This window comes from Diceros bicornis, chromosome 16 (genome assembly GCF_020826845.1).
Source record: "Diceros bicornis minor isolate mBicDic1 chromosome 16, mDicBic1.mat.cur, whole genome shotgun sequence".
Classification (NCBI taxonomy): Eukaryota; Metazoa; Chordata; class Mammalia; order Perissodactyla; family Rhinocerotidae; genus Diceros; species Diceros bicornis.
The window spans coordinates 38,887,453-39,013,909 of record NC_080755.1 but is presented as its reverse complement, the minus strand read 5'-3'; the positions used below and the strand labels follow the sequence as shown (position 1 = coordinate 39,013,909).

At 40.9% G+C, this 126,457-nt stretch overlaps 2 protein-coding genes across 2 annotated transcripts in view; one reads left to right on the top strand and one right to left on the bottom strand.

Annotated features, from left to right (window-relative positions):
- Window positions 1–8,096: 8,096 nt before the first annotated feature.
- On the top strand, window positions 8,097–119,255 carry EPG5 (ectopic P-granules 5 autophagy tethering factor). The gene is made up of 44 exons (XM_058557033.1): window positions 8,097–8,229; window positions 21,941–22,885; window positions 24,179–24,422; window positions 25,318–25,454; window positions 26,343–26,450; window positions 27,334–27,407; window positions 29,595–29,700; window positions 31,887–32,001; window positions 32,422–32,572; window positions 35,443–35,598; window positions 38,484–38,641; window positions 39,741–39,895; window positions 42,073–42,213; window positions 47,553–47,717; window positions 49,344–49,463; window positions 50,088–50,347; window positions 53,611–53,751; window positions 56,865–57,009; window positions 57,236–57,433; window positions 57,819–57,929; window positions 59,137–59,259; window positions 60,193–60,359; window positions 61,205–61,426; window positions 63,208–63,331; window positions 66,868–67,012; window positions 70,857–71,028; window positions 72,149–72,311; window positions 80,222–80,364; window positions 81,629–81,785; window positions 84,424–84,618; window positions 85,655–85,868; window positions 88,248–88,396; window positions 89,172–89,373; window positions 89,941–90,013; window positions 91,719–91,822; window positions 96,400–96,575; window positions 98,813–98,998; window positions 99,519–99,728; window positions 100,451–100,595; window positions 106,857–107,099; window positions 108,388–108,604; window positions 109,115–109,330; window positions 111,281–111,395; window positions 113,910–119,255. The coding sequence occupies exons 1-44, from the start codon at window positions 8,167–8,169 to the stop codon at window positions 114,090–114,092; spliced, it is 7,737 nt and encodes a 2,578-aa protein (XP_058413016.1). The 5' UTR covers window positions 8,097–8,166; the 3' UTR covers window positions 114,093–119,255.
- Window positions 119,256–124,475: 5,220 nt separating this feature from the next.
- Window positions 124,476–126,457, bottom strand: part of SIGLEC15 (sialic acid binding Ig like lectin 15) — a gene marked incomplete at its 5' end in the record, with an annotated part of 5,889 nt that continues 3,907 nt past the window's right edge. Inside the window, one exon of the mRNA XM_058556569.1 lies at window positions 124,476–124,557. Coding sequence (XP_058412552.1) covers window positions 124,476–124,557 — 82 coding nt within the window. The remainder of the gene's footprint in view (window positions 124,558–126,457) is intronic.

Genomic DNA, 126,457 nt, shown 5'->3' with positions numbered 1-126,457 from the left:
TTCCCTCCTCCCACATTTTCCTTGTTATTACGTGACTCACTCTTGAAATTAATTGTTCAAAGTCTGGCTTCCCTCCTAGACCATAACTTCCATGAGAGTAGGAAGGCTCTCTATCCTTTCTTCTGCTGTGTCCCCATCACCTGACACATAGTAGTAAATATGAAAGAATTAGGGCCGGCCCCGTGGCTTAGCGGTTAAGTGCGTGCGCTCCGCTGCTGGCGGCCCAGGTTTGGATCCCGGGCGCACACCGACCCACCGCTTCTCCGGCCGTGCTGAGGCCACGTCCCACATGCAGCAACTAGAAGGATGTGCAACTGTGACATACAACTATCTACTGGGGCTTTGGGAGAAAAAAAAAAAAGAGGAGTATTGGCAATAGATGTTAGGTCAGAGCCGGTCTTCCTCAGCAAAAAGAGGAGGATTAGCATGGATGTTAGCTCAGGGCTGATCTTCCTCACAAAAAAAAAAGAAAGAAAAGAAAGAATTAGTGGCCTAGAAGAGAACATACCTAGAGAAACAACCAATTGAAAGAGAAATAATGGGTGTAAAGTGAGTGAAGTCAGTCAAATAAGTATACGTGTTAAATTTAGTAAATATGAGCTACTCTGCAGACTGTTGGTATCTTAATTTGGGTTCGGCCAGAAGCAGACCCTGAGGTAAGGATTTGAGTGCAGGTAGTTTTTCTGGGGGATGATCCCAGAAAGTACCGGTATGGAAGTGGGGAAGTGAGACAGAGAAAGGAAGAAAAGCAAAAAAGCGGGTATACTCAAGCAGGTTACTACTGTGAGCAACTGGAGCTTAAGCCTGTGGGGACTTCTGGGAAATAGGGGGGGACACAGCCCTCAGAGAGAGCTCACCTGAGGGGAGGGAGTGAGGATGTTTATCACCGACTCCCATCACGCATGGGTTGAGTGCTGGTCCTAGGAGGTGTTAATTCCCTGGCATTTCTGGCCCGCTGTGAGCATTGGGAGAGGGGGTTCCAGCAGCCTGAGAGAGTCCTCAGCAGCCTGAGAGAGTCCTCGGGAGGGATGCACTTCCTGGCAGTTGGAAGTTAGGCTGGTGTTTGAGGAAATGGTACATACTGCGGGGATGTGCTTGGGGCCCTGACAGAACTGACCTCTGCACAGCTCAGATCCACCTGTGCGCCACATGAATTTTGCTCCGTCCTGTCATTAGTTCTTCAAGTCCCAATTTCCAAAACACACACACACACGCACACGCACACACACATGCACATACACATGCACACACACAGGGAAGTTTAGTAGGGCAAGCTATAGTTTCTGTTGCCACAGATGGTCCTGAGTCCATAATTGATATTTATCATCTCCCTTCTCTACCACCCTGTTATGGGCTGCATTGTGTCCACCCAAATTCATATGTTGAAGTCCCAACCCTTAGTACCTCAGAATGTGACTGTGTTTGGAGATAGGGCCTTTAAAGAGGTGATTAAGTTGAAGTGAGGCTGTTGGGGTGGAGCCCTGATCCAGTCTGACTGGTGTCCTTATAAGAAGAGGAAGAGACACCGGGAGTGAGTGTGCATGAAGGGGTGACCATGTGAAGAGGCAACAAGAGGACAGCCATCTGCAAACCAAGGAGAGAGGCCTCGGAGGAAACCAACCCTGCCAGCATCTTGATCTTGGACTTCCAGGCCTCCAGAACTGCAAGAAAATTAATTTCTATTTGTTTAAGCCACCCAATCTGTGGTATTTTGCTATGGCAGCCCTAGCAAACTAATACACACACATTCTAGCTTCGCTTCACACTTGGCTAGTTGTTCTGCTTGTCTAGGTTACCTCACAGTGACCACCCGTTCCTGTCAGGATAGTTACTCTTTTCTTTGCTTGCTGTTCTACTGGCATGAGGACCCTCAAATGACCAGGCATCAGCCATAGCTTTAGTGGAACCCTTTCTATGTCCCCTGGTTGATGTGTCCCCTGCCAACCACCTTGAGACAGGCGCTCTAGTGCAACAGAGCCTAAAGTTGAAGGAATGGGAACGCAAATTCCCCAAATGGGTTAGTGCAAGCTATGTAGACGGAGGCCACTGTTACCTGTTGGCTCCCAGACCTGTGTTTTCTATCTACTGGAGTCAGAAGATAGAGTACCATACTGTGGCCATGTAAGCACCATATAATACCTCATCTTTAAGACCAGCACCCCAACCCTGCAAGGTATTCTCAAGCTGCTGCACCTTCAAGAGCCCATTCCAACATTCTATCAGGACAGCAGGTTCTAGGTGATGTGGTATATAGTAGACAAAGTGGAGCCGATGGACATTTGCCCATTGTTGTACCACCTTCACTGTAAAGTGAATCTCTTGGTATAAGGCATGAATTCTCAATGGGGGCAGTATTACTCCCAAGAGAGTGAAATTGGTTCTTGATGGGCAAAACAAATCTTACTCTTCTTATGTCTAAAGCACAGATATACATACAGTGCATAAACAGAGATACAGTATATCTGTGGTATTAAAATTTCATGGGAGTAGCAATTAGGAAAACAATGTTGAAAAAGTCTCCTTATGGGAGTGGTAATGAAAACAATTTGATGAACATTGGTCTAAGGTAATGTTATATGGAATTTCATAATGATACATCAAACACTCTATTAGCCTTTGGATACTGTTGCTGGCCAAGGCACTACCAGGAAAAAGGAGAATCTATTCTTCGAATCAGTCCCAGTAGAGATGAATCTCTGCTCCTTCCAGAATGGAAGGAGTTGGATGGAATCAATTTGCCACAAAGTGGCTGGTAGGTCTCCTTGAGGGATGGCCACATGTTTAGGGCTCAGCTTCAGCCTCTGGGGGCTGATTGGTCAGACATTGAGCAGTTGCTAGATCAGGCCTGGTGAGTGGGGACTCCTGTAGAGTCTTCATCCCTGCCACCATGGCCACTCTGTTTACGAGCCGACTGAGGAAACACTGGGGTGGCCAAGTACAGGGGCTGGCTGGACTCCACTGGATGAGACATCCTAGCCACCTGGCTGTTCTGTATGTCCTTTGATGGATACTCTCTTGTGGGCACTGGTATATGACAAAGATTTGCACAATTTGTTGCCTATTCCTTTGTCTTCAGTCTTCTAATCTTGTTCCCATCAACCAGTGAAGTCATGCGCTCCTGCCCAGGAGTCTAGATACATACTTACCTTGGGCTCCTCCTCCCTTCACACCAAGTTGGTGACTAGCTGTGTTACTTGATGCACTGCCCACTGGGGGTACTTCTCTTTACCACCGTTTTTCACAGTCACTTCTGAGTGGGGCTGTAGTGTGGCAGCCGTCCACATACAGACTCACGACAGTTAACATATGGAGATGGCTTATTCTTTAACCAGTCCTGAATTTTTAGCTCTTCTCCAGTGATTGGCTTGAAGGAAACCTCCTGTGAGGCCACAGGTATGAGCTGAAGGAGAAACATAGGTGCAACAGAGGAAGATGATGGTGGTGTCTGCATTGTCTATTTGTATGATGTATTTGGCTTTCTGACCATGCCTTTCCTGATCCAGAATGTACCTCCATTGTATAATGGATTGCTGATGTGCTGGCCTGACTCAGGGGGTCCGAAGAAAGCTCGAATAGCTTAATAGTAACATTGTTCATGTTTATGTTTCCTATAAAATTTGACAAAGTGTATCTCTTTAAATGCTGTCAGGGAGGCTTTATGGCTTTCTTAATAGTCTCTACTGACCTAAGCTTGTAATTTTCTTCAGTGTGCCAACAGCAGTTGATAACAACCAACCTACTCTGTGTTTCCTATAACTACCTTTGAGCGCATGTCTCTCTAATGCTTGAGATGTTGCATGAGCCTTTCTGCCTGAATCTCACCCTAATTCACCACAGATGAGGCCTCCAATAGTTGTGATGCTTCAGCTCAGAGTTTATCACCACTCCGCTTCCATAAGCAGTGAGATCCTTATTGCCATCCGGTTGGGAAGGGATCTAATCCAGAATCCCATCCAGACATCTGAGTACCATTTCTGATACTAACTGTCTTAATGTGGGTTCCCCCAGAAGAAGACCCAGAGACAAGGATTTGAGATCAAGTAGTTTCTTTAGGAGGTGAACCCAGAGAACACCAGTAGTAAAATGGGAAGTGAAAAAGGGAAGAGAAGGAAGTGAATAAAGAGTGTTTTATTAAGCAAGTGGCCACTTGCTTAATAACTGGAAACTGGAGCTGAATCCCACTGGGGAATCCGGGAAATAGCACAGAACACATATCTCAGAGATATTCCATGCAATGGGCGAGGGAGCTGCCTTCGTGTTAGTTTACTAAAGTTGCTGTAATTAGCTACCACAAACTGGGTGGCTTAAATAACAGCAATTTATTGTCTCACAGTTCTAGAGGCCAGAAGCCCAAAATCAAGGTGTCAGCAGAGTTGGCTCCTCCTGAGGGCTGTGAAGGAAGAATCCATTTTAGGCCTCTCTCCTTGCCTTGTAGATAGCTGTCTTCCCTCTATGCATGTCTCTCTGTACCCTCTTTTTATAAATACATCAGTCATACTGGATGAGGGCCCACTTTTACGACCTCATTTTAACTTGATTACTTCTGTAAAGACCCTATCTCCAACTAAGGTCACATTCTGAAGTACAGGGTGTTAGGATTTCAACATACAAAGTTTTGGGGGTTACTATTCAACCCTTAACTGTATTTATATGCCAACTCCCATCTGTCACTGGTTGAGGGTTGCTTTCAATTTAGGGGAGTGTGCTATTTCCCCGGCACCTTCAGCCTGTCATACATGTGGCCAAAAAGAGCTTGGAGGCACAGAGATGACAGCCGGAATTTGGGTCTGTACACTCAGAAATGGTAAATGCCAAGGGGATATGAGTGGGACACCAGCACTGTCCAATGATTTGGGATGCAAATAACTGTTCCTATGACTCATCTAACTTTTTTTTTTTTATAGTGGGGAAGATTATGAGAGGGGAAATAATGCAAAAAAGACAATTTTTATGTATTTTGTTTCCCGTGGAAGCAAAAGTATGTTATTAGAAGAGTCTTGTCTATATGAGAGTCTTTTAAAAAATGTAGTCTGGATATTTTTGACACTTACTTGCACAGCCACCTAATTGTCTCAAGAAACTGAAATAACTTAGAAGTAACATAATTTCTTTAAAATTAAAAAATGCATTTAGTAATCACGCATGATGAAATAATTAATTCCTCGTACAGAGTGATGTACAGGCAGTAATTAAATGTAGAAGGACTGACTTCTCGGAAATCTGTCAGAGGAGGTTTCACCAATGAGGAATTGCCACCAGATGGCAACAGAGACTCTGGAATCTAATTTTGCAAGGGAGTTTAAGAAAGGTCTACCCAGGGCTCATTCCTGAGTTCAGCAACTTTCACCGAACCCCTGTTATGAAAGCACTGTTCCAGATGCTGCTTGACTTAGGAATCACAGTCATGTGAAATTTTGCAATGTCCTAATATGTGAATTATACTCCTGTTATGAATGCTGGATTCTTGTCTTTAATTGATTGAGATTTTCCTCATGAGATTAAAAATAACTTTAAATTCCGAGGGCTGCAGTGAAAAATAATATAACCCATTTGAGAGAAATTTGGCCAATATTTGTTAAAATTAAAAATGAGAATGTCTTTCTGATCAGCAATTTCACATCTAGGCATCTATCTTATAGAAGTAGACATGCACAAAAATACATTAAGTATGGTCATTTGTAAGCATCGTTTTCAATAGTGAAAAATGAGAAACAACTTAATGGCTATCAGAAGTCTGTTTAAACAAAGTTATGGAATATTTAATTAATTAAGGGGAAAATGAAGTAGAGCTATCTGTTCTTACAAGGAAATATCTCCAAGATTTATGAATTAAAAGGTCACAGGCAATACATACATAGACACTGAGTATTTAAGAGCCTGATATTTGTACATGGGTAGAAAAGTCTGAAGGATGCACAACAAACTGTTAATAATGGTCAACTCTAGGGAGAGGAGTGTTAACTTTTTATTATATGTACTTCTATGTTGTTTGCAGATACCTTTAAGAATATTATAATTGAAAACTATTATGGAAATTTTTGAAGGAAAGAAAAAAATATATAAACTCAATACCCAACAGTCAACACTGTGACTATTATGAGTAATCCAGTATCTTTTAAATGCAATATTTCTGATATTTATCTTGGCCCCAGTGTATAACGTATTATAAACATAGAGAGAGTAAGCCTGGCTTCCTATCTTAAAAGTCCATTTATACAGTAAAACCGTATTGGTTCAAATCCTAGCTCCACCATTTACTAGCTGTGTGACCTTAGGCAAATAATTCAACCTCTCTGAACTTTAGTCCCCTGTCTAAAAAATGAGAACAATAAAATTATTGACTTTGTAGGGTTGTTCGGAGAATCAAATGAGGTATTATGCGAGAAGTACAGAGAACAGTTCTTGGCTAATAGTAAGAGCTCAGAAAATGGTGATTATTACTGCCCAGGGATCAGTGGTAGCAAACCCTTCACTGCTAGTTAGGCCAGTGATCAACCCCAGGGTATACAAACTGCATGTTCTTTCTAAGTAGTTTGATAACTTGTTTTGTTGTTGAGATGTGGGATCAAAATACATGAAACTATTTTATATGATCAATTAGCCCCTAAGTAATACACTGTGCAGACTGCATCTCTGAAATCCTTTCCATTTCTCATGCCATATGCCTGGATTTTTCACTCTAGAGTATGCTACCCGTGGGTGGTAGTCTTTTTTTTTTTGCTCCCATACATGCCATCTCAACTATCTTACCCATCATCAGAGAAAACAACTCACACTCATTCATTCAATTCGTCAAATATTTATTGAGCATCTATGTGCTGGCCAGTGTTCTAGAGGCCGTTGGGATGCCTCAGGGAACAAAACAAAGAACCTGCCCTTGAGGATCTTACATTCTAGCCGGTTTGACAGACACAAACATAAAAGCAAATTAGATAGCATTTTAAGAGGTACTAAGTGCTTTGGAAAAAAGAAACTGAAGAACTGGGAAAGGGAGATGGGGCCAACTTCTGCACATGTGGAATTTTATTTATTTATTCATTCATTCATTTATTTATTTATTTATTTATTTATTTATGAGGAAGATCAGCCCTGAGCTAACATCCATGCCAATCCTCCTCTTTTTCCTGAGGAAGACCGGTCCTGAGCTAACATCTATTGCCAATCCCCCTTTTTTCCCCTTTTTCTCCCCAAAGCCCCAGTAGATAGTTGTATGTCGTAGCTCCACATCCTTCGTAGTTGTATGTCGTAGCTCCACATCCTTCTAGATGCTGTATGTGGGAGGCGGCCTCAGCATGGCGGGACCAGCGGAGGGTCGGTGCAAGCCAGGATGGAACCCGGGCCACCAGTAGTGGAGTGCGTGCACTTAACCGCTAAGCCACGGGGCCGCCCCCCCTACATGCGGAATATTTAAATGGAGCAATGCGTGTAAACCCCATACTAAGAATACTTTTATGGGTCTTACTTATCTTACTGCTTTTTTGTCCGCCCTTTTCGGGCAGCTGTCTCTTGTCTGCCTGGGAATTTGTATAGTAACGGTAATAACTACCATTTACTGACATGCCAGCCGCTACCAGGCACCTTTCACGATTAGCCGAGTTAATCTTCATTACACTCGAAAAGGCAAGTATCATCATCTCCCTTTACAAAAGAGGAAACTGAAATGCACATCTCGGAGGACTTCAAGGTTCTCTCCTTGAGTGAAAGCAGAGGTCAAGGCTAACTGACTGGATCTGGTTATCTAAAGGTCAAAACAAGATTGACAAGCACCTCTCTGCGGATTCCTTTAAGCCAACGTGAGTGAGGTGTGCGAGCTCACGCGGGGTCCAGACTGCGCGCGGCTCAGCAGGGCCGGGGAGACGGACGCGACCTGTCAGCCCGCAGCGTCGCTGCTCAGACCAGGTTCAACAGGGTGGAATCGGCGCGCTGGGCCCCCCGGCCAGGGGGTGGGGCCCGGTCGGAAGGGGGCGGGGCCACCAGCCTCCAGTGAGAAGGCCTCCCGGACTAGTTTGTCCTACGTTGCGACCCGTAGAGGCTCCGCGCTGCCGCCCCTTCTCCTGGAGTGGTGGAGATTCGATCATGTGACAGTCCGCAGGCCGGAACTGGGCAGGTGGTGGGCAGCGCAGGATTTTGACAACAACTAACGGCGACGGTGCCGCCGCAGGGTCTATGGCCGAGGCGGTGAAGCCCCTGCGCCGGGCCAAGGCCAAGGCAAGCCGGACTAAAACCAAGGTGAGGATCCTCCCCACCCCTAACCCTCTCGAGCCCCGGCGTGTGCTCTGTCTTCCTTTTCCTCTTTTCGGCCGACTCTGCCCATCCCCTGAACCCTTCGCATCCTCTGCCCGCACCTGCCGGGTCTTTGATCCCACCGCACATTGACACCAGCCCTGTTCCTCTATTCCTCCTCCACATCCCCCTGACAGACTTTGTCAGGAGCCCATTTTTTTCTTTTTCCTCCTCTGACCTCCCTGGGCTCTCCTTTTTCTGCTCCCTTCTTGACTTTTCCTCACCTGGGTCTAGATTCCTGCCGTGGAGCAGATTTTCTCTTCCCAGCTTCATCTTTGACTCTGTTGCTTTTCTCCCAGTCCCTCTCAAGCAGAGAGGGAAGGGACCTCTTCTCCACGCGGAGAGTGTATATCCTTTGGCAGAGCTTTATAGATAGCGACAGATAGAAAGGAGACCATAGTGATGTGCCTCTTCACTTTTAAAATTCAGGATGCTGTTTATTTCTAATTATTCTGGTCGTTTATGATGGGGCACGAAATGTCCAGAAATTAAACCAGGGTGGGAGTCACACAGTAGGGACGGATTTGAATTTTCTGGGTTTCCTTTGTTGGTTTTTGTTTTTAGTTGCAGTCTGGGTTTTCATTTTGTTCCTATATGTTTTCTGAAATGGCATTTATTTTACAGTGAACAGATTAAATGCTACTCCTAGATGGCTGGACCTAGATAATTTTGGCTTTCTCGAAACTGAATTTACATTAAGGAAATAATGAGGATGGGATTACAAGTACAGGAAATTTCCTTTCCTACAAGTGGATGATGTTCCAGACAAGGTGTAACTTAAAAATGATACCTTGTTCATGGGACCAAGGTTTTAACAGGAGTGTTAAAAATCACCATGTTTAATAAGCTGTAAATGGCTTATGTGGATCCCTTTCATTATGATGTCTTTTTAAAAGGCTTTAGTGGCGTTATGTGCATCAGTGTACCCAGGTTTGTGAGGAGTTACTCTTTGGGGAGAAAACCATTTTGCTACCTAATTTCAGAAACATTTTTAAGAGAAATAATTTTGCATTCTGTTCGGCTGGTAAAGAACTATCTAGACAGAGGAGGAAGAAACAAGCTCTTGGTCAACCATGCATAAGGTCCCTGACCCTAGACTGTACTAGTGTATAACATCTAAACATCAGCCTGTAGAGAGCAGAATCTTAACCTCTAGTGTTACCGCACCAGGTTTGTTTTGCCCGCTGCCCAGAAAGCCAATCACGGAGACGACGAGATTGCAGAGAGAGAGGGTTTAACCACAAGGCAGCCAAGTGAGGAAATGGGAGAATGAGTCTCAAATCCGCTGAGGAGGGGTGAGGTAATTGATGATCGGTGCAAGTGTGATCAGACTTCACGCCTCTTCACAGGACGCATGTTCACAAAATGGCGGCATCGGCATGACCCCACGGTGGAGTTTTTAGCCTCTTGACGTCAAAAGGTCGCTTATTGGGCATCTGCGCAGGCCCAGTTGATGAGTGGGTGGTCTCCACCGGCCTGAAGTGGACAAGGGGTTCAAATTCCTGAAAAATAGCTCAAACATCCATTAGCATGGTGACCCAGGCTTCAAAGAGATGTTATCTGTAGGAACCTAGTGAGAGTCAGCATATTGCCTAAACAACACAGTTAACAATGGGTGGGGGAACAACTAAAAGCTACAAGGAGTAATTGCAAAAAGGAAAAAAAACTTGACTTCCTAGCTACTTAATCATCAATGGCTGTTTGCCGGTTTCACTAGTTTTTTTTTTTTTTTTAAATGAATGATGAAACTAAAGCCTAAAGAAGTTAAATGATAAGACAAAAGTCATGCAGTTAGTGAGAGAACTCAAGTTAAAGCTAAAAATCTTCTCAATCCAGTAGTTTTAATAATTGTTTCATGTATCTATATGTATCTGTCTATGGATAGAATGTTATTAATGCTTACAAACGGTCAGTTAAGAGGATTCTCTGTCAAGTTATGTTGTTTAGAGTTTCTAAAATAAAAAATTAAAAATCAAACTTTTAAATCCATAAAGAGGAACCAATTGCTCATTTTATTGACGTATTTCAGGCTCAACTGTCCTATACAAACATACAATAATTTATTTTTTATCTGTTAAAATTTATGAAGAGGTCCTCGTTTCAGAGGTATTTGGTCGAACCAGAAATCCTTGACGCATGCTTTTTCTCACCCTCCAAATCTTTTCAGTCACTAAGTCTTGCCAATTGTATTTCCTAAATATTCTTTTGATTCTGCCCATTTCTCTTCGTCCTAATTACCACCATCCTTCAAGAAAGATTTCTTGGATTTCTGCTGAACTGCCCTCTCCAAATTTGTTCTTGCTGCCCATTCTCTAAAGTAAAGCTGGATTGATATTTTTATAAACAGAAAAAGAAACTGATTACTATCCTCCTTAAAACCTTTCAAAGGCTTCTCATTGCCCAGAGGCTAAAGTCGAAAGTCCTTGCATGGCCCTAAGTAACCTGGCTTCTGTCTTTCTCCTCAGCCTTGGGTCTACCACACTATCTCTTTTGATTCTCAACCACATATGTCCTTTCCTGCTTCAGGGCCTTTGCACATGCTGTTTCCTCTGTGCTGACACCTCTTCCTGTCCCTCTTCACGTAGCTAACTACTGCTCATTCATGAGGTCTCTGCTTAAACAATACTTCTTAGAGAAGCTTTCCCTCATCACTCTCGTGTTACCCTCCCCTACCTGCCAGTGGCACACTGCGCTGCTTTATGTCACGCATCTCACGTGTAGTTACTTTGTCAACATCTCTCTTCTCCCTTAGACTTTAAACTTAATGAGGGAGGGACCTACCTTGTTCCCAGTACTCTTCACGGACCTTGTAGGCACTTGTCAGTGTTTGTTGAATGAAGGAATAAATACCACTATTGAATATTTCCAAGCTTTGCCACTCAGAAGAATTTACTGTAGTACATTTCCTGTAGGTAGTATGAGAAAACAAATGGAAAAAGTCCACAATACCATCGAGGCCCTCATACTTGTCAATCTAGAAAATTAATCCTTCTTTTAGATTAGACAAATTCATTTCTTAGTGCTGGCTATGGTTTGGCATTGATTATAAAGTCCTACTTGAATGAAACCTTTACCGTCTGTGGTATAGTTGGGCAGCTGTTTACAGAGCCATAGAGAAGTTCCAAGGCTCAGTTCAGGAAGTGAGTGGTGTATGCTATTGCCTTTAGGTAGAGTGGCTTCAGGCCCAGCAGCTGACCTACATTCCTCAGTGTTAATATCTGGTGGATGACCTCACATTGTGCCAGTCTGTGATTATCTAGTGCTTATCACCTGATATCTAAGAGATAGTCCTAATAATGTTTTCATTCTTTTAGTATCGTTTTCTGCTAAAATATTTCCCACATCAGAGGACCCTGACTTTGGTGATCTTGGTAGATTATGGGTTAAGGACAGTAGATTTTTAGATTTGGACTTACTCTGAAGAAGCAGTGTCGTTATAGTCATGGAAAGTGTTTTTACAGTTAGTATTAAATTCTAAATGCCAACAAGTCATTAATAGTGAGAGCATATGGTAATTGCTAAGTATAGACTGAGATCTGTCCCAGAAAGCTGGTAACAGAAACAGAAAGACCTTGAAATCTCCATCCCCTCTTGCTTCTTGGCCTAGATGTCTATCTCTTAGTCCCTCCCTCACATGCATGGTTATAGGAGTGAAGTTGGGGAGTTGGGGGATGCTGTATATTATTATTTAGGTCCTTTTGTGCCCCCTAAGATCCATTAATTTATTGAACAAACACTCATTGATCACCTACAGTGTCCCAGAAACTGTTCTAGGCATTTGGGAAATAACAGAAAAAAACAAACAACCTGGCTTTAATGGAAGTTACATTCTAGGAGGAGAAGATAGACAAACAAAAAAACCCCATAAAAAATAAATGAAATATGTCATATGTTAGAAGATGATAAGTTCTTTGGAAAAAAGTAAAAGAAGGACAGGGTAAGGATTTGGGGAGTACTGGTGACTGATTAGGATGGGTTGCAATTTTAAATAGGTGGTCAAGGTAGTCCTTATGGAAGGTGACATTTAAGTAAAGACACGAAAGAGATGAGGGAGTTAGCCATGCGGATATTGGGGGAAGAGTGTTCCAGGCAGAGGGAACAGCTGGGACAAATGCCCTAAGGCAGTAGCATGGCTGTCTTGTCCTAGGAGCTGCAAGGAGGCAGGGTGGTTAGGATGGAGTGAGGGTGGAGTAGTTGGGGTGAAGCCAGAAAGGTCAAACAGGGGCAGGTCATGTAGGGTGTTGTAGGCCATCGTAAGGACTTTTACTCTGAGTGAAATATGGAACCACCTCAAGGTTTGAGCAGAGGAGTGGTATGGTCTGAGTTATGTGCTTGCTTTGTTGAGAACAGACTATAAGGGGGCAAGAGTAGAAGCAGAGAGACCATGTAAGAGGCTATTGTAGTAATCTAGGCAAGAGGTGATGGTGGCTTGGACTAGAATTATAGGAGCAAAGGTGATGAGAAGCATTTGAAGTCTGGGGAGTTTCTGAAGGTAGAGCCAAGAAGATTTGCTGATAGTTTGGATGTGGGCTGTGAGAGAAAACAGTCAAAGATGACTCAGATGAAGAAGGCAGTGGGTAGAACAGATTTTGGGGGGCAGATCAGGAGTTCAGTTTTGGATATGCTAATTTTGAAATAAATGACATCCAAATGGAGATGTAGAGTAGGGTTGGATATGTGAAGCTAGAGTTTGGGAGAGAGCTCCAGGCTGGAGATAAAGATTTGGGAGTCGTTAGCATATAGATATTTATTTAACGCCAGAGACTGAATTAGATCACTTTGGGAATGAGTGTGATATAAAAAGGCGAGAAGAACAGAACCCAGGGGCACTTCAATTCTGTGAGTTTGGGGAGAAGTGGAGGAACCATTAAAGGAGTGTGAGAAGCGACCAGTGGGGTAGTGTGTGTTCCCAATGCCTTAACTGTGAGTGTAGGGTCCTAGAAGCTGAATGAAAAAAGTGTATGGAGGAGGAGGAAGAGATCAAGCGTGCAAAATGCTGCTGATATATGAAGTAAGATTGTTAAGAGCAACAGGAAAGAAGTGGCGGCCCAGAGGAGATGTTGTATTCATAGCAGAATGTATAATCCCCATCCCCATCCTTCCCTCAAAACCTTTTTACTTGTATAGCATTCTTGTATATCCCAAGGAGAGCTGGTAAAATTGACCTGAGAGCTCTTGATCTGATAGCCAGACTTGGGTGTTCAAGCCCTTTTTATCTCTTCTGTGCCAGGCATTGTGCAGAGTGGTGTGCATACAGACATTAATGATAAACAGACCCTGCCTTTAAAATAATCTCATGAAAGTATTCTACAAAATGTGTAAAACTGAACCTTCATCATTCAGGAAGAAGCAGCTCATCATTATTTTTAAAGATGAAAAAGAGTTGTAATTTTTTTTACTTACTACAGTTCAAAGAGAAAGAACTGTGAGTGATGGAAACTTTCCCTTTGTTTTCCAGAACTTAAAAAAAATTTTATTTTATTCCTGATTTCAAAAGTGCTCATTGCTTTAAAAAAGTGTTTGTGTATGAGTGTACACACACACACACACACACACACGCAGAAATGTACAATCCAGAAATGAAATGCCCTGAATTCCATCTCCTGCAGATAACTGTTGGTAGCAGTTTGTTGTGTGTTCTTTAGATGTTTTCCCATGCATACACCAACACTCCAGGCGTATATACTCCGGTATATATAACTATATTGCAGTGTATAGTTAAGTATGTTTTTCTGTGTTTAGTAACATCTCTTCCATTTCTGTATAATTTCTTGATTATTTTTTCTCCTGTGGAATTGTTTTAAAGTTGGTTCTCTACCTATATGTAATTTATATGGAGATCAAATATAAATAGAGATTTTGCTTAATTTCCTGGCCATTTTTAGTTGTAAGAAACATGTCTTTTGCTTAAAATAAAATTATATAAGTACTAATTTTTGCTGACATGACATTGTTACCACACAAAATTGGGGTTCTTTTGTCTGATGCGCATAAATGGCCAATTAATTATGGCATCAGCCTTTGGGAAAAGAGATCAGCTTTATTCTGCGAGATCAACCTGCAGGGCGACAGGGGCCATATGCCCTCAGATCTGTCTCCCCGCTTCAGGATTTGGGGTGAAATTTAAGAGGTTAGGGAGAACAGGCTGGCATGTGGAAATGGTGGCAGGACAGGCTTTGATTGATGGGCTTCAAGCATTTATAGTAAAGTTTTAAACATTTATGACAGAGTTCTAAACATTTATGATGAGGTTCTAAACTTTTATGATAGGGTTCCAAACATTTATGATGAGGTGGGGAAGGTATTTTAACACCCGATCTTCCTGAATGAGGGACCTCTTGCTTCTGATCAGAGTCCGACTTTCAAGTTCTCTTTGTGTCCTGGTCGTTTGGTTCCCGATCTTTGGTTCCATGGTCATTTCAGGTCAAGATTTCTTCTTCTGCACGTGCTCTGGCTATGTGACTTTGCACATTTTCTGAAAGATAGTTTTTTTTTTTTTTTTTTTTGGTGAGGAAGATTAGCCTTGAGCTATCAATCGTTGCCAATCCTCCACTTTTTCTTGAGGAAGATTGGCTCTGAGCTAACAGCTGTGCCCATCTTCCTCTGTTTTATATGTGAGATGCCTGTCACAGCATGGCTTGATAGGCAGTGTGTAGGTCTGCACCCAGGATCTGAACCTGTGAACCCCAGGCCACCAAAGCGGAGCGCGTGAACTTAACCACTATGCCACCAGGCCGGCCCCTGAAAGACAGTTCTTAATCACTCTGTTGATAATTGACGGGGGCAGTTGAACTGGTCCTGGAGGGCCCGTGATTACAACTTGATATTCATGGAGTTCTGTCTGAATTTTATTCTGTACATTATTATATGTACAGAATGTTCTCCTATATCTTTATCTCTGGTTAACTCAAGTAGGCAAAGTAATTGGCAGCTGGCTTTTTTATTTTTAAATAAAAAATTTTGTATTTTAAGTGTAAGAATAGATTCAGATTTTGGTGTAAAATTTCAGTTTCCTCCGAATTCATTGGATATTCCTTCTGCTTTCTGAGAGGCATTTAAAAATAAACTTCTGAATGTGCCAGAGCACATGGTAAGTCTAAATATTTGTTGAATAATTCCATAATTTCTTCATCTTAGAATTCTAATACATAGGACAGAGCTTAGCACACAGTTGGTACTCAATAAATTCTTGTGAATTATAGGTTATCAGTATTGTCTCAAGAAACATTTATTGAATACAGTGTCAAAAATCGGAGGCAGATCAGATTCAAAGACATAAGATGCAGTCCTTGGCCTCAAGGTGCTCGTGGTCTATTTGGCAGTGAGACAAGATAAAGATAAATAACCATGTGTGGTAGCCTGTGACCAGGGCCAGATGACAAGTACATATTGCAAGAGTTCAGAGTAAAGCATGTGCGGAAAGGTTGGTGTGGTCATTGAAGATTTTGCCTGGGGACAGGATTGGAACTGAGTCATTAAAGGCACTGAATGCCGGAGTTGAGAGTCGGTCTTTTGTTAAGTGGAGAGCCGTGACTGTTTTTGTGGTGTTTAGAGCAATGTTTTAGGGACACCAATCTTAAAATGGTGTTTGGGATGTATTGGTGGTGGGGCAGAGGCTGGAGGCTTGGAGGCCATTCAGGACCTGCTTCCCTATTCTGTGCTTTGCAGTGGCGAAGTGAGCCACAGGGAGTTCACCACTGCTCCTAAGGCTGGCGTTGATCTCAGTAAATCCCCTCTCCCTCCACATATGCACTCCAGAGGCCCTGCCCCTATTCTGGGATCTGTGAGGGGAAAGCGTCAGGCTTTTGCCACCAGCTGAAACAGTTGTGCTTCCCGCAGTTGTCCATCCTTCCCTCCAGCTTGCCTTCCCTGGCCTGGCTAGTCCATTTGAAACAAAGCACCAGCTTCTCTCTCCTTCCCTCCACCTCCTTCCTCGAGGCAACTCCAGGTGTAATTCCTCTTTGCACCTAACTTCCCTAACAGGCACAGGTGAAGAGTTTTCTTTGGTTTCCCTTTTGAAACCCAGAGAAGCACTGAGTTCTGTCTCCAGGGAAAATGAAAGCCTAAACAAAGGCTTATGTGTTCTGGGAGGGGCTAGGAAATTTTAAAAAATTCTTTAATTGATTATCTAACCACATTATCTGTTGCTATTATTATGGCTATGATTATTCCCAGGAATGTAGTTCTGCTGGAAGTGGCAAGTTTGGGAGTAGCTGCTGGAGACTTCATTTTGTTTAGTAGAGGGGAAGAATTTGAAATTACAAGGGCAGTCTTGGAGTGGAGAGAGAGGAGGTGATGAGGTAGGGTCAGAGTGGGGCGAGATGGGACAAAAAGAGGTTAGGAACTCTCTGAGGGACAGGTTGGAGAGGAAGGCTTGGGGTGGCCTGTGGGTTGGAGGAGGCGTGGTGGTTTGCTGTGCCTGCCTCTGGCTCCTGGTCTTCTCTTCCAGTTAGCGTTTAACACCCCCACAGGTCCCTTACAGCTTAGGAAAAGGGAAATAAAAATCTTCTTCCTCTAGTCCACATTCCAGTCTTTACTTCCTTCCTTTTCCTTTATTTCTCAACTCTAAATTTCTCATTGTTTTTTATTTATTTTTATTATTTTTAAATTATTTTATTGAGGTCATAATAGTTTATAATATTGTGGAATTTCAGGTGTACAGTATTTTTGTCAGTCATCATATATAAGTGCCCCTTTACCCTTATGCTCACCCCCAACCCCCTTCCCCTCTGGTAACCACTAATCTGTTCTCTTTGTCCATGTGTTTGTTTATCTTCCACATATGAGTGAAATCATATGGTGTTTGTCTGTCTCTGTCTGGCTTATTTGCTTAACATAATACCCTCAAGGTCCATCCATGTTGTTGCATATGGGATGATTTTGTCTTTTTTATGGCTGAGTGGTATTCCATTGTCTATGTATGTACCACATCTTCCTTATCCAATCATCAGTTGTTGGGCACTTGGGTTGCTTCTGCATCTTGGCTGTTGTGGATAATGCTGCAATGAACATAGGGGTGCATAAGTCTCTTTGAATTGTTGATTTCAAGTTCTTGGGGTAAATACCCAGTAGTGGGATAGCTGGGTCATATGGTATTTCTATTTTTAATTTTTTGAGAAATCTCCATACTGTTTTCCATAGTGGCTGCACCCGTTTGCATTCCTACCAACAGTGTATCTTGTCTTTGTTTTTAAGAGCTTTGTTGAGATATAATTCACACACTATTCAATCCACCTGTTTAAGGTGTATAATTCAGCGGTTTTTGGTATGATCATAGGGTTATGTAGCCATCACCACAGTTAGAAACGCCCAATTATTTTTCATAGTGGCTGCATCATTTTACATTCCCACCAGCAATGTATGAGGGTTCTAATTTCTCTACTTCTTGCCATCACTTATTATCTGACTTGAAATACTCATCTTAGCGGATGTGACATGGTATCTCGTTGTGATTTTGATTTGCATTTCTCTAATGGCTGAGCATCTTTTTATGTACCATTTGTATATCTTTGGAGAAATGTCTATTCAGATCCTTTGCCTATTTTTAAATTGGGTTATTCATCTTTTTATTATTGAATTACAAGAGTTCTTTTTTTATTCTGGATATAAGCCCCTTATAAGATAAATGATTTGCAAATATTTTCTCCCATTCCGTGGGGTTGTCTTTTCACTTTCTTCATGATTTCATTTTCAGCGCAAAAATTTTTAGTTTCTATGAAGTTCAGTTTAGCTTTTTTTCTTTTGTTGTTTGTGCTCTTCGTGTCATTTCCAAGAAGGCTTTGCCTAACCCAAGGTCATTAAGATTTACTCCTATGTTTTCTTCTAAGAGTTTTAAAATTTTAGCTCTCACATTGTGTCTATGATCCTTTTTGTAAATGATATAAAGTAAGGTTTCAGTTTCGTTCTTTGGATATCCAGTTGTTAGCACCATTTGTTGAAGACTGTTCTTTCCCCATTGTTTTGTCTTGGCACTCTTATTAAAAATCAGTTGACCTTAATTGTAAGGGTTTATTTCGGGATGCTCAATTATGTTCCCTTGATCTGTTTGTCTATCTGTATGCTAGAGCCACACTGTCTTTATTACCGTAGTTTTGTAGTACGTTTTGAAATTGCAAAGTGTGAGATCTCCAACTTTGTTCTTTTCAAAATTATTTTTTCTATTCTGCATCCCTTGCATTTCCTTATGAGTTGAAGGGTCAGCTTGTCAATTTCTGCAAAAAAAGCAGCTGCGATTTTGATAGGAATTGTGTTGAATTTGTATATCAGTTTGAGGAGTATTGCCATGTTAACAATGTGTGATCTGATCCATGAATATGGAATATGTTTACATTTATTAAGTGTTTAATTTCTTTCAATAATGTTTTGTAATTTTCAGAGTACAAGTTTTACATTTCTTTTGTTAAGTTTATCCCTAAGTATTTTGTTCTTTGTTCATTATAAATGAAATTATTTTCTTAATTTTATTTTCTGTTTGTTCAGCTCACTAAAATTTGGCCTCTGCGCTTGTTACCACACAAAATGGAGTTCTACCTGATGCACATTAAAAAATCAATTAATTACAGCATCTGGGAAAAGAGATCAGCTTTATTCTGCAAGATCGGTCTGTGGGGAGATGGGGTGTGTGCCCTCAGATCTGTCTCCCGGATTCAGGATTTGGGGTGAAATTTAAGAGGTTAGGGAGAACAGGCTGGCACGTGGAAACTCTGGTGGGACAGATTTTGATTGGTGGACTTCAAGCATTTATGGTACGGTTCTAAACATTTATGGTAAGATTCTAAACATTTGTGCTACGGTTCTAAACATTTATGGTAAGGTTTTAAACATTAATGGTAAGATGGGGAAGGAATTTTAACACCAGATCTTCCTGAATGATGGACCCATTGCTTCTGATAAGAGTCCGACTTTTAATTTCCGGTTGTGTCCTGGTCGTCTGGTTCCATGGGGAGGAGAATCTTTCATTCCAAGGTCATTTGAGGTCAAGATTTCTTCTTCTGTGCCTGCCCTGGCTACATGGCTTTGCAAATTCTCTGAAAGACAGTTCTTAATCACTGTGTTCATAAGAGATGGAGTGTGTTCACACTGGCTCTAAATGGGCTCGTGGTTACCCCCGACCAGTATGCCAGCATTTCTCTCACTGTGGAAACCATTGGCCTCCCTCTCCTAATTTTCTCTTTCTGACCTAACAATCTAACAAACCTATTTATTATAGCAGGTGTGCTAAACATCATTGCAGTGTAATTGGACCCACGTTTTCATTTTCTTAGAAATTACTCATATAATGCTTTTCTGTTATTCATAATTTTAGGCAGTTGGACAAACTGGTTTGTATGTACTGTGTGGCTGATCTCTGAATCTGATATCCACAGTTCACAGTGTGGATTAAAGTAATTTTGGAGGGGCATGTTGCTTCTTGAATAACTACGATTTGTAAATATTTGGTAGCCGTATTCATTACAAGCAAGCTGACCTCAAATTCTATTTCAAAGACATTTATCTTTTCTTCCTAATATTAGGAAGAAAATGTCTTACTTTTTTGGCTATTTATTTGTCAACTTTTTTTGTGTGTGTGAGGAAGATCAGCCCCGAGCTAACATCCATGCCAATCCTCCTCTTTTTGCTGAGGAAGACTGGCCCTGGGATAATGTCTATGCCTATCTTCCTCCACTTTATATGGGACACCGCCACAGCATGGCCTGACAAGTGGTGCCTCGGTGCACGCCCAGGATCTGAACCCCGGCCGCCAGCAGCGGAGTGCAAGCACTTAACTGCTACGCCACGGCGCTGGCCCCTATTTGTCAACTTTTTTTGCTGGACGCTTGCTGGACAGCATAATTGAAAATCACTGATAACTTGTGTAACTGGTATGTTTGCCTTCCATAAAATTTCATAGCAAAAGGGAAGTATTTGAGTGAGTCAGTCATTTTTTTAGTTTGTTTGAATGTAACAATTTTATGTAAATTACTTTTATGTAACTTTTTTCTTTATCAGCCTGTCTTCCTATGTATCTAGTTTGTGTGTTCATGCCTGAGATATTTTTTTAAAAAACTATAATTCACTTTATTTTTTTAGGTGTTAACTTTTTTTGGTTCTTCATCTTTGTTTTTTGGAGATAATTTTGGACTTAGTGTAAAGTTGCATATAAATACAGAGAGTTCCATATATCCTTCATCCACTATACTCTTATATTATCATCTTACATAACGATAAATTCTATGGCATAGAACATTTATCATGACCAAGAAGTTAATGCTGGTACAATACTGTTAACTAAAATATAGAACTTACTTGGATTTCAGCAGTTTTCCCACTAATGTCTTTTTTCTGTTCCAGGATCTAATGCAGGATCCTACATAGCATTTAGTTGTTGTGTCTCTGTAGTTTCCTCCCGTCTCTTGATAGTTCCTTAGTTTTATCTTTTCTTTGACCATAACACTTCATTTATTTTGTAGACTATCCCTTAATTTGGGGTTTTGTCTGTTATTTTCTCTTGGTTAGATTGAGGTTATACATTACTGGAAAGGATACTGAAGAGGTGCTAGGCCTTCTAGAACATCATAGGGACACGTATTACTGGTGATATTAACCTCGATCACTGGTTAAGGTATTGTCTGCCAGGATTCTCCACTGAAACTTACTGTTTTTCCCTTTGTAATTACTAAATATTTAGGAGATACTTTGAGACTATGCACATATCCTGTTTCTGCTTAAATTTTCACTCACTCACTTTAGCATCCAGCAGTAGACCTTGCCTGTGGCAGTTATTATCGTGGTGTTCTAATGATGATTTTCTGTTCTTCTCATTCCATCTGCGTTTATTGGAATTCTTCTGTAAGGAAGAGTATTGCTTCTTGCCCATTTTATTTATTTAGTTATCAGTATAGGCTCATGGATATTAATTTTATGCTATGAGTGATTATCCAGTACTATAGTTACTTATTTTATTGCTCAAGTTGTTCGGACTTTTCCTACCTGAGTTTTGAGTGAATATGTTTGTCCAGATAAAGACAAACCTATTGAGGCCTAAGGTACTTGGAGATTGTTTTGTGTCACTTGACCTCTAGCAGAATGGAGAATGACCTAATTAAGACTTTCCTCCTCCGTTCTTGAATCATAATTTGCTGCTTATTTTCATGTCTTTCTTTTTTTTTTTTTTTTTGTGAGGAAGATCAGCTCTGAGCTAACATCCATGCCAATTCTCCTCTTTTTGCTGAGGAAGACCGGCCCTGAGCTAGCGTCTATTGCCAATCCCCCTCCTTTTTTTTTTTTTTCCCTTTTTCTCCCCAAAGCCCCAGTAGATAGTTGTACGTCATAGTTGTACATCCTGCTAGTTGCTGTATGTGGGACGCCGCATGGCCCGACAAGCGGTGGGTTGGTGCACACCTGGGATCCGAATCCGGGCCGCCAGTAGCGGAGCGCGCACACTTAACTGCCAAGCCACGGGGCCGGCCCCTTGATGTCTTTATTGGGATTAGACTAGTGAATCTCCCAAATTCAGCATACTCAAAATTAAATACAAAATATGAAACACATTCTTATCAAGTAAATTTAGGTTCCATTTGTTAAATGATAAAATTTAGATTTTATATACAATTTAAAAATTCTTCACTTTGAAAGCATCAATTATTATGTTATTTCACATTATAAATCTTGTTTTTAGGAAAAGAAGAAATATGAAACCCTTCGGAGGGAAGAGTCTGATGAAGTCTCCCTTCCAAAACCCTCCAGAGAGCTGGAAATCCCTCCTCCAGCTTGTGAATTCAAAGGAGAACAACTGAAGGTGTTAACTGATTCCCAGTTCCCGAATGATGCCAGTGGACAAAATGAGAGTGAAATGTTTGATGTACCACTCACCTCCTTAACTATAAGCAATGAAGGGTCCCTGATGTGTAACGCAGAGACCCTAAAGGAAGGGGAGGAGATCACAGCCTGTATTGGGGATGATGCAGGCCAGCTGAAGGTTGATCCTGGAGACAATGTTGGAGCCAAAGTAGAAACCCCCAAGAACTTTACAGAATTAGAGGAAAATAAATTGGTACAATGTGGACCTTCTGAAAGCACACTGCAATCTAATTTTTCTTATACTCAGCAGGAAATAGAAAATTTACAAGTCATAGAAATTCAGAGTAGGAAAGAAGACAACCAAGCCTTGAGTCTTTCTTCAGAGGTGCTACAAAGTGTTGGCTTGCAGAGTTCTTGTGAAGCCAAAGACATTTTTCAGTCACCTAGAGTGAAAAAACTGTATCCTCAGTTGCCAGCTGAAATTGCTGGAGAAGTGCCAGCTTTGGTGGCAGTGAAACCCTCACTTCGTAATGAGCGACTCTACCCGGAGCTCCCATCTCAACCTGAACTAGTACCATTTACTAAAGAACAGCTGAAAACCTTTGAGCCTGGTTCATGGCTAGAAAATGTTGAGTCATACTTAGAAGAATTTGATGGCATGGCTCATCAGGACAGGCATGAATTTTATGAGTTGCTTTTGAACTACTCACGATGTAGGAAGCAGTTGCTGCTGGCTGAAGCTGAGCTGCTTGCTCTAACGTCTGATTGCCAAAATGCTAAAAGTCGACTATGGCACTTTAAGGATGAACAGTTGTCTGTACAGGTATATTGACTAGTGTTCTGTAAAGTGTTCAGGAGCCTGGGGAATTTGCAGTGGAACTGCTGTTTCTGTGATGCCATTGAGGTCTGGAGTCTGCTCCGTATACCCTGATCCTTACACCCTTAAGACACTGACCCTGTCTTAGCTCAGAGTAATACAGTACAGGAATCACAGGGTCGGGTGCCCACAGTGGCTGAGCAGGTAAAGTGGAGAAGTGAAGCAGGCTGAGTGGGATGGTGGTCATTGGGTAAGCTCATGCCTGGTCCAGTGCGGGCAGCTGCTCTTGTGTTCTAGCTGATCGTTGTTGTGAGGTTGTGTTGGTTCAGCATTGCCACATCTTATAATTTTCTAAGAGAAGCTAGAAATCTGGATTTTTATGTGAGGGATCCTGATTTGTAAATGTTGGCAACTAAAGCCACACACACTCACACACACACAGTAGAGGCCAAGCAAGTCATGTCTCCAGGTCAAATTCAGCCCATGGACCATGTAGATTGTGACCAGGAACTTCCAATGGGTAGAGAGGGTCAAGGAGAGGATGATCCATGGAACAAGGTCAAGAGGAGATGAGGAAATAGAGAAGGCAATAAGATGTGACTCTGGAGGCCAAGATGACCATCAGGAAAGCCACTTCCTAGTGGCTTGGGAGGGATGCCATTCTTGACAAGTTTGACAGTGAAGGGACGCTGGAGGAGATATCAGGGAGAAACATGTGATTTCCCCCGTCCCTAATCCTTGTTCGTTGGGAGGCCTGTGTATCTCTCTCTGTAGATAGAAAAGAGTCTCTGGGGAGGGGAACATTTGAAAATACTGAAAGAGAGAGGATAGAATCAAGAACAGAGCTGGAAGTGTTAGTATTGGAAAAGAGAGAGGTTTCTTTCTTTTGAGCAGAATCACAAAGAATGATGAGGGTAAGGTACAGAGATATTTTGAGGTTTCTTGAAGTTGTGGGGATATCACGTTGACTTCAGTGTTTGTAAAGTAGAAGGTAAGATCATCCAATCATGAGAGTCTTAGGGACGAGTTCTATTATTTTTTTGAACCTTCCCCCACTGACTTGTTCTTAGAGTTTCTCTTCTCTGAACTTGTGATGCATTAGTGATTGGCATTATACCCTTTGGCACCTGATTATATATTCTATTTATTGTTCTCTGTGTGGTAGTATTGTTCACCTCAACATGATTTATAAGCTCTTTGAAGGTAGTACTGAAGCCTATGCATCGTATACCTGCTGCCTGATTATTTCAAGTGCAAAGAGTAACTGGTTTCATATTTTACCCTTTTGTCCACCACTAGGGTATCTGTGCAGATCAAGTGAAAGTTTCAGGCTATCATCGCTACCAAAGAGTAGAGATGAATGAAAATGCACTGGGGGAGCTAAAGAAGCTATTTGATGCCAAATCTGAGCACCTCCACCAGACCCTGGCTCTGCATTCTTACACCTCTGTGCTCTCGAGGTTGCAAGTGGAGTCTTACATCTATGCATTACTCAATAGTTCAGCTGTTCTGAGATCTTTAGCAATTCATCAGCAAGGCAAAGGTGTGTAAGTAATTGAAAGTCTCACTTTTTCTATTGGTCTGAAATGAACAAAGAATTGAGAGGTGCAGTCTGGTTGAATTGGCTGTGTACTAATTGGTATTATAAGGGACCGTTTGTGCTTGCTCTTTTACCTTGCCTTCCCCAATATAGGATCGAGATCTGCCTGAATAACATTTCTTGGGAGCAGTGCCAGGTCTCCCTTCCCCATGGCTGTCATTCTCTGCTTCTCTAGGAAGCCAAAGAGCTTGCTTTTTATCATTAATGTCCCTTACTGTCCTCATTTATGTGCTTGTTACCATGTCGAGTCCAAATACAGTTTTTGATTGTAAAACTGATACTCAGAATACTTTTTCATCCTCTCTCTCTTGTACTTTATTTTTGCTTGTCCAGTTTGTTGGGCTGTTTTATTTTATTTAATTTTCATCAGGGTATCTGTAATGTTCTGAATTTTTCAACTTATTTTGGGTTTTAAGAAATTAGTCTTTACTATGTGATGTGTTAAGTATTCATTATGTTAATTGAATTATGCAATTTTTATTTCTGGGAGAGACATTAGCATCATTTAAAGTCAAAAATCCTTCCTTCTCATTGTTTTCATAACTGATCAAAGAGCTGGGGCTAGGCTAGAGATCTGCTGATTTCTAAGTAAAAAATAAATTTTGATAAAGTTGATTTTCTCTTGCTTTGAAATACTTCACAAAGTTAAATGCTTTTTTGATTTATCTGTTTAGTAGAAATTCAAATATTTTGATGTAACTTGTCTTCTCGGATTTTTATCTGAACTAAAAATTTTGAAGAGGTATTTTTGTTTGTTTATTTTTAAGTGGAGACACTAAAAATTCTCCCTGGAACACTATTCATGTGGGACTCATTTAATCCTCTCTTTAATTTATAGCTTCTAAACAGACAGAAAGCATTCCCTCTGATCTGTGTCAGCTAAAGGAGTGCATTAGTGTCTTATTCATGTTCACTAGGAGAGTTAATGAAGATACTCAGTTCCACGACGATATTCTTCTCTGGCTGCAGAAATTGGTAAGGGAATAGAAATAGACACAGTAATCTTTCTTTTATTTCCCTGTTAATTTAAGAATTCTCTCTTATTTTTTCATCAGCTTCTTCAGCTAATTCATTTAATGGGTTAATTAGTGACATTTTCTTTGGTCATGACACTTGGAAATAAATTATACTTACCTAGTGCATTATTAAGCACAAAGTGCTTTTCTCTTTGTTAAACTTTAAGCTGAATGATCTTGGGCCTTCAGTTTAGGAAGAAAAGGAAAAGTGGGAAACATGCTAAATTTAAGACTAGATGCGTATTCAGAATATACTTATCTGATGTAAAAATTTTCCATATCATTTGTTTTTATCATATTATGTTTAATGTTGCACTTAGTCATACTTTTAAAAAAAATTTGAGGGAAAAAAGAAAGGTATCAGGACTTGGGAAACTTAGGGAAGAAGTTGGATGTGTTGCAGAGGGATGGTGTTTGTTTGTTGGTTGTTTCTCAGTAGGGCTGCCTTGGGTGCTTTTTTTAGGTTCATATTAGAGTTCTTAAATATGGGGTGACGTTCCAAGCATACTTATTTGGATTTGAGAAACGATTACAAACTGAGAATAGATTAAACTGCTTGACTTATGATTCATGTATGGCCAGGAACATTAGTGATTTGTAATTTGGCAGATAATAAAAATTGGGTTTGCAGAGAAACTACTTATGATATTTTTATCATAGTACTCCTAGATTCATAGGCCCCTGTGTGACTCTGTGGTGGAAATTCAACTTGTCGATAGTGTATCTTATGTCTGGTTATTCTTTTGAAAATTTCATGTATTTAAACGTTGTCTAAGTGACTTTACTAGACCCCTAGATACATTTTTCTTCTTTTAAATAATGAGAACATATGTCTGTCGCTGTTCAGGTATCAGTGTTACAAAGAGTTGGCTGTCCTGGAGATCACCTCTTCCTTCTAAACCATATTCTTCGATGCCCGGCTGGCGTTAGTAAATGGGCTGTTCCTTTCATCCAGGTATGATGAAAGGTCTTCTGATTTTGAGGGGGATGAAAGAGATTTTGTTAAACCTTTTTCCTGAAGAAATTGCTTTTTTAAAAAAAGGCTACTTAAAAAATATTGATATTTAAAATAAAATTCTTAAAATATATCCAGTATATATTTGTAGGAGTTTATATGCTGAAACTTGTTGGGCCACCCATAGTTGATGAAATTAAGATAGAATTGTAAAAGTTCAGTTGTAGTCTGGATTGGTAGGTTCAGTAGTATTTAATTCTATAAAATTTCTGTGCAGGAAGGCTTGCTAGGGCTTTTCTCAACACAGCTTCTTAAATTAGTCCACCTCACCTCACAGTTTGTACAGGTAAAAGAGAAACCACCAGCATCTCAAAGTTCTTTAATTTTAGCAGAGATCCGAGTCTGTGATCAACTCTCATATAATCAACTTAGGCATTGATTATGTGATTTATAGATTCTTTTCTCTGCTGCTTGCCTTTGGGTTGTTTTGTTACTCCTAGCAACCACTCAGATGGGTAGAAGCCAAGTGTATGCCAAGTTCAACTTCTCCACATTACCTTTTCTGTAGTATTTTTGGTGGCAAGAAGTTTGAATCTTTTTAGGTAGAAGAAGGATTTTTTTGTTCTGTTTTGTTTATCTTTGGATTAAAATAACAGTATTATCCTTCGTCCCATATTGTTACAGGTAATTGACGTAAAGTGCTCAGCTACCTGTGCACTTTGAGTACAGCGGAATCAGTACAGCTTCTCATTCTTGTGGATTAGGTGCCAGTTCCATCTTTGTTTTCGTAACAGCTCTCTTTGTCAGAATGCTAGTGAACTGAGATTGTGGATACTTGGGTTGTTGGTTTTCTACAATATGCCTTTTCCTTTTCTGATTTCAGATCAAAGTGTTGAATAACCCATCAGGGGTCTTTCATTTTATGCAGTCCCTTGCCCTGCTAATGTCTCCTGTCAAGTAAGTGTCAAATAGCTTTGCAAAGTATAAATTGAAATGCTTCTTTCTATCAAAGGATTGGCTTCCTAAACTGCCCAGATCCAAAGAACTGCTAAGAGAAGTGTCAGCATTTCAGAATTGAACATTGCAGATTTTCTTTGGGTTTGGTACCCTTTGTCCCAAAGTGATCCTATTAACTGCCTATGTATAAACCACTAACCTGTTTTGGATCCCCCTTTTTAGTGGGTTTGCCTCTCCTGTTATACATGTTATTGTGAAAGATGCCATGGGGAGACAAAAAAGATCATCTGCTCCTTAGAAGAAGAGATTTAGTGGCAGAGGGAAAAAAAAAAAAAACAGAGATTTAAGTGCTATATTGTGAGGCTAAGGTTGATGCAATAGAAATGAAGAGAATAAGGGGAGTAGGGTGGAGTAGTCAGAGAGGGCTCCAAGTGAATGAGCTGGGTTTGAAGACTGGATGGGATTTCCATAGGAGAGAAGGATTGGGGAGGGCACTGTAGGTGGGGAGAACAGTGAGCAATGGCCCAAAGTACAGTAAGGATGGCTGTGCAGATGACAGGTAGGAGAGCAGCTCAGCTGGAGTGAAGGGGTGTGTGGGAGATGTTAATGAAGATGAATAACTAGGATGAGGTGGATTACAGAAGGCCTTGACATTAAGACAGAGGGATCTAGACTTGATTGTATGTATTGTAGCAATTGAGCGTTTTTGAACAAGGGTAAAAGTTGTATTTAAGGAAGATTAGGATGGACTGGAGGCAGAAGATGTGCTTCTGCTTAACTGAATTATAGTTACAGATGTCTGGCTCTCCTGGCTCTGAAACCCAACTCATCATCAAGAGGGTGCATCGTTAACTGGGGGAGTAGGCAGAGTCTGTGTCTAGGTGACCTTGAGCAATGTTGCTACCACCTGCTCTCGGTCCTGGAAAGCTTATCTGCCTCCATGCCTGAATTGGGGAAATGGTGGTGGAAAAGAGAAAGAGGGGAACCTAAAGGTCATCTTCCCAGGAAAGGATTAAGTAACTGACTAACTAAGGAAAATGTGGGAAAGGAGTGGTTCGGACATAACTCTATAGATTCCTGAGTCTGAGTGACTGAGAGGGTGTTGACAGCCCTAACAGACCAAAAAGGCAGAAAGGAGAGCTGTTTTGTAAGGGGGAAAGTTTGAGGTCATTGAGGCATGCAAGTGGACACATACAAGTGACAGATACCAGTGGACATTTGGAGCTTCAGGATTGAGCTCCTTGGGTGGAAAGGGCAGCACTAGAGCTACAGAGCCGGAAGTCATGGAAGAAATTCCTGGTTCAAGGAAGAAATGGATGAGTTTTCAGGGTCAGGCCAGAGAAGGGGTAACAGGGAACTGAGAACCTGGTTGTGGTTAAAGAGGAAACTTCTCTGGTTACACCTACTCATCAGATCCAGTCAACACCTTGTGAAGCCTGACTGGCAGGAATTCTCCCCAATTCCTCTCTCTCGCTGCCTGGATACAGGGGGCTGCTCCTACATGTGGTAGATATGATTTGACTTAAAAATGTTTTTGCATTTAGAAGTACTTTTTTGCCCTAAACAAGCTTCTGCATTACCTGTGTATTATCCTTTTCTGTTCAAGAAAGCATGTTTCCTAAAGTTGTCTGCCTGGCAACACTTCGTAAGCCTGGTTAGAGTTAAGGCACTGCAACAATCCATGTCTGGGTATTGATGGCACGCTGTGTGCGGGAGCTGTGCCAGTATAACTGCTTTTCTGCAATTACTTCCATTACTAATTCAGAATGGTCAAGGTCTCTACACCAAAATTAGTGAGGTTTTAGTCTCCTTGAATTTTAGCCAGTTCTTATTTCTTGTTTACTAATTTAAATCATTTGAAGATTGGGTCGATGTCTGACTCTTCCTCAGGGTGAGTAGATGATCCAGAATGCACACACATGAGCTGTCTCTGTTTTTTGTTTTTTTTTTTCCCTTTTTCTCCCCAAAGCCCCAGTAGATAGTTGTATGTCATAGTTGCACATCCTTCTAGTTGCTGTATGTGGGATGCCGCCTCACCATGGCTGCACAAGTGGTGCGTCGGTCCGTGCCCGGGATCTGAACCCGGGCCGCCAGTAGCAGAGTGTGCGCACTTAACCGCTAAGCCACGGGGCCGGCCCCCGGGCTGTCTCTGTTTATGTCACTGAAGTGATTTCTCTTGTCCTTTAGAAATCGAGCAGAGTTCCTGTGCCACATGAAGCCCAGTGAGTGGAAGGCGGCCTCCTCGGGGCCTGCATCTGGGACGTGGACACTAGTAGATGAGGGAGGAGAAGAGGTAACTCATCATGTCTGCATTATTTTGGTTAATCATTTTTGAGCCCTTCTTATGTGCCAACTATTGTTCTTAGCACTTTTCACATATTATCCCATTTAATTCTCCCAACAATCCCATGAGGCAAGTACTGATGTGATTCCCATTTTACAGATGAGGAAACTGAGGTGCAGGGAGGTAAAGGAATTTGCCCCAAGTCATTTGGTCATTAAATGGCAGAGCCTCTGGAGCCTGTGCTCTGAACCAGTGTGCTACGCTGCCGCCCTTCTCTGGAATATCTTCCTATTCAGCTGGGAGAATTTGGAACCTGGAAATATTTTCATATTGTATAAAATTTACATTAGGATTTTCTTTTATGTAGTAACAAGTTTCTGGGCGTGAGATCTCACCTGCAGATAACCTGAGTCTGTGTAATAAAGAGCTGGGGCTTACCAAGGTTCTCCCTTAACTCTTATAAACTCTTATCCAGATCTTCTCATTTGAAAGGTAGAAGATGGTTCTCTATTTTTGGTGAGAATTTAATGATCAAAATCCATTCTTGAGGTAACACTCATTGATTTTTCTTTCTACTGTACACATAGTGTATTTGTAAGGAATTTTTCCTCCAGCTAGTTATCACGCCTAGTGCTTTTTTATGGTCCAAGTTCTGATTTGATATTCTTGTCCAGGATGGCCAGCCACCAGATTTATTAAAAGTTGTTCTCTTGAAAAGAAGTTGAAAGTTTGCAATGGACAGTTCTCAGAACGACAGCCATGTCACCTGTGGGGATCACGTCTGTGTATTTACCCACGTGCTCATGCAGGAACAGGGACCCTCTTCATACTCATTTTACTCTTCCTGGGATTTGCAGTAGGTGGTGAGATGGTGGTAAATGAGGTGGATGTGCAGATGTCTTTGCTAGAGACTGCACAGTCATCCTGAAGAGAGCTTCTCAGGACCTGGTGCAAGTTGGTCTTTTAAAGATTATGGTGGAGCATGTTTTGTTTCCCCAAGAGTGATCTCTCCTGAGAGAGAAGTCTTTTTTTCTGGTAGGTTTCCTGCATTTAATCTCAGAGACAGATAATGATTAAGGCCCCTGTAGTGGTGTGTGGCTCCTGGTTAGCACTCACTAAGTACTGAGTGAATTCAAGAGCTTGGGGAGCGGATGAGAATATTGAGTGTGCTGTTGATGAGAAAAGGCCTTGGGGAGGAGGGCTCTCTGGATTATCCACATCAGTGGTTGCTTGACACTAGGTGTATTTTAGAACTACCTGGGCAACTTAAAAACCTTGCCCAGGCCCACTCCCAGACATCCAAACGTTTACAAGCCTCCCTGGTGATTCTAATGGACAGCGAGAGTGGAGAACTACTGCTCTAAGTAGAGTTTCTGAGGCTCTTGTTTGTTATCCATCTAGGACACATAAGAGGGCAAAAATGAGTGGTTTAAGGAAATTACGAATGAATTACATTAGTCCCTGTTGAAGTTGAGGTGATATGTTCTTCAGGATCTCTGGATCCTTTTACAGCATTCCCTTTTGAATGTAGCGTATGTTAGGACACAAATCAGTTTGGTTTCTAAGGTAGCTTTAGTGCACTGTATCAAAGAAAAACCCCCAAAGATTTCTCCTATATAATCCCTGTGTATGATCACTGTTATTTTTGTCCTGCTTTCAGCAACACTAGTTGACAACGGAACTTCAGTTATCCATAGCAAATGCTAATTGCTCCTTTAAAAAATTTTTTGTTTGTTTATTGATGTATAATTGCTGATTGCTTCTTGATACGTCAGTTGAGTACTACAGTAGACCTTGATTTGGGGGCAAGAGACTAGTAGCTGAAATAACTTGGACTGTAGGACATGGTTCTTTAATTGATGTTGTCAAAGCACTGAGCTTTATAGTAAGATACCCACTCTATAGGAGTTTTTTTAAAATCTTCTTTGGGATGGAAATTTAATGAGAGCAGTTTCAGCCACTGAAGAATGGACATGACCCAGATACACATAAAATTGTGCTCACAATTTCAGGGGATTTACAGCCTGCTATGGAACTGATACTATACATCTCTGTCCTGGAGGAGAAGTCCATGAAGACTCATGAGAATACCACACGTGTACCATTGAGACCTGTGATAATTTGGTTCCTGTAACTATAGACCACAGTGCGATCTGATCAAATCAGCTGATATGATTTTGTATCTTTTCCCTTAGGATGAAGACCCTGAGACCAGTTGGATTCTCCTTAATGAAGATGACTTGGTTATCCTTTTATCACAGTTTCCATTTCATGAACTCTTTCAATATCTTCTTGGGTTTAAAGCAAAAGGTAGACTAATTTCTTTTGTCCTATGTGAAATGGGGTGGTGGCAAGCTCAGACAGAGGAACTCAGCATCATCTTATGTCTTGTGCAGGCTCCTGATTCAGGTTCATGTGCCTGGCCATACTGTACAGAGATGATTGCATCGCACCTTGCTGAGGCTTCCTTTCTCTTGTGCTTCTATTTCCTAAGTGCTTAGATGCACAAAGGCTCACTAGCTTGCACATTGCCCAGCTTTAATAAATTGTCTTAATTTTGCACTTTGTCTCAAGTTTCCCATTTCACGTTGACATTGGAGCCAGAGAAGTGGAGATTGTTAATTTGTCTTCATCTTGGCTGTGTTTCCTCATTGAGGTATTTCCACCTGTATCCTTCAGTGTTTTTCTGTTGTCATTAAAATTTTTTCCTTTCTTCTGATTAACTTCTAGGTGATTATTTACCTGAAACAACAAGACCTCAAGAAATGATGAAAATTTTTGCCTTTGCTAACTCGTTAGTGGAACTTCTGGCTGTGGGGTTAGAAACCTTTAACAGAGCACGCTATAGGCAGTTTGTGAAGCGAATTGGTTATATGATCAGGTAACGCTGCTGTTGGTGCATCCATTTCTATTTGCTTTCACCCTGGTCAGGCACAGATACTGCATAATTGGGATGATGGACATTTTAGTGTATACTTCAGGTCTTATTTATCATAAAAGTAAGAATTGTTTTTTTTTTTTTTTTTTTTTTACCATCTACCAGATGAGAATTCTATAAATGCTTCCAGTCAGAGTATTTGGCTAGTTATCTCAAATTTAACTGATTTGCTAGATAGTAATTGTTCTTGGAGTCAGGATCCTCAAAGCAGCTGCTGGGTTGAACTTGGCCAGAGAAACTGAACTTGGTCAAGGAAAATGCGGGCCCTTTCCTCTTCCTTTGCTCTCTCTTTTCTTCTGCCTCCTAGCTTTTGCCTGGAAAGTGTCACTTAGCTATGGAAAATTGGCAATAGCTGTTTGCATCGTTTCCTTGTTTTTTCTCTTATTTATTCTTATTCTAATTACTGTTAAATACCATTTAAGGAAAGCTGCAAAGACTTCATCAGTGGCTACTATATTTGAACTGAGAAAACATTATCATTTATTTGAATGAGAAGTGGGTTTATGTTTTTATTATCAAGTGTGAATACATTCTGAGAATACGTACTGCTTTTGCTTGAATTAATTTTATGTCCTCTTTTCTGCATCATCGATTTTTCTGTCTTTACTGGTCATTCTCTGCAGCATATAAATATGCTGTTATTTCTTCCAACCTTCCTTTCCTCCAAAAAACCATAATACTTCTCCCCCTCCCCACTTTTGTTTCCAAAACAAAATTGATTTTAATTAATTTATTTTAGATGTATTTCCATCAGGTTTATAAAGCCAAGTAAATGATCATAGGATGCACTGAAAGGCTGGGGGTCACTTTTAAGGTTTAGAGAAAGCCTTTGGTAGAGGATAATGAAAATGAGGTGGTGGGAGGAAGGATGGCTGGTAACTTGGAGAGTAATATCTTAAAAGCTAAAAGCCTATCTATTTATTATCAGAAGTCCAGACATTCATTTTCTGATTCTGCTTGGTAAATATGATTATTATTTCTTTGTTTTCCATCTGCTTACTTCTCTTTGTATCTATCACAGATTCTTCTCATACTTGCCACGTGTAGAACAATTTTTCACAAGGTCACTCTCCTTAGGTTATCTGTTGGTTCCAGTTTTTTCCCTCCATTCACGCTTGAACTCTCCACAATCAGGCTTTTCCCCCCAGCACTACCCAAACAGTTCTTAAGAATGAAGGTCGCTAATGAACTTTGTGCTACGAATCGGTGGCAAGTTCTAAGTCTTCATCCTGCTTTACATCTCGCACATAGTTCACATAGCAGCCTTTCTCACAGTTGATCACTTTCCCCTCAAAACATTTTCTCTGCTTGGTTTCCGGGATCCTACACCCTCCTGGTTTTTCCTCCATTTCCCTGGTTATTCATTTTCTGCCTCCTTGGTTGTTTCATTGTCACCTCCCAAACTTCTTAATTTTGGAGTGCCTCAGTCCCTAGACCTCTTTCTTCTCTTTATCTGAACTTGCTTCTTGGGATCTCATCCATTTTCATGTCTTTAAATGTCATCTGAATAACTGTGACAATTCTCAGAGTTATATTTCCAGCCCGTACCTCTCTCGTAAGCTTGTATATCCAGCTGCCAACTCAGCACCTCCACTTGGATGACTCACGAACATTGCAATTTAATATTCCCAAAGTGAACTCACTCTTCCCGCCTCCCAAACTGCTCCTCCCATAGTCTTCCCAATTTCAGAAAGTGATAACTTTATTCTTTATTTAAGGGTCAAAACACCTTGTGTCATCCCTGACTTTTCTCTTTTATACCTTACATCCAGTGCAGCAGCCAACTCTGTCATCTCTGCCTTTGAAACAGCATCTTTCATCAAATCTAAGACACCACCAATTTTGAGGATGTATTTTGTATGCCACTAAGAAAGAAAAAATGCTGCCAAATTATGGCACGTCATCAATTTTGACGTACATTCCAATTGCAGAGATTAGTTAAAGTGTGAAAGAGGTGCATCCTTTTGAATCTATGAAACATGCTATTTCCGGAATCCAACTTCTTCTCAGCACCTTCACTCCTACCACCCTAGTTCATTCTTAGTTATTTCTCCCTAATTATCACAATAGCCTCCTGACTTATCTTCCTGCTTTTGCTCTTGCTCCCTGCCCCCAGCTTATTCTCACATCAACCACTGTTTCCTGTAAATGGTGAGTCATCTCATGTCACTTCTTTCCTCATGACCCTACGGTTCCCAATCTCATTCACAGTAAAAGCCACAGTCTTCACAGTGGCCTACAGGACCTGCATGGTCTAGTTTTCTGTCACTTTTCTGATTTCCTCTCCAGCTGATCTCCCCCTCACTTACTTTGTTTTAGCACCCTGGCTGCCTTGCTTTGCCTCCAACATACCGAACACACCTTGGAGCCTTCACACGGGTTGTTTCTTCTACCTGGATGCCCTCCTCTTCGATATCGCTGTGACTTCTTCCAGTGTTCACTCACATGACCCTCCTTAGTGAGGCCTTTCCTGCTCCAACCAGCACCCTTACACTGGCTTCCCCTCCTACCAACTCCAGAGAAACTTTATTCCCCTCTCTACTTATTTTCCTCAGAGTCGCTTATGACCATGTGACAGACTAGATATTTTACTTTATTTTGTTTATTATCTGTTTGCCCTCCACTAAATGTAAGCTCCATGAGGGTAGAGTTTGTTCCCAGTATTGAATTCCCTTCAGAGCCTGGAAGATGTTTACTGAACCTAGGTGTTCAGTAAGTATGTGTTGAATAAATTAATGCTTCAAATGTAATATAAAGATGCCCATATTGAGTACATTAACAAAAAGTGCTGTGTTGTCTTTCCTCATGCTCAGGATGACCCTTGGTTATGTGAGTGACCATTGGGCACAGTATGTGAGCCACAACCGAGGCTTGGGATTGGCTCTGCAGCCCTACTCCGTAGAGAAACTACAGGTTGAATTTGATGAGCTCTTTTTGAGAGCTGTCCTACATGTGCTGAAAGCCAAACGGTAAGAAGTATGATAATTGTTGAGAAATGGCTCCCTGGCTAGTGAGAGAGATTGGTGTGATAGTCATTAACTGAAGTAGATCTCTTATAATAGTGTATTTCATCTATTTCTTATCTTGGGCAAATTCATGGGCTTTAGTTTCCTTGTGTATAGTATTAACTGAAATGATCTCTTTTTCAGGTTTCTTTCAGTCTTAAAATAATCCAATTCTGATATCTCAGTTTTGCCACCCCTGAACTTTTGGGATAGCGTTGAGCAGGGGATGAATACTATGTCACACCCATCTCTGGTGCCTACAGTGAGGCAGAGTAGGCGCTCAGTACACAATATAAATGATTTTCTGATTTTATTGTTCAAGTTGTCTTACTGAGAGGGTTTTAAGGTCTAGGACTGTCATGGGTCCTGGTCCTCTGTCTTGGCTGTGTAAATGCTGTCTTCTGATCACTCTGTCTTTGCTGTTGCTTACAGCCTAGGATACATTTGAGGCATAGGCAGGGGCACAGCAGTGCACTGTGTTCCCTGAGCTTCTGGCCAAGTGTAGGAGTGAGTTGCTGCAACATTGTGCTCTCTGCCAGAAGATGTTTGCCAGCCTCCAACCCCACCCCGCTCCACTTGTGAACTGCCAGCCCTTCCCCACCTTTGCCTTCTGAACTGTCTACATTCCCTCTTGCCATGGGCCTCTTAGCCTCAGCCCCTTCTTTGTTGTATGTTGTGTAGTGGGTTTGAGTCTTGGTCTGCCATTTATTGTTACTTGACAAGTCACTTAATACTTGTGGTCTCACTTTCTTCATTTATAAAATGGAGATGATGATAATGATACTTCCTTTTCCCATCGACCTCGTGGATATTATGAGGATGCAATGTAGTAATATGTAGAAATACTTTTTTTTTGTGAGGAAGATCAGCTTTGAGCTAACATCCATGCCAGTCCTCCTCTTTCTGCTGAGGAAGACTGGCCCTGGGCTAACATCTGTGCCCATCTTCCTCCACTTTATATGGGACACCGCCACAGCATGGCCTGACAAGCGGTGTGTGGGTGCATGCCCGGGATCCAAACCCGGGCCACCAGCAGCAGAACATGCGCACTTAACTGCTAAGTCTCAAGGCTGGCCCCTAGAAATACTTTTTAAATCATAAAAGACTTTTCAAATGTAAGTGATAGTTCTTTTGTGGTTTTAGATGAAGAACAGAATAACTGCTTGCTTAGAGAAAGATTAGGACTCCTTGACTAAGTCTTAACCACTTTTAGGCACTCAGAAGGCATGGGTCTAAGATAAATAGAACATGGGCTTAAAAATTTATGTTTAGATTACTCTTGTTACACATTCCATATTGTCCATAAATTTGATATTCTCATGAGGTGCACCACATCCTGTGCAGAACCCTGCCAGGGGGTCAGTGCATAGCATCTGCCCACTGAAGCCGGAGTCTTGCTCAGAAGTCTAGCTGTTGTTTTTCAGAGTCTAGATCAGTGGTGGTTTGGGCCTCTGACAGCCTGGTGCCCCATAGATGTGGGTTAAGCATGCGCTATTTAATTTCTTTTTCTGTTTTCTCTTAAGCTTTGTTTATTTGTGATTTGTCAATTTGCAGTTTTGCCCAAAATACAGCGACAGTTTTGAGTGCCTCTTTGTTTTCTTTTAGATTTTTTTGAGATAAAATTTATATAAAATAAAATTTTGATAAGCATTGATTGAGTGTTGATTGTTTTCAACATGATGGTTTAGGGACAGGATAATTAAAATACAAGAGTCTAGGTTACATAATGGTTTATACAGAAGTAAACAAAACTGGTTTCTGCTCTCAAATTGCCATGGCTAGTATGTGTACATAAATTACAGTAACTTGAAGTGTTTCTCACTGTGTGCTTTAAGGACCACTTGAGTCTGCGTCACCTGAGGTGACTGTAAAAAGTACAAATTCATGGCCCCAAGAGGCTGGCCCAGTGGCATAGTGGTTAAGTTCACGTGCTCCGCTTTGGCGGCCCGGGGTTCGTGGGTTCGGATCCCAGGTATGGACCTACACACCACATCAAAGCATGGACCCCAGCTGTGACCTACAAAATCAGAATTTCTGTAGGCGAGTCTTGGGACTCTGCATTTTCCACAAAGTCTCCAGATGGTTTTTCTGCCTATTACAGTGTGAGAACCTGATAAAGGGTATGATCATGCGAAAGTCAGGTATGGATGGAATTCTGTGATAGAGCTGAGGAGGAGATCAGAGGAGGGCTTCACAAATGGGATGGCAGCTTGGAGGGAGGGAGCTCTCCAGCTTGTGCAGGAATGGTCTAATATTTTGAATGCAGATAGCGCCCTGGTTGGAAATATGGGGTCTGAGTCATATTGTGAAAGCCTTTGAATGTAGGGCTGAGGAGTTTGAACTTCATTCGGTGATGAGGGAAGAATCCCTGGAGGGCTTTGATTCCCCTCCCACCCACTGCACGTGTCTGTGTTGCACACACGTGCCTGTACACGTGTGCAGGCACATACATTCACATCTAAGTGGCCTCTCTATTGCCCAGGTCTTTAAAGGATCCTTGGTTCAAAACACAGCTCTGTCTCTTACTACCCTTTCTGTGCCTTGTAGCCTCATGTGTAAATTGGGGTAATATCAGTAAAAGTACTTACCTTGATTTTGGTGAGGATGGAATGAGATGATATATATGATACGATTTAGAATAGTACCTGGCACAGACTAAGTGCTTTGTGAGTATTTGCTGTTATTGTTATCCATCCTTGACATGTTTATGACTGAAGCATGTTAGGAAGATTGCTGTAGTGTGATTTAAGAATTTTTTTTTCTGTCAGAGATGAAGGTTTGTCTACTTTCTCAGTGTGGTGAAGTTGACTGATATATAAAATTATTCCTACTCTTTTTAAAACATGCAGACTTGGCATTTGGCTGTTTATGTCGGAAATGCCCTTTGGGACACTGTCAGTCCAGATGCTCTGGAAGCTCTTCTACCTCATGCACCAGGTGGAGAGTGGGAATCTGGAGAAGCTCTACACCACCCTCACGCCTGCTGAGTGCAAGAAGCAACTCCAAGGTACAGCCTCGCCATAATATGCAACATCTATGTTTCCTCTCTTGTGTGCTTTTTCTCTTCCTGGCTTTATTTTTTTTACTTTTAGAAGGACTAAAAGAGAATGTTTTACTCTACTCATGTGTAATAATTTTGAAATTTGAGAGACTGCTTTGTTGTTTTGATTATTAGAATAATAATTCCAATTTTCATTATTATTGAAATGCTCTAGATAGTAATTTCTATTATAAACCCAATTTGGGGATGGGAAATGAAGATTGGGTTGATAAATGCCCCCTGGAGTTATTTTGAAAATACGGGAAATTTGATGGATAGCCTTTGATTTCTCAAATGTGTAAACACATGGAAAGAATTGTTGGCTTGTTGCCTTCTTACTGTGAAAAGTTCCAGTAGGGGAATATCTTTTTTAAATAGGCTCTTTTTTATCTTCCTTCTATAACTTTGCCTTTGCATCATTTAGTTTTCTGTCATGTATGGCAAAGCTGTTGGTCAGTACTGCCCTCCGGTGACAAAATGTAGTATTGCTTACACAGCAGCATCTGAGAACTAGGCAAAACATATTATATACCGCTTACCACCTTTATCAGTATTTCAGTCATGGTTATCACTAATTTCTTGTGTCAGATTTTCACTTATAAGCCTATCTCTTTTGTTTGGAGTGCCGTGTTTGTGCTGGGTAGTTTGCAGTCTCAGCAGTTTTCATTAGGAAGGTTGTCATTCATTTGGCTGACAATTACCAAGAAGCTTCAAGTGTTCCTTTGAAGACGTCTCACCAAGTGACAGTAGTATGCTTTGCAGTTGACAGAACACTTCACTGGTGACATGTCATTTAATCGTAAATAACCTTTTGAGACAGATGAGGAAACTGAGGCTTGGAGATGTTAAATGTCACCTCTGAGGCTATGTTATATTTAGAGTTGGAATTTCATCTGGCACAGCATTCTTCCTGGTGCCTGTAGAAATCCATTGTGGAACAAAGACCTTTGTGTCTTTAAATATTTCTACATGTTTTTAAATTTTATATCTTTTTCTCTGGAAGAGTAATTAAAGTGATTCATATTTATTCTTTCCCCATTTTAATCTTCTTGATATGAACTTGCAGACCCAGAACATTTTGTGAACTTTGAGAAGTGTCTTTCTTCCATGAATAGCTCGGAAGAGATTTGCCTTTTGACTACATTTGCTCAGATGGCTCAAGCCAGAAGAACCGATGTGGATGAAGACTTCATAAAAATTATTGTTCTGGAGATATATGAGGTTAGAATATTACATTTTAGAGATCAGCTAAAAAATGTTTTCTTTTAGATTGTCCATCCATTGATTCTTTTGGGATTGCTTTTTTTTCCTTTTGGTGAGGAAGATTGGCCCTGAGCTAACATCTGCCAATCCTCCTCTTTTTGCTGAGGAAGACTGGCCCTGGGCTAACATCCATGCCCATCTTCCTCCACTTTATATGGGACGCTGCCACAGCATGGCTTGGCAAGCCGTGCGTCAGTGCGCGCCCGGGATCTGAACCGGCGAACCCTGGGCCTCCGCAGCGGAGCACGCACACTTAAGCGCTTGCACCACCAGGCTGGCCCCGGGATTGCTTTTTAAAAAATGTGACTACCTCATACTATCTGTACTCGTGGAAGGAGATAGAGCATCAAAGGAATATCATTTTGCTATAAGGAATATTGAAAATATGAATCATCCCCATTCCATTTCCCCCTAATATCTCTTGACATTTGATACATGAGTCTTGGTAAGGGATAGACAATCTGGCACAGCCTCCTGACATTCATAGTTTTTATACTGTCCGTCGTTTCCCTCTCCCCTTCCCCTAAATTTCCCTCCACTCCTCCGACCCTGCCAGTAATACGGAAACCTGGCTTCCAAGCCAGTTTAAATGAGATAGTGGAAAGAATACTGAACCTAAAGTTAGAAGACCTAGGTTTGTTTTAACTCTGCTACTAATGGCGTATCGCATCGGAAACATACTTACCACTTTGGGCTTCAGTTGCCTCATCTATAAAATGACAGGCTGGAATGAGATCCTTGCTTTTTTCACTGAGCCAACCCTAATGGTGAAAGAGAGTGAACTTTGGACCCCTGAGTGTCTAGGAATATAACCCAAAGTGGTTATCAAAACTTTCTTTGGAGTTTTGTGTATATTTAAAAAACTATGCACATTTTCAATTTAGGCTGTCGTTTATCTGTTTATCTTCATAAAAAACGTTTCCTCCAAACTATTCAAGTACACTCAAGTAGAATTATGTTCGAAGAAGATTCTCTGAATTTATCATCCTCCCCCCAGTACTCCAGTTTGAGAATGACAGAACTGGATGATCTAAAGTTCTTTTCTAAGATCAAATACTCTATTAAGCTGTTCCTATACTTGTACTTTGTAACCATGCATGAAGTTAAGGCCTAGATGGATCTAGAATTCCAGACTATCTTCATGGTCTGAAAATATTGGGGGGAGAATGTATATTTTAACATATATTTACATTTAACATACATTTAACGTTAAATGGGATTCTCAAGATCTATTGCTAGAGTAATATTTATGCCCTCGAATAATGTTTCAAGTGTTTTGATCAATACTCACAGTAAATATTGCATTCTGTATTGCATTCTGATCCGGTGTGTGTGTGAGTGTACATTTGTGAAATTAAAGCAATACTTAATCTTTCTGGGATCCACTCTCCCATTTTATTCTGTTTTTCTGTTCTATTCTACTGTATTTTTTTTAAGAAAAATGCTAGCCATTGGCATCAGTGGATTTTGGAAGACATTGTTCGAGAGGAGTTGGGAAACATTGATATTTCAGAAGCTCTTGTAGTTGGGAGTCTTATTTTGTCGGAAAGAATAGATATTTCCATGAAATACATTCTGATTTTCATCATTTCAGTGATTTCCTCAAATTTAGAAAAGTTTTTACACCGAAGGAACTGCAGTCGTGCATTGCTTAATGATGGGGACACATTCTGAGAATGTGTTGTTAGGCAATTATTTTGTTGTTGTGTGAACATCATAGAGTGTAGTTACACAAACGTAGATAGTATAGCCTATTACACACCGAGGCTCTGTGGTACTAATCTTATTGGACCACCATTGTATATGCAGTCCGTCATTGACCAAGACTTCGTTATGTGGCACGTGACTATATATTATTGCTACTAACAGACTTGGGATATACTTCCTGAATCCAGCACTTGAAGTCATTGTTACATAGTTGCCTTTCCCCTCCATTCCTTCTCCTCCCACCTTCCAGCCTCAGGGTAGACAGTTAGCTCTCTGATGTTGTGACATCTTTTTGAACGTGGTGTGAACTGAGGATCCATGTGAGACTTTTTCTACTTTACTTGAAAATATCCTAAATAAGTTAGGGAAATGTGTTTTGACTGATAATTGGTATTAAAAATGCCTTCTCTACCTCCTCCAACTTTTAGGTATCTTATGTCACCCTGTCCACCAGAGAGACTTTTTCAAAGGTTGGTCGAGAGCTTTTAAGAGCCATCACAGCTGTTCACCCTGAGATAATTTCTATCATTCTGGACAGAGTTCAGGATACCATTGACCAGGTTGGAATGGTAAGAATACTGATTTTGTTTGTTTTGCTTTTTTTCCCTTCTAAATCTTGGAGTTAATGGGGCAATGAGAAAAATAGTAAGGTTGTTGGAAGTGACTGAGTCATAGGCTCAAAAGGATGAAGAAAACGTTTATTATGTCCTGGGCTCTGTGCTAGTTAACCATGCCTACTTAGGGTTAGCTGCTGCTTATAAAAAGCTGTGATGTTTCTCTTTAATCTCCTCAAAGTGACTTTCCTATCTCCTTCAATAACAGGTATTTACTTTAATTATAGCCTATAGTTAATTAACAGTTTTTATTTAATAATTTTGTTTGGCTTTCATAATTCTTAGGTTTTATACTTGGAGGAAACAATTGTGATTAAGAAAGAAGGCCCTATTTAAATCAGCCAAAAGCAAAATTAAAAGTAGTAATTTAAGTTGAGCAAGACACATGTAATTTCTTTCTGTTGTTTGTCACAGTCTCATAATCTTTGTGTAGGTTTTAAAAAGAGCTTTATTGAGATATAATTCACATACCATACAATTAATCTATGTAAAGTGTTCAAGTCAATGCTTTTTAGTGTAATCACAGATATGTACAACTATCACCACAATTTTAGAACATTTTTATCATCCCAAAAAGAAAACACATACTCTTGAGCTATTGCATTCTGTCTCGCCATCCCCTCCAGCCCTAAGCAACCACTAATCTACTTTCTGTCTGTATAGATTTGACTATTCTGGAGATTTAATATAAATGTAATCACATAATATATGGTGTTTTGTGACAGGCTTCTTTCACTTAGTGTAATGTTTTCCAGATTCATCTATGTTGTAGCATATATCAGTACTTCATTCCTTTTTGTGGCCAAATAGTATTCCATTGTATGGATGTACCATTTAAAAAAATGTACACTTAATAAAGATTTTCTTCATCATCTATAATAAGACTATGACATGTGAGTTTTTCTAATGGCAGATAGTCATGCGTTATAACTTCAAGAGGAACGTTTAAAGTGATAGTATTTTTTTATGGGCCTAATTTGTAAAAGGCCCTTACATGTTATAGTCACTGTATCATCCCTGTAGGATAGATGACTGATAACTATCATTGCTTCATCACATTCATAAGGGGGTAGATTCCAGTGAAAGATTAGTTTATGAGACATATTTTTTTCTAAATGAATAGATGATGTATCATGCTTTCCTTAGAAAAGTACATGGTACTATTTTTACATTAAAAAAATTTAATTGTGGTAAATTATACACAACATAAAATATACCATCTTAACCATTTTTAGGTATATAGTTTGGTGGCATTAAGTACATTCACATTGTTTTGCTACCTACCATTACCATCATTCATCCACAGAACTCTTTTCATCTTACAAAACTGAAACTCTGTGCCTAGTAAACAATAATTCCCCATTCCCTCCATCGTCTACCCTCCAGCCCCTGGCAACCAACATTCTGCTTTCTGTCTCTGAATTAGACGACTCTAGTTACCTCGTATAAGTTAAATCATACAGTATTATATTTTTGTGACTGGCTTATTTCACTTAACATAATGTCCTCAATGTTCATGCATATTGTAGTATTGTCAGAATTTCCTTCCTTTTTAAGCCTGAATAATATTCTGTTGTATGTAGATACCACATTTTGTTTATCCATTCATCTGTTGATGGACACTTGGATTTTGGCTGTTGTGAATAATGCTGAATATGAACATGGGTGTACAAATATCTCTTTGAGACCCTGCTTTCAGTTCTTTTGGGTGTATACCGAGAAGTGGAATTGCTGGATTGTATGGTATTTTTTTTTTTTTTTTTTTTGGTGAGGAAGGTCAGCCCTGAGCTAACATCCATGTTAATCCTCCTCTTTGCTGAGGAAGACCGGCTCTGAGCTAACATCTATTGCCAATCCTCCTCCTTTTTTTTTTTTCCCCAAAGTCCCAGTAGATAGAGGTATGTCATAGCTGCACATCCTTCTAGTTGCTGTATGTGGGACGCGGCCTCAGCACGGCCAGAGAAGCGGTGCGTCAGTGTGCACCCGGGATCTGAACCTGAGCTGTCAGTAGCGGAGCGTGCGCACTTAACCGCCAAGCCACGAGTCTGGCCCGGTAATTTTATTTTTAATGTTTTGAGGAACCACTATACTTTTTTCCATAGTGGCCTTCGGATGCTTTGGATATTTTTGCTGTGACCTTGGGCTAGTCTGGAATCAGACTCTAGACCCAGAGCCTGGGGAGCTGTGCCCTAGGGCTCTAAACTTTCACTGATACACTTGGAGTGTATCCCACTGAAGATAACTTCCTGTTCTAGAGGCCCAGCACCAGAGGTCACATCCTATGTGCTTTAAATGTGTGGAGATTCCTCTGGGTTAGGAGTAGTTATTGATAAAGACCAAGCCTTTTGCGAGATCCTAAAGTGTAGAACTCAGAGATGTGTTTTGGTGATAACTTGCAAATTGATATCATATTTTTCTGTTGGCCTATTTTATAAGTTCAAAGATGGGCTCAACTCAGAGGAGACATTCTACTTTTGTTAGTGAAATCCGTATATCTTCCTAATATAGTCTTCAGGTAAAATTAGTGTTCTTTTGACTTTCAGTGAAAGCATAAATATATTGTAAAATACACTCTTTAAGTCCTGTTTTGTTGAGAATTCTTGTTAGGATTCTTCCTTTCTAATCATTTCTTTTTCTTGCCTTATTGCATTGACTAGGTTCTTCATTACAATATTGAATAGAAGTAGAGAGAGTGGGCACCCTTGCTTTGTTCCTTATAGTGGAAAGGGTTCAAAAGTTCACCATTAAGTATAATGTTAGCTGTAGGTTTTTCACTGATGCTCTATATTAGGCTGGGAAAATTTCAATTTCCAGTTTGCTGAGTTTTTTCATGAATGGATATTCAGCAGTTTTTTTTGTATCCATTGAGATGATCTTATGATTTTTATCCTTTTTTCTGTCAATGTGGTGAATTACATTGGTTTTCAAATGGTGAACCATCATTGTTTCCTAGAATAAAAACCATTTGATCACGGTGTGTTATTCTTGGTATGTATTGATAGATTCAATTTGATAATATTTTTTGGTGAGGATTTTTGCATATATATTCCTGAGGGATATTGATCTGTAATTTTATTTTCTTGTTATGTGTTTGTTAAGTTTTGGTTTTAGGGTTATGTTGGCCTCATAACATGAGTTGGGAAGCATTCCTTCCTCTTCTATTTTTTGAAAGAGTTTGTGTAAGATTGCTATTAATTCTTCATTGAATGGTTGGTAGAGTTTACCAGTGAAATCATCTGGGCCTAGAGTTTTCTTTATGGGAAGCCTTTTGATAACAAATTGAATGTTTAAAACAGATATAGGACTGTTCAGATTTTTATTTTGTTTTTAAAGGGATTTTTCCGTTTCATCTAACTAGTTGAATTTATTGGCATAGAGTTGCTGGTAATATTCCCTTATTAACCTTTTGATGTCCCTAGGGTCTTTTATGATAGCCCCACTTTCATTCTTGGTGGGTAGTTATATGCTATACCATTATCTTATGTAGCTGGGATAGATGCTTTTCTGGACAGATCTCATTGCTATACTCATTTTTCTAGTACCATTATTTTGCTCTTTTGTTCTGATACTCACAGGGTAAAGTAGGATTTTTCTATTTTTAAAAATACTGTTTTACCATTTTATTGTTCAAGACCTTTATTAACAAATCCTCATAAAAATTTTACTAAGTGCACACACACACATACAAAGGAAAGGAAAGTTCTCTTTAAAATTTATTCTTTCTATTGTTCTTTCACATTTTGTTTTGCCTCCAATTGGGAGCAGTGCAGGAACCTGAAAAATGCTAGTATGTGTGTTGTAGTCCTGTGTTGTAGAGCCTTTGAAATGTGGCTAGTCTGAATTGAGATGCACCGTAAGTGTAAAATAGTAACTGGGTTTCAAAGATTTAGTAGGAACAAAATAATGTAACATATTTCAATAATTTTTTTTTTTGTGAGGAAGATTGGCCCTGTGCTAACATCTGCCAGTCCTCCTCTTTTTGCTGAGGAAGACTGGCCCTGGGCTACCATCCATGCCCATCTTCCTCCACTTTATATGGGATGCCGCCACAGCATGGCTTGACAAGCCGTGCGCGGGTGTACTACCGGGATCCAAACCAGCAAACCCCGGGCTGCTGCAGCGGAGCACTTAACCGCTTGTGCCACTGGGCCGGCCTCTTCAATAAGTTTTTGTAGTGATTATCTGTTGATAATTTTTGGATATATTGGATTAAATGAAATATGTTATTAAAGTTAATTTTATTTGTTTCTTTTGACTTAAAAAATGCGGCTATTAGAAAAATTAAAATTACATATGTGGCTTGCATTATATTTCCATTGGACACCATTCTAGACATTATAAAATGTATAGACACCACCATTCTAATAATTTTATTTATTTATTTATTTTTTCCCCCAAAGCCCCAGTAGATAGTTGTATGTCATAGCTACACATCCTTCTAGCTGCTGCACGCGGGACGCGGCCTCAGCATGGCCGGAGAAGCGGCGCTTCAGTGCGCGCCCGGGATCCGAACCCAGGCCACCAGCAGCGGAGTGCGCGCACCCAACCACTAAGCCACGGGGCCGGCCCTAGACACCACCATTCTAGACATTATAAAATGCTCTTCTGATCATTCTCCCTTAAAACAGACTGTATTAAGTGAACCCAGATTTATCTTAATTTGCACACGTGGATATGTTATTTAAAAAGTGATGCTATAGACTTTTTGTAAACAGGGTTTTAAAAACTTTTTATTACAGAATCTCCCAAATATATATAAAAGTAGAGAGAATAGTACAATGAATCCCTATGTACCCATCATCCAGTTATAACAATAACCAACTCTTAGTTGATCTTGTTTTATCTTTACCTCCATCTACTCCTTGTCCCTCCTCCCCCAATTGCTTGGAAGCTAATAGAAATATCTTTTTAAATCCCAGAGAGGAAATAATTATTTAAAGTGCTAAATCTTTTTGTAATGATATGTAAAATGAATGACTGTCTCCTGATTTGTCATGCCTTTGAATTTGGGTCTTGGTGTGGTGTTGGGTCTTGGTATGGTGGTTTTCTTAAATGGAAGTATACCAATTTACATATAATAAGAGATTGACCGTTACAAAGGATAGCAAAATGTGCTTTTGGTGTATCATTTCATTTGGTTGTCCATGATGTCCATTTCAGTTGTCTAAAAATCTACCAAAACCCCACTTCCTTTTGGAGAAGAATGTTTGCAAGCAGTTTAATAATGTAATATTGTAGTAATATAGGATTGCCTTTTAAGTTTTGATGTTAATTATTATTTTCTTTTAAATAAGGTTTCTTTATACTTGTTTAAAGAACTGCCTTTGTATCTTTGGCAACCATCTGACTCTGAGATAGCTGTGATTCGAGATTGGTTATTGAATTATAACCTGACAATGGTGAAGAATAAATTAGCCTGTGTGATTCTAGAAGGACTCAATTGGGGATTTGCTGAACAGGTATGTGTTAAAACCATTCCCTAGAGACTGGAGGTTCTACATCAGTTTTAAAGAAAGTTTTCTGAAACCATTAACATTTCCGAGTGTCCTTTGCAAGGTCTGCAAATTCTTTTAGCTGTGTCAGAGTTTAGGATCATCCGTTTAATTCTGTTTTGCAGAGTAAGCATCCTCTAAATGAAGATAAATTGCTCCATGTTGAAAATTCTTCCCTTTTTCCTTAGGCTGTTTGTATCTGTTGTTTTATCTCTGTCTGTTGACTGCAGTTTGTCCTCATTGCCTCTCCTGCCTCTGGTTCCTCTTCCTTTTGCATTTCGTTTCACATGTCATTGCCAGATTTGACTTACGAAACACTGTGCATTGGTTAAGAGCCTGAGCTCGGAACTAGTCTGCCTGAGTTCTGAGCCCTGGCTGTGTGACCCTGAGCAAGTTTCCTGAACTCTCTGGGCCTCAGTTGCTCATCTGTAAGCATTGTTATTAATACGTTTACCTCATAGGGTTATTGCAAGTTAGGACATGTAAACCATTTAGCACAGTTCTTGGCACACCTTAAATACTCAGTGGTGGTAGTTTTTATTAATAATAGTTTATTATTATTAAGAGTTTGCTACCTATCATGTGTATCCAAAGATGCCATGTCTTTGATTTTGACAATTAAACCTTTCCTGCCTCTTTACCCTAGGCCTTATTAGTTAGCTCCTTGATCAAAATATTTAAACATTTTAAAGGGAAAATGGGAGAGTACTCGGCCTTCTCCAGCTTCTGCCAGCTTCTGTTTTGAGCAAATCATGTAGTCGTCGCACTCATCTTGTGTGGTTTGCATGAACATGACCCCTGTTGCATGGATAAAGCTGAATCTAGGGAGCTTTTCTGCCAGGGTGTCCCTGACCACTTGGGTCTGCCCATGGGTTCCTCTGGTCTTCTCTTACTCAAGCGCTGGGGGGTGAGAGCTGTAGGGGCTGTTCTCCACCTTCACATTCTGTGACTCGTGAATGGAACTCCCCAGTCCCCTACTCCCAGAGAGATGCATGAAGACTCTGCTGGTGAGCGTCTCCTTGATCTTTTATTAGAGTTAGGAAACTCACCTTCTATGAGAGGAATATATTTCTTCAGGTTGCAAAGGAAAATTTGGTGAGAAATGTGATAGGCAACTTCAAGCTCCTGAAGGAGTATTTTGCCTGTGTTGTTGAGTATCTTATATATTTTCACTGATAGAATAATAAAAGAGAATGTACACTTAAATTATTAAATATCTTCCTATTAATAATAATTAAACATCTTCCTAGTTAGTGGCAATGCCTTTAAACTTATAACCCAAACTTATAACTTTGGATTAATATAATTTATAGAGATACGAGGGTGGGGATTTCACATTGAAGTTACCTTGTATGGCTGGGGTCTGGGATGACTCAGGTTCACACCTATCTAGATGAAGTGAAATGGTTCTTTAAGATTTCATTTTTTTTTCCTATTGTCATTTTGTAACTCCATTGTTAGGGGATGTGATTTTTAGAAAATTTAGCTTCTGCATCCAAGATCCTTTTTTTACTATTCTGCCTGGTCTTTTGGTTCAAAGGTATAAAAAAAAAATCAAGATGGCATGTTTGTGATTATTTTTCTCTTTAAAAGGGTACCCTTCATCTGCATCAAGCAGTCCATGCTGAAGTGGCTTTAATGATTCTTGAAGCATATCAGAAATACCTTGCACAGAAGCCGTATGCTGGGCTTCTTTCTGAAAGTATGAAGCAGGTATTTCCTTCTCTTTGTATTGAGAACATAAATCTTTATTATAAATGATCTGGGTGGATAAAGTTACAGTATACAGTAGGTTTCCTAAGAAGATTACTGGCAATTTAAGATATTGAAATTGAGTTCTGTCGTTGGATAAAGATTTTTCTTTAAAAAGTGGTCCACGTATGACGGTTTTAATATTGTGCAATTGGAGTTGAGCTGCAGTGGTGTGCTGGAGTGGGCTTGTACTGGCTCCAGATCAGGTTGTTAACCTGTTGGTAGCTAGAAGTTGATCATGGTGGGAGTTTTTACACCACTAAAATTGGTAGATGCTATAAATGAGCCTCCAACTGATTGGTAAACTTATGTACCAGCACACCATTTGTTGCGTACCAACTTTTATATTATTATTCTTTTGCTTGAGCTGACTCAGATCATGTTCACAAAGTGACTATCAAGTAAGCAGAAGTGGCCAGTTGTGAGTGAGAAATTCCTTAATTTAGTGCTACAAACACTGAGTGCCAGTAAGTAGCATGTCCTCTCTTTCGAGGGCGTGGTTGATCACAAAAGGAAATGGGTGGGTGAGCTTACTGATTTAGTTTGTGTGTGACTAATGTGGTTTAAAATAAATAATTGTTTTAGGTTTCATATTTGGCCAGTATTGTTCGCTATGGAGAGACACCTGAGACCTCATTTAACCAATGGGCCTGGAACTTGATCTTGAGGTTAAAACTGCACAAAAACGATTATGGAATACAACAGAATTGTCCAGCTGTTCCCTTCTCCAGCACTGTGCCTGACATGACAGAGTCACCCACGTTTCATCCTCTCTTGAAGGCTGTTAAGGCGGGCATGCCCATTGGCTGTTATCTGGCCTTAGCTATGACGACTGTGGGCCACAGGTACAGTGTTGGGGCTGAACCTCTAAGATTGCTGAACCTTGTAGTCAGTGATTCTAGAATCTCATCTTTCACATCTCAGAGTGTGAGGCCTCCATCAAACCTATTTAGAAGTAATCAGGGTCAAATCATGAGCCTTGATTAATAGCTTATCAAGGGGAAGTGCTACCCAAATTCATAAAAGACACATTTGTACCAGAAAATCACCTTGTTCCATTATGAAGAGAGTCACCCTGAGTAGAACTTTCATGTCAGATATATTCTCTTCCTTAGAATAATGATCAAATAAAAATAAATGGTCACCTGTACTGAATTTTGTTTAAAGTGATGACACCTAATTCAGGCTTCTCAGCTTAAGGGCTAAACCTGACCAGGGGAATGAAATTCCCGATCAGGTCATGTGCCTCTCTGGTGTGTGCCCATAGCTGTCTCTGTTTCTTCCACTGGGGCATTTATCACACTATATTATAGTTGTCTGTTTAATCTTATCAGGAATGTCCTCTGAGGTTAAGACTCTGGAACTGTGTTTGTCTTGTGTTACCATTTTATCCCTATTGGTGAAGGCTGTGTCTGGTGCACTAAGTAAATGAATGAATGAATGAATGAATGAATGCTGAGTTGGTTCAAAATCCTTTTCTTTAAAGATCATTTTCCTACAGTGTATTATTTTTTTCTAGCCTATCCATTTTTCTAAAACCTCTTTGACCTATGCTTTCTGGTTCTTACATTTTGGACCCACTGAAACACCCTTTTAGCATCCTCATTTCAACATCTGTTCCACACTAAGTATATTTTCAGTGGGATGCCAGTTGTCCTGTCAGCTGTTAGTGTTCAGCCTTGTGCTGTGAAGTAGGAGAGGTAGGGAATTGTTAGATAGCTGCCCTCAGGTTGTTGACAGTTTAGTGGAGTAAACAAATTGGCAATACTAAAGATATTGTCATGGGCTGGATGATATATATAGAGCAGTGGTTCTCAACCCTGGCTGCTTTTTAGAGTCACTTTTGGAGTGATTCTAAAGATACCTGTGCAGGGAAGAGGGTGATCCTGATCTAATGGGTCCAGGGGCTAGTGCTCCAGATTATTCTAGTGTACAGCCTAGATTGAAAACTACTCGAGTGTGAGCAGAAGGAATTTCAATGAAGGAGAAATCATTAGAGCAGGATACTTTCATGGAGGTGCTAAGCTTTGGAGAGAAGTCTTAATTAGAGAAGACATCGTAGGTTAAGGATGCTCACCTTCTCCGTGTGATTAGTGCCCACAGTGTTCAAGTTTCAACCAAGGGCCATCCACTCCCCACCACGCTGCAGCACCTGTGCGTTCTGAGAAGCGTGCTTACTGTACTGTAATGTAATAGTTTATCTCTCCTCCTTCACAGACTGCATGTTTCCTGAAGGTAGGGGCATTGTCTTGTCATCTTTGTATCTCCAGAACTTGTACTTAGGTATTTCAAGTACATTGCATGAATGTGGGAAGGAGCACTAGGTGTCTGAGAGGGGAGGGGAAGTGATGAGGAAACACTCCTGACTGAAGCCTGTGATTCATGTTGGTGAACGGAGGTGATCAGGTACGTCCAAATTATGGACGAATTTGAAAGCCAGCTGAAAGAGGGTAGAATTGATCTGCAAGGAAAAGGAGAGATGTTATAGAGGCCCTTTGGAAGGCACTTGTTATGTTGTTTCCAGTAGCTCTAGTGTCATTCACAGTTTCCCATACCTCAGGTTCCTCATCTCTAAAATGGAATAGTAGTATCGGGCTTTCTTTCTGAGGCTTAAGTGAGATATAATGCATTTAACATGTTTAAAACAGTCCGGACATGTGGATTCTTTGAGTGTAGTGTTCTGAACTTGTTTCATGATTTCTCTAATTTCTCATATTCGTTCTGGGACTATATCTCTTTATTCTGGGATTGATACTGCTATGGGGCTTCTCTAAACATAAATATTTGCTGTGGATTATTGAATCCTGAATGGGAGCGAGGGTGAGAATAAGTGTTTCTCTGAGGGACTGAACTCCACTGTGGTCATCTGGGATGTATATATACTAGAACTAACATAAAACAATCTAATGAACGGGCTTGGGGTTAGGGGCAGAGTATGCAGGGACGTAAGTTGTACCTGAGTGTAACCTCACAGACAGTACAGAGAACAGTAGTCAAAAAATCACCCAGAATCTTCCTCACCCTAATAAAACATTGCTTTTTTTCCCCCTGTGTATTTTTCCTTTGATCTTTTATAGAGCTATAATGTATGTATAATTTTATAATTCTTTTGTTTTTCACCGCTAATTTGTAAACATTTCCCTATGGCATAATCTTTGCACTATTACTTTTATTTTTTGAAATGATTTTATACCTAGAATTAAAGTAATATAACCAAACTGTAGAATTAGAAAAATGGGAGAAAGAGCCACTTACTTCTACCACTCCCAACACAATGAGCATTTTGGTGTGACATCATCTCTGTGTTTTTTCCCTGTATATAACTCTTCTTTGCTAGTAGTTGTAATCAGAAGTATAAAATTTTATGGTTCCTTTTTTCCAGTATCATTAAAGCAGAAGTATTTTTCCACGTTGCCCTTGGCCATCATATGCCTTATTGTAGAATGATGCACTAATATTCCTATTGAATGGAATTTTCCAAAATTTACATAAATCATTTTTACCTCTGAGTTTGCAATTATAAATAATTCTGAAAAGTACATCTTTACATGGATCATCTGTTGTGTGTTTTTTCCCCCATATTTGAGATTATTTCTTAAGGATAGATTCTTTGAATTGAGTCAAAGAATAAGTACATTTTTATGCCAAATTGGTTTCAGAAGAATTTTGCCAGTTTATACTGGCAGATTGAGCTCACTTTTGAGTCTTCTCTTTGCTGTAATACCTTGTGGGAATATGCAGACAGTGAGAGCCCCATGACTCTTAGACGGAGTAACGTTTGAGAAACAAAATGGGGTGGTGGCAAGTGCTCTGGACTAGAAATTTGCAAACTTCGGTTCTCATTTTGACCCTACACTAGAAAATTATGTGAATTTGGGCATGATACTTTACTTTTCTCATCTATAAAATGAAAATATAGATGAACTATTAAGTTCCTTTGTACTTCCAGAGTTCTGATTCTAGTATTGCTATGTGAAGTTTGGGCATACAAAAATGTGTTGGAGACCTGAGAAAATCCTGGTAGCATATAGGCTGATCGCTCACTGGAAGAACATCATTTTATGAACCTGCTACCATGTATGGTCATTGCCTTTTGCTTTTTCCATAGCATTGAGAAGTTCTGTGCAGAAGGCATCCTGCTGTTGGGAATTCTGGTCCAGTCGAGGCATTTGAGAACGGTGGTCCATGTCCTCGATAAGGTTCTGCCTTTGTTCTACCCTTGCCAGTATTACCTTCTGAAGAATGAGCAGTAAGTAGAGAACAGCCCAGCAAGTGCAAATCTTCTGATTTCTCAAGTAAAATAGGGAATGATATTTCACTAGTGTATTTTTTATGAGACTGAAAACTTCCTGCCCAGTTGAGAATGCAGGTTGATGAACAGTGATTCTAATAATGATTCCAGTTTTGTTATCATGAAAGATATTTCCCTGAGCATTTTGTTTCCGTAAAACTCTGGGAATAGTGCTTCTGACTTTGAGCAGCAGATGGTTTTACCATTGTAACAGTAGCAAAACATTTTGCTTTTGATTGCCTGCAGTGTACATAGTGCAGTATTACAAACAGATAAGATACATAGGAAGGTGCTCATCACATAAGACATTTTTATTGTTGAGAAAATAGGACTTTTGAGGTAATTACAAAGTAATGAAGCAAAATATTGGCAAGGACATGCTGTGGTATATAGATTGCATTTGCGTTATATGGTAAAAGTTTATGGAATTTATGTAAAAGAAATAGCTGCATGAGGAGGGAGGGAATTAAGGATGAGGTATTACTCAAGATTTTTAATTGCATGTGATGAAAACCCAGTGTGCACTAGTTTCACCAAGAAGGGAATGTGTTGGCTCATGTGCTTCGGAAAAAGGCTGATGATAACATCAGGTCAGTCTCAAGTGGTGGTTCTCAACCGGGGGTGATTGGATCCTTTTCAGGGGACATTTGGTAATGGTTAGGGATGATTTTGGTTGTCACAACCTGGTGAGGGGAGTGGGACGATTCGAGGGAGGGTTGGGGGAAGTTGCTACTGCCATTTAGTGGGTAGAGGCCAGGGATAGTGCTAAACATCCTACAATGCACAATAAAGAATTAGCCAGCCCAAAACGTCAGTAGTGCCAAAATGGAGAGACCCTGGATTAGTGTTTCTCTTTCTCTCTGTTTATTCTCCCTCCCAGGTCCCTTGACCCTGCCTCTCTCTTTCAGACCTTCTTCTGCACGTTTACTTTTTCCAGGGGACTGAAAGTGCATGATTACAGAGAAAACTAGGCATCATCCTAGTTTCCCATGGAAAACACAAATGTTTTTCTTTATCATTATTCCCTATAATGGTCCTGGATTGGTCTCACTTAATCATGGGCTATCCCTGAGCTTATCACTGTGTCCAGTGGGATTACCAGTCCTGAGAGGAGAGTGTACAGGGATTCTGTATTCAGAGCCCCTCACTCCCAGAACTCGATGGCTTGAGGGAAGGACAGTTTCCTTAGTGAAAGGATGTGCAGTGAGCAGAAGGGAGAGAAAGAGGATACTTGGTGAACAGAAGATACAGATGGCTCAAGAGTATGACTTTATGGAAGAGCTGGGTTTCTAATTGAGCTTTGAAGTTCATGTAGGCATTGGGCCGGTAGAGAGGACTGGGGAAGGCAGGGCTTTTTCAGTATTGTAGGGGGTGAGAGGAAGGTCTGGAGGTGGCCAGGCTGGGGAAGAGCATGAGTGACGGCATACAGGTGGGAAGAAAACTACCTGTCCAGGGAACAGGGAGGAGAGCATCTGGCTGGGGCCTCATGAAGAATGATGAGGGAGGTGAGGCCCGATGTGGAGGAGCCCTGTATGGTGGGGGACAGGTAGTATGTCCAAGGGCACAAGGAGCATGTTACAGTTGTCCCGTTGTGTGTCATTTCAAGCAGTGCCTCTACAACTTGCCTGGTAATGAGAATCACCTGGGAGAGCTAATCAAATACGGATTCCCAGGTTCCACCCCTGGAGATTATACTTTAGTAGGAATGGGTTAGGGCCTAGGAACCTTTTGTTTTAATTAGCACTCTAGGCACCAGGCAAGTCTGGGAACACTTGTCTTCTGGGTAGCACATGGCTTTCAGGGCAGTCAGGTGTGAGTTTGTGTCCTCCACTTTGCTAATGCGTGAACACAGGTGAGTTGCTTAACTTTTCAGAGCCTCTGTTTCTTCATTTGTATAATGGGATAATACCACCTCTTATACAGGGTGGGTGTAAGGATTAAGTAATACATATAATGTACAATGCCTGGCACAGTTTTAATATATTTTCTTTAGATTTTTGTAATTTTTAAAAGAAATTTTAAAATTAGATTGAATGGTCTATATATTCTTTTTCTCTAATTGTTAAATTTTAAGTAGTGGTGACTCTTTCTAGGCTCTATTTCAAATGCTTCTTTCTCAGTGTCTCCCTCACTCCCCTCTGCCTGCACTGGCTCTGCCCTTGAACTCGTACAGCACTGTATTGGTACTTTTACTTTATGACAGAGTGGGAGTTGGGCCTGGTTTGGGCCTGGATTGTGTCTCCTGTGAAATAGGAAGCACCTTCATCCCCCAGTAACAGCTGCTCATTGATTCCCGCTGGGTTCTGCCACCGTGTGTGCACCGTGGGGAGCGAAGCCAGCTGGGCTTTGCCCTCAGACACATAGGAAGTTATAGCATTCTCGGGATGGAGTTACCGGGTTTAAGGACCATGAAGGAAGACAGCAGGGTACTACGAGAGAGGTTATTAGACATACGTTAGGTGGTGGGGAGGGGTTAGGGTGTGTTCTCTGAGGAAGGGACGTTGCAGATGAGATGTGAGGGATGAGTAGAAGTCTGCCTGGTTAGGTGTGGGGGAGTGTTTCAGGCAGAAAACCCAGCAGAAGCAAAGCCCCTGAGAGAGGAGGGAGCCTGGTGCACGCACGGGACTGAGGGCATATCCATGACTCAATTGTGGTAGTATGCCCCTAGTGCCCCGTACGCCACGTTGTGTGAAGTTAACTCCCAGTACAAGATTGTGGAATGATTTTATAAACATCTCTGCTTTGCTAGTGGGAGTGGGGAGTTTGGAGGGGATAGAGGGGTACTTTTGGGTGTTTTTCCTCTAATGCTCTTTAACTTGCACATGTTGGTGTGTCTTGGATCTGTTCACTACACTTCTGCAGGTGGATGGCATTCCTTTTAACCCACATTAAATTGGAAAACTTTATTCTTCCAAAATTCCTGAAGATTTATCAGAATCCCTAAATAGAGCTTTGGTCTAAAAATGGGACCACTTTAATATTTTTCTGTTTCCTAATAAGTAATTAGGCACTGGAAATTCTGTTGACTCCTGATTGGAAGGTAAAGTTGTGTTGTCCTGTGTGCTTGGCAGGTTTCTGTCACACCTCCTCTTGTTCCTACACTTGGACAGCGGTGTCCCTCAGGGTGTCACGCAGCAGGTCACCCACAAGGTGGCACAGCACCTGACGGGAGCCAGCCATGGGGACAACATGAAGCTTCTCAACAGCATGATCCAGGTCAGGGCCCTGGTCAGCCCCTAAATACACCCTCACCCACCTTCCCAAACACCCCTAGTGCTGGCACATCTGTGTGTTCGTCATTTCAAGCACTTGGCACAGTGCTTTTGGCCAAGAAAGCCAACAGATTTGAGTTTTGTAGTGGAGGGTGATATTATTTTGTTGATGTTTTAAAAATGAGAGGCAGGTTATAACCTTTCGCATCACCTGGGCCCTTTCTCCATAGGCCCACATATCTGTCAGCACTCGGCCCAATGAAGTGGGCCCCGTTGCCGTATTGGAGTTCTGGGTTCAGGCTCTTATAAGCCAACATCTTTGGTACCGAGAACAACCTATCCTCTTCCTCATGGATCACTTGTGTAAAACAGCTTTTCAGCTGATGCAGGAAGACTGTGTGCAGAAATTACTCTACCAGCAACATAAGGTAAACCTGTTAAAGAATTTATCTTTCAGTCATTGGCTAGATAGTAGCCTTCTAAAAAGGTTCCCCCAAATGCATAGTTCTCAGTACCACTCTGTGGCCACTGCCTTTTTAAAGCTTTGCCTTAACAGTGTCTTATCTCAATAAACACAGTCTCCTAGTGCAGATCCTCATAAAGCCAAAGGAAAGAACTCCCCAGGAGGAGCTACTCATTACATTTGGCTGTAATGCACTGCCTGGGAGTGTTGCAGGTGGGCGAATTATTGAAATCCGTGTCTTACCAGAATCTTCCATTGTAGTAAGATAATTGCTGATATTCTTGAAAAGGTCATTGATAAGGTTTTTTTAAAGCCTCCTCTCCCTGCTCCACATCCTCTTCCGGATGTAGAATGCTTTGGGTTACCACTGTGACCGGAGTCTGCTCTCTTCTTTGGTGAGCTGGATTGTGGCAGGCAACATCACTCCCTCCTTCGTGGAGGGCTCGGCCACGCCCACTCAGGTAAGAAACCCACTGAGGACCATTTGTTATCTTAGTGAACTTTAATATTGTTGGCATCCTTACTAATACATTACTAATAGCCTGAAATAACTAACGTTTATTTAGCACTCACTATGTATAAGGATGCTTTTTCATTTAATCCTCACAATAGCCCTCTACTGAGGTTGCGCTGTTGCTATTCCTGTTTCTCAGAGGAGTGAACTGAGTTTTCATGGAGTTAAGTGGCTGGCTCAGGATCAGACAGCTCATGATCACACTCGATCTGCCTGACTGTACAGCCTGCCCAGCAGCATAGCACAGTGCTTAAGAGTGGGTGCTGGAGCCCAATGGCCCGGGGTTCAATCTCAGTTCTCACATTTGCTAGCACTGTGCCTTGGGCCGCTTGTTTACCTCTCTGTCCTCAGTTTCCTCACCTGTCAAATGGGAATAATGATTGCACCGATATGTAAAGCATTAGAAGAGTGCTTAGCACGTAGTCAATGCTCACTAGGTGTTGGCTGTTATTATTGTTGTCGTCAGCAGCTGCGGCATTATTTTCATCATTATTACCACCTCACAGACTTTGTGTGTCACATGATGTCTCTATTTCATCACTTAAACAAGTAGTAACATCCTTCAGCCTCCTATCACAGTCTTACCTCCGCCTTATACCTCTTATGATCCAGCTGAAACCAACTCCTTGCTGTTACCTGCACACATCTTTGCCTTTGCCTGGCTGATTCTCTTACCAGGCATGCCTTCCTCTCCAATCCCTAGATAGAGCCTTCTCTGATATACTTACTTTCTCTGATCCTGCCCTCCCTCCTCTGCTTCCCATAGCATTCGACTCCTGATTCAGCACTCACCACTTCTCACTTCACATTTTGGTTACTTATGTATTAGTTTGTCTCCTCTAATAGAAGGAAGACTTCTTAAGGGCAGAGCTCATGTCTGGCCCTCCTTCCTGTCCCTTGTGCATACAGAATCTGCCCAGTAAATATTGTTGAGCGAGTGAACATCCTTGTTTAACTAAAGTAGCTTTTCCAAAGGAATTGAATGTTTTCCAATGATCTATTTTATTTAAATTTATATCTGTGACAAAAATAGAGATAGGTATAAAAGCTATGTGTTAATTTTAGAAACTATAAATATTTGTTGATTGAGATTAATTTGTGGACTCTCAGGGTGTATTTTGTCTGAGTGAGCTGCTCATTCCCCTCCCCTTTAGGTCTGGTTTGCATGGACAGTCTTGAACATGGAATCCATCTTTGAAGAAGACTCTCAGCTCCGAAGAGTTGTTGAAGGGGAATTGGTTATAAACTCTGCATTTTCCCCTGACCAAGCTCTGAAGGTGCAAATAGCAGTTCTGCATTTGAGTGGGAGAAGGTGGTTTAGATTTCAATGCTGATGTTTCACATATAGCTTTTGAACTTCGGTGTTTCCTTTTGTTGTGAATGTTTGAAAAGTGCAATAAGCAAACCAATGCTGAAAACTGTAATTGAAGTGTATACTTCCTTCTCAAGATTCATTTAACATTGAGAGTCACAACCTAGTCATTGAAGGGTGTGTTCATTGCATGTGTGAAGGGGATTGCCGTTGTTTTAAAGCAATTTCCAGTGTATCCTACGTGCACCAGAGTCCCCTGAAGAGCTTGTTAAAAATCAGATTCTTGGACCCCAACTTCTGAGATTCTGAGTTTCTGAGTTTGGAGTGGGACGAGGAATTTATTTTTTAAAACTCCCTAGCTGATCCTTAGGCTCACTAAAGTGTGAGAATGACTGGAATAAGGCTTTAGAATTAAAGACCTTTTATTTTAGGCTCCCATAGTATGGACTTTGCTTTTGGGATTCAGAGCCTGTCAAGGAATTTATCATTCTTGAAAGTCCTTTTAAAATCTAAATTTTCAAGAGATTGGTAAAGTTTGACAGTAAAATTTACTTTTGGTGTTCATGTCATTTTACTCACTTGCACCATAGTGTTTTTCATGCTAAAGAATATAAAGGCCTGTCAAGGAATGGAAATGCAATTAGACTAGGTGACGCTTAGGACCCATTCCAATTTAGGGGTCTGTGAAATGTTTTGACAGAAAAAAAAGCTGCCCCACACGTCTTGCTGCCAAGGAGGTTGAAATGTTAGCTAGTGGGTTGGAGAAGTAAGTTTTATATGACTTCTTTTTCTTACTGAATTGAAAACAAAATGTTCAGCATTCCATTGGATCACTTAGAGCAAACTGTTCACAGTTGTGTTCATTTCATGGTTGCTCAAAGCCCCTCCTCTTTTGTAGAAAGCCCAGGCCCAGCTGAAGCTCCCCATCGTCCCTTCCCTCCAGAGGCTGCTGATTTATCGTTGGGCCCACCAGGCTCTCGTCACACCTTCTGATCACCCTCTTCTGCCGCTCATTTGGCAGAAGTTCTTCCTCCTGTATCTTCACCGCCCAGGACCACAATATGGGTATGGTACCCAGTGCTGTAGTAAGTTTCTATGAATCTGTTCCTGCCTTTGCTCTGCTCTGTTGCTCTGTGTGTTCACACTGTGGTGGGTGAGTTAGAATCATTCTTGAACCTCTGGCTAGGCATCTTCCTCCCTTCCCATTTCATGTTTGTTAAACTAGACCATTTTTGAGTTCAGAGTATCTTGTGGCTACTCTCTCTTTACCATCGCCCATGCCCAATGCACTGAACACCCTGGCAAAGTTTAGTACAGAACCTCTGGTGATGCAAAGGGAGAGAAACTGCCCCAAACAGGCTCCTTGTGTGACCACCTTGGGGCTCATTTGAGGGGACTGGTGATGGGTAGTACAGGTGTGGACAAAGGCCAAGCTGTGTCCAGCAGCCCTTGGGCTGTGCCTGGGGGTGTCCATCATTTCCACTGGATGTGAAGGGACTCTGGTCAGCTGGAACTGTCCACTGTTTCCTACCATTGCTGTCCAGCTCATTTCCTAGCTCACCCTCACTCCCTTAACTCACTCCTTTGAAACATATAGATGTTGATTCTTTGTCACTTCCACTTTCTACCAGATTGCAAGTTCTTCAAGTGCAGAGACTATCATTAATCTGTTCTGTACCTTTAAGTGGTGACAGTATCTTGAATTTGCATAGCATTTCATTCTTTTACAACTGCTTTCATATACACCATCTTGTTGGATCCTCGTAATAACCATTGAGGTAGAAGTAATATATATTTAATGCAGTCTATACACAGCCATAGTAAAGTGACTTGTTAATTCCCTGCAATTTTGTGTCACATGGAAACAGCATCTTGTGTTGATCTTGTGGTCTGTGCTTGTATCTTTTAAGGTTACCCATAGATGGTTGTATTGGAAGAAGGTTTTTTCAAAGTCCTGCTCATATCAATTTGTTGAAAGAAATGAAGAGGCGCCTTACTGAGGTGGCTGACTTCCACCACGCTGCGAGCAAGGCCCTTCGCATTCCAGCAGAGGGCAGCGAAGGGCCGCCGGCGAGCCAGGCCGGCACCCCTGCTTACTTGACTTCCCCAGAGCTGCACACGGAGCTCGTGAGGTGAGGCATGACTGTTTAGGCATTTACACTGCTGTCTGCAGCATAGGGACTGTGCTGGAGCAGTTATTTGTGTTACTGACTGTCAGCTGTTTTTCTCTTAACTCTGTTAGATTGCATATGGAAGTCAGTTTTGACCATAGGTTTGCATCTTGTAATGTTTTTCTTTTATGTTCCTCATAAGAAGTGAATCAGCAATTTGGATGTACCTCTGTCAAGTGCCTGGGGTCTGAGTGAAAAATCTTTATGTAATAACAGAAACAAACCAAAACAATTGATCATAGCAGGTAAACAACTAGTAAAGCCTGCTAGCATAGTTCTCTAAAGGAAATAAATGACCAAGCAGGGTTCTTTAAGTGGGGTTCATAGATCCTCTAGGGGATTCCTGGGGTGAAGTGGGATCTAGTAATTTCCCAAAAGTGCTTCTAAAATCAGGCACAATATTGGCATCCCCCAAAAGGTTAAGAACTCGGAAGTAAGTTTGAGTCCCCTTCACACAGTTCTTCACCTTTCATTTATAAGCTTGATATAAACCAGATATTAGTCTTATAAATGACATAATGAAAATGGCTCTTAATAATTAACCTTGAATACAAAATGTCTTGGTGAGGAAGCCCAGTGTTTTGATCCAGCTCTGAGGCTTCAGACTTGCGTGACCTCAAAGCCCTTAGTACTGTCTCTCAGCCTCCAGAATGATTTCTCCCCTTATTTTGCTTGCTTGAAGGAAAACTTATTTTTAACTAGGCTTAATCAGTGGGAAGGCTTTATCTTTGAACGTTCAGATCAGCTGAGAAAGTCTTTGATGTTCCTTTTTGCCTCTGTGAAATTCTCCTTCCTTTGGTGGGTTGAGAAAATGGCCAATAACCGAATCAGAAGCTAGAAGAGAGCTCCATACCAGCCTCTTCCCTTTAAGAGCCTCAAACCCCCGTCCCCTAGACAGATGCCCAGGAGGTAAAGGAGGTAATTTTCCACTTTATTGAGCAAAGCCAAGCCACGCCACTTCCTGATCCCCCACCCAGTAATTTGTGTGCTGTAGACTACTCTAGTACCTGTTGCTGCAAACAGCTGCTTAAAATACCAGTGATCTTAGCTAAATGGAGTGTGTTCCTTGTAAAAACAAAACAAAATAAAAACAAAGGAAACATCATTAAATTTTTTGAAAAGTTTTCACCAGAAAATTGAGATTTTTTTTTTCTTTTTTTGGCCTGGCTTTGTTCTAGTCCATCTTAATGGGAACAGTGTGCACACATGCTGTGAGTTCTCTTTGTGCCTCCGTGAGGTAGGAGCTCGTTCATCATTGAGCCTAAAGCTGACAGGTTCTTCCTATGCATAAGTTTAAAATGGCTTTTAATGTTTTCTCTGAAAGACATAAAATGTGTTTATTTGAATGTTGTTTTAACTTTTCCAAGCACTAAGGCTCACTGTGACTGGATTGCCCAGGAAAGAAAAGCTTCAAATACAGATCCTAGGTCTGTGTTAAAATCACCTTTTCCGGCTATTTTTTCTGTTTACTTTATTTAATCCTACTTTAGTAATAGAGTTCACAGAATCCGTTCTTCAACCTTTTGTTTTAGCAATGTTTGCATCATATTTTAATGATTTGTGACTGTCTCTCCTGCTGGCCCATGAGCCTCTTGGGAGGGTAGTGGTGGTTGGAAACATTTTCTGTGTTATGTGCTTTCTTTACTTGTATGTAGTGGTGCCAGTGTTCCTAGAGATGTAAGAGACTTCATTTGCCTGCACATCTTTTTATATTATATATAATTATGTTTTTTTTCTTTTAGGCTCTTCAATGTATACATATTATGGCTAGAAGATGAGAATTTTCAAAAAGGAGATACGTATATCCCTTCTCTACCAAAGCATTATGATATTCACAGGCTAGCAAAAGTGATGCAGAATCAGCAGGTGAAATCATGGCAATAACTCTTTAGCATATCTGACTGTAATTTGAGTTGATCACATTCATAATCTAATGGTAAAACCACTTACTAATATGAAAATGGAGGTGCTTGAATGGTCATGTTTTTGTGGATTTTGTCAGTATATAAGTGGTTGCATTGAAGAGATATTCCCATTCAAATCTCTAGCCCCACTATGGCCTCACCTGAAGGCTTGAAGCTTGTTCTAGGGCTTTCTACAACCTCATAAACATGGCCTTTCTCTGACTGTATTCTGTCTTATTTTAAATTTTTAGCAACTGAACACTTTTAAGCAATCATCTCTACTCCCATAAAAAGTACAGTGTAAGAATTTATTAAGATCCAAACATTATATAGGAAGTTAATTGCATGGAGGAGATAAGGAGCTCACCTTTGTTTGGCTTTGGAGGTGACTTGTAGGTGTCACAGTTTCGGTTGCCCTTCTGGAGACACTCAGTTGTCATCTTCACGAATTTTAAGCTCTTCTTTCCCTGGCACCCAAAGATGTCTGTGGTCCTTTTTTAGGCCAAAACGTCTAAGTTTTCTCTAAGCTTCTATAGCCATCGTGTGTGTGTATGTGTGTGTGTAGACATCTCTCTCCTATTCCACTTCCTTTTTTCTAGGAGCTGAACTCTACTGGGCATTGACCCCAACACTGGAATGGGATTTAGGAACCTCTAAGACTTGAGAGACTTTAATTTGGATCTTTAAACCTACCTGCTTCCACATTATATGTAGTCTTTCATCTCCAGTAGGCGTCTTTGACTTTCTTCTGTTTTCTGTCTTTCCTTCCTCTCTTTCCTTCTTTCTTCTTTCCATCCCTTCCTTCTAAGAGTATTTATTGCGTGCCTTTAAGATGTCAGGTATCTAATGCTAATGATACAAAAAGAAACCTGACACAGTCCCTGCTTTCAAGGAGCTTACTGTCAAATGGGGGACTGAACAAAAAATTATTACATCTGGTGATAAAAACTGTGGGAGTGCAATGCACAGGGTGCTGTGGGAACATAGAGGAATAGCACCTGATTCAGACTGGGGCTGCTGTGTGATCTTGAACTGAGCCCTGAAGGACAAATGGAAGTTTGCAGGTTGAAAGGAAGGCATGGTGATGGGGAGTGGCAGAAAGGATGTTACCAGCGGAAAGACCAGTATGTGCAAAGACATGGCAGGTCAGAGAGCATGTTCAAAAAGGTACAGGTTGGGGCATGACTGCTGAAGAGAGCAGATGAAACCAGAGAGGTGAATAGGGGTCAGATTTCTAAGGAACATATATGCCTTTCTAAAGAATTTGGATTTTGTTCTGCAGTCTTTGTTTGGAGAGCTGTTGAAATAGTGGGATTCATTAAATAAATGGATGAATTAAAAATATATTGAAGAATAATCAGTAGAACCAGTAGGATTTTTAGATTGGATACGCAGTGGGATTGATACAGTAGTCGGGTTGATTAGATATATCAGGACTCCCCAGTTCACAGCTTGGGCAGCTAGAGATGCTGTTTAGGGAATACTGGAAGAGGAAGTACCTAAGGGACTTCAAGAACTCGTGTCAAGGAGTTGGTCGGGGGGTGGTATACAGGTCTAGAATTCAGAAATGGGGTAGTATAGGAAATGTGGGTGTAATGGTAATAGAGTATTTAGATTAAGAAGAGGACTGAAGGTGGAACCCTGAGAAATAACAACATTTAAGGCACAGAGAAATAAGGCTGAGAATATAGGGCCAGAGAAGTAGGAAAAATGAATAAGTGATCATGGTGTCCTGAAATCCTTTGAGTGCAGTTTCATACTCATCTCTTCTTTATACTCCACACCCCAAGGCCTTACCTAGGAGTTTGCATGTAGTAGGCACTTGGTCAGTGTTTTTAAAAATTAATCGTAGCTCTCTTGGTTCTCCAGCATCTGCAGAATTAATTGCTTTGCTTTTTTTAAGTCTTTGCTTGCCATTTGATTTTACAGTTCCTATTTTTGATCTGTAATTCAAGTTCAGAGTTCTGTCTTTTTGTGGTTCTGAGACATCTTTGCTTACACATTGTTAATTCTTAGTATTCTTCTCTAATTGTTAATCTCTGTCAACAGTTATTTAGCACAGAGGCAGAGAAAGTGACATCATGATCCAACTTAAAGGAGACATGTATACACAGTAGAGGATCTGGTACAGCACCTCGAACAGTTTGGTACATCCTAAGATTCAGGCTTGCAATCAGGATGACTTGGGAGTTCCTCCTCTGAGTCTGGAATACCTTGTGTCATGGTTGGTTTGGAAATAGTCATTTAAGACTTCTTGGCAGTGTGCTAATTGAAAAGCCAGAGACTTTTAGGTTTAAAGGAATCCTTTAGAACACTGAAAATTAAAAAAAAAAAAGAAAATCATGGTCCACAAAACCATAGTCCATAACTGATCACCTGTTATTACTATTTGAAGTAGTTTTTAGTGTTCATTGATAGTTGACATGTTTTTTCATTAAAGGCAGTCTACCATTCTAATATGTAGTGATCACCTGAGTGAAGTACATAGTTCAGAATATGCAAGATAGCTCACTGGAGAGTAGGAAGAGAATACTAGAACGTCTATTTCTATCATTTTATCTATTTACTCATTTGTTTCTTTTATAGTGAAAAAATTCAGTCATACAACAAACAGAATAGTATAAGGGACATGCCTTTCTCCCCCTGCCCCCGTGTACCATGTGTCTAGTTTCATCTATAGCCTATCCACTCCCTCCACCATATTGGAGCTAATCCTAGAGAGCATTTGGTACATATTTTATAAGATGAGGATTAAAAAAAAATATATAACCCAAAAGCATTTACATCTGAAACATTAACAGTAATTTCTTAATATCAAAGATCTAGGCAGTGTTCAAATTTCCAGTTGTCTTGTAAATGTCATAAAAGTTTTGTTTTTATTTATTTTTACAGTTTGTTTGAATCAGAATCCACATTTTGTGATGTGTTGATAGCTCTTATAAATCTGTTTAATCTATAGGTTCTCCCCTTATCCCTTTTTTTTTTCGTTGCAATTTATTTGTTGAAGAAACTGGGTAGGTTGTCCGTAGAGTTTCCCCACAGTCTGGATTTTGCTGATTATATCTTTGTAGGGTAGTTTAATATGTTTTTCTGTCCCCTGTATTTCCTGTAAATTGGTATTGGGACCTAGGGCTTTATCTAATCCAGATTCAATTATTTTCAATATATTTATTTTTTATCTCCTTAAAATTTGTTTTTTACCTATGTCTTATAATTTATTAGTTCAGTAGTGTTATGTATATAATTTATGAATATACATTTAGTGGGGCTGTTAAAATTATTTTTTCTGATTGTGGTAAACAATCAAAAGAAGTTTTAACATTCCTGCTAAGATTGTTAGATTGCCCATTTTAAATGTGATTCGTCCTAGTGCTGGAGAACTTGGAGTGGAGCACCTCATGCTGAAACTTACTGGTTCGCTTTATAGTTAAATATATAGTTTTATATGTGAATATATGACTCATCTCTGAAAGTTAAACTCATGTGGTTCCATTCTAGGATCTGTGGATGGAGTATTTGAACATGGAGCGCATACATTATGAGTTTCAGGAAACCATTGGTCTGTGGATGCAGGCCAAGCTTGAGTCTCATTCTACACACTGCAGTTTGTCAGTGCAGCTGGACTTCACTGATCCTTTGTTGGGTGAGTCATATGAGCATCAGGCCCTTTGATTGAATGAATGAATGAGGGAGTGAGTGAATGAATGAATGAATAAATGAGTGAGTGAGTGAGTGAATCAGAGCCATTGAGGGTTAAGGTTTTTACAGTATATTCCTTCAGTAAGAACTGCTTTTTTAGGAGTTCATTGTTAATATGTCTATCACTTGGGGTTAGGTTAGGCTATGAGTGAGAGAAAACCCCAAAACAGTAATGGCTTAAATAAGATAGAGATTTATTTTTTCTCATATAAAAGAAGTCTGGAGCCAGGCAGTTCAGAGCAGTAGCTTCCTGATCTGCAAGTCTTCAAGGACCCCTGTTCCTCCTATCTTGCTGCCCCACTGTTCTCACACATGGCATCCACTTATGGTTCAAGACGGCTGCTGAAGCTTAAGTTGTCACATTCACATTCCATTCAGCAGGAAGGGGAGTCTCCCTCTTTTAAGGACTCTTTCAAGAAGCTGCTCAAGGACTTTCCAGTTACATCTCACTGGCCGAAGCTGAGGCACATGGCTCTACCTAGCTAAAAAGGTGGCTGGAAAGGGACTTCCAGCAAAAAGAGGAGGATTGGCATGGATGTTAGCTCAGGGCTGATCTTCCTCACAAAAAGAAAAAAGAAAAAAAAATAAAATTCAGAACTCTTTTTCTTTCATAAATTCTTTTTCTCTGTATCTGAAACTCTTACCATGCAAATGGATTGTATTCCCAAAGTTTCTAAGTTGGTTGTTGCTCACAGTGCATTTTCTTAGAGAAAGAATTTTATAAATTATCGGTTAGTTTTCTATGCCAGGGCACAAAAGCTCATTTAACCTGCAAAGTTGATGTCATACTTCAGAGCAAAAATGAATAGAAAACAATATTTGGGGTCGCTTATTAATTTCAATTACTGAATGTATTTCTAAAATGTAAGACGGTAAAATTATAAATATAATTGTTGAACAAAATATTGTAATATATAGTGTAATAGAGCACTGAAGTGATTCAGAGAAAGGCAAACATACCTTCTTGTTCCAGCTCTGCCACTAACCAGCTAGTTAGCTGTGTGATCACAGAAAAATAAGAACCTCTCTTGGCTTAATTCACCCATTGTAAAATGAAGGTGCTAGACAGTCTCATCTAAGGCTCTAAAATTTTTCCCTCCAATGTCTTTCTCGCCACTCTTTTCTATGAAATAATAGTTTTTTTTTCCTGATTATAAAAGTTATATGTGCCATTGAAAAAAAAATTAAACAATATAGAAAGGTATAAAAGTTGCCCTCAACCCAACGATATTGATTCTCATTTTCTATTCCTGAAAGTTTATTAAATGAGAAGGTGAAATATGTTTATAGATCTGGAAGCTGTTGAATGCTTCTCTGTTCATGTCGTCCCATCTGTAGTGCTTTCACATTGCCCTAACGCTGCCTTAAAAGGCTGATTGTTTTCTCCCGAGTTAAACTAGTAATTTATTAGGCCCTTAGATGTTCCAGCCATGGTCCCACTCCTTTACATGCATTAACTCAGTCCTGCCAACAACCCTATGAGTGTCACCCCTCTTGAGCAGATAAGGCACCTGAGGTGTAAGGTGGTTTGGTAACTTGCCTGAGTCACAAAGCTGGTAAGTAGCAGAGCCATCGCACTCCAGAGACCCTGCTCTTCACCACTTATTATCCTGTCTCTTGTTTCTGGCAATCAGTACAAGTTGTATTTCTAAATAAAATTAAGGCCTAGATTTTTTTTTTTGCTGAGGAAGAGTGGCCCTGAGCTAACATCTGTGCTAGTCTTCCTCTATTTTGTATGTGGGTCGCTGCCACATACAATGTCTGACCAGTGGTGTAGGTCCATGCCTGGGATCTGAACCTGCGAACCCAGGCCACTGAGGTGGAGCATGGCAAACTTAACCACGATGCCATGGTGCCAGCCCCAAGGCCTAGATTTCTAAATAACAAGTTTCAGGTTTTTCTCAGATGATAGCAGGTTAGATGATTACATCAAATGATCGAACTTGTGGTTGTGATTGTAGGGAAATGTCAGCAGTGTTTCACAGATTCCACTCTTGTGACACCAGCTTCTTTTTCTTGAATTAAATTTGTTTTGTTGGCGTCACAATTTTTGTCAGTTGTAGACAGAGTGGTGATTACAGTTAAATATGCTCTGAATTTAAATTTTTTTCTTTCACTTTGTATTTAAAATATTATCTTTGATTTTTCTTTCATGGTAAGTTATATTGGGTTTGAAAAAGAGCCCCCAGTTTTCCGTTAGAGTTGTGGCCTAAAATATTGCTTGAAAGAAACTTGAATATAGTCAGGAATCTTAACCAGTGATGAATATCCAACTTTGCTACATTCTGTGCAGACTAGTAGTTCTAGTGGAAAAACCCCAGCTATAAGGGATGATGCTGTACTTAACCTGTTTCGAATGTTCAATTCTGTCTGCAGTGCAAACAATACAAGTCTTCTTATGCCAAGTAAAGTCATGGCTATTAAATTTTCTTAACAAGAATAGAAAATTGAATTCATAATAATCCCTTAAGTACTTGTTGACTTGACTTATTGACTTGAAATTTCCTTGACCTCTTCTGTTCTCTGTTATTCTTTAATTGAAAAGAATCAGCAGTTTTCTTCATGTTCTTCAATCCCTACCTGCCATGTGATATGTGTATAGTGCAGTGAAGAGAGAGGGAGGGAAGATAGAATTTGTTGATAAAGACACCTACTGTGTGTTCAGCTCTGTCCTAGGTATAGAAATACAAACATTTAAATTGGATTGACCGATAGAAGACCATGTGCAAGCCAGTGCAAAGTTGGATGGTACAGATTTACCTTTATGTTTCTTATATGGCACTTGATTTCTTATTTGGACTCCATAAATTATTTGTTGAGTGAATAAATGAATGAATGACTACATGAATATAAGTTCTGTAGGAGTTTGTGCCCATGTCTTCATTCATTTTAACTCTACTATTCTCAGCCCTCCTGTTCAAATTTTGGCCTAATTTAAGATTTTTCACTCAGCTGTATTCCATAATGCCAATTTGTTTTTCTTGTATTCCTCTGAAGTTTTTCTGGTTGATTGCATTAAACTCTTTTTTTTTTTTTTTTTTTTTGTGAGGACGATCAGCCCTGAGCTAACATCCATGCTAATCCTCCTCTTTTTGCTGAGGAAGACCGGCTCTGAGCTAACATCTATTGGCAATCCTCCTCCTTTTTCTTTTCCCCACAGCCCCAGTAGATAGTTGTATGTCATAGTTGCACATCCTTTTAGTTGCTGTATGTGGGATGCGGCCTCAGCATGGCAGGAGAAGCAGTGCGTCGGTGCGCGCCCAGGATCCGAACCCAGGCCGCCAGTAGCGGAGCATGTGCACTTAACCGCTAAGCCACGGGGCCGGCCCTGCATTAAACTCTTAACTGGACTGTCTGCCTCATTCCCTCTATCCATTGCCTGGTGATAGCTGCCATCCTTCTCAAGCTTGCTTAGAGCTGTTCACTAGATCCCTTTACACAAGTTTCAAGTCCAAATACCTTAGCAAGTCATGCAAGGATGTCTAGGGTAATAATTTAAGATCATGAGCTTTAGCTCTTTAACTATCATTAAGACTTCTTGAGAACAGAAATTCTGTTTAATCACACCACATGCTCCTTAGCTCCTAGCTCCTAGTAGAATATTATTAGGCCTGTGGGTGATCCCGCAAAACTTGCAAGTAATACAAGATAATGATTTCATTCATTTAGGCCTCTGGTGGTTTAAGTAACTGTCCTACAGATCTCCAGCATTCTTTATGAAGGTAGCTTAGTACATTAAGACCTAGTAGTAGCCATTATTCAGTAAATATGACTTAATTTTCTTACAGCTAAAGAAAGGGTTTTAAGTAACTTGCGGAAGCACAAGGCTCCCCAGCCCCCCCTTGTTCTGCACCCAGTGAGGCCTCCTGTGCCAGTTATTTCCTCATCCTCACTACTGAGTCAGAAGGATGCCACCCAGCTGGTGCGCACAGACCTGAATCTGTTGCAACAGCAGGCCAGGTAAGACCATGAGATCTCCATGATCATGCTTCTGTGCTTCCTGCTTTGACAGCCTGGATGATTTAGTACCTAGAAGGGCTTCCTCATCAGCCTTGTCACCATGAGGGTAATTTGACCAGACTGGCTCAGATGGTTATCTTACTTACCCAAGTTGTGACAAGTCTTTTAATTTCACATTGAAATTATGTCATGGACTATAAATTTTACATGTTTCCTGTGGTGGCATTTCTGAGTGTCAGCAGTGCCAGCTAAGTGTTTCTTATTCTTCTCCTGAGGAGCCCTTCTGATACTGGAAAGATGGTGTTTAAAAGGGTGTGAAATGAGATTTACTTTTTTTTTGTCACTCCTTTGCTCTTTAATTCTTCACATTCTTTTAAAAATTGGCATATGCACTTGATCGAAGTGCGGGAAAGTCATTTATTGTTCTGAGTTCACAGTAGATACAGAATGATCAACTGCTTAAAGTTTTGATTCTGGCTTGCCATCTTGTGACAAAGGGCCAGTGTGGAGTTAAGTCTGTTTTATAAAGAAAAAGAGTCTTACCTTTGCAAAGCCCATGGGAATTAATCTCTTACTGGACTTTTTCCCTTGGCTGTTGTTGGTCCAGGCAGTTATTGTGTATGTATTGTGTGTATGCAGACGTGCACACATGCCCACACATTAACGTAATAATAAATATGATTAGAACAGTATTGACACCCATGTAAACAGTTCGCTTTCTCCATCTTTGACGTTTCAGTCTGAGTTGCCGATACCTAAGAAATCACTTGTACCTACAAGTAAAGTACTTCTTTAGGATGGTTATTAAAATAGGATGAAATTCTCATTTGTGCTTGTATATTTAAGGGTCCATTTAAAAAACCTTGTGGATATAACACGGATTCTAAATGGAGCTTTGTTTCTGACTAACAAGTTGTCCTACTGTTCCTTCCCTTCTTAACTTTCTTGTTAACCTGACTGTCAGGGAGAGGATTCTGGTAAATCTTGGCACACACACCTTTGGTCTTTTGTTACTGTGGAATACTTGTTCTCCAGTGTAGGCTGAATAACTGGAAGCTTTTATTACTTATCATGAAACCTTTCCTAAAGCTTTCTTTTACCTCCTGATGATGTTTTTCAGAATTGCGGCTCTTTGGGAATCTCAGCAGGTTGCCCTGGATAGTGAGCTGTTGGACACGATGCCCAAACAATATATTAATCGAGAAGAACAGACCACACTACATTTGGAGTGTAGAGGCAGTAGTGGTAAGAAGTGCCAAGGAGCAGCAGTTGTATCAGTTCAGGTAAGATTGTTTAAAGTTCTTCATAATTCAGAGAATTTTAATTGAGTCTCTGATATTGGCATATCATTGAGAAAGACTGAAGGAAGTATATAGCACATGATCCATGTCCCAAAACATTTACTAGTTTTTGTGGGAGTGAAGACATACACAGGGCTAATCACATATTTCCGTAAGTGCTGATGAGTCCTACCAGATGGATGGAAATTCAGAGAAAAGCAGAATCATTGAGAAGATTCTTAGAGAGAGGGGCTTAAACTGATCCTTAAAAGATTTTGATGATGGTAGTGTGGATTTAGTTAGAAGAAATATGAGAATGGAGTCACCATGACGTCATTTAAGGGTCAGTGGCTAGATTATCTATTTCAAGTTGTTTTTTGGAGTTGTGGGAATTTACATTGGAAAGGTAGAAATTCATATTGGAAAGGACTATCACTTGGGAACTCCAACTGTATGTTGTGGACAGTGGGGAGCGACCAAAGACAAACATGGAGGGACGTTTGGAAAGCATATAGTTGGGTGGAGCTTACCAACAGGCAAAAGGAGAGATGTGCACAATATGATTAAAAATTTAACTGCCTCTCAGAGTTACCTTCTTGAGTTGGAAAAATAGGTTTAAGTTGGATCTGTGACATCGTAAGGACTTCAGAATGGAAGCTTAGCTTTAGCAAGCACGACTTAGCACTTACTCTATGCCAAGGCACTGTCTAAACACTTTACAGAACTTATTTTATCCTTGCCATCACCCTATGAGGGGGGTATTTTTATTATCTTTGTTTTCCAGATGAGGGAATAGAGGCATGGAGAGGTTGCATACCCAAAGTGACACAGCCAGTGAGTGGCAAACAAGAAAGGCCCAGGCAGGCTGGCTGCGGAGCTCATGTTCCTTAATCACTGCACCTCACTCTTTCTGCAGGTGAATTCAGGATTCCCTGAGCTGGGAAAGAAATACTCGGAAATAGGTGCTGCTGCTGCCTGACTATATTTGCACAAAAATAGTGCCTCTTTTTGGTTAGCTTTTAGAAATTGGGGAAAATTTACTTTATTTACTCTTGATTGTCTTTCAAAAATTTCCCTTCTTTTTGTGCTAATCCACATTTTCACAGTTCTAATATATTCCACAGCAATCTCTTTAGGAGGCTGTTACCTCTAAAATGTCTTTTATGAAATAACTTTATACTTGTATTTTTCATTACCTTCAGTTTTATTTATGATTTTTTCAACATAGTTGTGTGCATTTAAAATTAAGAAATTTGGCCTGGAATGTGAGAGTCCTAAACACTGAGATAATATCTTTGGCCAGGTGTTTTATAAAGTTAATTTTCTTTCAGTGTGTTTTTCCTCCATTTACTAATGCTTTAGTAAGACTAAGGTAGGGGTGTTTAAGGAGGATAACTTACTAAAGTAATAAAGCTGGAAGAAAAGTTTGCCAACTGTGGGTGGAGTTTGAGTTGGTGGGAAAAAAGCTGAAAATGTATCTGGTTATAATAAAAAAGAGATGTCTTATTAACAGTCTTTGTTTTATGAATATGGTATTTTTCCATATTTTGGAATTACATATCTTTGCCAGGCTGTTAATTCTATATAGGGAAGGGAATTCTCCTAAAATGCATTTTTATAAGTGATTAGTGAGATAAGTACAAAGAAATGTTTTTCTAAGTCTCGTTCATAGCTTGCTCTGTGAAGAGTTGTAAATGTTTACTGCCCCAGTCAAAGAGCAGGTCTCTTCGCCTGACCTCCTATTAACTTTCAGGGTCTTGTGGTAGAAAATACCACTAGGCAGACCTGGGAGCTTTAGCTCTAAGCCTACCAGTGACTTGTCTCCGGAATCATAGTCTTGATTTGTCTGAACCCTTGGATTGAAATTTCCTTGATAAGCTTTTGCTTTGATAATTCTGAAATAAAAAGGTACACCTTTTCTAAAATACCTTCAAAGTAATTTTGATTGGTGGGAGATCAGAAAGAAGGTGCTAATTCATGATAAGGATTGAAATGAGTATGGCTTAGATTTTGTTTTTACAGACAACACAAAAATTTTTATGCTTTCTTTTCTCAAAAGAAAAATTGGTAGATGCTAATATTCCTTGAAGAAAGAAGAAAAAAGAAAAAGCAAGAAAGACCAGACAGAGGAAGAAAAGGAGGTGTTATAGAAGCCTAAAGAATTTGAAAAATAGCTGTTTTGTGGCCATAACTTCATTAGAAATATTCAAGTTTTCTTCAAAAGCGTATTTTAATTTTCTGCTGACCTTACTTGTTTGCCCAGAGCCCTGACTGTGAGTTCCATTTGGGAAAATCTAGAAGCTTGAGAATTCCCACTGATGGCTCCTAGAAGTATCAGTATCCATAATAGTATCTACTTCAGCCATTATTTTGCCTAATGATGCAGATGTGCGAGGGGAACTAAAAATGTGAACAGTGAACAACTTTTGTAGTCTGAGATTTAAGTAGGATTTCTTTGGAAAGTTGTGTAATAATTGCTAACTAAGGCTGTCCTGTGAGTACTTGCTCGTTGATACTTCTGGGAATTGAAGATAAAGTCATTATTTTTTGGCTACTCATTAATAGCTAAGGCAAGGTAGAGGAAAGTTGAAACTGTAGCTGCCATGAAGTTTGGGCATTATCTATGCTAGTCAGTTAGGTTTGCTCTGATTTTTGGCCAAAGGTTGTATTTGAGTCTAAAGCTATCCATTATACAAATGGATCACTTTGGTTATGGATGACTTTAGTTTGGGGAAGAGAGGTGTTTGTCAAGGGTGGGGAAGGTGAGTATTTATGGCTAATCAAGAAACTGTCACTGGGAGAGAGTATGTCCTGCAGGAGATAGGTTGTGTTATTCTTATATGTAGAACTGTAGCTTCTCTGTATACATGTGTCCAGTGACCACCTCGTGGCTATATCCAATAGTTTTGATCCTGTTTAACATCATTCTATCATCTGGTGATGCTGGACGTCATGAGGTCTCTTTTAGTCCCCCTGAATCTCTAGCCACTTCTCAGTGTCCCTCCAGGATTCCTCTTCATCAACTCAACCCTTACATTGCTGGTTGTGTTTGGTTCTACTCCTGATCCCCCTCCTTCATTGTGACATCAACTGCTTTTGCCTACTATCTGTCCTGGAGTTCTTAATTTAGGGTATGTGAATGGTCTTGAGCGGGTCAGTGAAGCCCCTGAAAGTGTGTGGTAAATTTTTTTCTGGAGAGTTAATAGCTTCAGTAGATCCTCAGTAGTCCATGACCCCATAAAGGTTAACCTATATATTAATGACTCCTGTTCTGTTTCTCTAGTCCAGAATTCTCTTTGAGTTCCAGATCTAGATTTCTACCTGCCTACTTAATATTCTATGAATATCCCACAGATACCTCAAATCTGTAGGTCCCGAACTAATCTCATCTTTACCCTCCAGATCTGTTTTTCCTGTAATTCCACTTACCTGGGCTCCCAAGGTGGAGACCTAGGTATCAGTAGCTTCTCTTCCACATACCCTACCCCACCCCTACATTTCCCATGGCATTACTTTCCAAGTCATATTGGTTCTGCCTCTGAAATGGCTTTAAATTTATTTCTCCTCTTTATTTCCATTGCCATTGCCCCGTGGTAGGCCCATATCACTTTTTCCCTGAACTGTTACATTAGGCTTCTTCTTCAAAGCCTTTCTCCCTGTCTAGTCCATCTTCCACCATTCATCTTTTGAAACACATATCTGATCACATTTCCAGGCTAAAAACCCACATTGTCTCTCCAATATCTGAAAATAATATGACCCTTAGGACCTCCATAATTTGTTCTTGATCTTTTTCTAGCAGCATCATCTACCCTCTCTCCCACTCTCCAAATCTTTTCTAGCCACTTAGACTTTTCCATTCTCCAAACATGACATGCATATTCATACCTTCGTTCTTAGGCATATGCTGTTGTTTGTTCTCCCCCACCCATTTCTGAGCTCCTGCTCATCCTTCAGGTCTCAGTTCAGGCAGCACCTCTGCTTGAGGTCTTTCTTGACTCCTCTAGTCAGATTGAGATATTCCCTCCTCTCATTGCAGCTTGTGCATAAATGCTGTTGTAGTCACCTGCTAGTTTTCCTACCAGCCTGTGAACTCTTTGGGAATAGAGTTCCCATCCTTATTCATCTGTATACCTCTACCATCTAGCATGGCTCCTGGTGCATAATAGGTGCCCTTCAACACCCCTGAGTGAATCAGTGGAAGTCATCAGCACACCACTCATTAGGTTGTGTTCCAGCTTGTTTTGTATTATGAGTAGTTCTGTTGCTGTTACTAGAAGGCCAGGGCCTTGTCTTATTCATGTTTATGTTGTCAGTGCTTCACACAGTCAGTGCCACAGAATAGATGTGTTTGAAGGAATGAACAATAATAGGTTTATACTCTTCACAAGTAAGCTCTCTGATTTTAACTACCTTCAGGAACTTTGTAGATATTATTTGGCTGTGGAGGACATCATGGAAGTTGGAATCTTTTCCTAGTAGAAATTAGCAGTCACTCTTTGATTGTGCATATAGCTTTGATGAATTTAATGCTTAGTTGGCCAGCTTAATGCTTTCCATACAAAATCTCAACTTAAACACCACACACTGTTCCACTTACCTTTTTACTCTAATACAAATGTCTCCCAGGCATTGGATCTTGGAAAGCGATAAGGATGGTTGTACTGCAGTACACTACTTTCTTTCCCAGCCCTGTTCAGAATACTTCTTATCACATGCTTGGGCACTCTCATATCCCAGGTAATATGCTAGGGGCTTTGCTTATATTATCTCACTTAATCTTCACAGAGTGAGAATGAGGAAACAGGTTCAGAGAGATTCAGAGACTTGCCAAAGTCACAAAGCTTGTTAGTGGCTCAGCTGGAATTCAAGCCTGTATCTATCTATTTAAATTCAAGACCTGTGCTTTCCCATTCAGTATTGGAAAATGGCCAGGCCATTTGCTTTAGCTGTTTCAGCTCCAATTTCTGAAGACTAGCAGCATGATTCTGAGTAAGCTCATCATGACAGTCAAATCTCATTTAAAGTAACGTGTACCATTTTCTCTTTGGTGAGATAGGATTGCCTTCTTTTTCAGTGATTAAAGAATTCATGGATTGGATCAGTTTTTAAAATCAGCTTCATGGAAAATGATTATATTTTAAATATAAATTTTAAATTTAAAAATTAAAATACACAAGTGTATTTTAAATATAATTTTTAATGGCTCATTTATAAAGATTTCAAATCATATCATGAAAATATTTTAGTGCTTAATAGAATTTTTCCATGAGGAAAAGCCCTGGAAATTTCCAGGCATTTACAAATGTTTGAACTATGTATAGCTTGTTTGGGTGTACAAAAGCCAAATATATTTTATGGGAAGTGAGACGTGCTTCTTCTACCATCGCCTCTCTTAATAGAAACCTCTAATAATTCACTGATATTCCCTGAGGAAATGGGGTGATTTATAATAGGGTTCCTTTTTTTGTACTTTGGTATTGTGGGACATGTTTGCTGGACCCAGGATAGATTTATTATCATGTGAAAATTTGCTCATTCCTAGAAATGAAAGATGAAAGAGACCCACTGAGGGCCTCACAGTATTGTAAAAACTCACTGAAGGACGTGCTTTGTCCAACGTTTAAATTCCTTTATCTACTTAAAGCGACTCAAGTGGAGGGGCTTCCACCATGCTGCTTTGTTCTATTGTTTACAACTTCTTGTAATTATGAGCTCGTAGTCATTCAGTCTCTCTCACCTCTGTTCTAATAAGAAAAGAAAACTTTCAACAGTGGTGGGAACAATGAACAAAAATAAGTAGACTAGGAGGTAATGTTTTGGGGATTTTTTTGTTATAGTGTCTAAACTTTCCTAAACTAGTTGGTTTTCTTTTATTCTTCAACATTAGTAGTTTCTACAACATGGGGTGGAAGTTTTAAAATTTGAGTTACGAAGTGGTTTTAGTCTTGTTTCTCTGCACTTCCCAGTCAAGTGAACTTCTGCTCTCTCTTATCCGTTATCTTTCCACTTCTCTCCGTTCTCACTGTCTTCCTTCCTCCTCTCAGATTCTCTCTTCCTCTCTGTTTAGCTGCTTTCTCTTCAGGCAGGCCAAGGGCTGTGACCCTCAAAGACCCAGTCTAGTTGTATTTGGTGACACTGGGCAAAAAAGCTGACTGCACATACTCTTAATCACATTTTTAGCCCATTAAGTATTGATCTTTTATTTGAAAGATTCAAGATTTAATATTTGTATTGATTCGTTAGTAGTTTAATGGAAGTAATTTAGTTTTTTTATCTTTCATTTCTCTAATAGTAAAAATTAAAGTAATTATTGTTAACATTATATGTTCTTGAATATTCACTTTCATGCCTTTAGATTCATACTAATAGCTTATTTTTTTCTTTAAAACAAGAGATTTTGTAAAGATTTTTAACACAACGTTGGTGAGTTTTATAGAAGAAAGTTATTATTAGCATGATTATAAGTAGGTACTCGGTGTCCTGTTACAGCTGTGCTGTGTTGGGGTTGCTGTGTAAAGCAAAGCAAACAGGGCCATTGCCCTTCAGGAGCTTTTGATCTGGAATTTATGATAATAACCCTGACAGGGACATGAGGGCCTCAGTTAAATAAGTTTGTGAGTTAAGTATTTACATTATTTACAGACAGAGGATCCCTGTAATCATTGCAGTGGTGGCTCAAGACTGGCTTTGGGCAGGTGCATATAAAGGAAAATGTAGACCCTACCGTTCACCCATGTTATTGGGGAAGACCATTTGGGGAGAATGTAGGATTTACAATTCCTCCCTTCTAAATATTCCAGTCTCTTCAGCATTCTCTGCCATGCCTGTGAGATAAGTCCAAATTCCCTAGCGTGCTTAAAAGACCTCTGCAAAATAAGGGCCCCCGGCTCCCTAGTCTTATTGCATTGTATTCTTCAGCCCTGACCCTGCATCAGCCTGGCCGGACTGCTCCTTGCTGTCCCTCTGTCCTCCTGTCGCCCACAGCTGCCACATGGGTTCTGTCTTTGTGTTGCAGCCTAGGCCTAGGATATCCTCTGCGTCTATCCACATCTGAAAAAGGACATTAAAAGTGCACAAACATAGCACTTATCATATAGCTCACTGTCAATTAATTAAAGGGATATTAACAACCCCCTCAAATAGGAAAGACATTATCTTAAAGAAAGGATTGTCTTTTAAATTGGAATAAATTTAGCTTTTTCTGTTTTTTTTTTTGAAAAGCTCAATAAATTCTCCTTATTTTCACATCTTTACTAAAGATCGTTAAATATTTTATCAAAGACTAGCTTTCAGGAACCACTGAATTACTCAATTGCTCTTTCCTAGGCATGTGACTGAAATGGGCACTTCCCATATTTTATCTTATTTTGTTGTTTTATAAGTTTGTATCTTTTCTTCCTTTCAGAATGGCAAATGTTTTTTTAACAGCATCTGTGTAATCCTCTTTTTATGCTTTGCACACATGAGACGTGTAGCCTGAGTGTTTTGAGTTGAATTATATGTGCTGTTGGGTTGGGGGAACAGAGAGGGATTGAGGCTCTGGGGAGAGATGATCCACAAAATAGAGGCTTGATGTACTTCAAGAAAGGCCTCAGTGGTGGAAGACATTGAGTCTATTTTTGATGAGCTTTGAGGAGTTGAAACAGAAGTGATGTGGAACATATCCTACAAAAGGCTTTGAACCAGTGGTAAACTAATTCAAGTTTGATTCTTCACGAAAGGCTGAGATTCTTGAATAGTTCTTTGACAGGTTTTTTCCATCCTTCTCCGGTTCAACTGAGAGTTTTGAGTTATAATATTAATTGTGATAATCTCTTCATCATATGCCCAGTGTATTTGTAATAAAATATCTGCCCTAGAAACATGTTGAGGGGGCAAAAATGTCTGTTGAACACTTTCATTTTTGTTAGTTTGAAGGTATGCATAAGAATGAAGCGATAAGCCAACAGCTTCATGTTCTGCGAAAAGAAGTAAAGCAGTTGCAAGCAGAAGCTGCCAAACCACCGTCACTTAATATTGTGGAAGCTGCCGTGCATGCAGAAAATTTGATCACGTAAGTTGCGAAGGCAGTGGAATTTCAAATACTATTTTGTTATTATTGATAGTAATCACACATGGTACTACAGCCCCTAGACACCCACTAATTAAATTAATGCAGGGATCTGCAAACAACGGCCTTTGGGCTAAATCTGGCCTGCCACCTATTTTATAAATAAAGTTTTGTTGGAACACAGCCATGCCCATTTATTTATTTAATGTGTATGGCTTTTATGCTACAATGGCAGAATTGAGTAGTTGTGACAATTTATGGACCATAAAGCATAAAATATTTACCATCTGGCCCTTTACAGAATAAATTTGCTGACCCCTGAATTACGAAATGATACAGTACATTGAAAGTCAATCATGGAGAGGTTTAGTGCTTAAGTTTTATATCAAAGTCACATTTACCCACTAAGTCAACATTGTCAACACAGATTATTGAGCAATGTTTGCAGTGGAATTGCTCAGAGGAGTTAGGGCTGTCAAGTGTAGTTCCAACTTGCATTTGGCCACTGTGGTTTTTCTCTTGAGCTCCTGGCTTATTCTGACCATCCTCTGAGTTCTTCCCAAAGCCATCAGAACATGACTTGGGAGAGGGGAGGTTGACTCTGCCTTTTACTTAGGGTGACTGCACATTCTAGTACCAGCAGCTAATACCCCAGTAGGTTGGGATGGTGGTGTGGAGGGGGCATTAAGTCCTTTTGTGGGTTGGATTGGGGGGCCTGGGAAGGAGGACGAGATCAGGTGATCAAGAGGTTGGTGTTTCTTTTACTAGGAAAGGAACTCAAAAAAGTGCGAGAATTTAGAAGTGCTATCTTTATTCTGTACAAAAGTCTTCTCCTCAACCTAACTCAGTGTTTTGGATTTTAAAATTTAGAGAAATCAGGGTTCCTGTTTTTAAAAAAATATTTTTAAAAATATATGCTTTATAAGGAATACATGGAATTAAATAATAAATTATGAATTACATACAAAATATGAAAAATTTTAATAAGGGTAAGAATGTCAATTAGCCTGAATAATACAGCTGATTCCCCCCACCCACCCCACAACACCCCAGGAGGGCATAAAATTCCTTCTGTGTATTGAAAAAAAGTGGTTGGGTCAAGTTGGAAGATACTTACTCTGTGAAATATTTCTAAAGTGACATTTGTATGGGGCTCTGGGGATGACTCTTGAGAATATTGCCTGAGAAATGTAGAATATCAAAGAAATGCTTGTGAGTCTGGATTCTCTTACTGTAGACCAATAGTTTTACCTACGTTTTCCCACAGGGCCTTAGTGAATGCCTATAAGTTGCAGCCTACCCCTGGGGTCCAGAAGGTTGGCATTAACCTCTTCTTTACTGTTGTGGATTATGTCAGCGATGAGACGCAGCGTCATCCTCCCACAAGGCAGTTCTTTACTTCATGCATTGAGATCTTGGGACAGGTACGGTCGTTCTGTGTTTTTAGCCTTATTCATGTGTAATGAGTCCCTACAGCGTCCTCATTAGATATAGTCAGGGTTGACTTCAAACTTATGTTGTAGGTTCAGAGCCTTACTGAAGTCATACAGCCCTTTGAATTGTTGGCTTCTCAAGATATTAGAATTGTTGGTATAGAATTTTGTGTCTCATACAAGACATATTAAATTACTCACATTTGAAAGTCTCTGGGGAGTTTCTTTCACATCAGGTTCTATCATACGCTGTTGGTGTTGTTAACAATAACATTACTGAAGCTCTGTATCATTTATAAAATACTTTCCAATTCATTATTTTATTTTATCCTCACAGTGACTCTTGTGATTGATATCATTCTCATCTTAAAGATAAGAAAACTGGTCTCTAAAAGATTAAGTGACTTGCCTAAAGAATACAGCTGGCGAGTGCTGGAGCTGAGACTGGATCCCAGGTCTTCTGACTCAACATTCGGTGCTCACTCCACCTCCCCACTGCTGCCTCCCAGTTACTGTTCTTCACCCTTTATTTATTTATTTGACTTACTGTTAAATCTGTGGATATTTAACAAGGGCAAGGGCAGTGCATCTATGCAGATTTATGAAATGTGTCATAAAAGAAAGGAAAGCCACTTATTGGAGACTATGTAAGCACTAATTAACCATGTACTCTCACCCAAATTCAATTGAATAAGTACTTATTTATTGGATATTTATAAGGAAATGATGCTGAGCAGATATTAAAATAGATTTTTTTAAATAGTTTTTCTCCTGATTATGAAATTGATGTGTCCTTATTATAGGCAATGCAGGAAGTATAAAAAGTATAAAGAAGAATTTCTCATAATCCTAACCTCCTGGAGAGACTCGTTACCTAACTAACATTTCATTATAGTTCGTCTGGTGTATGTGTTTATTAGTATATGTGTGTGTATATGTAAAAATGATATATCATTCCTACATATGATAGATGGATAGATAGAGATATAAATACACACCTCAAAACGGGCCATGCTATTTTGTACCCTGCTTTTTTCACTCAAACACATTTTTAATTTTTTTTATTATTATTTTTTTGTGTGTGTGAGGAAGATCAGCTCTGAGCTAACATCCATGACAATCCTCCTCTTTTTTTTTTTTTTTGCTGAGGAAGACTGGCCCTAGGCTAATATCTGTGCCCATCTTCCTCCACTTTATATGGGACGCCGCCACAGCATGGCTTGACAAGCGGTCCATCAGTGTGAGCCCGGGATCTGAACCTGGGCCACCAGCAGCGGGGCATGCGTACTTAACCACTACGCCATGGGGCTGGCCCCCAAACACATTTTTTAGACATTATTCCATGTTAATAAATACAGACTTATATCATGGTATTTAATATATAGTGTTCCATGGAACACTGAATGGATATTTAGATAATTTGTTTTGCTACAAGAAGCTGGCAATAAATATTTTTACACATCTTTGTGAACTTATTGGACTATATTTTCTAGGATAATTTCCTAGCATAGTATGATTGCTATGAAAAGGGACTAACATTTGATGTAAATTGTTTATAATATTATATAAATTTCAGGTGTACATCGTTATATTTCAACTTCTGTGTAGCCTACCTTGTGTTCACCACCAAAGGTCTAGTTGCTACCCAGATCTATATTGTCACACAGCCCTCCTGGGAAGTTCGTACTTATTTACACTATCATAGCAGGATTTGAGTTTATCATTCTCCATATCATAACCAACATTAGGAGCGATCATTTTTTCTGAGTCTTGATAATCTAACAGAGGAAGTAGTACTTCATTAATATTTTAAGTTGTGTTTCTTTAAGGACTTGTTAAGTTGCATGACTTTTTATATGTTTATTGGCCGTTTAATTATTTTTTGTGATTTGCTGGTTATCATCCTTTGTGTATTTTCTGTTGGAGAGTTTCTTGTTTTTTGATTGCTTTGAAAGACCTCCTCAGACTATTAACCTGGTATCTGGAATGTGTTATAAATTAATTTTTCTACTTTGTCATTTTTCTTTAATTTTACTATATTTTTTGCCTTACGGAAATTAAAATTTTTATGTATTCAAATCTATCAGTCTTGTCTTTTATTGCTGTGGTCAAGCTTATCAAAGCCTTCCTGACCCTGAGACTATTTAAATATTCACTTATATTCTAGTCTTTTAAACATTAGAACCAAGTTAAAACAAGGCGAAGTTATCTTGACTATATATTAATTGTGAAAGTTAGCTTTTTAAAAGTATTAAAAACACAGCTCAATAGAATCTATAACCTAGAAGTTTTGTTTTCTTGACATAACTCAGCATCACTTTGGATACTCAGTAATCATGGTAGGTACATTGCAAATTTCTAGATTCAAATTATGTCAATATTTTAATCTTTTAAAAGTTTTATGTGGCTTGTCCAAATCAAATTAATGGATTATTCAGAATTTTTAATATCACCTACGTTGGAAGTGATAGGTTTATCTGTGTTAATTTAGCTTTCTTTTGATTGTTTCATATTTTCATTTAGAAAAAATTCTATTTACCTTATATACTATACCTTAAAACTTGGTTGCTTAAATAAAAGTTGGAGAGGGGAGAATTTGGTGAAATTTTTTCTTTTTAATTCTTTCAAGGTGTTTATCAGTGGCACTAAATCAGAATGCAGAAAAGTACTTCAGACCATCCTGAAGAACAGAAGGCTCTGTTCTCTCTTGTCTCCTTTCTTCACTCCCAGTGCTGCACCTGCAGAGTTCATACAGCTGTACGAGCAAGTGGTGAAGTTTCTGAGTGAGGACAACAGTGATATGATTTTCATGCTGCTAACCAAAGTGAGATGTGATTCAGTCCTGACGTTATCATTGAAACGTAGAAACTATTGTTTCCCACTCAATAGAAATGAAAGGCCCTCTGGAGTTGTGTTTCCAGTTAGACTGTAGCTGGCTGGCCCTTTTCACATTTTGCATCATCATCAAGCAGCCTGATCCCACAGCTTTTTTTTTTGGTGGGGGCATTGGTTGTGTTGTGTGGGACAGTCTTATTCCACATAGTATAAAAAGGACCTAGCTCCCAAACCCTCTTTAAAAACTTAGTACAGTTTTGAAATATTCATAATAGTAATTTAGTACATCCTTCTTTGGAATGTATCCTGATTTATGCCTAAATTGTGTTTGATAAATGAGTTGTAATATGTCAAAGTCTCTCATATTTAGAATAAGCCAGATCTAAGCAAATTGCCTTTGTCTTCATTCTGAGTAGAATATTAACTTAGAATTTCAGAGCCTTAGCTATTTTGCTTTCAATTGTATTTCTCTGACATCTATGAATCATAAAACCTGGGCATTTTTTAGGCCCTAGAGACTGATCTCAGTCTGTAATGGGGGAGAATATGTTTTATTGTGTGGAATTCTGGAAGGTGATACCAACACCCTGAATTTTTATTAACTGAGCTAGGTAACTGACACCAACTCAGAAACAGGGCCGTTAGATGGAGACAGTAAAGCAGTAAAGTGGCTGCTTGTTTGTGGCACTGTGACCACTGAAGAAGAACTACAAAGTTCTGATCCTTGTTTTGTAGGGAAAACTTACCAACAAGATTTTTAAATTACCAAAAAGCACGCAGAGCTGAGAAAACTGCCTCTGCAATTCCAGAGTGAAGTAGAGATGGAGGCATAAGGGCTCCATCAATTATTGAACTGCCTGGGATTCTTTAAATCGTACTTACATATAAATTTTAGTTTCAATCTTTATAAAAAGCTAAATTCTAGGTAATCTTTGACTTTTAAACTAAATTTGCACATAATTTGCTCTACTTCAATTAATATTCTAGTGTAAATAAAACTGCTTCTTGTTTCTTTTTCTTTTTAGTTCGATCTTAAGCAATGGTTAAACGCCACTAAACCTCCTCTGTCTGATCGTACCAGGCTTCTGGAGTCCATTCATTTGGCGCTTACTGCCTGGGGCCTTGAACCAGAAGAAGATATTTTGATGCCGTTTAATCTTTTCTGTAAGCACTGGACTTACCTTCTTCTCTACCAATTCCCTGACCAGTACAGTGACATTCTCAGGCTGCTGATGCAAAGTAAGTGTCTTTTAATTGTGACTGATTAGCTTGCAGTGAATATTTAATATGGCATTTACAATTCTACATTTATATTCTTCCAAAAATGTAAAAATCATACAGGTATGCAGAAGTTTAGAATCACTAGTTTTCACCCTAAAGTGCTCAATGAACAGTGCTCAAAAGGTTGCTGTCTGTAAAAATGGTCAATTACTGTCCTAAATGTTAGAATGGGTCCCAATTGGGCAAGACAGCACTTAGTATTTGGTGTTGGAGTCCACAGTTGTGCACCCACCTCCTTACATTGACTTTGCAGCTGTCTTGAACTGAGGTGAGATGGAAGTGGGCTTGCTTACTGTGCCAACTACAGATTTGCTACGAGAAGGAAGTTGCTCCTTTATAGTATGTTTAATATGCCGGTTGGTTTCTCTGTAGTTCCAAATAGTGGATAAATTTGGGGATTTTTCCCTCTAAGTTTTTGACTCTTGTTTTTTTGCAAATGAATTTTATCCCTGTGTAATGATAGACTCTATTTATATTTACCAAGAGAAAGAGGAGCAGTAGATTTTCCACATGCCCTCCCACCATTGTCGGCCCTGCCGCAATTGGAGTGTCGGAGAATAGAGGAGCAATAAAGGGTGTAGGCTTTTTTATTTTTGGAATTGCACTAGGCAGAAATTTTATTGAAATATAGTAAATGAGATAGTATTTACTTTTTTCATGCAAACTTCATAGTTTTTATAGATGTAATGGAAAACTAAATTTTGCTTTATGCCAAATCTTTGTGTTACTTAATAGGAATCATTTAATGAATAAGTTAGTGATCTTATGTATTGGACTACCTGAAGAATACTGAAATGTGTGGTCTTATTTTCAAAGCACTTCAAGCTTTAATTGTTTCCTACAGAGGCAAGTTGCAGGATGGGTGGAGAATGGTGGTAGGGAAATGTATTTGTACAAATTTTGATGCCTGTTTTCATAGCTAATTTTTGTTCTAAGTTTTCAAAATTTTATCAAGTATGTATTGTAGTTATTTCCTCTGAAACTTTTTTTTTTTTTTTAGATTTTTTTTTTTTTTTGTGAGGAAGATCAGCCCTGAGCTAACATCCATACTAACCCTCCTCTTTTTGTTGAGGAAGACCGGCTCTGAGCTAACATCTATTGCCAATCCTCCTCCTTTTTTCCCCAAAGCCCCAGTAGATAGTTGTATGTCATAGTTGCACATCCTTCTAGTTGCTGTATGTGGGACGCGGCCTCAGCATGGCTGGAGAAGCGGTGCGTTGGTGCGCGCCTGGGATCCGAACCCGGGCCGCCAGTAGCGGAGCACACTTAACCGCTAAGCCATGGGGCCAGCCCCCTCTGAAACTTTTTAGAGAGATTATAAAGGCAGAATTTATATAAGCAGCCATTGACTTGCATTTAATAGGAAATGTATACTTCCCAGGAAAAGTAATTCAGTTAAAGGCTTAAGAATGACAATACCACCTCTGTCAGATTCTATGACCTCCAGCCTCCTGGCTTCCCATCCCTCCCTGGCCACCATGTCGATGTTCCTAGGGTTTCATCCTTTGCTCGTCTGCTCTCTTCATTCACTCTGAGTGAGCCCATTGTTTTCCCTGGCTTTACTGCCATCTTCTAGGTCTTCATAACTCCCACACCTGTAGCTTGATTCCAGGCCTCTGCCCTAAGATCCAGACCACAGTAGCCGTTGGCCACAGACCCTTCACTGTCCTATAGACACCTCATCCTTAGCATATTGCAGCTGACCTCATCATCCTTCCCTTCAGATCTACTCCTATGAGCCTCTGTTATCCTGTTTCATCCTCATGCCACCCCTGGGTGGAAAGGACCTGAGGAGGTATTATTCCTGTCCTCTGGGATGTGAGGTTTGCAAGTAGCAGGGTGCTACCTGGTTAGTTTCTATTTTTGCACACTATCTCTGTGTTTCTTCAGGTTTTGTCCATTGTAGGAGTGGAGTTTTAGGGGTAAGTATGAGACTCCTTCTTGAACAGAGCCTAGACTCTGCAATTGTGTTCTGTACCTAGTCTCCTTTGTCCTGTCACTGTTGTTTCTCTCACATCATCCAGCCAGGAAAATGGCACCTTTACCATTCCCCAGTCAGGTTCGCGTAGGTAGATTCCCCTTCCAGATTCCAGCTCAAATGGCTGTACTCAGTCCCAGCTGGGTTACCAGGAACAAGGAAAGTCAAGTGTCCAGGTGGACCGTTCTTTTAATATGTTCTCTTTTCTTTGGTTTCCTCACCACAGATCTTTATGAATTTGTTTTGGATTTTTATTTAATTTTTATTCCTTTGAAAAGTACACGTGTTCTTTGATTCAAGTTGAAAAAGTTAGTTTGTGAAAGATGCTGACTTGCTGTCCTCTGTCCCTGCCCCTTAAGGCTCTGCTGAGCAGCTGCTGAGCCCTGAGTGTTGGAAAGCCACTCTGAGAGCCCTGGGCTGCTGCACCCCACACTGCCGGCAGGGGGCAGCGTCTGCCGAGAGCACGGTGCTTCAAAGCTCTCCAGATGTCCTCTTGTCAGACAAGCAGGTGTGTAGCTTTTGGTGTCTGAAGTTTTTGTCTGTGCATTTCTTTCCCATTTCCTTTGATATTTATTTTTTAAACAATTGGAACACATTCAAAATGTATACCTAAAAATCTCCTTTTGCGTGCATTATCTTTAAGACCTCTGTGTTTTTCTTTGTTAGTCGCTTGCTTCCCCCAGGCCCCCTTTTCCTGGATCACCTTTCTCTCACACCTCAGAGTCTGACTCTTGCCCATCTGTTCAAGAGCGGCTCAGGCTCCCTGTGTGTATACCTTCCCTCCCCACCTTAACCCATGTGATCTTAACCTTACACCACTGGCTCCTTCGGTGAGCATGTTTCATCAGTTTTATACAGTATGGGTGCACATGAGAATGTGTTTGAAAGAATGGTTCCTCTGCTTTAGAAAAAGAGTTTGGAATCTGCCAATTCACTTTTCATATGCTAATACGTTTGCACCTCTGTTACTAAGTCAGAGCCCTCCACCACAGTCTGCTCTAATACTCTATTGAAAGCAGATGTTCAGTAAGCATGTTTTTTTTTAAAGATTTTATTTATTTATTTATTTTCCCCCCAAAGCCCCAGTAGATAGTTGTATGTCGTAGTTGCACATCCTTCTAGTTGCTGTATGTGGGACGCGGCCTCAGCGTGGCTGGAGAAACGGTGCGTCGGTGCGCGCCCGGGATCCAAACCCGGGCCACCAGCAGTGGAGCGCGCGCACTTAACCGCTAAGCCACGGGGCCGGCCCACTAAGCATGTTTTGACCAGTCATTTTCTTCCAGGTAATGGAGACTATACAATGGCTCTCAAACTTTTTTTATAAACTTCGATTATCCACACTGGACTTTAAAAGCTTTGGTTTATTCTCAAAATGGAGTCCTTACATGGCTGATATGAAGACATTCTTGGGCTATCTTTTAAAAAGGCTGCTTGACTCAGAAATGGCCTGCTTGGCCCAAGACCCATCTGCCAGCAGCAAAATAGGTAATATGCCTTTTGTACAGCATTGAGCTAGGTGTTCTGACCTTCCATTAGAAGAGACTTGAATAGACACATTAAGATTTAAATCTTTGTGATAAAACTACATATCTGAGTGTCAAGAAGAGGAAATAGGAAAGATGTAGTACAAGTGTGAACCCATGTATGTGTCATACCTATATTCACTTACTCAGTGGGTACTTGCTTCAGCTTGTCTCTGCCCCTCCTTCATAGAGCAGGGTACAAAGAGATAGGTTTCAATCTCCAGCTTTCTTTTTATTGCATATCTTGCTAAGGAAAGGGTTCTGAATATTTAAGCATTTATCTTTTAAAAAATGTACAGTATAAAATTATCCATGACATTGTGTTGTAATAAAAATTCTTCAATTCAAGAAATTCCATTGCAGCAAATGAAAACACAAACATACTCAGACTAAACTTGTTGTTTGTATATCAACATAGGTTTATGGGTATGTAGATAATAAGAAATAGATTTTCTATTTAGTGTTATCAATGATATTGACAAAAGATGAGCTTGTTTCTTGTCTCTATAAAAGTTTTGCTTTGTTTTAGTGCTGAGATCCTTACATTCAGTAATCATTCAGCTCTTTAAACCATGGATCCTGGTTTTAGAGGACAATGAAAGGTAAATAGTTTTTCAGATATTCAAATTCCTTTGCGATTTATAAACTTAAAGTTCTGATGGTGTTTTGGTACAAGTGATGTGTTCACAGATTTAATTTTTATTGTAGGGCCATATTTAAATTTAGAAAGTACTTCTTTTTTTTTTTCTTTTTTTGTGAGGAAGATCAGCCCTGAGCTAACGTCTGCCAATCCTTCTCTTTTTGCTCAGCATGATTGGCCCTGGGCTAACTAACATCCATGCCCATCTTCCTCCACTTTATATGGACGTCCCCACAGCATGGCTTGATAAGCAGTGTGGCGGTGCACGCCTGGGATCCGAACCCCGGGCTGCCGCAGTGGACTGTGCGTACTTGACTGCTACGCCACTGGGGTGGTCCTCTAGAAAGTACTTCTTTATGAAAGAAACTTAAAATATTTTCTGTTTGTGGAATTGTTAGTCTGGTTGATCAGAGCTGTTATCTTGATATTAATTTGGAAGCAAAACTAGATACTCATTTCTAGTTTTCCACAATAAACAAGTTGAATTAGTTTTGGTACTTCATTTAAGAAAAATGGATGTTGCTCCCCTGAATCAAGTTTTGATAATATAACACTATAAAACATGAGACTAACTTGATTTTATCCAGTACCTTAGGTATTTTTTGGAACTAAGTTGACTTTCAAATTACCGGGTGGGAATTACCCTTTTAACGTGAACTCTGCAATTAAATGAAAGCATTATTAAGTGAACATTTAAAACAGAGGTGTAGAGCTGTCCAAATGCAGTGAGTTGCATCCTGAGTCTTCCCCTAAAATCATGTAAACAAAAGTTAGGTGAACTTGTCGGGAGTTTTATAAATATTACAACAGTGGTAGATATCATAGTATTTAAGGTGTTTTCACAAATATTAATTAATCTGATCCCAAGACTCAGAAAACTTGAATGTCTTGCTCAAGTCCCACAGTCAGTGAGGGCCAGAACTGGGACCAGAGCTCAGGGCTTTTGACTCTCGTGTCAGGACTCTCTGCATTAAGCCATGGTGCTTCAAGAGCCTGTTGAGGAAAACAGAAAAGGTTCTGGATTTTTGCTTTTGCTAGAGGGCTGTCCTTAAACAATCTGAAACCTTCAGGATTTTGTAGTGACTATGAGACTGCTGACCATAATGCAGGCGGCCTGTTTATTTCCAGGAAGAATTAATGGAATTTATTTTGATGTTGAACTTTCTGGAACAGATTCAGAAACTGAAATTTTCACATAAAGGTTTTTTCTTTGTTTTTTTCCTGTCCATTTTTGGCCATGTTTTTGTTACATAAATTTTTTGTCTTTTTTTTTTTTCTTTCATGCTTTAGATAGAGAAAACTGTTGAAGCTACCTGACTGTGTAATTCTAAGGCATTTGAAATGTAACCGTGATACACAAGGGATAGGTTCAAGGGCGTAAATTGGATGTAAAAAGGCATTAATTTGATAGTTATTTAAATAACACACTTCTGAAACTCAATTGCATTGGAATAAAAGTTAGGAAGGAAAGTATATAAAATTATATGGTTGATATTATAACCTACAATTCACCTCCAGGAATTTACAGCCTTTAAAGTGGTCTAAATATGTCTTAGGGCTACATACTACAGAGGTTTCTAGGACTTAGGCAAGCCCTAGACTCTGAGGCCTAGAGTAATTTAATCATAGGACTTTCCTTTCTAAGTGTCTGTGTCTTTTCTTTCAAGCAGCCAGCGACATTACCCCTGGCTGGAGAGTGATGCCGTGGTGGCCTCAAGCATTGTGCAGCTATTCACTGACTGCATTGACTCGTTGCACAAGGGTTTTAAAGGTAGGAAGAGAGGATACATTATGTCTCTTGTTAGTTTTCACTTTTTCCTTAAGTCATCAGTTAATCTTTTGCCTCTGCTTTCGTACTTGATTTTATTTTATTTTAGTTGATAGGCAGTCATCTTTGACCAAAGAAAGGTCTCTAATGCAGTAGACTTACTGTAAAGTTTGTAACTTCTTAGCTTATTTGTGAGATAGCTCAGAATGTCATCAGTTATGGAAAATATGCAGCCATTCTCTTTTTAAATACTTTAATATTGTAAGTATTGTCTATCCCCCATGTTGAATCTCATTCTATTTTCTATGACTCTGACTTCTTTTTCATGTTTTATATCTTTTTGTGCTTCATTTGGGGCAAATTCTTGAGGCCTTTCTTCAGTTTACTCAGTCCCTCCAGCTATGTCTAATCTACTTTAGAAAATATCCATTGAATTTTTCATTTCAATTTCTAGAAGTTAGACTTGTTTTTCAAATCTACCCTGATCCTTTTTGATAGCATCTTATTTCTTTATTTTCTTTAAAATTCCAATTTCTATTTCTTTAAAATGTTTAAACATGCTTATTTTTCTTTATGGTCTATGTGTAATAATTCCATTATTTGAGTTGCTATTGAGGGGTGATTTATGCTACCGTTTGATGTTCCTTCAGACTCTTATTCTTAGAGGCTACCTTGTGTATTTTGTATTGTGAACCCATATTTAGACAGATTTTATCTAGGGAAATTCCATTAGGACTAGGATGAGGGTGTGTGCCTCCAGAGAACATCTGCATTTGTTGCCAATTTGAACTATGTAATTTCTTGGCTTGAGGTTTCTCACACAGTTATATGAAATCAAACCCCAAACTCACTTGCAGGCAGGCCTCAATTACCACAGTGAACTGTTTTCCTCCCTTGACTCCAAGTCCAAGCTATGTCAGAGAAGGTCCCTTTCCTCCCCTAATCTGCTCTTTCAGTGAGAGTGTAGTCCTTAGAAAATCTTGTCTTCTGTCTCCTTGTGCTGTTACAACCCCACAAAAGCAAACACTCCTAGGGCAACTGAGGCTTTGGCATCAGTTTAATATTCTGGTTTCCTAGCCTCTCTTTGCTTCTGGTCCTTGGTGTTTTCTTCTGCAGAGTGTACCTAGCTATGAGTTTTCAGAGATGTCATATTTTATTTAGTGTATCTAAAATGTCTTACACTGGGAGGTTTTTAAGGACATTAGATCCAGCCAACCCAGATTCTTGCAATAGCCTCCTGTTTTTCCTGTCTCCACTTTCTATTCCTGCCTAGTTACTAGATTAATTTTCCTAAAATACTATTTATGTCCTATTATATTCTCATTCAAAAACTTTTAAGTATAATGTTCTAGCTCAGCATTCAAATGTGTCTGGCCCAGTGCACTTCTATGTGATGGTTTTCTTATGGAAACACTCCACTACAGCCATACTGCTCTACTCACTGTTCCCAAAAAGTCCTTGGATCTTCCCTCTGCCATTTATTTGCTCATGCTGATTCCATTACCTGGATGAAGCCTCAGGCCCTTTATATTCTCCTGCATATCTATTGATGTGCATACATTTCTCTCCTGTCTCTAAATCTTCATAGTACATTGTTGCAGGTTGAGTCCTTGGAAAGCAGACACATGATGGAGTTAGAATGCCAGAGATTTATTTGGGGTACTCCTGTGAAGATAAGAGGGAGAGGAGTAGAAGTAGGCAAGGAAAGCCTTCAGACCCCAGTGCAGGTGTGACACCTGTGAAAGGAGAGTGGAAGGGAACAGCCTCAGACTGCAGGGCAGCTCTGAGAAAGTATTGGCCAGCCCAATAGAGAATTCCAGTGCAAAGATTCTTCAGTGAGGAGCCCCACACTGGGCAGAAGTGGCCAGGCCTATGCTCAGTTGTTGACTCAGTGTTGCCTTGATTCAGACACAGTGGTGGATCCTTGAAGGGAGATCTGAGTGGTGTACTTCCATGGCTGCTTGTGATGCTTCCCTGGTGTTTATGTCATAGAGTTAACAATATGTCATCCAGTATTTTTTTAATAATAGACTTTATTTTTTTAGAGCAGTTTTAGATTCACAGCAAAATTGAGCAGAAAGTACAGAGAATTCTCATATACCCCCTTTTCCCACACAGGCACAACCTCCCCTACTATCGATATGCCTCACCAGAGTTGTACATTTGTTATAATCAGTGAACCTACATTGACACAACATTGTCATCCAAAGTCCATAGTTGACATTAGGGTTCGTTCATGGTGTCATACATTTTGTGGGTTTTGACAAATGTATAATGACGTGTATTCACCATGGTAGTATCATACAGAGTAGTTTCAGTGCCCTAAAAATCCTCTGTGCTCTGCCTATTCATCCCTCCCTCCCCGCTAACCCTTGGCAATCACTGATCTCCATAGTTTAGCTTTTCCAGAATGTCATATAGTTGGAATCAGTTTGGCTTCTTTTACTTAGTAATATGTATTTAAGGTTCCTTCACGTCTTCTCATGGTCTGATAGCTCATTTCCTTTTAGTGCCAAATAATATTCCATTGTCTGGATGTACGTCATCCAGTATTTTTTTTTAAATTATTTTATTGGGGTCATATTGGCTTACAGCATTGTGTAAATTTCAGGTATACATCACTATATTTCAGTTTCTGTATAGACTGCATCATGTTCACCACCGACAGTCCAGTTTTTATCTGTCAGTTTTTATCACCATACATATGTGCCCATTTACCCCTTTGCTTTCCCCCATTCCCCTTCTCCTCTGGTAATTACTAATCTATTCTCCTTATCTATCATCCAGTATTTTTGATTGACCTTTTACACAGAAATGTTATTCTTCTTTTTATCCCCCACAAAACTTAGGACAATGCTATATTCTTGGTGTCTATGTAATAAATATTGGTTCAATGAGTAATATGTGAAATCCTAATAGTACTCTCTCTGTTTTTTTTGAAAGGCAGACTTCTAGCTGCTTTTTACCATCCAGAATATATTTATTAGTGAGAAAAGTATTTGAGCATCAAACTATAGTCATAAAGGCTAAAAGAGGCAAGCACTCTTATAGGCTCTTGCCTGTGTATTACAATAAGAAAGTGGCTAAGGAACAGGAGAGTACACAGACAACATGAGTACTTGGTAGCTGATTCAGAGAGAGGAAACAGAAGAAATATGCAAAGCAGGATGAAGAAATATTAAATTGTAGCCTTTTAGTGAGATCACTGATCCAGCTCTCTCCTTTAGTTGATGAGAAAAATGAGGACCTGAAAAGCAAAATGAATTTATATGAGATCACAGAACTTATTTGTGTCTGAGCTAGGACTAGAAGCTCAGTCTTGTCCTAAGTGATTTCCTCCTAGACATCTTCTACCTACGTATCCATCCTTATTTAAATCAAACTATGTTTTATCTATATTTAAACAAATTCTACTCTTCACCCTTGTCTTAAAAGGTTGTTAAAAACATGCGTTAATGTTTCCTGCTGTAGAGTAAAGTAAGGACTGGGAATCGAGGGCGCAGGAATGTTAGAAATGATAAATCGACTGATACCATGTATTGATGCTCACTGGTCATTTTTCAAGTCAGTGTTGAGAAACACCATCAGGTTTCTATTTTTGTTGTGTGTGGCTCTCTCTTCTTTGACTACGTTCCGTTCTTTTGCCTAGAACCAGAAAGTCTGAAAAAGTTTGTTTTAGACTAAATGCCCTGTGCATTGCCATTAGCTGTTGAAGGCACTAAAGTACTTGTGAGGATAATACTGAGTGGTCCCAGGTCGCAGAAGAGTGTGAGATTCGTTCTAGAATGACTTACCTGAAGGACAGTTAGCAGTCTAGTTTTACAGCACCAACGGTTAAGTTTTAGTCCTTTGGAATTTCCTTTTGAAGAATATTGGATTCCTCCAAGGTGCTAAATGAATGAAGTGCTAAATGCCTGAGGTAGAATCCATGCTGAGGGCAACAGACTAAAGGGATGCCTAGAATTGGTTGGGGTTGTGGAAGTGTATTTGAGTTGAAATGCCATATATTTAGAAGTTCTGAAGAAAAACTGATCACCTCTGCTGTCTCCCACACACCACCTGCTCATTCCAGTTACCCAAGTAAATAAAGTACCATTCTTCTTTTTTTTTTTTTTTTGTGAGGAAGATCAGCCCTGAGCTAATGTCCGTGCTAATCCTCCTCTTTTTGCTGAGGAAGACCTGCTCTGGGCTAACATCTATTGCCAATCCTCCTCCTTTTTGTTTCCCCAAAGCCCCAGTAGATAGTTGTTTGTCATAGTTGCACATCCTTCTAGGTGCTGTATGTGGGACGCGGCCTCAGCATGGCAGGAGAAGGGGTGCGTTGGTGCGCGCCCGGGATCCGAACCCGGGCTGCCAGTAGCGGAGCACGCGCACTTAACCGCTAAGCCATGGGGCCGGCCCCCATTCTTTATTATTAATCTGAAATCAGTTTTTTTTTTCCTGACACATGAAAATCTTTGAAATTGGGTAATTATTGAGACCCTTAGGTTTTAGGCTTTTAGTTCAAAGTCATATTTTGTGTTAGTTTCTTTTAAAGATAAACCAAAGGTCTTTGGCTGTATTTTCTTTTTCAATTTTAGATAAGCTGTTGCCAGGTGATGAAGGAGCCCTTCGGTTACACCTGATGCATTATTGTGAAGCATGTACAGCACCCAAAATGCCAGAGTTCATTCTGTACGCTTTTCATAGTGCCTACCAGAAACTCCCGTGGAGGGACCTGCACCCTGACCAGAAGCTCATGGAGGCCTTCTTCAAAGTGAGCCCTTCCCTCTCCATGTCATAGCTGGGCTTCTGGGATGCAGCCTGGTCACTGTGGTTTTTAGGCACAGTTGCTGTGTGTGCCAAAGCAGACTGTGCCTGTGTTCCGAATTGCCTAAACGGTGCTTGTGTAAAGCAGCATTCCATGGAAATCATTTCATTGTCTTAGTGGGTAACTGGAAAACATTTACAGGATCATTTTTAAAACCCAGAGAAAGATTTTGTCTGTAATATGGCAGTCATCCCCTAGACTTTAGTAATATTGTCACGTGAATTCATAGTTTAATGCCTGTCATGCTCAATCTTGGTGTTCCTATGCATGTTTTTCTAGGACAGTATCATTAGAACTACTTATTGTTAAATGTTCTATTAATGCAAAATGTAAATTGGTACTCAAGCCATTAGTTTCTTTAACCAGTTATGCAAGAGAATATTTACATTGTAGGAGGTAGAAGTGCATTGTAACAACCAATGATGTGTCATAATCATATCAAGACCTGAAATGACTTGGAAAAAGTGCTGGTAAGCGTGTGCGAGTCTTTGCTGTAGAAGCAATAGTTACAAAAATCAGGCACAGCTGTGTCACTTACATCCTAGTCAGGCATTTTTGTCTTATTAAGTTCCTATTTTAAAAAACCTTTTATAATCTTGTCTGAGCTTTTTACGGTTATTTCAGTTTATTTGTTCATAGTTACCAGTTCATTTGTGTTTACTCTTAATTTAATGTCACATTATTATTGAGACACCTTAAGTGCTTTAATTATTACAAGTGCACAGTTATTTATGACAGTTAGTAAAATGTACTGCAGTCTTGCAGTGCAAATGGAGACCCCACCCATTGCCGTTCTTGTCAGCCACTCCCCTGTAGCTGAGCTCTAAGGAAAGCCGAGGACAGTAATCTTAGAGAAATACAAGGTTAAGAATGATTTTATAGCTAGGTTTAGTATATGAGACAGGCGCTAAGTAGATATTTATCACGATTATGAACATGGAAGAGAAGGTTTGTTTCGAGAGCTGTAAGATAGCATTTATGTGAAAGAGCAGCCTTAGTGATCTGACAGATTAAATGGTAGAATGGTCTATAAAGGGATGCTGCAGACCCTCTGTCTCTAGGCGTTTTAGTCTAATGGTAGATGACCCTGACCTGCCCAGAAGCTAGGAACCTTTCAGTTCTATGTATCTTGATAGCATAATAAGGTATATTTTTTGAAAGGGTTGAGAGTGAAGATAGAGAACAGGTTATAAAGGAGGATGAAGAATCATTTTCCAGAAGGGTAAAAAATGAGTAGTAAGCATGATATAATGATGGTAGTAATGGGAGGACATGAATCATCCCCAAATTCCATTGATTGTGATTTTATACATGGAGTAGAGCTTTTTAATCTTCCTTTTAAAATGAAAAATTTATAGCTAGCCATGTTTTATTTTAAACAGACTTGAAATAGGCTTATAAGAGATAACCTTGACATTGATTATATATGAAGTATATAGTATATACTTCATAATACATTTGCCTCTCCCATTCCTAATTATATTTTAAATAGGATTTAGTTAAACATTGTGCAGACATCAAAAATTATAAAGGCTAATAACATGGAGACATTTTTATAACATAACATTGCAATAAAAAGGCAGTATAAAAATTATATCTACTAATATGGTGGGTCTCAAAGTAAGGTCCCAGGACCAGCCGCATCAGCACCACCTGGGAACTTGTTAGAAATGCAAATTCCTGCTCCCATCCCAGATGTAGGAAATTAAAAATTCCAGGGGTGGGCCTCACAATCTGTGTTTTAGCAAGTCCTGCATGTGGTTCTGATGCATGGTCAGCTTTGGGAACTACTAACTAGTAGATCTTAACCTTTGTCCTGTCCCAGCACATGTGAGGACTGTGATATACTCCCTTGAGTCCTGGTGACTAACCGTGGCAGGGATTTGTCACCCTGGGGGAAGCTAGGGAAGGTCGTTCTTCTCCTGTTAAGAATTAATGGAATAAATAAGTAACTCCAAATTAGCTGAAAAATGTGTGCATACTCATAAGAAAAAAGAGTATGCAAGGAAAGATACTATAAATGTTAAGTCTAAATCTCTGGGGGGTGGGATTATGGATGATTTTTATAATCTGGGGAAAAAATGTTTTTTAAAATATAATTTAGTAAACATTGATTTAAACACATTTTCAAGATACATAGATAGCTTTAAGCAAAAAATTCATTTTAATTTCTTTCCTTTTAGGTGGAACGAGGAAGCCCCAAGAGCTGCTTCTTGTTTTTGGGGTCTGTCCTCTGTGAAGTCAATTGGGTCAGTGTGCTCTCTGATGCCTGGAGTCCTAGTCCCCATCCAGAGACTCGGAGCATGATTGTCTGCCTCCTTTTCATGATGATTTTATTGGCAAAGGAAGATCAACTGGTAGACCAAACAGTAAGTTTGGAGAGCCTGTGTAAAGACTTGGCAAGTCCCCCTAATCCTCACTCTCTATGAAGTTGTAGTTTTTCAGTTGTTTCCCTAGTGCTTCTATCAGTGTGAATATATGCTTGGCATATCGGATGTGCCTTTCACTGGGTGCCAGATTTTTCTTCGTAATTTATAAGAAACCTAGATTATGAAGGGAACCACACTGAGTTAGAATATAAAAATCAATTTTATTTTACATCTCATTAATTGCTAGTTCTAACACCAGATCAGAGAGTTCCTTTGAAAATTGAGTTCTGAATACTTACAAATCTTAATGTGTTTTTGCCAAGACTTTGGTCATTACTTTTCACTAATACTCAATACTATTATACTAGTACACTAGTACCAGTAGAGTAGGTACTTACTTGACATCTTAACATATGCTTATCATAGGCCGTCTTAATGGTCACTCCATAGACTAGTTAGAGGCACATATTTCTTGGAAAATGGGAGCTCTGGAACTAAAGGAATATTTTTTCATTTTTAGGATTCACCTCTACTTAGTCTCCTTGGACAAACGAGCTCCCTTTCATGGCATCTTGTGGATACTGTGTCCTACCAGAGTGTGCTAGGTTATTTCAGCAGCCATTACCAGCCATCCATCATCCTGGCAAAGGAACCTTCTGCCGAATTAATTGTGAAGCTCCTGAAAGTGTCTGCAGGCCTTTCCGTTCCTACTGACAGCCAGAAACATCTTGTAAGTTGAGTAGATGTTGTAAAAGGCAGAGAGTGTTCTCCAGGACTGGTAGTAGCATAAGTGCTACTGAGAACAGACTTGAATCCTGTGCCAGCTCAGTGGAAAAAGTTGGAGGATGTGTATCACGTATACTCATATTTTGGCCTTTCAGATCTTTCAGTTTTATGTATCTCTTTTGGTAAGCCGTTGCTTACTAGCAGTATCACATGCTAACGAGGTCAAAAGGATCGAGGGCCGGCAGTGAGCAGTTGGTTTAGTGTCTGAATGTCATTGGCAGAAGAATGGCAGGGAAGTTATACGCATGAGTTTGAGTTCTGGCAAACTCAGCTCCCCAGCTCATTGCCATTCTGACCTTTGTTTTCTCATCTGAATTGGAAATAATACCTTGCCTCGAAGTGTGGTTGTGAAGATTAAATTAGATAATGAACATAAAAGTTTTTGGAAAACTTCCTTGGAAGTAATTAATGTGTAGTTAATGTTGTTATTAATGTAGTAAAAAAGGAAGAGTGTTCTTTGGAAGTACGTGGGTTCTAGTCTAAGTGTTACCACCGATTTGCATATCCCTAGACACAGGGCCCTTAGACATACCTGTCTTCATGTGGCTTCCTGCTCTGTCCTCTCCATTCCCCACTGGAGCAGTCAGTGTAGTGCCATGCTCCCAGGGAATACTCAGTTAACACGCTCGCGTGGATTCATTTGAATGATCCTTTTTTTATCGTCAGGATGCAGTTCCAAAATGCCGAGCCTTCACTCATCAGATGGTTCAATTCCTCAGCTCCCTGGAACAAAATGGAAAAATCACCTTAGTAGTCCTAGAACAGGAAATGTCTAAACTTTTGGATGACATCATTGTCTTTGACCCGCCTGGTAAGTGACCACGGGGCAGTCATGTGTTCATTCGGTAAATGAATTCTTGCTGTGTATAAGGCATTGTGAGATCAGGAAGATGGTCAGGACACTGTCATTCCTGTTTCCAAAGAAGCAGTGGTCAGAGAGATGACTGGATCCTGGGGACACTGTGTCATCTCAGCACTAGGGGAGGCATGAACATTAAGAACTTGAGGAGGAGTTGACACTCTCAGTTGCTGGTATGAGGTTAACTGGACTGAGGGCTAAGTTAGATGACTGGATTTAATAATTCGGAGATAACTGGAGACCTTTGAGTGAGCAGCATTCCTACATGTTTTGACTCTTAACTGGGTGGGCCCTTCAGAGTTGCCTTGTGTAGACTTGTGAAGGAACTGTATGTGGAGACTGGTGCTCCAGCAGTTTGGTGGACTGGACATCCTGACTGCCTCTCCTGCTGAAAACAAGAATGCTGGATAAGGTGTTTTTAAGAAACCAAAAATTAATCTGCAAGGTGGCAGAAAAGCTCAGAGGTCGGAAACCAAGTGAAAGGAGGAACCCATAAAGACAGATGGAGTACTGAGGCTGGCTTTCACCTTGAAGGGTTTTGCTGAACCTTGTTAGGTTAGGGGGAGGCAGTAAAGCCCGGGGCCTGCCTAAGATGGGAGCCTAAAAGGAGATCCCATGTATAACTGCACAGAATGGCTTCTTCAGTGTAAGGTAAGCGGGAAATAAACCTGCCCCTGGGAGAGGAAAGCAAAGATAGTTATCTGTTTGACCTTGCTGTTGGGTCAGATGTCTATGTGGTGGGGAAAAAGATACCTCTTTTGAAAATCCCTCATGTGGGTTTGAAGCAAGAATTCGTACTACCTAGATTGTCCCAAAAAAACCCCCTCAACTTGAGAGTTTAAAGTAATTTGGGGTTGCCAGTGCCGCCGGACGCCTGGCAGAAAGCAACCGCAGAGCCTCTTTGGAGGAACCCATCTTCAACTCAGGTCTCAGAGTTCCAAGGAATATGAACTCATAGTAAAAAAAAAAAAAGTCATAAAACACACAGGGAAACAAGGCATCACAAGCAAGTCAGCAGAGAACAGCAGTCAGCAGTCAGACATGTAAAGTCTTAAGATATTGAAATAATTAGCACAGTAAACAAAAAAGTATTTTTTAATATATTTGATGAAATAAGAGTAAGGAGCAAGAGACTATAGAAATATGCAGATTTGAGAGAAAATCAGACATTCTAGATATGAAAAATATAAAAACTGTAATTAAAATTTAATGGATAAGTTGCAGAAGGGCAGGGGATATAGAGTTGGGGAGAGGCAATAGCTGAAGAGATAGCAAGGCTGAGGATTTTCCAGGGCTGATGAAGACAACAATCCTTAAATTCAATAAACCCAGCAAATCCCAAGCAGGATAAATAGAAAGAAATTCACACCTGTACACACTGTAGTGACACTGCAGAAGCACTGGGGACAAAGAAAAGAACTTTATATACAGGAAGGAAAGACACATTACCTACAAAGGAACAACATTTACCCTGACAGCCAACTTCAGTAACAACAAAGGCAGCCGTAAGAATAATGGGACAGCTTCCGTGTGCTGTGAGGACATGACTTATAACCTGGAATTGTAAACTGACTGAAACCGTCTTTCAAGGATGAGGATGAAATTAAGATATTTTCATTAAAAACTGAGAGTGTTTGATTCGGTAGACATCTCTAAAGGAAATACTAAAGAGTGTTCTTAAGGTAGAAGTAGAGTGATCACAAGTAAAAAGCTTGAATTACAAGAAGGAAAAATAAGCAGACAATGTGATAAAAGGTGGGTAAATATAAACAAAAACCGCCTATATGAAGCTACGATAATCATGCATTTAGGGGTTTAAAAAGCAAAAGCTAAAATTAAATTATATGACCACAGTATATATAAGTTAGGAAGGAGATTGAGTTAAAAGCATTCTAAGGTTGTAGTATTGTTTGAAGGATCAAGAAATTGATTAAATTTACACCCTGATAAACTATGAATGTTAAAAATTCTAAGAAATTCACCAAAAAGAATAGAAATAAAATTTATAACTTCCAAATTAGTAGAGGAAGATAAAAAGGAATGGCCAGGGCCGGCCCCGTGGCTTAGCGGTTGGGTGTACACACTGCGCTGCTGGCAGCCCGGGTTCGGATCCTGGGCGCTCACCGACACACTGCTTCTCTGGCCATACTGAGTCCGTGTCCCACGTACAGCAACTAGAAGGATGTGCCACTATGACGTACGACTATCTACTGGGGGGCTTTGGGGGGAAAAAAGAAAGGAGGAGGATTGGCAATGGATGTTAGCTCAGAGCCCGTCTTCCTCAGCAAAAAACGAGGAGGATTAGCATGGATGTTAGCTCAGGGCTGATCTTCCTCACAAAAAAAAAAAAAAAAAAAGGAATGGCCAAAACATGTTCAATCCAAAGAAGGCAAGAAAAGAAGCATGGAGAAGGTGAGAAAAATAACTGAAATAAAATGGTAAAATTCAAGTATATCAGTAAATGTAAATGGACTGATACTCAAGTTAAAAGACAAAGATTGTCAGACTGGATTAATAATCAACAACATCCAGCTTTAAGCTCTTGTAAAAGAAGTACATCTAAAGCATAGGATATAGAAAGCTTCCCATAAGGCAATCATATTAGGCAAATATTAAAATAGAAAGCTGGCATAGCTATATTAATATTAGACAAATAGGACTGTAAGGCAGAAAGCATTATAGAGCCAGATGATCCGTAGTGTGTTTTCCTGCCTTGAGGTTGCATGACAAAAAAAAAAATAAAAGAAAAAAGAAATAAGAAGCATTAGTAGAGATAAAGAGAGTCATTGGAAATTGATAAAAGGTTCAATTCACTAGGAGGATATAATAATTCTAAACTTATTTGTACCTAGTAACAGTAGGAAATGCATAAAGTAGAAATTGACAAAACTAGGAAGAGAAACGTCAAATTCACTCACAACGAGAGATTTTGACACGTCTCACAGTAATTGATCAAGTAGACAGAAGATCGGTAAGGCTATAGGAAGTCTGAATAGCACAGCTGGTGTGATGGGTATGTAGAGAGTGATGTGCCTTGTAAATGCAGAATGCACACTGTATCAATTTCACATGCAACAGTTAAGAAACTTGACCTCTTACTAGACTTAAAGTAAGTCTCAACTAATCCCAAAGGACTGGTATCAAACAGACCACATATTCTAACCATAGTGCAATGAATTTAGAAATCAGTAACAAAATATAACGAGGGATTGGGGGGACTATGCTTTGGAAATTAAGAAGCAAACTTTTAAATAACTGATGACCAAGGAACAATCATGGTAGAAATTTGAAATATTTAGAAATGGATAAAAACCAGAATGCCTCTAAACTTATGGGATGCAGCTGAGGTGGGACTTACTTTCATGGCCTTAAATGCTTATATTAAAATTTTATTAGCAAAAAATTAATAAGAATCCACCTTAAGAAGTTATAAAGAAAACAGCAAAATACAACCAAAGACTGTAGAAGGAAGGAAGTAATAATAGAGAGAAGATAAATAGGAAGAGACTAAGGATGAAGAACAATGAAACTGGTAGATGTGTAGGTAAATCTAAATGAAGTCTGACTGTATAAAACAACAGTAATAGTAGTGTCTTACTGGATTATGGCAACAGTAGGGAAGGTGATGGGAGTGAGACTGTTGCAAAGCCTTTGCATTGTCTGGGAACCAGTTAATATCAGACTGAAAAGTCAAGAATATGTGCTGTAGTTTGTAAGATAACCACTATAAGAATGTTAAAAGAGTGGTTAACTTCCAAACTAAAAGAGAGAAAAAGTAGAATAATAAGAAATAATCCAAAAGAAGTAAAAGAGAGAAAAAGGAATGTAGAGTAGGAGGAACAAATAGAAAGCATATTGTAAGGTAGTAGATTTAGACCCAATTACAGCAGTAACTACATTAAATATGAATGGCTAAAATGGTCACACTTTAAAATAAGGAAGAAAAAGACAACCCAGTAGAAAAAAACAAACAAGACCCTTGAATTGACATTCTACAAAAGAGAATATCTCAATGGCCGATATACATATGAAAAAGTTCTAAGCCTTGTTAATAATCAGGGAAATGCAAATTAAAACCTTAGTGATATACTATGACACATCCACCAGAATGGCTAAAATTAGAAATGTTTTAGTACCAAGTGTTGGCAAGGATGTGGATCAGTGTAACTTCCATTTAGTGCTGATCACAGAGTAAATTGGTACAACTATTTTTAAAAGTTTAGCATCAGCTACTAGTTTGCGTATCCCATGACCCAGAATTCCACTCTTTGGTATATGCACTTGTGCCCCAGGAAACATGAACAATGTCTGTAGCTGTGCATCTGAGGGGATGCAAAATGGAAACAACCCATGTGTTCAGTAGAGGGGATGAATTGGTATATATTCATATAATGGAATAGTCTAAAGCAATGAAAATCTGCAACAACACGGATGAATTCACAAACATTTTTGTGTTTATTTAAATACTGTTTGAAAATACACAGCTGTAGTATTTAGGGAAGCATAGTAATAGAAAGCTGGTTATGGTATGGCTCTTTGAGTTGGTTGGAATTGGTGAACAAGAAATTAGTTGAAATTTCTTGAACTTATCTGCAATATAGATTTATCACAGAGGGTATATAATGTGGTAGTTAAAAAAAAAAAGATTCTGGAACCAAACTGCCTGGCTTTACCACTTGCTAGCTATATGACCTTGAACAAGTTGTATAACTTCATCTGCAAAATGGGGATAATAATCGTACCTGTTTCATCTGGATATTTAAGTATGGAATGAGATAATGCACCTAAAGTTTTAGCATTAGCTTGGCAAGTCAGCAACACTTAGTGAATGTTAAAAGAAAAAAACAAAGATTAGCACGCAATATTGGAGAAACTGTTTTGGAGTTGGTCATATGTGATTGGGCCATGAAGGTTGAGTAATAGCTGTTCAGGCAAAGGAGATAAGGACATTCTAGAAAGATCTTAATCAGAAGAGTGATAGGAACAGATCTGGTTTTTAAGAAAACATTTGTTGGCTGTGTTGGTGATGAATAGGGAGGGGAGAGGCTGAGATCTCGTAGAAGGCTGACTGCAGTCATTTTTTTGTTCCTGTGAGTAATAATTAAAAGATAAATTAAAATTAAAATTGCTATTCAGTTGAAATTCAGAGATAAGGCCTTTATTAACAGGAATATTTATACCCATAGAAATATGTGAAAAAAATATGTATTCACACACATATGTGGTTATTGTCTTTCCCAAACTTTTTTTTGAAGTCCTTGCTTGACAATTAGTAGGTCTGATAGTAACATTAAGTTAGGGTTTATACAACACTGTGCAAGTCGGTGAATTTGCTTTGGTGGGTGTGGTGAGTAAGACTTCGTAAGACTTCCCTACTCCCACTGACATAAATATTGAAGTGTTGTGGTAAGAAAGCCACAATTCTGTTCCATTAAAAACATGTACCCAACTCAAGGAAAGCTGGAAATAGTTGGCAAAAACTATGCCTGTTGAATAGTTTTTTCCATATACTCTCCGTGAAATATATTTTCTATTTTTGGATGTGAAGAAGGAATTTACCTCAGTAACCTCCTCATTTGCAGTTCTCTTGTAAAATGAATTTGCTCTTTTTTTGTTCTGTTCTCTTTTCATCTCTTAATTTTTTTGAAAGACACATTTATATTACCAGTCTGCCCATTTTTCTTATTTAAAAAACAAAGAAATGAAAGAGCTGCTGTTAGGAGCCTTTATAAAGGTTTTTCCTTTCCTTTTATATTTAATTTTAAGTAATAGCCTTTATTCCATGTAAATCACTCTAGAATTATCGATAGCTTTAGCAATGGTAGGAGTGGAGGTAATGTTTCTAAGACTGCTAAGATCTATGTATTGGGTTTTCTAAATAGCAGAGTTTGGAAATTAAGAATATTCTGATGAAAAGTTGCTCTTACACACCAGCTTGATATGTCTGTTAATTAAAGTGTTGCTCAGCCACACTCTGTAACCAACGATCTTGCAGTAGATCCAACTTTGCTCTTACAGAGTACTTCTGTGCCACATCCTAGCCTTAAAAGCTAAACACCATCCAGAGTTTTCCTTCTGGTCCCTTGAGATTAGCCACTAGAATGTAAAATCTGCTGGGAGAGCAGCTGGATTGAAGCATGGTCGTTCCCTTGATCACGTTCATACTCCCTTTCCAGCAGCCTTTCACCGGTGTGTGTCTATATTCTCCTTCAGACATGGACAGCCAGACCCGCCACATGGCCCTCAGCAGCCTCTTTATGGAAGTCCTGATGATGATGAACAACGCGACTGTTCCAACAGCAGAGTTCCTCCGGGGCAGTATCCGGACCTGGATTGGGCAGAAAGTGCACGGGCTGGTGGTGCTGCCCCTTTTAACAGCAGCCTGCCAGAGCCTGGCTTCCGTCCGCCACATGGCTGAGACCACAGAAGCCTGCATCACTGCCTACTTCAAAGAAGGTAAGAGAATGGTCATCTCAGGCTCTTGTTAGATCGGTCTCTTCCAGGGAAGATTAAAGCTTTTTCTGAAAGAGATACCTTTCCAGAGCCTTCCCAGTGGGGGATTGTACCACTCTAATTTCTCTGTATATGTTGTTGATGTTTTAGAATCTGTTTTTTCTTTTTCGTAGAGATCTGCAGTTAGCATGAGAACCTATGGCCCCTGTCTGTTGGTACAATCATGTTTCAAGGGAGGGAACCTCTAATTCATTTTACATTGGTTTTGGAGTGTCATACCAACCCTTTTATGATAGGCAAGTCACAGGCCTAGTCATAGTCCTCAAAACAAATGCTACAAGCCAGAATTTATATAATAATGATCCACTATATTAATTTTCCCTATTTTATCACTTGTTAAAATGAGTTTTCATAGAAGTCTTTTTATTGCTTTTTGTCACATCTTTTAAACCATTATGAAGAATAGTCGTGTGTCCCGTGTCGTTCCCCCCCAACCCCCTGCCTTCCTTTTGTCTTTCTTATTCTCTACCTCTAAACTCTCAGATTCTGGAAACAACCTAATATGGTTAAGACTTGCCTAGAGCAGCACTTCTCAACTTATACCAGATGCTCATCATAGTGCACTCAGTAGGAGAGAAAGAAGAGTGTTAGAGTGAGAATGCCAGGAAGTGCCTGTAACCTGCCTCCTGCCCTTTCTTGACAACCCATGAGCAATCCATGTTCCCATGTCCCCCCATGGAAGGTGCTGTGCGTGTTACCACATCACCCCGCCTTCATTCCCCCTGAAGAATTGAGAACCATTAGGATAACACTCTTGCTTCAAATTTGTTTGTTACTAAAATCAAAATTTCTTTTTTCAATTTGTGAAACATTTTCAAGAATTTCTGTCGATATGAGTTAAACTAAGCTTTAATAAATAAAAATGCTTATGGATAGAGCAATAATAATTTCCCTTGGAAAAGCATAAGTATTTATAACATACTTAATGGTATTAGGTAAAAAAATTCTTAGATAACTGGGACAGGCAGAGTCTGTATGTGATTTTAATGATCATAATACAATGAGAAAGGTAACTTATGAAAATGCAGCCCTGAATTCTGATTTCTTAACCCTCTACAGTGGCTAGCCAGGGCATAGGTATTTAGCATGAGGGCTTTGCAGTCTTTGTGGCTTCTAGGACTAACGTGAGCAATGTTTTCTTGACATGAAGCTTAAAGTGAAAAGATTCATTAGTTAAATAATTTGATTCTTGCTTTTGTCTTGCTGTCTCCTCTTGGTGTTCTTTTCTTAGGCTCCCTCAATCAGAATTTAGGATGGGGCCCCATTCTGGTGTCCCTTCAAGTTCCTGAGCTTACCATAGAAGAATTTCTGCAGGAGTGCCTGTCCCTTGGCAGTTACTTGACTCTTTATGTCTACTTGCTTCAGTGTTTAAATAGCGAACAGACTCTGAGGAATGAAATGAAAGTGCTGCTCACCTTAAGCAAGTGGTTGGAACAGGTCTATCCAAGGTATGTTGGCCCTCCTGCTGCTGTATGAAACTCACTGGATTTGGATAACTTGGAATTTAGGGTTTAAGTGTTCCCTTAAGTGCACAGAACCAAGTTATACGTAAGAAACAAACAAGGCTATGAGGTACAGTGACACTTGTTTTAGAAAGATTTTTACTTGCATGGGCTAATTTTGTGGGCAGGTTTTTAATTTCCTAAAACAGGTATTTTGAAGCACCACCTTTAGCTTCCTTATCAGCTAAGTAGGTGTAACAGTATTGACCTCATAGGGTTGTTATGAGGATTAAGTGAAAGAACATAAAGGTCATACACAAGGTCTGGCATGCCATAAGTGTTCAATAAATCATAGCTGTTATAGTTCCATTACTTTATTAACGTTATTAACCAACAGCCCAGGCTTTTAATGTCCTAAATGTCCGTTATACTTAAAACTCAAATGTGGACTTTCAGTTAAATGGGAGTGGAAAGAATCCACTTCTAATTTCATTTTCCTCCTGGGCCTCCCCCCAGCTCTATGCAGGAAGAAGCAAAGCTGTTTTTGTGGTGGCACCAAGTTCTGCAGCTGTCCCTGATCCAGACGGAGCAGAATGACTCGGTCTTGACAGAATCCGTCATTCGAATTCTGCTCATGCTTCAGAGCAGACAGAACTTGCTGGCTGAGGAGAGGCTTAGCTCTGGGATTCTGGGGGCAATTGGGCTGGGCCGGAAGTCGCCCTTATCTAACAGGTAAGGAAGCACCTGCCAGTGCTCTTCTAAATGGGCCCCAGACATCTGCACCTACCTAGGGGGCATGATACTTGAGTAGCTTTTTCAACTTAAGATCTAGGTTTCCCCCAAAGATTAAGGAAAAAAACAGAGTCTGACTACATCTTTATATTTTAAAGAGCATGTTTATTTTTTCCCATTTTTAAAACAACTTCTGTGTTCAAAGAATTTTTTTAGTAGTATCACTTGTTGTATTTTGACTGATTTCTTTTTGGCTTTGAGCCGGTGATGGTGTGCAGTGTTAGGTTAAAATGCCCCGGTCAGCTGCTTTGCTACAAGCACTTTATCAGGGCGATCCAGATACCATGAGGGACTCAGTGTAGTAGAACTGTTACGATGAATTAGAGTTAACTGATAAGAAGGATAAGTAATGAGAATTTGCCACTAGCCTGTGATTTTATCTCATAATATTTATTTGCATCATGGTTTTCTTTTAAAGCTCTTGTCAGTATTGGAAAGAGCTCTCATACCATTCTGATGTCAGCATTCTTGTGGAATAGCCCATCCTGTTGTTGCAACTTTGGGGACCACCCAGTTAAAACCAGTTAATATCATGTTTCTTGTTTATGGTACAATTTAGCAGGACTGTGTGATTTTGATTCACTTAAATTGTGGTAAAATACACATAACGTAAAATTTATCATGGAAATCATTTTAAAATGTACAGTTCAGTGGCATTTAGTACATTCACAATGTTGTTGCAGCCATCACCACTGTCTAGTTCCAGAACATTTTCATCACCCCAAAAGGAAATCCATTAAGCAGTCATTCCCTATTCCCTGCTCCCCCGAGTCTCTGGCAACCACTAATTGGCTTTCTGGCTTTTTGTATATCCTATTCTGGACATTTCATGTAAATGATGGTGTAGTGGTTAAGATTCAGCGCTTGCATCGCTGCAGCTTGGGTTCATTTCCCAGTCAGGGAACCACATCACCATCTGTTGGTTGTCATACTGTGGCAGCTGCCTGTTGGTGTGCTGCTAAAAGCTATATCACCCGTATTTCAAATACCAGCAGGGTCACCCATGGTGGACAGGTTTCAGTGGAGCTTCCAGACTAAGACAGACTAGGAAGAAGGACCTGGCCACTCACTTGTGAAAAAATTGGCCAGGAAAACCCTATGAAGAGCAGCGGAGCATTGTCTGATATAGCGCCAGAAGATGAGAGGATAGTGCAGAAAGACCGGCCAGGGTTCCGCTCTGCTGTACATGGGTTGCTAGGAGTCAGAATTGACTTGACAGCACTAACAACAACATATAAATGGAATCATATAACATGTGGCCTCTTGTGTCTGGTTTCTCTCACTTAGCATAAAGTTCCAAGGCTCATTCATATTTTAGCATTTATCAATACTTCATTCCTTTTTATGACTGAATAATGTTCCATTGTATGGATATACCACGTTTTGTTTATCCATTCATCAGTTGATAGACGTTTGGATTGTTTCCGCTTTTTGGCTGTTGTGAATAGTGCTGCTCTGAAATTCGTTTACAACTTTTTGTTAGAAGACTTGTTTTCAGTTCTTTTGGATATATACCTAGTATTGGAATTGCTGAGTCATATGGTTATTCTGTGTTTAACTTATTGAGGAACTGCCAAACTGTTTCCCACAGTGCCTGCACCATTTTTTTACATTCCCACCAGCAGTGTCTGCGAGTTCCAGTTATTCTATATCTTTGCCAACACTTTCATTCTTGAGTCTGAATTATACTTACATTGTTTGGGCAGTGATAATGAAAGGGAATATTAAGGCTCCTTCTTGATCATATTTAAGATTTTCCTGAAGAGGCTAACAGTAACAGTAGGTCTGGAAATGTGTTTATCTTGTTTTTTAATAGAAAATGTGGTGCTTATTTTAAAATGCTTGCTTTAATAGTCATTTACCTCTTCTGACCTCTCCCTACCATCTAAGGTTCCGAGTGGTTGCCCGAGGCATGGCCGCCTTCCTTTCAGTTCAGGTTCCTACTGAGGACCAGATCCGTTTGAAGCCTGGCTCTGAATTACATCTGACGCCGAAAGCTCAGCAGGTCAGTAAAAACAGCTTTATAGTTAAGGGTTAGAAATTTTCCACCTGGCCTTCCCCAGGAGGCGGGGAGGTGGCAGCTGTAGTCTTTATACACGATGACATGATGATCTGCAGCAGCACAGCATGCCCGTCAGTGGCCTCTGCTTACTGGAAAATGGTTAGGCACTTGCCTGCCTCAGATTTTAAACCAATTTTTGTCGTAGGCATTTGCTTATAGCACTATTACTACCTCGTAGAAAAAGCAAGGCCATGGGCCAGCCAGTCTAGGATCAAATTTGGTTCTGATGAACGTGACTATGCGCTGACCTGCCACTTTCTGGGGCCTGGAGACTGGCACAGAAGCTCTGGCCCCCATTGAGACCGATGGAGATTAGCTGAGCTTTAACTTGGAACCAAGGAATTGGTTCCTCTTTTGTGAGTCTGGAGGTTGACCGCTGTTGGCTCTTGGAATAACCTAACACAGACAAAATGGTAGCTGTGAGAAATTGCAGTTCTAAAAACGTGGAAGGCCACGTGGCAGTGGTCCCATTCCTGTAACTATTTTCACCTATAAACAGGCTGGCCAGGTACTAAGTTGTATAATATAAAACGGGGGCCAGCATTCTTGAGTGCTTACTACATGCCAGGCACTGTTCTAAGTTTTAACTCACTTGATGTTAATGAGTTAAGGTTTTAACTCATTTAATCCTCATAACAACCTCTTAACATAAGAACTTTTATTATCCCGGTTTTGTGGATGAGGAAATGGAGACAGAAAGTGGTTAAGTAATGAGTCCCAAATCACACAGCTAGTAAGTGCTGGGGCTGGGACTCACTTGGCTGGTCTGGTTCCCAGCTTCACGCTCTTGACACTGTGCAGTGCTGTCTCTCTAAATGGTAAATGCTCAGACCCTTAGCTCTTCTTCTTTTGCAGCTTTGTAACATGTAAGCCAGCCATGTGCAGTGTGATGTCTTGGTTATTAAGAGCAAGTATCAAGCAATACAATCAGGTTCTTCCCAGGCATTTTGGTTTATACGATACCCGATAGCTGTCATGGACTGACTAGACAACTGCTGTTTGAATCCCTAAGGTCATGTATGAACCATCACAAGTGGGCAGATGAGTCTCCCGAGGGCTGGTTGTGAAGTAAGTGCCATGCATTTGAGGGTACATTTGAGAAGTCCTTTCCTCTCCGATGTCCACCTGGAATAGGGCTTTTGCTTTAGCTGTGGCCACCAGGTCTCCCAGCTCTTGCCTCTCCTTGCCCGTATTCCTTTAGACTTAGAGTGATGACTCCCCGCACGTACCCGTACATACTTGTCATCAGGATTTTCAGACTTGAAAAAAGTCATCTTCTTATAAAATGATCGCTCCTAGGCAAACTGTCCAAGTAGACCATTTTGGGGGCTAAATTTAAGAGAAGAAAGGGAAGAGAGAGACATACGGACACTATGGTTAGTGCGAGTGCCTGTCCCTATTGATTCCTGCTCCTAGACTGAAGTCGGTTCACACAACAGTCAGCTTTGTCAAAATCCCTTTAGTTGTTTATTTTCAACCCTAAGAATTCTGTCTTCAGCCCCCTGGTAATTTATTTCTAAGCTGCCAGTTCATGTACTATCCTCAGAAAAATCTTCTCCCGCCTTGTTTACTGAGCCAACCAAATTCCATATTCTAAATTCTCTCGGGCAGTGGCCCCCATAAAAGAGAGGGGAAAGAGTGGGGGACTTCATGGTTCACATTCAGAATCCTGGGGGGTGGGCAAGCTTGCACAGTTGGAAAATAAAACTAAGAACATTGTTCTGATTTTTTGTTTGTTTTCTCCAAATAGAGTCTTTTTCTCTGCTCTGCTCCCACTATGAAGGAAGGAAAAATTAAAATTATGAAATTAGAGAATATTTAGATTTATTCCTGAAGAGAGTCCTGGGAACATCATCATTTCTGTTGGGTGGAAGCCAGAGGAACTTGATCTATGCTTTATGCTTGCTGGTTGAGAGGACGACCTTATAGCTTACCCTCAGCAGCACTTAGCCATAGGTTTCTTTTGAATTTCATCCCGTTAGACAGTTTAATATGACGTTATTTTGTAGCCTAAGAACAAGCCCAATAGCAAATTAAACAGGTCTTACAGGCTGCTGGTGCCTGTGATTTCCGGTTGGGGTTCCAGGAAGAGAGGCAGCAGATGACCTGGTGGGGAGGGCTCCACTGCTGGCACTCGGGGGAGGTGGACAAGGCAGTAAGACCAGCCTGGCCGCAGCAGTGGCTCTCTGCGGGGAAGGGTTGGGAAACAGCACAGGCCAGGAAGAAGGAAGGCTGGATGTGGAAAGCGGCAAAAGTCGGGGAAGCTTGTGTTGCTGGCCTGCTTCTGCCTGTGGTTAATCAGTGCCTGGGACTGGGTACTGGGACTTCTAATTCCAGTTCCCTAGGCTTCCCCGGAGGCTCACAGTTGTAGCAGATGATAAAGGTAGGTGTGCTATACCTGCGCAAATTGCATTATATACATCTATGGTTAACCCTCTTGTTTTCCGTGTCTTTTAGGCTCTGAATGCTCTTGAATCCTTGACATCAAGTAAGCAGTATGGTGAATACCAGGAGCAGATATCGCAAGCTGCACAATTTATAAAGCATCCTGGCCATTGCCTCCAAGATGGGAAAAGCTTCCTGGCTCTTCTTGTTAACTGTCTCTATCCAGAAGTGCATTTTTTGGACAACATACGATAGTAACACTGAGGCTCTTGAAAAATGCTGTTGCTGTTTATGTTTACATTTAACTTTGCTGTTGCACAAGTAACTTTGCTCAGAGCTCAGTTCGGCCAATGAGTTAGTTGACTGAGATGCAAATTGAGAGGCACTAGATAATTCTGTTGTGCATGTGCACATGTGTACGTGTTTGTGTTTTCTTAGCTTCTAAAACTTCCTGGGGACTTTTTAGTTTTTATGTTCATCCAACAAGAGAAACTTACTAAGTTCCACTTGGGTGCAGAGCCACTTCCAGTTGCTGGATATCCCAGTCATCTCACAGGACCCCTGGATAGAGTTCTTTTGTATGTCTCCACTTCTGTCTTCTCCTATTTTATTTAGATGTCAAGTCTCCTGTGCCAGATCCAACTACTTTAGGAATCATCTAGAACCCTCACCTTTGAACCCCATTTGTGTTTCTTCAGAGTAAAACAAGCTTTGAAAGTTTCTGCCCTTCTCAAATGTGGGGAAATAACACCAGCTTAAAAATATTATTTCTCTCAGAAGGGAGATAAGAATGCTGAATTAAAGTGAGTCATTGTGTAAAATGTGGCCACTGGATCCTCATTATAATGGACAGCAGAGATGGTGACAAGCCCATTTCCATCTAGCCATGTGTCCTCATGGAGACATCTGTGTAAATTGGGGGTGGTACACTGGGGGTCTGTGGTGAGTATACCATGCACGGGTGTGTTTTGTTTGGTCCACATGGGTGGAAAGTGTAGACAGGGCTTATTCTTTCCAGTTCACTATAGACATACATTCCCTTTGGTCCTACCCCAGCCCATTCCTTCATCCACATCACTTACCTGGCCCCTGTAGATATCTAAATTTGCAACTCTTGATAGACACCAAGTTTGATATCTGAAGGCCCTGCTGTCAAGAGAGACAGAGACAGAGACCCTGATTCTCTGTTCCCTGCTTATTTCTTCACTCCGTATTTAAGCTCAAATGAAGCTTGCAAACCTGCTGAAACACTTTTCTGTGGAAACTGGGTCAGGTCAGGAGACTTAACTGAAATTTGGCTTTTTTTCAGTAGCCATGTGCCTTTTGTTGTTACCAGTTCATTCGTTACCAAAGCCTGTGTGTAATGCCGCCTTGTTCTGTTGCCATCTTCTCTAGTCATTTCCCTCAGGAATGAGCAGTTTAACTTCTGATGTCATATTCATAATTCTGTTGGCTCAAAATTGATTTTGTCTGTCCAGCTTGTATAATGTGTCTTTTGCTTATGGGTTATCTGTAGCCTAAGGATATTTACCTAAGCTTTTAGCAGGGGGACAGGGATGTAGGTTAAAAACGGAGTCATAATCTCTTTCAAATATCCTTTTGGAGTGCTTCCCTCAGCATTTAGAGGTGTGTAGGAGCTGTTCTTCATTTTGAACTTCTTTAGTTGGACAGAACAGTTCTGCCTAGCAGACATGCTCTGATAAAGATCATCCCTGTTCAGTTTTGTAGGCCACGAAGTGTCCATCTCAGAGGGGCGCATCTCAGAGCTTTCCTTGTTTTTGCTTCTCTCCATTTTCAGAATCAATCATCTTACCTGAGCTGTGTATAAGAAAATTTTAGAAGCTGTGGACAGTTTAATGGCTGATTTGGCAACCAAGATTTTATGACAGGAAATATTTTGTGTGCTCTTTTCTTTGAGGAGGATGTAATTATTGATATCCTAGAATGTGAAATTTTTGAGAGACAGTATGTACATTCTAAAGAAAATTATGATTAATCTATTAATTTTTGAAGGTTTATAATATTTATAATGTATTTGGTCTGTAAAAATCATAAAAAAATAAAATCAATCTTTGGTTGTAGCTGGTAAGAATTTGATTTTTAGGGATATCACACTATCTTGTAAAGTACTCCAGTGGTTAAAGTTGATGCAGATTTTTATGCCTAATGTCATCTAATTGATCTGACACTGTAACTTGATTAACAGAGATGGTGGGTGAAAATGATTCCTCTCTGACACCTTCATGCTTAACAGTGGAAGGTTTACTCACTGCATAGGTTCCTTTGAGAGGCTCTGGGCTAAGAAAGTGCTTGAAAGACAGAGATAGTTCAGAAGGTGGCAATGCTGCTGTAGCCTCCTGGCAAATAATAGACCTGGGCAACAGCAGCCTGCCCATTGGCTTTCAAGAATAATGAACCTTTGCTTGCGAAAATAGTTGGCCTCCAGAGAGCACACGGCCACAAAGACAGTTATGGGGGCTGCATGTAGATACCTGGATCAAGCAAGACCAAGGCCGCCTCTGTGCTGAGCAGTGTTGAAGGTGAATGAGTGAATGTGCGTGTGCCACAGACTTTCTCCGCATGTGGCCATCAGTGGCTTCCAGTTCATATAGGAATGTGTCACAGCTTCCTGGTCTCGATGAAAAGCACCTCTTCTTCTCCACTTGTCTCTCCCCACTCTGCGGTACTTAAAGGACGGGTCAGAGAGGCACACTTGATTCCCCAATCTCCTGGCTCTACCACCTAACTCTGCAACAAGTGAACACCGTCAGGGGCTGGAAGGCACAGACACTAAGGGAGGGAGGTCCTGCTGTGTCTACTTATCCTGACGGAGGAGCCAGGACCCACCCTTATGTGTTCCCAGAGCTCCTGGGCACACAGAGGACCTCGGCCCCGAGGCACGACTCCTTTCACAGTTTCATGATCAGTTAGTTGGCTCAGTCATGTCTGCCTCCCTGGGGGCTGGCTGGCTCTCTCAGTTCTTTGAGGGAAGCCTAGTCCAGAAAACGAAAGCCTCCAAAGCAGCCTAACCTCACTTTAACCAAGTGCCAACCTCATTCCTCCCAATCAATCACCAAAATCAGTGTCTCCACGTTGTACAAGTAGAGTGTTCATGCCCATCCTTTTGAATGAAGGTGATGCACAGATTTCTACTGGATTTTTAATCTTAAAAGTAATGATTTCTTCTGGAGCAGGAAGCGAATGTCATAGAATCATGACTTTTAAAGTCCACAGGGGCCTTAAAGCTTGTCTCATCCCACCTGTCACTCAGCAGGGATTCCCAGCCCTGACCCTCCAGCTTCTCCTCTGCCCTTTCCTGTGGTCGGTAGTCCTGTCCCTCTTGGGCAGCCCAGGCAGCCGTTGGCGGGCTGTTTGTAGTTCTGCTCTATAGTGAGCTGAGACTGGCCTCCTGGTGACATTGGTCACAGTTCTGCTGAGCAGGCCAGGCGGGGGCTGCTCTCCTACATCAAGACAAACCTGTGGACATTTTCAGACCTCGTCGCATCTCTGACCCTGCCTGCCCACCCCACTCTTAGTCTTCAGGCTGCATGCCTAGTGCCTTTAATTAGTCCTCTTCCCCCGCAATGTCTAATAGGGCTGCACTTCGGGAAAAGTTCCCAGATTAGCCCATGTTATTCTAAAAGGGCTGTGCCCAGGATTAGCAGGGCCAGGACTCGAGTGAGACAAATGAGGCACTGCGGGCACAAATTTAAGGTGGCACTTGCCTGCAGGTGCCAGGAGAGTGTGCCTCCTTACATTTTGTGCCCTCAGCCTGGTCCCTGCCCTGGGGGTTGGTCACACTAGTGTGGGCCAAGCAGCGAAGTTCGCTTCCCTGGACACTCGGGTGGCATCGGCTCTCCCTGGCTGTGCCCTATGGTTGGCACATTCAACTAGTGGCAAGTTCAAACTCAGTTTAACATCAGTTGTTGCTAAAGAATGGTCTCGTCACCTATCTGCTTGATAGGCCTAACAGTAAGGCCCTTTGCACTTATCCTTTAAAACTGTCTGCTCTTCATTTTGGGCCAAACTTTACAGCTTATTTTGAGATAGCTGAAATTTTTCTGCTCAGTTAACTTTGTCTTACTAAGCAAAGTGGAGTGTATGATGTTGGAAATAAGCATGTTGCTTAAAAAAAAACAAAAGGTCTCCTGCTGTGATCTTCCTTTTGCATCTGGGTCGTGCTGGGTCAAGTTCTTGGCTTACAGCCAGGCACTAATACTGACCCTGTTCTGGTCAGCGATGATCCTCATATGTTATAGAGTCATCATGTGTCCTGTAGATGCTATCGTCCAAGTTTCCTTCAGTCTGGATAGGTTCCTGATTTCTGATGACAGTTACTTGAAAAAAAATCAAGTTAAACTACTGACCCTATTTTGGGATAATGAAATCACTAAGGAATGTTGTTGATTATAACTTTTATTTTTTAATGTACAGATGTCATATCTCTCATTGAGCACTGAGGGTTAGAATTTATTTTTCTTTTGATGGCTTAAAAATCACTTATGTGGCAACAAATATTTCTTAAGTCTGTTCACCTCTTTTTCCTTCTAACATGTCTAGTGTGGCCTTTAAAACTTATTTTGGTCATTAAATGTGCAATATTCACTTCTTATTCATTGTTGAGCATTTTACATGCTTGTACAAAGGATGAGTTTTTATATAATGATGAGAAACAGGAAGAAATGAGAATTGGTTAAGTAAAATTCTACAAATAAACTAGATTCAAATTTAATGTACACATGGTGGACACGTCTCATTTTTGGCAAGTTGGTTGGCAGATCTTTTCATCCAGAAATCACACTAAGAAAAGTGTGAAATTAGAATGGTTGTAATGGGTAGAATCTATATTCTGTGACATTTCACCAAAATGGACAAGGCCTCTACTTTCAAAGTGAATTTAAAACTTGGGGGGTAGAAGAATTGGCATGGACAGGAGGCCACCTGGTGACCCCAGAGAGCTCAGGAGAGCTATGAGGGTCTGTAATGTGGTTGTGACCTTGGTAGGAGGAGGGACATGAAGCTGCACAAAGGCTCTACCACCTGAGTTCCTGGGTGGGGGTGCTGGTGCCTCTGGGATGGCCAAGCTGCCAGGGAAGGGCAGTGTAACCTGAGCTTGGTCGTGTCTGCTCTGGAAATCACTTCCGCATTGGAATGCCTGGGAGTTCTTCATTAGTGTTCGTTTTCATTAACAGTTGTAAGACACATCTGGAATGGACCAGAGTATGGTGGGAGGGTCTGCACATTTGATTTGGGACTAACATCAATTTGGGATTTCTCCTGGACAGGGCCCTGTGTGTATGGTGTGTTTCCCCCACCCATCCACCCTTGTCAGGGTTTGGCTTCCCTTTCCAGATAGAACCACAGGATTTATGGGTTGGAAAGTGGCTAGAGGCAAGTTGTCCCACCTCCTAGTGTAGCAATCAGGTTATGTGTCTCTAGACCAGTGAGCTTCCTTGCTGGTCTAGAAATGCACGCCCAAAGAAATGCAGTTGGAAATGGTCCATGTCATCATGGGGCAACTCAGAATTAGAAAAGGTCTTCCTCTAAGGATGAAGGAGCCAAGATCTTCCTCCAAAGATGCTCTTCTTCTGAAGATAGCCCTCTTCCCTCTCGGTCTTCCTTTGCTAGCCTAAACCCTTTTAGCAAACAGACCGGCATTCCTGGTTTGTTGGTCAGAGTGACCAACATGGCCTCTTGCCTGGACACCATATTTTAATATAGGCTAAATTTGTGGCTTAGACCAGATTTACCTTAGAATCTGTCAGCCTTCCCTGGTTGACCTGCTCCCTGCCATGTCCTCCTTAATCAATCTTTCTTACAGCCCTTCCCTCTACCTTCATTACCTTCTCTTCTCCCTTCTTCTGGCTCTTCTGCTCCCTCATCCCATCTTCCTCCTCCTCCACCCAAGGTCACAGCCAGCAGCCTCTGGTGGAGGTGTGGAGCTGAGTGTCTCCATAGGGGCTCTCCTGGGCAATATTCAGCCCTGGGGACCCTTTGAGGTCACTGGCACACAGGACTTGAGGACAGACTGTGGAAGACTGAGGTCTGGGGGCCCAAACCCTGGGAGACCTCAAGTAACTCTGTAGCCTTGTATTGGCAGATCATGTTTTTCTCCCTTTAGTTCATAAAATATGATGAAGAGGAAGGGGCACAGGAGAGGAGGAAAGATGTGTGAGAGAAACCCTGGGAAGGAGAAGGCAGCACGTGGGTGTGGAAGGAGCTGGGACCAGAGCTCTCGTCACTAAACATGTGTGACGCTGGCCAGCTCACTTTCCTCCCTGGACTTTTCCCTCATTTTGAAACGAGGATAATCTCTTGTTTTTTTTGTGAGAATTACCTGAGATCATGGAGGTGAAGGAGCTTTGAGGATCACAAGGGGCCCCAGAAACTTAAGGGGCTGTTACTTGGAGGGGATTGGGCTGGACCTAAGTGGCCTGGGCTGGAGGTGGGACAAAGCCCAGGATCCCTAACTCTTGGTCTCCAAGGTCCCTCTGGCCTGAAGGCTCTGTGACTGGTGGGGCCCGAGGGCCTACTCTGACCCCGGCTCTCTCGTCCAGTCTGGTGACGGGGATATATGTGAAAACTCAGTCCCACTGAATGCCATTTCCATCCCAAGGCAAAGCCTACCTTCATTGTAGATTATCTCATGGGTGGTGTCTTCTCATGGAGCTACGTCTCGATTTAAAATTTAGGTTATTAGCTCCTTGAGGGCAGGGAAAGTGTATGGCTCTTGGTGGATCTGGGCAGGCACCTGGGCAACTGTCGCCTCTTCCTCCCGCTGCCCATCTCCAGGAGCAGTCCCATTGGCAGCGGGTAGTGAAGGGCAGACTGTGGGTTGTCAGAAGCCCTTCTCGAACAAATGGGCTCACGTTCACAGAGCACTGTGCAAGGAAGGGAGGGCTCTAGCCCTGCACCCTGCGCCACACTGGGAAGTCCTGTCTTGAAAACACCAAGTCTCCTAGGCCACTTCTCTCCATGACTCCGTGGCCCTAGGACACTGTCCTGACAGAGCCTGTTGCCTGTCGCTCTAGTCCTTACTTGCCACCGATAGAGCCTGAGTGCTCTGAGAGGGTCGGACTGAGGAGGACATGGGGCTCTGCTCCACCCAGACCTCTCAGTGAGAGTGCCAGTCTCCAAGGCCAGCCCAGGGGGTCTGGTGGTGGTGAAGTGCAGACCCCTCACCACACTCCCCTTCTGCCCCTAGAGCCTCTGCTTTATCCGGAGACCAAGCAGGAGGCTGCCTATGCACTGGGGGAAATTGTTATGGGGGGTGCCAGAGGGACCCTCTGCTGCTCCTCCTCAGTGTGCTCCCCACGGCCATCACTGTGTCTGAAATCACTCCGTCAGGGGTGCATTCCTTTGAGGAAGGCTGCTGCTTCGGTTTCCAGGGAGCCCTACTTCAAAGTGCAACTACTACAGGAGGGACCTCGTGTTGTTAGCTAGCACACTTACACATCAGGGGACCTAGAAGGGGGTCCCAAACTTTAGCTTAAGAATCACCTGGAGTCAGCTGGACCCTGCTTAGAAACAACCAGCTAAAAAAGACATTTTGAGGACAATCGGGGAAATATGAATGTGGGCTATAAGACAATATTATTGCATTGTTGTTAACTTTCTCAAATGTGATAATGGCATTGAGGTGATGGAGGAGAATGCTCTTGTTCTCAGCAGACACAGCTGAGGTATCTAGGGGTGAAGTACTGTGATGTCTGCAGTTTACTCTCAAATGGTTCAGCCAAATACACACACATACGTGCATTAAGCAAATATGGCAAAATGTTAGTAACTGTTGAATGTAGATAGTGGGTATCTGGGTGATCATCTTACTTTTTCAGCCTTGTGTGTGTGTGTGTGTGTTTGAAAATGATCATAATACAAAGTTTGGAGAAAAATCACTTGGAGAATTTGTTTAAAATTCCAGTGCCCACCCTCAGAGCCTATGATTCAGGAAGTCCAGGTGGTGCTCAGAATGGGGACTTGAGCAGGCTGCCCAGGTGTTCCTGATGCAGGTGATCCTTGGAGCCCTCTGAAGAAACACTGCTCTGAGATCCCAGGGTCCCAAGCTGGAAACCCCAGCCCCAGAGCATCATGGGTCTGGAGCAGGTGCAGTGGTCAGATGGGTGAAAGTAGCCATGCTAAGCAGTGCTGGCTAAGGGAGCCAGCACCGTGCTTGGCCGCCTTGCGCACCCTGATCCCTTCTGCTATTCTCAGCCCTGTTCGGGACAGCACTCTCCACCGTATAGGAGCCTCCCATTGCTGCAGCCTCAGCTCTGGCCACACGCTGCCTCTACTCCCTTGCTCTAGCAACTTTCGCCTGTTTAAGCATCATGCTGTGTCCGACCTCCTGGCATTTGCTCAGACTGTCCCTTCTGCTTAGAATGACCTTTTTTCTTACTTCTCAACCTCCATTCTCCCCCATTTGCATGGCCAACACGTACCATCTCCATGTTCCCTCCTCCAGGAAGCCTTTTCAAGACTGGGTCAGTCACCCCTTTTCATGTGCTCCCATAGCACCCCCAGCATACTGTTGCCCTCATGTGACTTTCCACTTACTGGTCTGTGTCGCTCACTCCTGGAGAGTCTTACTGTGGAGTGATCAGGGCTGTTCCCAAATGTTTCTGGCTTTCCTCCTTCCAGGTACAATGTAGGGTTGCACTGCCCAGCACCTTGAGGGTGAGTGGGGCATGTGGCTAGTTCCAGGAAATGAACTATGATCACAAGTGGGAGACCCTCTAGAGCTTTCTTTTTATCTTCAATCCAGCAATGCACCACATGAGAGATGGCAGATCCCTGGGAGCCTGGGTCCCTGAGTAAGCACAATGGGCAAAAAACCCCCCTGGCAATCTATAATGGGCATGTAGCTTTGGTGAGAATAAATCCTAATTGTTTTCAGCTACTGTGATTTTGGGGTTTGTTTGTTACTGCAGCACAACCTAGCTCAGGCTGACTGATACACATGCCTTATTCATTTCTGTATCCCCCAAACCTGGTCCAATTCCTAGCACAAAACAGATATATAAGAAATAATTCCTATCACTCTTTTTCTTGGCTGCAAAACTGGCCTCAAAGACCAGGCAGATGTTCCAGGACACACCACCCCTGTGTCTTTCACTTCTTCCCTGGTTACAGGACTCTCCATGGAGGTCTCCAAAGTATCCCCATACAAGGAGGTACAAATGCCAACTCCTCTGACCTTTTAACAGCTCAGACAGGCTTCTGGATGGATCCCAAGTTAACCATAAGCTGCCATCACCCACTAGCCCTGAAGAAGGCTCTCGTGAGGAGGGGAAACTTGTAACCCACTGCCCTGCTTGTTAACTTGTGAAGACCCCTGAACCTTCAGCCTATCTCCCCAGAGAAGCATCAGAGAGAGGACCCTGAGCTTACCCTAGGTTACCACTCCAATGTTTGGAAAAGTTCTGAAGGAAAGAAAGTTTTTCCCCATTGCCTCTTCGGTCCCCTGTCTCTGTGGCCCTTTCGTCTTGCCAGCTCACCCGGGTCCCAAGCACACCTCCTCCCCGTCTCCCTGACCCCAAGGACTGCAGGAGCTAAAACGATCAACAAATTCACTGAAGTGTGAATACGGAAGGCAGCAGCCCACAAAGTCAGCCTGGCAGGACTCGGGCCACGGGGTGAAACTGCAGGTGTTTTGGCCCCTGCACATCCTGGGAGGATGCTGGTCGTAGAGAAAGTCAGAGCTGCAGCTGCTTTATCCACAGGGACCCGGAAGCCCAGACTTCCCCTCAGGCCTCCTGGCTTTTGGTCCTTGAGGAGAGTGGATTCCAGATGCTTTCAGATGCTGTGTCTTTCATTTCTTTTTCCCAGGGATCCCAGCTCAGGGCAGTGCAGAGCGGCTAATGGGGTAAGAGGTGGGCAAAGTGTTACAGTCACAGGGGAGGGCCCAGGAGGCAGGGGAACCAGGCTTCTCCTTGCCGCCAATTTGATGTTCCTCGGACCACAGGTTTGCACAGGCCCAGCCCCCAAAGCCCCAGCCCCAAGCTTGCTCTTTGGAACCCTTGTTCTCAGCGGGGTGGGTGTGGGTGCCACACTTGTCCAAGAATTCTGCACGTCCCAAGGTTGTTCTGCAAGGAAGAGCCCATAATGCTCCTCACATCTGTACACGGTTTTGTACTCCCCAACCCTTTGCATCCATTATTTCCTGAGGTCTTGATAGTCCTACTGGCCAGGAGGGAAAAATATTATTGTCCGTGTTCAACAGTGGATGAACTGAGACCCAGAGAGGTGAAGAAAGTTCCCTGGTCCACACAGCAAGTCGGTGACAGAGCCAGGATGGAGCCTGGGCCCCGCAATCCTATGACAAGTGTCCTGCCTGCTTTACTGTGGTGTTCTAGATAAGAAAGGGTGAGAGGAGCTATTCTGGAAGTTTCACTCTGGAGCTCACACATGCACACACAGACATACACATACTCTTGCAAAATGCAGGCCCCAGCGACATAAATATCATGGGAGTTCTGAGAGAGATGTCCATGTAGGGGACCACTGAGCCTCTGTGAGGGGTGTCCTGACCCCCTTGGGGGGTCACCTGGCTAGGGACCAGAAAGGGCTGTCCCGGCCCAGCCTCACGTGGGGCTTTGCTCCTCATGGTGCACAAGGGGATGCCGGTGGCTGAGGGGCTCCTCACGGTGAACACACAGCTGTCGGTGGGCCCCGGGGGCTCATCTGGCTCAAGTTTTCATAATTGGACTCCTGAGCCTGGGGCCTGTGGACAGGAGAAAGTTGGCTGACCACCTGATACAGGAGAGTGCTCCCTGACTACTCACCCACAGCCCAGCAATGGGCAGGAAGGAGAGATGAGATGGGCATTGGGGGCCTAGATCCAACAGGGCCTGGAGGCTAACTGAAGGTTGCAAGCAGGGCAGCGGCAGAACTTGCGGAACAAGGAGGGGGCAAACGCAGGTGACAGCATCCCAGACCACAGAGTCTCTATCATCCCGAAGGGATCTTGTCTGTGGCTTCAAAAACTACCTCCGTGTTCCTGACCTCCAGACCCACATCTCCAGGCCTGGCTTCCTAAGCTCCAACTGCTTTCCTGACTTTTGGGATGTCTTAATGGGCATCTCAAACCTAAAGGTCCACCGTGCTCGCCTGATCCTTACCACCACCACCCTTCTCTTCTCTCCTCATCTTCATCTCAGTAAGTGACACCCAGGGTTCCAGCTCCAAATGGGCATCCTGGCTCCCTCCCTGGCTCAGGCTGCCCACCCAGTCCTCTGGACAGCCCTGCCTTCTGTCGGCCCCATCTCCCTGCCTCCACTCCTGCCACCTGCATCCAAGCAGCCAGGCCAGCCTCAGCCCTAGTCAATAGCACCTCACAAATCTCCTGGCCCCACTCTTATTCTGATGGGGCCATTTGTCTGCTTACAACCATTCAGTGACTTCCCATCGCACTCAGAATAAACCCCACGGCCTGCATGCCCTCCCGCCTCCTTCTGGGGTTTCCCCTGAGCCTTTCTTTTTCTTTTTTTGAGGAAGATTAGCCCTGAGCTAACATCCATTGCCAATCCTCCTGTTTTTTTGCTGAGGAAGATTGGCCCTGGGCTAACATCTGCGCCGATCTTCCTCTACTTTATATGGGATGCCGCCTGAGCATGGCTTGACGAGTGGTGCGTAGGTCTGCACCCGGGATCTGAACTCGTGAAGCCCGGGCCACCAAAGCGGAGTGTACGAACTTAACCGCTACGCCACCGGGCTGGCCCTCCCCTGAGCCTTTCGATTGCCCCCACCACCCCTGCCCACCCCTCGGGGCTCTGGCCTCAGCTGTCCTCAATGTCGTGTCCTCCAAGAGGACATCCTGATCTAGAGTAGCCACAGCCCAGTGGCCGCCTCCCTCCCCTGGGGCTCTACTTCATCGCTTTGTCCATTTCTTTCACAGCTCTTATTTTAGAATCTAAGATGATCTTGTTTATGTGTTTATTAAAATTCTCCACATTAAAATGTGAATTCTCTGAGGTTGGGGATTTTTGCCTCATCTTTAGCATCCAGACCAGTGCCTGGTACATAGTAGGTAGTCAGTAAATATCTGAACTACAGTCAGCTTTTTGATTTAGGTGCCGTGGTGCAGTTGTAAGTTAGCAAAGAAAAGGGACATTGCACAGGCTTTTGAGAATGTGGGGGATAGCTGAGCAAGCAGCTGGAGAGAGGGGCCTGGGCTGGCAATGTGGCTTTTCCAGTCCTAGGGGCACAGGCAGGAATGGAGTTATGGGAATGCCTGGGTGTGTCTAATGGGCCCTGAAAGTCTGTGTCCCCTCCCTCCCCAACCCAGCATCACGGGCAGACCACCTTGGGTCTCTGCATTGGATTCTTTCTTCTTCAACATCGCCTTCACTTGGACAGACACCCAGAGGAGAGGAGCATGAACCAGAAGGTCAACACTTCCTAGCCAGGTTCCTGGACCCCTCACCTAAGCCCTCAGAACCTGGAATGACATTTTGTTCCCAAAGCCTTCAGCAGAGTGTCCGGGACAATGAATGCCCTGGGGTGGCTTTGTGTGAGTCTGCCTGTTCTAGAATGCTGGGCACTACGAGGAAACACAGCCTCGAGGAATCACATCTAGGTGCAGAGATAAGACAGATAGAAAAATGCCCCTTCAGCACCGGACA

What these genes read in the sequence shown, in the direction of transcription:
- EPG5 (XM_058557033.1), top strand. Translation starts at nt 8,167, where the DNA reads ATGGCCGAGGCGGTGAAGCCCCTGCGCCGGGCCAAGGCCAAGGCAAGC. An exon ending in TCTTGGGTTTAAAGCAAAAG is followed by an intron (nt 32,002 to 32,421) that starts GTAGACTAATTT and finishes ATTAACTTCTAG; the next exon opens with GTGATTATTTACCTGAAACA. An exon ending in ATGACGACTGTGGGCCACAG is followed by an intron (nt 50,348 to 53,610) that starts GTACAGTGTTGG and finishes CTTTTTCCATAG; the next exon opens with CATTGAGAAGTTCTGTGCAG.